General features: G+C 42.1%; 5 protein-coding genes and 1 long non-coding RNA gene across 12 annotated transcripts; 3 read left to right on the top strand and 3 right to left on the bottom strand.

Moving 5' to 3' along the window:
- The first annotated feature begins 62,140 nt into the window (after nt 1-62,140).
- Nucleotides 62,141-70,232, top strand: smu1a (SMU1 DNA replication regulator and spliceosomal factor a). Of its 2 annotated transcripts, XM_029662173.2 has the most exons (12): nt 62,143-62,277; nt 62,643-62,853; nt 62,968-63,120; nt 63,435-63,545; nt 63,672-63,800; nt 67,679-67,798; nt 67,946-68,062; nt 68,180-68,307; nt 68,417-68,543; nt 68,744-68,911; nt 69,031-69,183; nt 69,549-70,232. In XM_029662173.2, the coding sequence occupies exons 1-12, from the start codon at nt 62,252-62,254 to the stop codon at nt 69,645-69,647; spliced, it is 1,542 nt and encodes a 513-aa protein (XP_029518033.1). In that variant the 5' UTR covers nt 62,143-62,251; the 3' UTR covers nt 69,648-70,232. The 2 variants fall into 2 exon arrangements, with proteins under 2 accessions (XP_064875810.1, XP_029518033.1); XM_065019738.1 differs by having other exon boundaries at nt 62,141-62,277; nt 63,435-63,800.
- Nucleotides 70,233-72,850: 2,618 nt separating this feature from the next.
- On the top strand, nt 72,851-74,159 carry LOC115130053 (actin-3-like). Its single transcript, XM_029660831.1, has one exon. The coding sequence runs from the start codon at nt 72,851-72,853 to the stop codon at nt 74,156-74,158; it is 1,308 nt and encodes a 435-aa protein (XP_029516691.1). The 3' UTR covers nt 74,159.
- A 194-nt stretch (nt 74,160-74,353) lies between these two features.
- LOC115130748 (elongator complex protein 1-like) lies at nt 74,354-86,956 on the bottom strand. The gene is given in 35 exon segments (XM_029662172.2): nt 74,354-74,510; nt 74,654-74,726; nt 74,809-74,960; nt 75,045-75,172; nt 75,302-75,413; nt 75,558-75,671; nt 75,816-75,876; nt 75,961-76,085; nt 76,260-76,461; nt 76,564-76,661; nt 76,767-76,890; nt 77,064-77,212; nt 77,300-77,385; nt 77,565-77,702; nt 77,803-77,882; nt 78,294-78,446; nt 78,579-78,809; nt 79,007-79,060; nt 79,197-79,297; nt 79,421-79,527; nt 79,607-79,718; nt 79,721-79,770; nt 79,865-79,949; nt 80,636-80,806; nt 80,993-81,223; nt 82,429-82,522; nt 83,726-83,849; nt 83,981-84,071; nt 84,185-84,284; nt 84,371-84,456; nt 85,843-85,923; nt 86,040-86,121; nt 86,230-86,382; nt 86,504-86,673; nt 86,852-86,956. Coding segments are annotated over 34 exon segments (3,966 nt in total). The 5' UTR covers nt 86,654-86,673; nt 86,852-86,956; the 3' UTR covers nt 74,354-74,442.
- Nucleotides 86,957-88,603: 1,647 nt separating this feature from the next.
- On the top strand, nt 88,604-115,187 carry LOC115130747 (TBC1 domain family, member 2). 5 transcript variants are annotated; one of them, XM_029662169.2, is made up of 16 exons: nt 88,604-88,851; nt 100,034-100,547; nt 100,952-101,102; nt 106,174-106,300; nt 107,097-107,212; nt 107,468-107,706; nt 107,929-108,198; nt 108,458-108,598; nt 110,556-110,666; nt 110,825-110,997; nt 111,295-111,607; nt 111,736-111,923; nt 112,852-112,972; nt 113,267-113,452; nt 113,658-113,779; nt 114,496-115,187. In XM_029662169.2, exons 2-16 carry the CDS (start codon nt 100,038-100,040, stop codon nt 114,698-114,700), a joined length of 2,973 nt encoding a protein of 990 aa, XP_029518029.1. In that variant the 5' UTR covers nt 88,604-88,851; nt 100,034-100,037; the 3' UTR covers nt 114,701-115,187. The 5 variants fall into 5 exon arrangements, with proteins under 5 accessions (XP_029518029.1, XP_029518027.1, XP_029518030.1 ...); XM_029662167.2 differs by lacking the exon at nt 88,604-88,851 and adding an exon at nt 88,865-89,176; XM_029662170.2 differs by lacking the exon at nt 88,604-88,851 and adding an exon at nt 88,866-89,172.
- Nucleotides 101,816-102,533, bottom strand: LOC135572206 (uncharacterized). The gene is made up of 2 exons (XR_010464122.1): nt 102,428-102,533; nt 101,816-102,004 (listed from the first exon to the last, which is right to left on the bottom strand). It is a non-coding gene; the product is annotated as an uncharacterized LOC135572206 (long non-coding RNA).
- LOC115130746 (choline transporter-like protein 1) lies at nt 115,188-137,973 on the bottom strand. Of its 2 annotated transcripts, none has more exons than XM_029662165.2 (16): nt 137,782-137,973; nt 136,205-136,294; nt 135,331-135,473; nt 130,733-130,869; nt 127,216-127,309; nt 126,831-127,000; nt 125,957-126,046; nt 125,589-125,764; nt 124,967-125,153; nt 124,235-124,403; nt 123,556-123,712; nt 122,702-122,785; nt 122,430-122,567; nt 121,760-121,996; nt 120,777-120,878; nt 115,188-119,513 (listed from the first exon to the last, which is right to left on the bottom strand). In XM_029662165.2, the coding sequence occupies exons 1-16, from the start codon at nt 137,971-137,973 to the stop codon at nt 119,490-119,492; spliced, it is 2,190 nt and encodes a 729-aa protein (XP_029518025.2). In that variant the 3' UTR covers nt 115,188-119,489. The 2 variants fall into 2 exon arrangements, with proteins under 2 accessions (XP_029518025.2, XP_029518026.1); XM_029662166.2 differs by lacking the exon at nt 137,782-137,973 and adding an exon at nt 136,908-137,215.
- Nucleotides 137,974-144,179: the final 6,206 nt, after the last annotated feature.

The raw sequence follows: 144,179 nt of genomic DNA, 5'->3' as shown, positions 1-144,179 counted from the left end.
AATTTTCTGCACACAGAATGAGTCCAACCTTGCTTTAATTCATTGTTAAGGACGAAATAATACCACATTGTTGTCCTTACGCATGGTAAACACAAGGTAGTTAACTGGGTGTTAATTTAATGACATTGGGAGTTAATCATGCATTGTCTCTTGGAGCTGAGATTTTTCTACCCTAAAACAGTAGGATGTTTTTACAGCATGTGAACTGTTTACAGATGCAACTGTCTTTAAAAAATATATGTATATATATTTGACACCCCTTTTCTCCCCAATCTTGTGTCATTGCTGCAACTGCCCAACAGGCTCGGAAAAGGCAAAGGTGGAGTCATGCATCCTCCAAAACATGACCCACCAAAGTGTGCTCCTAACACCCACCCGGAAGACAGCTGCAACAATGTGTCAAGGAAACAACTTTCAACTGACAACCGAAGTCAGCCTGCAGGCGCCCGGCCCCCCACAAGGACTCGCTAGAGGGCTGATAAAGTCCCCCGCGGCAAAACCCTCCCCTAACCCAGACGACACTGGGACAATTGTGCGCCGCCCTATGGGACTCCCCTTCACGGCCACTTGTGACACAGCCTGGGATCAAACCCGGGTCTGCAGTGACGCCTCAAGCACTGTAGTGCAGTGCCTCAGATCACTGCGCCACTCGGGAGGCACCAACAGATGCAACTTTCAAGGAATTACAAGATGTTTTAGGCCTACATAGGAGGTTCATATTAATGGATGAGTAGTCACACCAGTTCCGGTAACCTTAATCAAATAACTTGCAAAGACTTACCCCCTACAAAATTCTAAGTACTAGTTGGGAATAATTCATTAATCTGAGCCATTGTGTTGGCAACAAAGCCATTTATACTTTGTCTCAGCTGTACATGGTGGCATAAAAGAGGGAAGCTGAATGGAAAATGTATCTCTCAAAAGCAAAAGATTCCCGTAAATGAAAACTGAGCAATTACGGAAATATTATTCTCAGAATGTATACTGTAGGTTTGAAACTGTGACACTTGGTACTGAACCAAACTCGGTCAGTGACAGGACAGAAGGGTATACTGATTTGCTTCAAATTCATTGATTTGAACAGTGTAATATTGAATATGATGTGGAAACACTACGGAGTGTTTACATCAACTGGTGTGTGACACAACGTCATCCGACATTAGCGCCAACCATTTGATGAACGGATGCACGGGTGGTCAATACATACCCATCCAGACAGTTGATTGCATCTTTCATAGTAGCCTAATTAAACTTGAAAGCCATGACAGTCTAATGAGATACATTTTGACAGCAACTAATAAAGAAAAAACCTTAACCACAAAAGCTATAAAATTATGAGAAAGTGAAAATACAAAAAGGTGAAAATATAAGGTCCTCTATGAAGACCAAGGTGAAATATATGACCTGGCAAGGTATTATGTTTATACTGTATAAAGACAGCAGTAAATTATTCAAGCCCTTACTTCAGTGTTGACATTTGTGCTAATGGCAGTGGAGACTGATCTGGCCTTGTTAAAGTACTCATGGCAGCTGGCAGGCTTCAGGACTGACGCTCATTAACCCCAGTAGCAGTCTGATGACTGGGACCAAGTGGAATCACCCACTATAGACTCAATACATAAAATGGCTCTATCAGAGGCCCTGATCTAAGGGCCCAAGAGCGCCAATCGAGGAGAAATTATGGGCCTCTGTGTGTCATCGCAAGAATGGGCATTTAAGGACACACTCCATTTGCTCATTGTTAGATCACCTCTTTATTTACATAATAAATGTTGAAGTGTTTTAAAAAGCATTATGTTCTCCCTGACTTTATTTACACAGTGTGTAGTAAAGCAATGTGTTCTCCCTGACTTTATTTACACAGTATGTAGTAAAGCATTATGTTCTCCCTGACTTTATTTACACAGTGTGTAGTAAAGCAATGTGTTCCCCCTGACTTTATTTACACAGTGTGTACTAAAGCATTATGTTCTCCCTGACTTTATTTACACAGTGTGTAGTAAAGCATTATGTTCTCCCTGACTTTATTTACACAGTGTGTAGTAAAGCATTATGTTCTCCCTGACTTTATTTACACAGTGTGTACTAAAGCATTATGTTCTCCCTGACTTTATTTACACAGTGTGTAGTAAAGCAATGTGTTCCCCCTGACTTTATTTACACAATGTGTAGTAAAGCATTATGTTCTCCCTGACTTTATTTACACAGTGTGTAGTAAAGCATTATGTTCTCCCTGACTTTCTTTACACAATGCGTAGTAAAGCATTATGTTCTCCCTGACTTTATTTACACAATGTGTAGTAAAGCAATGTGTTCTCCCTGACTTTATTTACACAGTGTGTACTAAAGCAATGTGTTCCCCCTGACTTTATTTACACAGTGTGTAGTAAAGCAATGTGTTCCCCCTGACTTTATTTACACAATGTGTAGTAAAGCATTATGTTCTCCCTGACTTTATTTACACAGTGTGTAGTAAAGCATTATGTTCTCCCTGACTTTATTTACACAATGCGTAGTAAAGCATTATGTTCTCCCTGACTTTATTTACACAATGTGTAGTAAAGCAATGTGTTCTCCCTGACTTTATTTACACAGTGTGTACTAAAGCAATGTGTTCCCCCTGACTTTATTTACACAGTGTGTAGTAAAGCATTATGTTCTCCCTGACTTTATTTACACAATGTGTAGTAAAGCATTATGTTATCCCTGACTTTATTTACACAGTGTGTAGTAAAGCAATGTGTTCTCCCTGACTTTATTTACACAGTGTGTAGTAAAGCAATGTGTTCTCCCTGACTTTATTTACACAGTGTGTAGTAAAGCATTATGTTCTCCCTGACTTTATTTACACAATGTGTAGTAAAGCATTATGTTATCCCTGACTTTATTTACACAGTGTGTAGTAAAGCAATGTGTTCTCCCTGACTTTATTTACAAAGTGTGTAGTAAAGCATTATGTTCTCTCTGACTTTATTTACACAGTGTGTAGTAAAGCAATGTGTTCCCCCTGACTTTATTTACACAATGTGTAGTAAAGCATTATGTTCTCCCTGACTTTATTTACACAGTGTGTAGTAAAGCATTATGTTCTCCCTGACTTTATTTACACAATGCGTAGTAAAGCATTATGTTCTCCCTGACTTTATTTACACAATGTGTAGTAAAGCAATGTGTTCTCCCTGACTTTATTTACACAGTGTGTACTAAAGCAATGTGTTCCCCCTGACTTTATTTACACAGTGTGTAGTAAAGCAATGTGTTCCCCCTGACTTTATTTACACAATGTGTAGTAAAGCATTATGTTCTCCTGACTTTATTTACACAGTGTGTAGTAAAGCAATGTGTTCTCCCTGACTTTATTTACACAATGCGTAGTAAAGCATTATGTTCTCCCTGACTTTATTTACACAATGTGTAGTAAAGCAATGTGTTCTCCCTGACTTTATTTACACAGTGTGTACTAAAGCAATGTGTTCCCCCTGACTTTATTTACACAGTGTGTAGTAAAGCATTATGTTCTCCCTGACTTTATTTACACAGTGTGTAGTAAAGCATGATGTTCTCCCTGACTTTATTTACACAGTGTGTAGTAAAGCATTATGTTCTCCCTGACTTTATTTACACAGTGTGTAGTAAAGCATTATGTTCTCCCTGACTTTATTTACACAATGTGTAGTAAAGCATTATGTTATCCCTGACTTTATTTACACAGTGTGTAGTAAAGCAATGTGTTCTCCCTGACGTTATTTACACAGTGTGTAGTAAAGCAATGTGTTCTCCCTGACTTTATTTACACAGTGTGTAGTAAAGCATTATGTTCTCCCTGACTTTATTTACACAATGTGTAGTAAAGCATTATGTTATCCCTGACTTTATTTACACAGTGTGTAGTAAAGCAATGTGTTCTCCCTGACTTTATTTACAAAGTGTGTAGTAAAGCATTATGTTCTCTCTGACTTTATTTACACAGTGTGTAGTAAAGCAATGTGTTCACCCTGACTTTATTTACACAGTATGTAGTAAAGCAATGTGTTCCCCCTGACTTTATTTACACAATGTGTAGTAAAGCAATGTGTTCTCCCTGACTTTATTTACACAGTGTGTACTAAAGCATGATGTTCCCCCTGACTTTATTTACACAGTGTGTAGTAAAGCAATGTGTTCCCCCTGACTTTATTTACACAGTGTGTAGTAAAGCAATGTGTTCCCCCTGAATTTATTTACACAGTGTGTAGTAAAGCATGATGTTCTCCCTGACTTTATTTACACAGTGTGTAGTAAAGCAATGTGTTCTCCCTGACTTTATTTACACAGTGTGTAGTAAAGCATTATGTTCTCCCTGACATTATTTACACAGTATGTAGTAAAGCAATGTGTTCCCCCTGACTTTATTTACACAGTGTGTAGTAAAGCATGATGTTCTCCCTGACTTTATTTACACAGTGTGTAGTAAAGCATGATGTTCTCCCTGACTTTATTTACACAGTGTGTAGTAAAGCAATGTGTTCTCCCTGACTTTATTTACACAGTGTGTAGTAAAGCAATGTGTTCTCCCTGACTTTATTTACACAGTGTGTAGTAAAGCATTATGTTCTCCCTGACTTTATTTACACAGTGTGTAGTAAAGCATTATGTTCTCCCTGACATTATTTACACAGCAGTGTGTAGTAAAGCAATGTGTTCTCCCTGACTTTATTTACAAAGTGTGTAGTAAAGCATTATGTTCTCCCTGACTTTATTTACACAGTGTGTAGTAAAGCAATGTGTTCTCCTGACTTTATTTACACAGTGTGTAGTAAAGCATTATGTTCTCCCTGACTTTATTTACAAAGTGTGTAGTAAAGCATTATGTTCTCCCTGACTTCATTTACACAGTGTGTAGTAAAGCAATGTGTTCTCCCTGACTTTATTTACACAGTGTGTAGTAAAGCAATGTGTTCCCCCTGACTTTATTTACACAGTGTGTAGTAAAGCAATGTGTTCCCCCTGACTTTATTTACACAGTGTGTAGTAAAGCATGATGTTCTCCCTGACTTTATTTACACAGTGTGTAGTAAAGCAATGTGTTCTCCCTGACTTTATTTACACAGTGTGTAGTAAAGCATTATGTTCTCCCTGACATTATTTACACAGTATGTAGTAAAGCAATGTGTTCCCCCTGACTTTATTTACACAGTGTGTAGTAAAGCATGATGTTCTCCCTGACTTTATTTACACAGTGTGTAGTAAAGCATGATCTTCTCCCTGACTTTATTTACACAGTGTGTAGTAAAGCAATGTGTTCTCCCTGACTTTATTTACACAGTGTGTAGTAAAGCAATGTGTTCTCCCTGACTTTATTTACACAGTGTGTAGTAAAGCAATGTGTTCTCCCTGACTTTATTTACACAGTGTGTAGTAAAGCAATGTGTTCTCCCTGACTTTATTTACACAATGTGTAGTAAAGCATTATGTTCTCCCTGACATTATTTACACAATGTGTAGTAAAGCAATGTGTTCTCCCTGACTTTATTTACACAGTGTGTAGTAAAGCAAAGTGTTCCCCTTGACTTTATTTACACAGTGTGTAGTAAAGCATGATGTTCTCCCTGACTTTATTTACACAGTGTGTAGTAAAGCAATGTGTTCTCCCTGACTTTATTTACACAGTGTCTAGTAAAGCATGATGTTCTCCCTGACTTTATTTACACAGTGTGTAGTAAAGCATTATGTTCTCCCTGACTTTATTTACACAGTGTGTAGTAAAGCAATCTGTTCTCCCTGACTTTATTTACAAAGTGTGTAGTAAAGCATTATGTTCTCCCTGACTTCATTTACACAGTGTGTAGTAAAGCAATGTGTTCTCCCTGACTTTATTTACACAGTGTGTAGTAAAGCAATGTGTTCTCCCTGACTTTATTTACACAGTGTGTAGTAAAGCATTATGTTCTCCCTGACATTATTTACACAGTATGTAGTAAAGCAATGTGTTCCCCCTGACTTTATTTACACAGTGTGTAGTAAAGCATGATGTTCTCCCTGACTTTATTTACACAGTGTGTAGTAAAGCATGATGTTCTCCCTGACTTTATTTACACAGTGTGTAGTAAAGCAATGTGTTCTCCCTGACTTTATTTACACAGTGTGTAGTAAAGCAATGTGTTCTCCCTGACTTTATTTACACAGTGTGTAGTAAAGCATTATGTTCTCCCTGACTTTATTTACACAGTGTGTAGTAAAGCATTATGTTCTCCCTGACTTTATTTACACAGCAGTGTGTAGTAAAGCAATGTGTTCTCCCTGACTTTATTTACAAAGTGTGTAGTAAAGCATTATGTTCTCCCTGACTTTATTTACACAGTGTGTAGTAAAGCAATGTGTTCTCCCTGACTTTATTTACACAGTGTGTAGTAAAGCATTATGTTCTCCCTGACTTTATTTACACAATGTGTAGTAAAGCATTATGTTATCCCTGACTTTATTTACACAGTGTGTAGTAAAGCAATGTGTTCTCCCTGACGTTATTTACACAGTGTGTAGTAAAGCAATGTGTTCTCCCTGACTTTATTTACACAGTGTGTAGTAAAGCATTATGTTCTCCCTGACTTTATTTACACAATGTGTAGTAAAGCATTATGTTATCCCTGACTTTATTTACACAGTGTGTAGTAAAGCAATGTGTTCTCCCTGACTTTATTTACAAAGTGTGTAGTAAAGCATTATGTTCTCTCTGACTTTATTTACACAGTGTGTAGTAAAGCAATGTGTTCACCCTGACTTTATTTACACAGTATGTAGTAAAGCAATGTGTTCCCCCTGACTTTATTTACACAATGTGTAGTAAAGCAATGTGTTCTCCCTGACTTTATTTACACAGTGTGTACTAAAGCATGATGTTCCCCCTGACTTTATTTACACAGTGTGTAGTAAAGCAATGTGTTCCCCCTGACTTTATTTACACAGTGTGTAGTAAAGCAATGTGTTCCCCCTGAATTTATTTACACAGTGTGTAGTAAAGCATGATGTTCTCCCTGACTTTATTTACACTCCTGAGTTTACACAGTGTGTAGTAAAGCAATGTGTTCTCCCTGACTTTATTTACACAGTGTGTAGTAAAGCAATGTGTTCTTTATTTACACAGTGTGACATTTATTTACATTTAATGTGTGTTCTCCCTGACTTTATTTACACAGTGTGTAGTAAAGCATTATGTTCTCCTGACATTTATTTACACAGTGTGTAGTAAAGCAATGTGTTCTCCCTGACTTTATTTACACAGTGTGTAGTAAAGCATTATGTTCTCCCTGACTTTATTTACACAGTGTGTAGTAAAGCAATGTGTTCTCCCTGACTTTATTTACACAGTGTGTAGTAAAGCATTATGTTCTCCTGACTTTATTTACACAGTGTGTAGTAAAGCAATGTGTTCTCCTGACTTTATTTACACAGTGTGTAGTAAAGCAATGTGTTCTCCTGACTTTATTTACACAGTGTGTAGTAAAGCAATGTGTTCTCCCTGACTTTATTTACACAGTGTGTAGTAAAGCATGATGTTCTCCTGACTTTATTTACACAGTGTGTAGTAAAGCAATGTGTTCTCCCTGACTTTATTTACACAGTGTGTAGTAAAGCATTATGTTCTCCCTGACTTTATTTACACAGTGTGTAGTAAAGCAATGTGTTCCCCTGACTTTATTTACACAGTGTGTAGTAAAGCATGATGTTCTCCCCTGACTTTATTTACACAGTGTGTAGTAAAGCCCCTCCACAGTGTGTAGTAAAGCAGTGACTTTATTTACACAGTGTGTAGTAAAGCATGATGTTCTCCCTGACTTTATTTACACAGTGTGTAGTAAAGCAATGTGTTCTCCTGACTTTATTTACACAGTGTGTAGTAAAGCAATGTGTTCTCCCTGACTTTATTTACACAGTGTGTAGTAAAGCAATGTGTTCTCCTGACTTTATTTACACAGTGTGTAGTAAAGCAATGTGTTCTCCCTGACTTTATTTAGTAAAGCAATGTGTTCTCCTGACTTTATTTACACAATAAAGCATTATGTTCTCCCTGACATTATTTACACAATGTGTAGTAAAGCAATGTGTTCTCCTGACTTTATTTACACAGTGTGTAGTAAAGCAAAGTGTTCCCCTTGACTTTATTTACACAGTGTGTAGTAAAGCATGATGTTCTCCCTGACTTTATTTACACAGTGTGTAGTAAAGCAATGTGTTCTCCCTGACTTTATTTACACAGTGTCTAGTAAAGCATGATGTTCTCCCTGACTTTATTTACACAGTGTGTAGTAAAGCATTATGTTCTCCCTGACTTTATTTACACAGTGTGTAGTAAAGCAATCTGTTCTCCCTGACTTTATTTACAAAGTGTGTAGTAAAGCATTATGTTCTCCCTGACTTCATTTACACAGTGTGTAGTAAAGCAATGTGTTCTCCCTGACTTTATTTACACAGTGTGTAGTAAAGCAATGTGTTCTCCCTGACTTTATTTACACAGTGTGTAGTAAAGCATTATGTTCTCCCTGACATTATTTACACAGTATGTAGTAAAGCAATGTGTTCCCCCTGACTTTATTTACACAGTGTGTAGTAAAGCATGATGTTCTCCCTGACTTTATTTACACAGTGTGTAGTAAAGCATGATGTTCTCCCTGACTTTATTTACACAGTGTGTAGTAAAGCAATGTTTCTCCTGACTTTATTTACACAGTGTGTAGTAAAGCAATGTGTTCTCCCTGACTTTATTTACACAGTGTGTAGTAAAGCATTATGTTCTCCCTGACTTTATTTACACAGTGTGTAGTAAAGCATTATGTTCTCCCTGACTTTATTTACACAGCAGTGTGTAGTAAAGCAATGTGTTCTCCCTGACTTTATTTACAAAGTGTGTAGTAAAGCATTATGTTCTCCCTGACTTTATTTACACAGTGTGTAGTAAAGCAATGTGTTCTCCCTGACTTTATTTACACAGTGTGTAGTAAAGCAATGTGTTCTCCTGACTTTATTTACACAGTGTGTAGTAAAGCATTATGTTCTCCTGACTTTATTTACACAGTGTGTAGTAAAGCATTATGTTCTCCCTGACTTTATTTACACAGCAGTGTGTAGTAAAGCAATGTGTTCTCCTGACTTTATTTACAAAGTGTGTAGTAAAGCATTATGTTCTCCCTGACTTTATTTACACAGTGTGTAGTAAAGCAATGTGTTCTCCCTGACTTTATTTACACAGTGTGTAGTAAAGCATTATGTTCCCCCTGACTTTATTTACAAAGTGTGTAGTAAAGCATTATGTTCTCCCTGACTTCATTTACACAGTATGTAGTAAAGCAATGTGTTCCCCCTGACTTTATTTACACAGTGTGTAGTAAAGCATGATGTTCTCCCTGACTTTATTTACACAGTGTGTAGTAAAGCATGATGTTCTCCCTGACTTTATTTACACAGTGTGTAGTAAAGCAATGTGTTCTCCCTGACTTTATTTACACAGTGTGTAGTAAAGCAATGTGTTCTCCCTGACTTTATTTACACAGTGTGTAGTAAAGCATTATGTTCTCCCTGACTTTATTTACACAGTGTGTAGTAAAGCATTATGTTCTCCCTGACTTTATTTACACAGCAGTGTGTAGTAAAGCAATGTGTTCTCCCTGACTTTATTTACAAAGTGTGTAGTAAAGCATTATGTTCTCCCTGACTTTATTTACACAGTGTGTAGTAAAGCAATGTGTTCTCCCTGACTTTATTTACACAGTGTGTAGTAAAGCAATGTGTTCTCCCTGACTTTATTTACACAGTGTGTAGTAAAGCATTATGTTCTCCCTGACTTTATTTACACAGTGTGTAGTAAAGCATTATGTTCTCCTGACTTTATTTACACAGCAGTGTGTAGTAAAGCAATGTGTTCTCCTGACTTTATTTACAAAGTGTGTAGTAAAGCATTATGTTCTCCCTGACTTTATTTACACAGTGTGTAGTAAAGCAATGTGTTCTCCCTGACTTTATTTACACAGTGTGTAGTAAAGCATTATGTTCCCCCTGACTTTATTTACAAAGTGTGTAGTAAAGCATTATGTTCTCCCTGACTTCATTTACACAGTGTGTAGTAAAGCATTATGTTCCCCCTGACTTTATTTACAAAGTGTGTAGTAAAGCATTATGTTCTCCCTGACTTCATTTACACAGTGTGTAGTAAAGCAATGTGTTCTCCCTGACTTTATTTACACAGTGTGTAGTAAAGCAATGTGTTCCCCCTGACTTTATTTACACAGTGTGTAGTAAAGCAATGTGTTCCCCCTGACTTTATTTACACAGTGTGTAGTAAAGCATGATGTTCTCCCTGACTTTATTTACACAGTGTGTAGTAAAGCAATGTGTTCTCCCTGACTTTATTTACACAGTGTGTAGTAAAGCATTATGTTCCCCCTGACTTTATTTACAAAGTGTGTAGTAAAGCATTATGTTCTCCCTGACTTCATTTACACAGTGTGTAGTAAAGCATTATGTTCCCACTGACTTTATTTACAAAGTTTACAAAGTGTAGTAAAGCATTATGTTCTCCTGACTTCATTTACACAGTGTGTAGTAAAGCAATGTGTTCTCCCTGACTTTATTTACACAGTGTGTAGTAAAGCAATGTGTTCCCCCTGACTTTATTTACACAGTGTGTAGTAAAGCAATGTGTTCCCCCTGACTTTATTTACACAGTGTGTAGTAAAGCATGATGTTCTCCCTGACTTTATTTACACAGTGTGTAGTAAAGCAATGTGTTCTCCCTGACTTTATTTACACAGTGTGTAGTAAAGCATTATGTTCTCCCTGACATTATTTACACAGTATGTAGTAAAGCAATGTGTTCCCCCTGACTTTATTTACACAGTGTGTAGTAAAGCATGATGTTCTCCCTGACTTTATTTACACAGTGTGTAGTAAAGCATGATGTTCTCCCTGACTTTATTTACACAGTGTGTAGTAAAGCAATGTGTTCTCCCTGACTTTATTTACACAGTGTGTAGTAAAGCATTATGTTCCCCCTGACTTTATTTACAAAGTGTGTAGTAAAGCATTATGTTCTCCCTGACTTCATTTACACAGTGTGTAGTAAAGCAATGTGTTCTCCCTGACTTTATTTACACAGTGTGTAGTAAAGCAATGTGTTCCCCCTGACTTTATTTACACAGTGTGTAGTAAAGCAATGTGTTCCCCCTGACTTTATTTACACAGTGTGTAGTAAAGCATGATGTTCTCCCTGACTTTATTTACACAGTGTGTAGTAAAGCAATGTGTTCTCCCTGACTTTATTTACACAGTGTGTAGTAAAGCATTATGTTCTCCCTGACATTATTTACACAGTATGTAGTAAAGCAATGTGTTCCCCTGACTTTATTTACACAGTGTGTAGTAAAGCATGATGTTCTCCCTGACTTTATTTACACAGTGTGTAGTAAAGCATGATGTTCTCCCTGACTTTATTTACACAGTGTGTAGTAAAGCAATGTGTTCTCCCTGACTTTATTTACACAGTGTGTAGTAAAGCAATGTGTTCTCCCTGACTTTATTTACACAGTGTGTAGTAAAGCATTATGTTCTCCCTGACTTTATTTACACAGTGTGTAGTAAAGCATTATGTTCTCCCTGACTTTATTTACACAGCAGTGTGTAGTAAAGCAATGTGTTCTCCCTGACTTTATTTACAAAGTGTGTAGTAAAGCATTATGTTCTCCCTGACTTTATTTACACAGTGTGTAGTAAAGCAATGTGTTCTCCCTGACTTTATTTACACAGTGTGTAGTAAAGCAATGTGTTCTCCCTGACTTTATTTACACAGTGTGTAGTAAAGCATTATGTTCTCCCTGACTTTATTTACACAGTGTGTAGTAAAGCATTATGTTCTCCCTGACTTTATTTACACAGCAGTGTGTAGTAAAGCAATGTGTTCTCCCTGACTTTATTTACAAAGTGTGTAGTAAAGCATTATGTTCTCCCTGACTTTATTTACACAGTGTGTAGTAAAGCAATGTGTTCTCCCTGACTTTATTTACACAGTGTGTAGTAAAGCATTATGTTCTCCCTGACTTTATTTACAAAGTGTGTAGTAAAGCATTATGTTCTCCCTGACTTCATTTACACAGTGTGTAGTAAAGCAATGTGTTCTCCCTGACTTTATTTACACAGTGTGTAGTAAAGCAATGTGTTCCCCCTGACTTTATTTACACAGTGTGTAGTAAAGCAATGTGTTCCCCCTGACTTTATTTACACAGTGTGTAGTAAAGCATGATGTTCTCCCTGACTTTATTTACACAGTGTGTAGTAAAGCAATGTGTTCTCCCTGACTTTATTTACACAGTGTGTAGTAAAGCATTATGTTCTCCCTGACATTATTTACACAGTATGTAATAAAGCAATGTGTTCCCCCTGACTTTATTTACACCGTGTGTAGTAAAGCATGATGTTCTATTTACACAGTGTGTAGTAAAGCATGATGTTCTCCCTGACTTGATTTACACAGTGTGTAGTAAAGCATGATCTTCTCCCTGACTTTATTTACACAGTGTGTAGTAAAGCAATGTGTTCTCCCTGACTTTATTTACACAGTGTGTAGTAAAGCAATGTGTTCTCCTGACTTTATTTACACAGTGTGTAGTAAAGCAATGTGTTCTCCCTGACTTTATTTACACAGTGTGTAGTAAAGCAATGTGTTCTCCCTGACTTTATTTACACAATGTGTAGTAAAGCATTATGTTCTCCCTGACATTATTTACACAATGTGTAGTAAAGCAATGTGTTCTCCCTGACTTTATTTACACAGTGTGTAGTAAAGCAAAGTGTTCCCCTTGACTTTATTTACACAGTGTGTAGTAAAGCATGATGTTCTCCTTGACTTTATTTACACAGTGTGTAGTAAAGCAATGTGTTCTCCCTGACTTTATTTACACAGTGTCTAGTAAAGCATGATGTTCTCCCTGACTTTATTTACACAGTGTGTAGTAAAGCATTATGTTCTCCCTGACTTTATTTACACAGTGTGTAGTAAAGCAATCTGTTCTCCCTGACTTTATTTACACAGTGTGTAGTAAAGCATTATGTTCTCCCTGACTTTATTTACACAGTGTGTACTAAAGCATTATGTTCTCCCTGACTTTATTTACACAGTGTGTAGTAAAGCATTATGTTCCCCCTGACTTTATTTACACAATGTGTAGTAAAGCATTATGTTCTCCCTGACTTTATTTACACAGTGTGTAGTAAAGCATGATGTTCTCCCTGACTTTATTTACACAGTGTGTAGTAAAGCATGATGTTCTCCCTGACTTTATTTACACAGTGTGTAGTAAAGCATTATGTTCTCCCTGACTTTATTTACACAGTGTGTAGTAAAGCATTATGTTCTCCCTGACTTTATTTACACAGTGTGTAGTAAAGCATTATGTTCTCCCTGACTTTATTTACACAGTGTGTAGTAAAGCATGATGTTCTCCCTGACTTTATTTACACAGTGTGTAGTAAAGCAATGTGTTCTCCCTGACTTTATTTACACAGTGTGTAGTAAAGCAATGTGTTCTCCCTGACTTTATTTACACAGTGTGTAGTAAAGCATTATGTTCTCCCTGACTTTATTTACACAATGTGTAGTAAAGCATTATGTTATCCCTGACTTTATTTACACAGTGTGTAGTAAAGCAATGTGTTCTCCCTGACTTTATTTACACAGTGTGTAGTAAAGCAATGTGTTCTCCCTGACTTTATTTACACAGTGTGTAGTAAAGCATTATGTTCTCCCTGACTTTATTTACACAATGTGTAGTAAAGCATTATGTTATCCCTGACTTTATTTACACAGTGTGTAGTAAAGCAATGTGTTCTCCCTGACTTTATTTACAAAGTGTGTAGTAAAGCATTATGTTCTCTCTGACTTTATTTACACAGTGTGTAGTAAAGCAATGTGTTCACCCTGACTTTATTTACACAGTGTGTAGTAAAGCAATGTGTTCCCCCTGACTTTATTTACACAGTGTGTAGTAAAGCAATGTGTTCTCCCTGACTTTATTTACACAGTGTGTAGTAAAGCATTATGTTCTCCCTGACATTATTTACACAGTATGTAGTAAAGCAATGTGTTCCCCCTGACTTTATTTACACAGTGTGTAGTAAAGCATGATGTTCTCCCTGACTTTATTTACACAGTGTGTAGTAAAGCATGATGTTCTCCCTGACTTTATTTACACAGTGTGTAGTAAAGCAATGTGTTCTCCCTGACTTTATTTACACAGTGTGTAGTAAAGCAATGTGTTCTCCCTGACTTTATTTACACAGTGTGTAGTAAAGCATTATGTTCTCCCTGACTTTATTTACACAGTGTGTAGTAAAGCATTATGTTCTCCCTGACTTTATTTACACAGCAGTGTGTAGTAAAGCAATGTGTTCTCCCTGACTTTATTTACAAAGTGTGTAGTAAAGCATTATGTTCTCCCTGACTTTATTTACACAGTGTGTAGTAAAGCAATGTGTTCTCCCTGACTTTATTTACACAGTGTGTAGTAAAGCATTATGTTCTCCCTGACTTTATTTACACAATGTGTAGTAAAGCATTATGTTCTCCCTGACTTTATTTACACAGTGTGTAGTAAAGCAATGTGTTCTCCCTGACTTTATTTACAAAGTGTGTAGTAAAGCATTATGTTCTCCCTGACTTCATTTACACAGTGTGTAGTAAAGCAATGTGTTCTCCCTGACTTTATTTACACAGTGTGTAGTAAAGCAATGTGTTCCCCCTGACTTTATTTACACAGTGTGTAGTAAAGCATTATGTTCTCCCTGACTTTATTTACACAGCAGTGTGTAGTAAAGCAATGTGTTCTCCCTGACTTTATTTACAAAGTGTGTAGTAAAGCATTATGTTCTCCCTGACTTTATTTACACAGTGTGTAGTAAAGCAATGTGTTCTCCTGACTTTATTTACACAGTGTGTAGTAAAGCATTATGTTCTCCCTGACTTTATTTACAAAGTGTGTAGTAAAGCATTATGTTCTCCCTGACTTCATTTACACAGTGTGTAGTAAAGCAATGTGTTCTCCCTGACTTTATTTACACAGTGTGTAGTAAAGCAATGTGTTCCCCCTGACTTTATTTACACAGTGTGTAGTAAAGCAATGTGTTCCCCCTGACTTTATTTACACAGTGTGTAGTAAAGCATGATGTTCTCCCTGACTTTATTTACACAGTGTGTAGTAAAGCAATGTGTTCTCCCTGACTTTATTTACACAGTGTGTAGTAAAGCATTATGTTCTCCCTGACATTATTTACACAGTATGTAGTAAAGCAATGTGTTCCCCCTGACTTTATTTACACCGTGTGTAGTAAAGCATGATGTTCTATTTACACAGTGTGTAGTAAAGCATGATGTTCTCCCTGACTTGATTTACACAGTGTGTAGTAAAGCATGATCTTCTCCCTGACTTTATTTACACAGTGTGTAGTAAAGCAATGTGTTCTCCCTGACTTTATTTACACAGTGTGTAGTAAAGCAATGTGTTCTCCCTGACTTTATTTACACAGTGTGTAGTAAAGCAATGTGTTCTCCCTGACTTTATTTACACAGTGTGTAGTAAAGCAATGTGTTCTCCCTGACTTTATTTACACAATGTGTAGTAAAGCATTATGTTCTCCTGACATTATTTACACAATGTGTAGTAAAGCAATGTGTTCTCCCTGACTTTATTTACACAGTGTGTAGTAAAGCAAAGTGTTCCCCTTGACTTTATTTACACAGTGTGTAGTAAAGCATGATGTTCTCCTTGACTTTATTTACACAGTGTGTAGTAAAGCAATGTGTTCTCCCTGACTTTATTTACACAGTGTCTAGTAAAGCATGATGTTCTCCCTGACTTTATTTACACAGTGTGTAGTAAAGCATTATGTTCTCCCTGACTTTATTTACACAGTGTGTAGTAAAGCAATCTGTTCTCCCTGACTTTATTTACACAGTGTGTAGTAAAGCATTATGTTCTCCCTGACTTTATTTACACAGTGTGTACTAAAGCATTATGTTCTCCCTGACTTTATTTACACAGTGTGTAGTAAAGCATTATGTTCCCCCTGACTTTATTTACACAATGTGTAGTAAAGCATTATGTTCTCCCTGACTTTATTTACACAGTGTGTAGTAAAGCATGATGTTCTCCCTGACTTTATTTACACAGTGTGTAGTAAAGCATGATGTTCTCCCTGACTTTATTTACACAGTGTGTAGTAAAGCATTATGTTCTCCCTGACTTTATTTACACAGTGTGTAGTAAAGCATTATGTTCTCCCTGACTTTATTTACACAGTGTGTAGTAAAGCATTATGTTCTCCCTGACTTTATTTACACAGTGTGTAGTAAAGCATGATGTTCTCCCTGACTTTATTTACACAGTGTGTAGTAAAGCAATGTGTTCTCCTGACTTTATTTACACAGTGTGTAGTAAAGCAATGTGTTCTCCTGACTTTATTTACACAGTGTGTAGTAAAGCATTATGTTCTCCCTGACTTTATTTACACAATGTGTAGTAAAGCATTATGTTATCCCTGACTTTATTTACACAGTGTGTAGTAAAGCAATGTGTTCTCCTGACTTTATTTACACAGTGTGTAGTAAAGCAATGTGTTCTCCTGACTTTATTTACACAGTGTGTAGTAAAGCATTATGTTCTCCCTGACTTTATTTACACAATGTGTAGTAAAGCATTATGTTATCCCTGACTTTATTTACACAGTGTGTAGTAAAGCAATGTGTTCTCCCTGACTTTATTTACAAAGTGTGTAGTAAAGCATTATGTTCTCTCTGACTTTATTTACACAGTGTGTAGTAAAGCAATGTGTTCACCCTTACTTTATTTACACAGTGTGTAGTAAAGCAATGTGTTCCCCCTGACTTTATTTACACAGTGTGTAGTAAAGCAATGTGTTCTCCTGACTTTATTTACACAGTGTGTAGTAAAGCATTATGTTCTCCTGACATTATTTACACAGTATGTAGTAAAGCAATGTGTTCCCCTGACTTTATTTACACAGTGTGTAGTAAAGCATGATGTTCTCCCTGACTTTATTTACACAGTGTGTAGTAAAGCATGATGTTCTCCCTGACTTTATTTACACAGTGTGTAGTAAAGCAATGTGTTCTCCCTGACTTTATTTACACAGTGTGTAGTAAAGCAATGTGTTCTCCCTGACTTTATTTACACAGTGTGTAGTAAAGCATTATGTTCTCCCTGACTTTATTTACACAGTGTGTAGTAAAGCATTATGTTCTCCCTGACTTTATTTACACAGCAGTGTGTAGTAAAGCAATGTGTTCTCCCTGACTTTATTTACAAAGTGTGTAGTAAAGCATTATGTTCTCCCTGACTTTATTTACACAGTGTGTAGTAAAGCAATGTGTTCTCCTGACTTTATTTACACAGTGTGTAGTAAAGCATTATGTTCTCCCTGACTTTATTTACACAATGTGTAGTAAAGCATTATGTTCTCCTGACTTTATTTACACAGTGTGTAGTAAAGCAATGTGTTCTCCCTGACTTTATTTACAAAGTGTGTAGTAAAGCATTATGTTCTCCCTGACTTCATTTACACAGTGTGTAGTAAAGCAATGTGTTCTCCCTGACTTTATTTACACAGTGTGTAGTAAAGCAATGTGTTCCCCCTGACTTTATTTACACAGTGTGTAGTAAAGCATGATCTTCTCCCTGACTTTATTTACACAGTGTGTAGTAAAGCAATGTGTTCTCCCTGACTTTATTTACACAGTGTGTAGTAAAGCAATGTGTTCTCCCTGACTTTATTTACACAGTGTGTAGTAAAGCAATGTGTTCTCCCTGACTTTATTTACACAGTGTGTAGTAAAGCAATGTGTTCTCCCTGACTTTATTTACACAATGTGTAGTAAAGCATTATGTTCTCCCTGACATTATTTACACAATGTGTAGTAAAGCAATGTGTTCTCCCTGACTTTATTTACACAGTGTGTAGTAAAGCAAAGTGTTCCCCTTGACTTTATTTACACAGTGTGTAGTAAAGCATGATGTTCTCCTTGACTTTATTTACACAGTGTGTAGTAAAGCAATGTGTTCTCCCTGACTTTATTTACACAGTGTGTAGTAAAGCATTATGTTCTCCCTGACTTTATTTACACAATGTGTAGTAAAGCATTATGTTCTCCCTGACTTTATTTACACAGTGTGTAGTAAAGCAATGTGTTCTCCCTGACTTTATTTACACAGTGTGTAGTAAAGCAAAGTGTTCCCCTTGACTTTATTTACACAGTGTGTAGTAAAGCAATGTGTTCTCCCTGACTTTATTTACACAGTGTGTAGTAAAGCAAAGTGTTCCCCTTGACTTTATTTACACAGTGTGTAGTAAAGCATGATGTTCTCCTTGACTTTATTTACACAGTGTGTAGTAAAGCAATGTGTTCTCCCTGACTTTATTTACACAGTGTCTAGTAAAGCATGATGTTCTCCCTGACTTCATTTACACAGTGTGTAGTAAAGCATTATGTTCTCCCTGACTTTATTTACACAGTGTGTAGTAAAGCAATCTGTTCTCCCTGACTTTATTTACACAGTGTGTAGTAAAGCATTATGCTCTCCCTGACTTTATTTACACAGTGTGTACTAAAGCATTATGTTCTCCCTGACTTTATTTACACAGTGTGTAGTAAAGCATTATGTTCTCCCTGACTTTATTTACACAGTGTGTAGTAAAGCATTATGTTCTCCCTGACTTTATTTACACAGTGTGTAGTAAAGCATTATGTTCTCCCTGACTTTATTTACACAGTGTGTAGTAAAGCAATGTGTTCTCCCTGACATTATTTACACAGTGTGTAGTAAAGCATTATGTTCTCCCTGACTTTATTTACACAGTGTGTAGTAAAGCATTATGTTCTCCCTGACTTTATTTACACAGTGTGTAGTAAAGCATTATGTTCTCCCTGACTTTATTTACACAGTGTGTAGTAAAGCAATCTGTTCTCCCTGACTTTATTTACACAGTGTGTAGTAAAGCATTATGCTCTCCCTGACTTTATTTACACAGTGTGTACTAAAGCATTATGTTCTCCCTGACTTTATTTACACAGTGTGTAGTAAAGCATTATGTTCTCCCTGACTTTATTTACACAGTGTGTAGTAAAGCATTATGTTCTCCCTGACTTTATTTACACAGTGTGTAGTAAAGCATTATGTTCTCCCTGACTTTATTTACACAGTGTGTAGTAAAGCAATGTGTTCTCCCTGACTTTATTTACACAGTGTGTAGTAAAGCATTATGTTCTCCCTGACTTTATTTACACAATGTGTAGTAAAGCATTATGTTCTCCCTGACTTTATTTACACAGTGTGTAGTAAAGCAATGTGTTCTCCCTGACTTTATTTACAAAGTGTGTAGTAAAGCATTATGTTCTCTCTGACTTTATTTACACAGTGTGTAGTAAAGCAATGTGTTCTCCCTGACTTTATTTACACAGTGTGTAGTAAAGCAATGTGTTCCCCCTGACTTTATTTACACAGTGTGTAGTAAAGCATTATGTTCTCCCTGACTTTATTTACACAATGTGTAGTAAAGCATTATGTTCTCCCTGACTTTATTTACACAGTGTGTAGTAAAGCAATGTGTTCTCCCTGACTTTATTCACACAGTGTGTAGTAAAGCAATGTGTTCTCCCTGACTTTATTTACACAGTGTGTAGTAAAGCATTATGTTCTCCCTGACTTTATTTACACAATGTGTAGTAAAGCATTATGTTATCCCTGACTTTATTTACACAGTGTGTAGTAAAGCAATGTGTTCTCCCTGACTTTATTTACAAAGTGTGTAGTAAAGCATTATGTTCTCTCTGACTTTATTTACACAGTGTGTAGTAAAGCAATGTGTTCACCCTGACTTTATTTACACAGTGTGTAGTAAAGCAATGTGTTCCCCCTGACTTTATTTACACAGTGTGTAGTAAAGCAATGTGTTCTCCCTGACTTTATTTACACAGTGTGTAGTAAAGCATTATGTTCTCCCTGACATTATTTACACAGTATGTAGTAAAGCAATGTGTTCCCCCTGACTTTATTTACACAGTGTGTAGTAAAGCATGATGTTCTCCCTGACTTTATTTACACAGTGTGTAGTAAAGCATGATGTTCTCCCTGACTTTATTTACACAGTGTGTAGTAAAGCAATGTGTTCTCCCTGACTTTATTTACACAGTGTGTAGTAAAGCAATGTGTTCTCCCTGACTTTATTTACACAGTGTGTAGTAAAGCATTATGTTCTCCCTGACATTATTTACACAGTATGTAGTAAAGCAATGTGTTCCCCCTGACTTTATTTACACAGTGTGTAGTAAAGCATGATGTTCTCCCTGACTTTATTTACACAGTGTGTAGTAAAGCATGATGTTCTCCTGACTTTATTTACACAGTGTGTAGTAAAGCAATGTGTTCTCCTGACTTTATTTACACAGTGTGTAGTAAAGCAATGTGTTCTCCCTGACTTTATTTACACAGTGTGTAGTAAAGCATTATGTTCTCCCTGACATTATTTACACAGTATGTAGTAAAGCAATGTGTTCCCCCTGACTTTATTTACACAGTGTGTAGTAAAGCATGATGTTCTCCCTGACTTTATTTACACAGTGTGTAGTAAAGCATGATGTTCTCCCTGACTTTATTTACACAGTGTGTAGTAAAGCAATGTGTTCTCCCTGACTTTATTTACACAGTGTGTAGTAAAGCAATGTGTTCTCCCTGACTTTATTTACACAGTGTGTAGTAAAGCATTATGTTCTCCCTGACTTTATTTACACAGCAGTGTGTAGTAAAGCAATGTGTTCTCCCTGACTTTATTTACAAAGTGTGTAGTAAAGCATTATGTTCTCCCTGACTTTATTTACACAGTGTGTAGTAAAGCAATGTGTTCTCCCTGACTTTATTTACACAGTGTGTAGTAAAGCATTATGTTCTCCCTGACTTTATTTACACAATGTGTAGTAAAGCATTATGTTCTCCCTGACTTTATTTACACAGTGTGTAGTAAAGCAATGTGTTCTCCCTGACTTTATTTACACAGTGTGTAGTAAAGCAATGTGTTCCCCCTGACTTTATTTACACAGTGTGTAGTAAAGCATGATGTTCTCCCTGACTTTATTTACACAGTGTGTAGTAAAGCAATGTGTTCTCCCTGACTTTATTTACACAGTGTGTAGTAAAGCAATGTGTTCTCCCTGACTTTATTTACACAGTGTGTAGTAAAGCATTATGTTCTCCCTGACATTATTTACACAATATGTAGTAAAGCAATGTGTTCCCCCTGACTTTATTTACACAGTGTGTAGTAAAGCATTATGTTCTCCCTGACATTATTTACACAGTGTGTACTAAAGCATTATGTTCTCCCTGACTTTATTTACACAGTGTGTAGTAAAGCATTATGTTCTCCCTGACTTTATTTACACAGTGTGTAGTAAAGCATTGTTCTCCCTGACTTTATTTACACAGTGTGTAGTAAAGCATTATGTTCTCCCTGACTTTATTTACACAGTGTGTAGTAAAGCAATGTGTTCTCCCTGACTTTATTTACACAGTGTGTAGTAAAGCATTATGTTCTCCCTGACTTTATTTACACAATGTGTAGTAAAGCATTATGTTCTCCCTGACTTTATTTACACAGTGTGTAGTAAAGCAATGTGTTCTCCCTGACTTTATTTACAAAGTGTGTAGTAAAGCATTATGTTCTCTCTGACTTTATTTACACAGTGTGTAGTAAAGCAATGTGTTCTCCCTGACTTTATTTACACAGTGTGTAGTAAAGCAATGTGTTCCCCCTGACTTTATTTACACAGTGTGTAGTAAAGCATTATGTTCTCCCTGACTTTATTTACACAATGTGTAGTAAAGCATTATGTTCTCCTGACTTTATTTACACAGTGTGTAGTAAAGCAATGTGTTCTCCCTGACTTTATTTACACAGTGTGTAGTAAAGCATTATGTTCTCCCTGACTTTATTTACACAATGTGTAGTAAAGCATTATGTTCTCCCTGACTTTATTTACACAGTGTGTAGTAAAGCAATGTGTTCTCCCTGACTTTATTTACAAAGTGTGTAGTAAAGCATTATGTTCTCCCTGACTTCATTTACACAGTGTGTAGTAAAGCAATGTGTTCTCCCTGACTTTATTTCCACAGTGTGTAGTAAATCAATGTGTTCCCCCTGACTTTATTTACACAGTGTGTAGTAAAGCAATGTGTTCCCCCTGACTTTATTTACACAGTGTGTAGTAAAGCATGATGTTCTCCCTGACATTATTTACACAGTGTGTAGTAAAGCATGATGTTCTCCCTGACTTTATTTACACAGTGTGTAGTAAAGCATGATGGTCTCCCTGACTTTATTTACACAGTGTGTAGTAAAGCATTATGTTCTCCCTGACTTTATTTACACAGTGTGTTGTAAAGCATTATGTTCTCCCTGACTTTATTTACACAGTGTGTAGTAAAGCATTATGTTCTCCCTGACTTTATTTACACAGTGTGTAGTAAAGCATGATGTTCTCCCTGACTTTATTTACACAGTGTGTAGTAAAGCAATGTGTTCTCCCTGACTTTATTTACACAGTGTGTAGTAAAGCAATGTGTTCTCCCTGACTTTATTTACACAGTGTGTAGTAAAGCAATGTGTTCTCCCTGACTTTATTTACACAGTGTGTAGTAAAGCAATGTGTTCTCCCTGACTTTATTTACACAATGTGTTTAGTGTGTAAAAGCAATGTGTTCTCCCTGACTTTATTTACACAGTGTGTAGTAAAGCATGATGTTCCCTGACTTTATTTACACAGTGTGTAGTAAAGCAATGTGTTCTCCCTGACTTTATTTACACAGTGTGTCTGTGTTCCCCTGACTTTATTTACACAGTGTGTAGTAAAGCAATGTGTTCTCCCTGACTTTATTTCCACAGTGTGTAGTAAATCAATGTGTTCCCCCTGACTTTATTTACACAGTGTGTAGTAAAGCAATGTGTTCCCCCTGACTTTATTTACACAGTGTGTAGTAAAGCATGATGTTCTCCCTGACATTATTTACACAGTGTGTAGTAAAGCATGATGTTCTCCCTGACTTTATTTACACAGTGTGTAGTAAAGCATGATGTTCTCCCTGACTTTATTTACACAGTGTGTAGTAAAGCATTATGTTCTCCCTGACTTTATTTACACAGTGTGTTGTAAAGAATTATGTTCTCCCTGACTTTATTTACACAGTGTGTAGTAAAGCATTATGTTCTCCCTGACTTTATTTACACAGTGTGTAGTAAAGCATGATGTTCTCCCTGACTTTATTTACACAGTGTGTAGTAAAGCAATGTGTTCTCCCTGACTTTATTTACACAGTGTGTAGTAAAGCAATGTGTTCTCCCTGACTTTATTTACACAGTGTGTAGTAAAGCAATGTGTTCTCCCTGACTTTATTTACACAGTGTGTAGTAAAGCAATGTGTTCTCCCTGACTTTATTTACACAATGTGTAGTAAAGCAATGTGTTCTCCCTGACTTTATTTACACAGTGTGTACTAAAGCATGATGTTCCCCCTGACTTTATTTACACAGTGTGTAGTAAAGCAATGTGTTCCCCCTGACTTTATTTACACAGTGTGTAGTAAAGCATGATGTTCTCCCTGACTTTATTTACACAATGTGTAGTAAAGCAATGTGTTCTCCCTGACTTTATTTACACAGTGTGTAGTAAACCATTATGTTCTCCCTGACATTATTTACACAGTATGTAGTAAAGCAATGTGTTCCCCCTGACTTTATTTACACAGTGTGTAGTAAAGCATGATGTTCTCCCTGACTTTATTTACACAGTGTGTAGTAAAGCATTATGTTCTCCCTGACTTTATTTACACAGTGTGTAGTAAAGCATGATGTTCTCCCTGACTTTATTTACACAGTGTGTAGTAAAGCAATGTGTTCTCCCTGACTTTATTTACACAGTGTGTAGTAAAGCATGATGTTCTCCCTGACTTTATTTACACAGTGTGTAGTAAAGCATGATCTTCTCCCTGACTTTATTTACACAGTGTGTAGTAAAGCAATGTGTTCTCCCTGACTTTATTTACACAGTGTGTAGTAAAGCAATGTGTTCTCCCTGACTTTATTTACACAGTGTGTAGTAAAGCAATGTGTTCTCCCTGACTTTATTTACACAGTGTGTAGTAAAGCAATGTGTTCTCCCTGACTTTATTTACACAATGTGTAGTAAAGCATTATGTTCTCCCTGACATTATTTACACAATGTGTAGTAAAGCAATGTGTTCTCCCTGACTTTATTTACACAGTGTGTAGTAAAGCAAAGTGTTCCCCTTGACTTTATTTACACAGTGTCTAGTAAAGCATGATGTACTCCTTGACTTTATTTACACAGTGTGTAGTAAAGCAATGTGTTCTCCCTGACTTTATTTACACAGTGTCTAGTAAAGCATGATGTTCTCCCTGACTTTATTTACACAGTGTGTAGTAAAGCATTATGTTCTCCCTGACTTTATTTACACAGTGTGTAGTAAAGCAATGTGTTCTCCCTGACTTTATTTACACAGTGTGTAGTAAAGCAATGTGTTCTCCCTGACTTTATTTACACAGTGTGTAGTAAAGCAATGTGTTCTCCCTGACTTTATTTACACAATGTGTAGTAAAGCATTATGTTCTCCCTGACATTATTTACACAATGTGTAGTAAAGCAATGTGTTCTCCCTGACTTTATTTACACAGTGTGTAGTAAAGCAAAGTGTTCCACTTGACTTTATTTACACAGTGTCTAGTAAAGCATGATGTACTCCTTGACTTTATTTACACAGTGTGTAGTAAAGCAATGTGTTCTCCCTGACTTTATTTACACAGTGTCTAGTAAAGCATGATGTTCTCCCTGACTTTATTTACACAGTGTGTAGTAAAGCATTATGTTCTCCCTGACTTTATTTACACAGTGTGTAGTAAAGCAATCTGTTCTCCCTGACTTTATTTACACAGTGTGTAGTAAAGCATTATGTTCTCCCTGACTTTATTTACACAGTGTGTACTAAAGCATTATGTTCTCCCTGACTTTATTTACACAGTGTGTAGTAAAGCATTATGTTCTCCCTGACTTTATTTACACAGTGTGTAGTAAAGCATTATGTTCTCCCTGACTTTATTTACACAGTGTGTAGTAAAGCAATGTGTTCTCCCTGACTTTATTTACACAGTGTGTAGTAAAGCATTATGTTCTCCCTGACTTTATTTACACAATGTGTAGTAAAGCATTATGTTCTCCCTGACTTTATTTACACAGTGTGTAGTAAAGCAATGTGTTCTCCCTGACTTTATTTACAAAGTGTGTAGTAAAGCATTATGTTCTCTCTGACTTTATTTACACAGTGTGTAGTAAAGCAATGTGTTCTCCCTGACTTTATTTACACAGTGTGTAGTAAAGCAATGTGTTCCCCCTGACTTTATTTACACAGTGTGTAGTAAAGCATTATGTTCTCCCTGACTTTATTTACACAATGTGTAGTAAAGCATTATGTTCTCCCTGACTTTATTTACACAGTGTGTAGTAAAGCAATGTGTTCTCCCTGACTTTATTTACACAGTGTGTAGTAAAGCATTATGTTCTCCCTGACTTTATTTACACAATGTGTAGTAAAGCATGATGTTCTCCCTGACTTTATTTACACAGTGTGTAGTAAAGCAATGTGTTCTCCCTGACTTTATTTACACAGTGTGTAGTAAAGCAATGTGTTCTCCCTGACTTTATTTACACAGTGTGTAGTAAAGCAATGTGTTCTCCCTGACTTTATTTACACAGTGTGTAGTAAAGCAATGTGTTCTCCCTGACTTTATTTACACAATGTGTAGTAAAGCATTATGTTCTCCCTGACATTATTTACACAATGTGTAGTAAAGCAATGTGTTCTCCCTGACTTTATTTACACAGTGTGTAGTAAAGCAATGTGTTCCCCTTGATTTTATTTACACAGTGTGTAGTAAAGCATGATGTTCTCCTTGACTTTATTTACACAGTGTGTAGTAAAGCATTATGTTCTCCCTGACTTTATTTACACAGTGTGTAGTAAAGCATTATGTTCTCCCTGACTTTATTTACACAGTGTGTAGTAAAGCAATGTGTTCTCCCTGACTTTATTTACACAGTGTGTAGTAAAGCATTATGTTCTCCCTGACTTTATTTACACAATGTGTAGTAAAGCATTATGTTCTCCCTGACTTTATTTACACAGTGTGTAGTAAAGCAATGTGTTCTCCCTGACTTTATTTACAAAGTGTGTAGTAAAGCATTATGTTCTCTCTGACTTTATTTACACAGTGTGTAGTAAAGCAATGTGTTCTCCCTGACTTTATTTACACAGTGTGTAGTAAAGCAATGTGTTCCCCTGACTTTATTTACACAGTGTGTAGTAAAGCATTATGTTCTCCTGACTTTATTTACACAGTGTGTAGTAAAGCAATGTGTTCTCCTGACTTTATTTACACAGTGTGTAGTAAAGCATTATGTTCTCCCTGACTTTATTTACACAATGTGTAGTAAAGCATGATGTTCTCCCTGACTTTATTTACACAGTGTGTAGTAAAGCAATGTGTTCTCCTGACTTTATTTACACAGTGTGTAGTAAAGCAATGTGTTCTCCTGACTTTATTTACACAGTGTGTAGTAAAGCAATGTGTTCTCCTGACTTTATTTACACAGTGTGTAGTAAAGCATTATGTTCTCCCTGACTTCATTTACACAGTGTGTAGTAAAGCAATGTGTTCTCCCTGACTTTATTTACACAGTGTGTAGTAAAGCAATGTGTTCCCCCTGACTTTATTTACACAGTGTGTAGTAAAGCATGATGTTCTCCCTGACTTTATTTACACAGTGTGTAGTAAAGCAATGTGTTCTCCCTGACTTTATTTACACAGTGTGTAGTAAAGCAATGTGTTCTCCCTGACTTTATTTACACAGTGTGTAGTAAAGCAATGTGTTCTCCCTGACTTTATTTACACAGTGTGTAGTAAAGCAATGTGTTCTCCTGACTTTATTTACACAATGTGTAGTAAAGCATTATGTTCTCCCTGACATTATTTACACAATGTGTAGTAAAGCAATGTGTTCTCCCTGACTTTATTTACACAGTGTGTAGTAAAGCAATGTGTTCCCCTTGACTTTATTTACACAGTGTGTAGTAAAGCATGATGTTCTCCTTGACTTTATTTACACAGTGTGTAGTAAAGCAATGTGTTCTCCCTGACTTTATTTACACAGTGTGTAGTAAAGCAATGTGTTCTCCCTGACTTTATTTACACAATGTGTAGTAAAGCATTATGTTCTCCCTGACATTATTTACACAGTGTGTAGTAAAGCATGATGTTCTCCCTGATTTATTTACACAGTGTGTAGTAAAGCATGATGTTCTCCCTGACTTTATTTACACAGTGTGTAGTAAAGCATTATGTTCTCCCTGACTTTATTTACACAGTGTGTAGTAAAGCATTATGTTCTCCCTGACTTTATTTACACAGTGTGTAGTAAAGCATTATGTTCTCCCTGACTTTATTTACACAGTGTGTTTTAAAGCATGATGTTCTCCCTGACTTTATTTACACAGTGTGTAGTAAAGCAATGTGTTCTCCCTGACTTTATTTACACAGTGTGTAGTAAAGCAATGTGTTCTCCCTGACTTTATTTACACAGTGTGTAGTAAAGCAATGTGTTCTCCCTGACTTTATTTACACCGTTTGTAGTAAAGCAATGTGTTCCCCCTGACTTTATTTACACAATGTGTAGTAAAGCAATGTGTTCCCCCTGACTTTATTTACACAGTGTGTAGTAAAGCATGATGTTCTCCCTGACTTTATTTACACAGTGTGTAGTAAAGCAATGTGTTCTCCCTGACTTTATTTACACAGTGTGTAGTAAAGCATTATGTTCTCCCTGACATTATTTACACAGTGTGTAGTAAAGCATGATGTTCTCCCTGACTTTATTTACACAGTGTGTAGTAAAGCAATGTGTTCTCCCTGACTTTATTTACACAGTGTGTAGTAAAGCAATGTGTTCTCCCTGACTTTATTTACACACAGTGTGTAGTAAAGCATGATGTTCTCCCTGACTTTATTTACACAGTGTGTAGTAAAGCATTATGTTCTCCCTGACTTTATTTACACAGCAGTGTGTAGTAAGTCGCTCTGGATAAGAGCGTCTGCTAAATGACTTAAATGTAAATGTAATGTAGTAAAGCAATGTGTTCTCCCTGACTTTATTTACAAAGTGTGTAGTAAAGCAATGTGTTCTCCCTGACTTTATTTACACAGTGTGTAGTAAAGCAATGTGTTCCCCCTGACTTTATTTACACAATGTGTAGTAAAGCAATGTGTTCTCCCTGACTTTATTTACACAGTGTGTAGTAAAGCATTATGTTCTCCCTGACATTATTTACACAGTATGTAGTAAAGCAATGTGTTCCCCCTGACTTTATTTACACAGTGTGTAGTAAAACATGATGTTCTCCCTGACTTTATTTACACAGTGTGTAGTAAAGCATGATGTTCTCCCTGACTTTATTTACACAGTGTGTAGTAAAGCAATGTGTTCTCCCTGACTTTATTTACACAGTGTGTAGTAAAGCAATGTGTTCCCCCTGACTTTATTTACACAGTGTGTAGTAAAACATGATGTTCTCCCTGACTTTATTTACACAGTGTGTCGTAAAGCAATGTGTTCTCCCTGACTTTATTTACACAATGTGTAGTAAAGCATTATGTTCTCCCTGACATTATTTACACAATGTGTAGTAAAGCAATGTGTTCTCCCTGACTTTATTTACACAGTGTGTAGTAAAGCAAAGTGTTCCCCTTGACTTTATTTACACAGTGTGTCGTAAAGCAATGTGTTCTCCCTGACTTTATTTACACAGTGTGTAGTAAAGCAAAGTGTTCCCCTTGACTTTATTTACACAGTGTGTAGTAAAGCATGATGTTCTCCTTGACTTTATTTACACAGTGTGTAGTAAAGCAATGTGTTCTCCCTGACTTTATTTACACAGTGTGTAGTAAAGCATGATGTTCTCCCTGACATTATTTACACAGTGTGTAGTAAAGCAATGTGTTCTCCCTGACTTTATTTACACAATGTGTAGTAAAGCATTATGTTCTCCCTGACATTATTTACACAGTGTGTAGTAAAGCATGATGTTCTCCCTGACTTTATTTACACAGTGTGTAGTAAAGCATTATGTTCTCCCTGACTTTATTTACACAGTGTGTAGTAAAGCAATGTGTTCCCCCTGACTTTATTTACACAGTGTGTAGTAAAGCAATGTGTTCCCCCTGACTCTATTTACACAGTGTGTAGTAAAGCATGATGTTCTCCCTGACTTTATTTACACAGTGTGTAGTAAAGCAATGTGTTCTCACTGACTTTATTTACACAGTGTGTAGTAAAGCAATGTGTTCTCCCTGACTTTATTTACACAGTGTGTAGTAAAGCAATGTGTTCTCCCTGACTTTATTTACACAGTGTGTAGTAAAGCAATGTGTTCTCCCTGACTTTATTTACACAGTGTGTAGTAAAGCAATGTGTTCTCCCTGACTTTATTTACACAATGTGTAGTAAAGCATTATGTTCTCCCTGACATTATTTACACAATGTGTAGTAAAGCAATGTGTTCTCCCTGACTTTATTTACACAGTGTGTAGTAAAGCAATGTGTTCCCCTTGATTTTATTTACACAGTGTGTAGTAAAGCATGATGTTCTCCTTGACTTTATTTACACAGTGTGTAGTAAAGCAATGTGTTCTCCCTGACTTTATTTACACAGTGTGTAGTAAAGCAATGTGTTCTCCCTGACTTTATTTACACAATGTGTAGTAAAGCATTATGTTCTCCCTGACATTATTTACACAGTGTGTAGTAAAGCATGATGTTCTCCCTGACTTTATTTACACAGTGTGTAGTAAAGCATGATGTTCTCCCTGACTTTATTTACACAGTGTGTAGTAAAGCATTATGTTCTCCCTGACTTTATTTACACAGTGTGTAGTAAAGCATTATGTTCTCCCTGACTTTATTTACACAGTGTGTAGTAAAGCATTATGTTCTCCCTGACTTTATTTACACAGTGTGTTTTAAAGCATGATGTTCTCCCTGACTTTATTTACACAGTGTGTAGTAAAGCAATGTGTTCTCCCTGACTTTATTTACACAGTGTGTAGTAAAGCAATGTGTTCTCCCTGACTTTATTTACACCGTTTGTAGTAAAGCAATGTGTTCCCCCTGACTTTATTTACACAATGTGTAGTAAAGCAATGTGTTCTCCCTGACTTTATTTACACAGTGTGTACTAAAGCATGATGTTCCCCCTGACTTTATTTACACAGTGTGTAGTAAAGCAATGTGTTCCCCCTGACTTTATTTACACAGTGTGTAGTAAATCATGATGTTCTCCCTGACTTTATTTACACAGTGTGTAGTAAAGCAATGTGTTCTCCCTGACTTTATTTACACAGTGTGTAGTAAAGCATTATGTTCTCCCTGACATTATTTACACAGTGTGTAGTAAAGCATGATGTTCTCCCTGACTTTATTTACACAGTGTGTAGTAAAGCAATGTGTTCTCCCTGACTTTATTTACACAGTGTGTAGTAAAGCAATGTGTTCTCCCTGACTTTATTTACACAGTGTGTAGTAAAGCATTATGTTCTCCCTGACTTTATTTACACAGCAGTGTGTAGTAAGTCGCTCTGGATAAGAGCGTCTGCTAAATGACTTAAATGTAAATGTAATGTAGTAAAGCAATGTGTTCTCCCTGACTTTATTTACAAAGTGTGTAGTAAAGCAATGTGTTCTCCCTGACTTTATTTACACAGTGTGTAGTAAAGCAATGTGTTCCCCCTGACTTTATTTACACAATGTGTAGTAAAGCAATGTGTTCTCCCTGACTTTATTTACACAGTGTGTAGTAAAGCATTATGTTCTCCCTGACATTATTTACACAGTATGTAGTAAAGCAATGTGTTCCCCCTGACTTTATTTACACAGTGTGTAGTAAAACATGATGTTCTCCCTGACTTTATTTACACAGTGTGTAGTAAAGCATGATGTTCTCCCTGACTTTATTTACACAGTGTGTAGTAAAGCAATGTGTTCTCCCTGACTTTATTTACACAGTGTGTAGTAAAGCAATGTGTTCTCCCTGACTTTATTTACACAGTGTGTAGTAAAGCAATGTGTTCTCCCTGACTTTATTTACACAGTGTGTCGTAAAGCAATGTGTTCTCCCTGACTTTATTTACACAATGTGTAGTAAAGCATTATGTTCTCCCTGACATTATTTACACAATGTGTAGTAAAGCAATGTGTTCTCCCTGACTTTATTTACACAGTGTGTAGTAAAGCAAAGTGTTCCCCTTGACTTTATTTACACAGTGTGTAGTAAAGCAATGTGTTCTCCCTGACTTTATTTACACAGTGTGTAGTAAAGCAATGTGTTCTTCCTGACTTTATTTACACAGTGTGTAGTAAAGCAATGTGTTCTCCCTGACTTTATTTACACAGTGTGTCGTAAAGCAATGTGTTCTCCCTGACTTTATTTACACAATGTGTAGTAAAGCATTATGTTCTCCCTGACTTTATTTACACAGTGTGTAGTAAAGCAAAGTTTTCCCCTTGACTTTATTTACACAGTGTGTAGTAAAGCATGATGTTCTCCTTGACTTTATTTACACAGTGTGTAGTAAAGCAATGTGTTCTCCCTGACTTTATTTACACAGTGTGTAGTAAAGCATGATTTTCTCCCTGACATTATTTACACAGTGTGTAGTAAAGCAATGTGTTCTCCCTGACTTTATTTACACAATGTGTAGTAAAGCATTATGTTCTCCCTGACATTATTTACACAGTGTGTAGTAAAGCATGATGTTCTCCCTGACTTTATTTACACAGTGTGTAGTAAAGCATGATGTTCTCCCTGACTTTATTTACACAGTGTGTAGTAAAGCATTATGTTCTCCCTGACTTTATTTACACAGTGTGTAGTAAAGCAATTTGTTCTCCCTGACTTTATTTACACAGTGTGTAGTAAAGCATTATGTTCTCCCTGACTTTATTTACACAGTGTGTAGTAAAGCATTATGTTCTCCCTGACTTTATTTACACAGTGTGTAGTAAAGCAAATTGGACTATGATCATCGAAGGGAAGCTAGGAGAATATTTTTGAACACAGGTGTACATGGAATCAAAACAATATGCTCTTTAGATAGAGAGACGTGTTATTTAACTGTACTGGAGGAGTTATCCTGGATGAGTATCTCATATGCATTACAATAGTTTGACATTTGTGACACTTGTACCCTCGTGACAGTTGATATCGGCTACAATACCACTCATGCCTCTTTACAATGTGGTGAAAGTGTGAGTATACTAGAACTTGACATGAGACATACTGAAAGCTTACACTAGCATTGGTGTCATTGTTCTCAGAGCCATCAAAATTGTGACTGTATGAAAGCTGACAACTTGATGAATGCTGTTAAACAAAGACTACACAAACCTATAATTACTGGGTCTCCCAAATATATATATTTTTTAAATGGAAACAGATTTGCAGATTTGAGTAGAAAACAAAGATGGAGAAGTCAGGATCCCGGCAAGGACATTTCAATGACAGACATGGTGTAGTAGTCCGTCTCCCTGCTTCGAGGATGCCAGGTCGTTGTCTGTTCCAGTATGTGCATGGAGCTGCTTGACATTGGGGAATGCGGATGGGATGGGAACCTTTGCCGTCGGATCTGTGTGTTTGAGGACTGGCAGGAGGGTCCAGATATACTCCCAGTCCCAACAACAACAACAGCCACAGTGACAGTCTGACGACAGGGACACTGCATTATCTGATCTGACTCAACTGCCCAGGCAGTAGAATAAATGATGCCGAACTACACTATATATACAAAATATGTTGATTCGGCTATTTAATCCAACCACGTTGCTAACAGGTGTATAAAATCAAGCACACCGACATGCAATCTTCATAGACAAATGTTGGTAGTAGAATTGCCTTACTGAAGAGCTCCGTGACTTTCAACGTGGTACCGTCATAGGATGCCACCTTTTCAACAAGTCAGTTTGTCAAATGTATGCCATGCTAGAGCTGCCCCGATCAACTGTAAGTGATGTTATTGTGAAGTGGAAATGTTTAGGAGCAACTACAGTTCAGCCGCTTAGTGGTATGCCACAAAACAATGAGACCGCCCTCGGTTGCAACACTCACTACCAACTTCCATACTGCCCCTGGAAGCAGCGTCAGCACAAGAACTGTTCGTCGGAAGCGTCATGAAATGAGTTTCCATAGCCGAGCTGCCACACACAAGTCTAAGATCACCATGCACAATGCCAAGCATCGGCTGGAGTGGTGTAAAGCTCACCGCAATTGGACTCTGGAGCAGTGGAAACGTGTTCTCTGGCATGATGAATCACGTTCACCATCTGGCCGTCCGACGGACGAATCTGGGTTTGGCGGATACCAGGAGAACGCTACCTGACCCAATGCATAACACCAACTGTAAAGTTTGGTGGGGGAGGAATAATAGTCTGGGGCTGTTTTTCATGATTCGGGCTAGGCCCCTTAGTTCCAGTGAAAGGAAATCTTAATGCTACAGCCCTTTCCTGTTTCAGCATGACAATGCCCCTGTGCACAAAGTGAGGTCCATGCAGAAATTGTTTGTCGAGATCAGTGTGGAAGAACTTGACTGGCCTGCACAGAGCCCTGACCTCAACCCCATCGAACACCTTTGGGATTAATTGGAACGCCGGCTGCGATCCAGGCCTAATCTCCGAACATCAGTGCCCAATATCACTAACGCTCTTGTGGCTGAATGGAAGCAAGTCCCCGCAGCAATGTTCCAACATCTAGTGGAAAGCCTTCTCAGAAGAGTGGAGGCTGTTATAGCAGCAAAAGGGAACCATACTTTATCTCAATGATCTAAGATATATAAAATACAGCTTCCCAATAATAGCATAACAGCAATGACTACAATACTGGAAATCTGACCATATCTAATTAATTTGGATACACTTTGAAATGCTCCCTCGTTCTATAAGCTTCTTTACTTACAGTTTTTCTCAGTCGCTTTGGTGCATTTCTTAGATCAAAAGTGCAATGCTTGATACTACTTGTACAAATTCCAAATAATCTAGTCACTTGTGCACATCATTAAAGCAATGTCTTATTCCTTTGAACAAATTGCAATTGATAATGTACAAGGGTCAGCTTTTTTCCACATTATCTATTGCTCATGTCATGTTGATCAAAATATAGTAGATGGTTCTCTGTTGAATAGTCTTACCCCTCAAAACATCTAGGCTTTAGTTCCTTGCATAAGCCATTACATGCAAAATTGTTGAACTATTTGTCATAAACTGTCAAGCAAACCTGACCAAATGCAGAAGGTGGGGTCGGAATATCATCGGTCACAGAGCTACTGTGGATTTGCCAGGCCAATGGGGAGGAAATATCACCATGTGTGCTTCTATTTCGGAGCATGGTGTCCTAACCCATATCCCCCTTATAGGGCCATACAACACCCAGCATCTACTCAACTTTTTAGAGACTCTCTACAGGGCTCTCATCCCTGATGATGAGAGGGGTGTGTTTAGAGAGGATTTCCCAAAGTATGTGGTCATTTGTGATAATGTGAGTTTCCATCGATCAAACATCATAAGGCAATGGTTTGTGACCCACCCGAGGATGCTCATAGAATTCCTGGATGGATGAGAATATGTGGGCCGACAGACAGGAATGTCTGGATGTGTAGAGACAGCACAACAGTGCTGCGGGCAAAGTTGTGCCTTAGGGGTGGTTTCCTGTTTCTTTCTTTTCCTTTGTGCCCCTTGGGTTGTCCAGTCTCTTTCAATCAATAATCCACATACAGTAATATGTAAATAGTACTGTTGAAATTGATATATGCCATAGAAGTGCAGCCTTGTGCATTTTCAATACAGTAACTGTCATCCAAACTGTAGCCTAAGTTTACATCAGGTAATACTGTCGAAGTACACAGTTACATTGACAACATGCCTAAACATTTTGACGACCTTGTTCGTGAACAAGGACTCAATGACTTATCATTCTGATGACACTGACATGATCATTGGCATGAATATTTACTTTTGAGAGATGTGACTGACTAGCTTTAGAAACATATCTATTGTATGTTGCAGTTTGTACAAATTGTTCTGAGAAATGCACTTATTATTTTGCACATGTTAGGGATAATGTGAAAAATGCACCAAAGCGACTGAGAAAAACTGTAATATGTGACTAATAATAAATGAATGTATATTCAATGGCATGCTTAACTAAGGAGATCTATGAAGTGCCATGGAAGCACAGAGGCCCCCAGTACAGAATCTAGATGTTATTTCAGCAGAGCTTGACAGTAGCTTAGTAGGGACACAAACCTTCCCACACCTCTCTGGCAGTGCAGACACAGTACATGTTATTAGTCTCTCTAGAGTCTAGAGTCTAGACAGACGGGTTGCCTCCCACAATGTATTAACGTTCGGCTTACAAGCCTCTATGGATACAACGTCAGTTTGGCATAGAGGAAAGGGCGGAGTTGGGACATCCAGCTTTAAGTCACTGCCTTATCTACTTCTTGCCCTAGTCTAAACATCCCCTAGGCACAAAATAGTAGCTAGCAAGATGGAGCAACTTCGAATCAAAGCAGTTACAGTGAGATTTCAATTTCAATTGATGTAGTTCTATTTTTAAAAGTCGAAACAGGGAAAGTCAAATATACTACTTGACTATAGTTGTATTAGGGAATAATTCCAGCACACAATGAAATCATGTTCTTTAATGACTGGTATTTAACATAAGGCTAATGACATAATATTTAAAGAAATTGAGTATTTTATTCAAATGAAATAATAAATATTGGAATGACTTGGATAACAGTGTGAGTTTAGTTTCTAAAAAGCCTTCAGAAAGGAGTATTGAAAAGACATGTTTTAACTGAGTTCCACATCCATGACCTTGTTAATATACAGTGGGGCAAAAAAGTATTTAGTCAGCCACCAATTGTGCAAGTTCTCCCACTTAAAAAGATGAGAGAGGCCTGTAATTTTCATCAAATGTACACTTCAACTAGACAAAATTAGAAAAGAAATCCAGAAAATCACATTGTATGATTTTTTATGAATTTAATTGCAAACTGTAGATGCCTTTAATGATACCGGTCACATCTTCAGCTACACAACTTGGCAGCCATGAACTAGTGGTACCTGTTTTATCAAATCAAAACAAAAGTTATTGGTCACATACACATGGGTAGCAGATGTTAATGCGAGTGTAGCGAAATGCTTCTGTTTCTAGTTCCGACAGAGCAGTGAAATCTAACAAGTAATCTCACAAATTCACAATGACTACCTCATACACACAAATGTAAAAGGGATGAATAAGAATATATGAGCGATGGCCGTACGGCATAGACAAAATGCAGTAGATGGTATAGATTATAGCATATACATATGAAATGAGTAATGTAGGATATGTTATTTAAAGTGGCTAGTTATACCTTTATCAGATCCATTTATTATTTAAAGTGGCTAGTTATACCTTTATCAGATCCATTTATTATTTAAAGTGGCTAGTTATACCTTTATCAGATCCATTTATTATTTAAAGTGGCTAGTTATACCTTTATCAGATCCATTTATTATTTAAAGTGGCTAGTTATACCTTTATCAGATCCATTTATTATTTAAAGTGGCTAGTTATACCTTTATCAGATCCATTTATTATTTAAAGTGGCTAGTTATACCTTTATCAGATCCATTTATTATTTAAAGTGACTAGTTATACCTTTATCAGATCCATTTATTATTTAAAGTGGCTAGTTATACCTTTATCAGATCCATTTATTATTTAAAGTGGCTAGTTATACCTTTATCAGATCCATTTATTATTTAAAGTGGCTAGTTATACCTTTATCAGATCCATTTATTATTTAAAGTGGCTAGTTATACCTTTATCAGATCCATTTATTATTTAAAGTGGCTAGTTATACCTTTATCAGATCCATTTATTATTTAAAGTGGCTAGTTATACCTTTATCAGATCCATTTATTATTTAAAGTGACTAGTTATACCTTTATCAGATCCATTTATTATTTAAAGTGGCTAGTTATACCTTTATCAGATCCATTTATTATTTAAAGTGGCTAGTTATACCTTTATCAGATCCATTTATTATTTAAAGTGGCTAGTTATACCTTTATCAGATCCATTTATTATTTAAAGTGGCTAGTTATACCTTTATCAGATCCATTTATTATTTAAAGTGGCTAGTTATACCTTTATCAGATCCATTTATTATTTAAAGTGGCTAGTTATACCTTTATCAGATCCATTTATTATTTAAAGTGGCTAGTTATACCTTTATCAGATCCATTTATTATTTAAAGTGGCTAGTTATACCTTTATCAGATCCATTTATTATTTAAAGTGGCTAGTTATACCTTTATCAGATCCATTTATTATTTAAAGTGACTAGTTATACCTTTATCAGATCCATTTATTATTTAAAGTGGCTAGTTATACCTTTATCAGATCCATTTATTATTTAAAGTGGCTAGTTATACCTTTATCAGATCCATTTATTATTTAAAGTGGCTAGTTATACCTTTATCAGATCCATTTATTATTTAAAGTGGCTAGTTATACCTTTATCAGATCCATTTATTATTTAAAGTGGCTAGTTATACCTTTATCAGATCCATTTATTATTTAAAGTGGCTAGTTATACCTTTATCAGATCCATTTATTATTTAAAGTGGCTAGTTATACCTTTATCAGATCCATTTATTATTTAAAGTGACTAGTTATACCTTTATCAGATCCATTTATTATTTAAAGTGGCTAGTTATACCTTTATCAGATCCATTTATTATTTAAAGTGACTAGTTATACCTTTATCAGATCCATTTATTATTTAAAGTGGCTAGTTATACCTTTATCAGATCCATTTATTATTTAAAGTGGCTAGTTATACCTTTATCAGATCCATTTATTATTTAAAGTGGCTAGTTATACCTTTATCAGATCCATTTATTAAATGTATTCAAGTGGCCAGAGATTTGAGTCTGTGTGTTGGCAGCAGCCACTCTATGTTAGTGGTGGCTGTTTAACAGTCTGATGGCCTTGAGATAGAAGCGGGTTTTCAGTCTCTCGGTCCCCGCTTTGATGCACCTGTACTGACCTCGCCTTCTGGATGATAGTGGGGTGAACAGGCAGTGGCTCGGGTGGTTGTTGTCCTTGATTATCTTTTTGGCCTTTCTGTGACATCGGGTGCTGTAGGTGTCCTGGATGGCAGGTAGTTTGCCGCCGGTGATGCGTTGTGCAGACCGCACTACCCTCTGGCGAGCCTTGCGGTTGTGGGCAGAGCAGCAGCCGTACCAGGTGGTGATACAGCCCTACAGGATGCTCTCGATTTTGCATCTGGTAAAGTTTGCATCTGGTAAAATTGCTTCAACCTCCTGAGGTTGAAGCAATTTGTCAGTTTGTCCGTGATGTGTACGCCGAGGAACTTGAAACTTTCCACCTTCTCCACTACTGTCCCTGTCGATGTGGATTGGGGGGTGCTCCCTCTGCTGTTTCCTGAAGTCCACGATCATCTCCTTTGTTTTGCTGATGTTGAGTGAGAGGTTATTTTCCTGACACCACACTCCAAGGGCCCTCACCTCCTCCCTGTAGGCCGTCTCGTCGTTGTTGGTAATCAAGCCTACCACTGTAGTGTCGTCTGCAAACTTGATGATTGAGTTGAAGGCGTGCATGGCCACGCAGTCAGGAGAGGGCTGAGAGGAGAGGGCTGTGGGGCTCCCGTGTTGAGGATCAGCGGGGTGGAGATGTTGTTTCCTACCCTCACCACCTGGGGGCGGCCCATCAGAAAGACCAGGACCAAGTTGCACAGGGTCTCGAGCTTAATGGTGAGTTTGGAGGGTACTATGGTGTTGAATGCTGAGCTGTAGTCAATTAACAGAATTCTAACATAGGTATTCCTTTGGTCCAGATGGGATAGGGCAGTGTGCAGTGGGATGGCGATAGCGTCGTCTGTGGACCTATTGGGGCGGTAAGCAAATTGGAATGGGTCAAGAGTATCAGATAGGGTGGAGATGATATGATCCTTGACTAGTCTCTCAAAGCACTTCATGATGACAGAAGTGAGTGCTATGGGGCAGAAGTAATTTAGTTCAGTTACCTTAGCTTTCTTGGGAACAGGAACAATGGTGTCCATCTTGAAGCATTGGGAACAGCAGACTGGGAAAGGGATTGATTGAATATGTCCGTAAACACACCAGCCGGCTGGTCTGCGCATGCTCTGAGGGCCGTCTGGGCCGGCAGCCTTGTGAGGGTTAACACGTGTAAATGTTTTACTCGTGTTGGCCACTGTGAAAGAGAGCCCACAGGCTTTGGTAGCGGGCCATGTCAATGGCACTGTATTGTCCTCAAAGTGAACAAATAAGTTGTTTAATTTGTCTGGGAGCAAGACGTCGATGTCCCCGATGGGGCTGGTTTTCTTTTTTTAATCCGTGATTGACTGTAGACCCTGCCACATACGACTCGTGTTTGAGCCGTTGAATTGCGACTCTACTTTGTCTCTATACTGACGCTTTGCTTGTTTGATTGCCTTGCGGAGGGAAAATCTACACTGTTTGCATTCGGTCTTGTTTAGTCGCCTTGCGACTGGACTAATATAGATGCCTTTAATGATGCCGGTTACATCTTCAGCTACTCAACTTGAACTGTTTTATGAAGGTATTCAAAGGATTATACCTGATAAGAAGTATTTCTCTCTTAGGAAACCACAAGACCACAATCCAAAATGACTTGCTTAAATCGCAAGCCAAATGGGTTGATCAAACGTGAATAAAAGATCACTGAATTGCAAGGCGGCCTTATCTTTTACAATTTTGAAATAAGATGCCAATTTACCAGCAAGCGAGATCTCCATTACCTTCTGAGAGGAACTTTATTTTCTGAATGAACCAGCAGAGAGCAGTCATCCATGGAGATTCCTGAGGCAACTTGTGATCATGATGTCAACATATATAGTCAACAGCCATTATTTTTTATTGCTATACGGTACGGAATTACAAAGAAAAAGAAACTAGAAGATGCTCTTGACTTGTTTTCCTCTGGGATGACTTTGCTTTGGGCAGATCAGATGCTCGAAAATACATCAAACTACTTTTGACACGAACAATGCAGACTTGTATACCTTCTATGTTCCTGAGCCAGCGAAAAGGAGATGGGTATTTTTATGCTCAGTCACACAAAGTAGCTAAGAGCCCTTTTATGTCAGGGTGTCTGTAATGATACTGAATGAATCTGCAGTGGGAGCTCAAAACATGTTGCCATCAAGAGGATCTGTGGGCTATACAGAAAGTATTCGTACCCCTTAACTTATTCCACATGTGCTGTGTTACAGACTGAGTTCAAAATGGATTAAATTAAATGTATTAAAAAAAACACCTATCTACACAAACTACCCCATAATGACAAAGTGAAAACATGTTTATAGACATGTTTGCAAATGTGTTGAAAATAAAATAAATAAATATCCCATTTACATTAGTATTCACACCCCTGAGTCAATACATTAGAATCACCTTTGGCAGTGATTACAGCTGTGAGTCTTTCTGGGTAAGTCTCTAAGAACTTTGCACACCTGGATTGTACAATATTTGCACATTATTATTTTTACAATTCTTCAAGCTCTGTCAAGTTGGTTGTTGATCATTGCTAGACAGTCATTTCCAAGTCTTGCCATAGTCTTGCCATATATTTTCAAGTAGCTAGCCACTCAGGAAAATTCAATGTCATCTTGGTAAGCAACTCCAATGTATATATATATGGCCTTGGGTTTAAGGTTATTGTCCTGCTGAAAGGTGAATTTGTCTCCCAGTGTCTGTTGGATAGCAGACTGAAACAGGTTTTCCTCTAGGATTTTCCCTGCGCTTAGCTCTATTCCAATTATTTTTATCCTTAAAAAAACTCCATAGTCCTTTCCAATGACAAGCATACCCATAACATGATGCAGCCACCACCATGCTTGAAAATATGAAGAGTGGTACTCAGTGATGTGTTGTGTTGGATTTTCCCCAAATATAATGCTTTGTATTCAGGACATAAAGTTAATTTCTTTGCCACATTTTGTTGCAGTTTTACTTTAGTTTATTGTTGCAAATGTTTTTGAATATTTTTTATTTTGTACAGGATGACTTCTTTTCACTCTGTAATTTAGGTTAGTATTGTGGAGTAACTTCAATGTTGTTGCTCCATCCTCAATTTTCTCCTATCACAGCCATTCAACTCTGTAACTGTTTAAAAGTCACGATTGGCCTTGTGGTGAAATCTCTGAGCGGTGTCATTCCTCCCCGTCCTTGGGTTAGGAAGGACACCTGTACCTTTGTAGTGATCGGGTGTATTGATACACCATCCAAAGTGTAATTGATAACTTCACTATGCTCAAAGGGATATTCAATGTCTGCTTTTTTATTTGTATCCATCTACCAATAGGTGCCCTTCTCTGTGAGGCATTGGAAAATCTCCCTGGTCTTTGTGGTTGAATCTGTGTTTGAAATTCACTGCTCGACTGGTAGCGTCTGTAGACAAGTCTGCATAGGAGTAGTTGAGTTGTGAATATACAGTATATTGAGTACAGAGATGAAGTAGTCATTCATGTTAAACACTATTATTGCACACAGAGTTAGTCCATGAAACTTCTTGTGAGACTTGTTAAGCAAATTTTTACTCCTGATTTTATTTAGGCTTGCCATAACAAAGGGGTTGAATACTTACTGACTCAAGACATTTCAGCTTTTCCTTTTTAATTAGTTTGTACAAATTTCTAAAAACATAATTCCACTTTGACATTATGCAGTATTGTGTGTAGGCCAGTGACACACAATTTTCATTTAATTCATTTAAAATGCAGGCTGAAACACAACAAAATGTGGAAAAAGTCAAGGGGTGTGAATACTTTCTGAAAGCACTGAATGACTGGTTCCTCCAGGGGCGGACTAACCATCTGGGATGGTCCATTTTTAGCCCAGTGGGCCGGTCGAACTAGTTTTTTTAATAATGTGGCTGTCACGCCCTGGTCTTAGTATTGTGTCTTTTCTTTATTATTTTGGTCAGGCCAGGGTGTGACATGGGTTATTTATGTGGTGTGTTTTGTCCAGGGTATTTTTGTAGGTTATGGGATTGTGGTGTAGTATAGTTGTCTAGAAAAGTCTATGGTTGCCTGGAGTGGTTCTCAATCAGAGGCAGGTGTTTATCGTTGTCTCTGATTGGGAACCATATTTAGGCAGCCATATTCTTCGAGTGTTTCGTGGGTGATTGTTCCTGTCTCTGTGTTTGTTGCACCAGATCGGCTCAGTCACTTTGTTTTTTCTTTTCAATTGTTTTGGAAGAGAAGAGAACGAGCGCCATTCTCCTTGCGGAGATGGTGCTAAATACATCAACACGGTCGGTCCCTGGGATTGGGCTGGCCAACACGATTCGGTTTGCTTGGAAGGAAAAGGAGTTTGAGCCTTTAGGACGGGAATCCTTTGGAAGGATAATATTGATGGGGATTCTAAAGCTGACGGTGAAGGACGTGTTTTGTTTCCAAGGCAACTCGTTGGAGGGAGCATACGACGTTGCACTATATACAGAGGAAAAACACGATGATATCCTGAGAAGGGCAAGAGCAGTGGGAGGTGAGAGGCCGATGTGCCACTACGAAATAACAAGCCTGGCGAAGAATAACTTTAGGGTTGTAACTGTAAACATTTACAACCCTTACGTTAAGGACGAAGAGGTGAGGGCTTTTCTGGGGAGATACATGGATAACGTCTCCTCAGCAAGGCACCTCAAAGACTCCCTTGGGTTTTGGAATGGGAGGAGAGGCTTCCAGGCCCTCCTCAGAGAGGACCCAAAGGGACATGGTGGCTACCTCCATCCTCCTGCTATGTTCTCCCTAGGGGCTGACAGGGGGACGTTGTATTATGCACGTCAGCCCCCATTTTGCAGACGCTGTATGGCCTATGGTCACATATTCGCCTCATGCAGTGCAAGAAAATGCAGATTTTGTGCATCTGAGGATCACGAGGCGAGGGTTGTGACAAGCCTAAGACGTGCCATGGGTGTGGCTCGTCAGCACACCTGTGGAGGGGGTGCCCGGCCCGTCAGAGGTCATATGCGTCTGCGGCTGGGGGGGGAGCAGGAGCGGGGGATGGGGGAAGAAGAGGGGAAGGAAGCACGCCTCATGACCAGAGTTCAGGTCCAGAGGGGAAGGCCACAAGGAAGGAGGAGGAGCCAGAAGCGGCGGATGGAAGAGAGAAGGAAACGGAAGGCACGGGAGTAGGAGAACCAGAAAAAGCGGCGGAAGAAGGCAACCGAGTGGAGGAGCATGAGAGAGAAGAAAGCGAGGGAGGAGTGGTGGAGAAGGAGACGGTGGAAGAGAAAGTGGACTGGGGGGAAAGTGCCATGGTGGAAGAGATGAGGGGTATGGTGGAGGAGCTGGCGGGGGGGGAGGGTGGTATCTCTTCACTGCCGCCATCACCAAAGAAGAGTATGAAGAGGAGGGGGCGATTGGCCGACAGTGAGGGGGAAGGGATGGCCAAGAGAGTGATGGGGGCGGGAGAAACCTCTGGGTTGCTGCTGGTTTCCCCAGGCCCTCAACTTCTGTTGGGTGGGGACACACATAACAAGACTCAGGACTGGGTACAAGAGGAGGTGGGGAGTTTTTTGTTTGGGGACTCAGCCTCCCCAATTTTTTTCCAAACCAGCTGCAACACTGGGGAGGGGGAGGATTGTGGAGGATTCTTTTGTGGTAATGCAGGGGAGGGTTATAGGGGTGGATGTCACGATAAGGGATTGTAAATTTAGATTAGTGGTGGTGTATGGGCCACAGGTGGTGGCAGACAGGAGGGAGATGGTGGACTGTCTGACGCCCCTGTGTGTCACAAATAGGAAATTAGTGATAGGGGGGATTTTAATACAGATTTAGGAAGAGGGGGGGATAGCAGTGCGGGCGCCATTGCCAGGCTAATGGCTTGCCATGGTCTGGTAGATGGTGGTCTGCACACTACTCCGAAAATGGATGGTCCTACATGGCGTAACTCCAGGGAGGTTGAGCGGAGGCTCGACTATATTTTTGTACCCAGGTCTTTGGGTAAGTTGTCTGGGCGGCTGTTGCCTGTTTTCTTTTCGGATCACGACGGGGTGCTCCTGCAGGTGGGGTCGCCAGTCTGCCTCTTTGGTAGAGGGTACTGGAAGCTAGATCGGGATGTGCTGGAGGAGCAGGCTTTTGTTGACTGGTTTTATGGTTTCTTTTGGAGGCTTGAGGGCCTCCGGTCCATGTGCGAGGGGTGTTAGAGTGGTGGGAATTAGTTAAGGTGAGGATTAGGGCTTTTATAATAGGGTATTGCAAGAGGAAAAAAGGGAGGAGAGGAGGGAGGTGGATCGTATCCAGAGGTTAATTGAACTCGAATACGAGGCAGGCAACCTCGGCGGGTCATTTGACTGGGAGAGATCCGCAACCCTAAAGGCGCAGCTCAGGGAGTTGCAGGAGCGGAAGGCTCGAGCTTTCCTTGAGCGAGCGCATAGTGGCTTTCTAGAACATAATGAGACTTGTTCTGCTATGTTCTTTAAGTTGGTTAGGGCAAGACAGAGTAGGAAGGTAATGCATGGTGTTAGGGAAGAAAATGGTAGTATAGTTAGAGAACCAGAGGATATGGTCAGGGTGACAACTGATCATTTCCAAGGTTTATTTAAGGAAAGGGAAATAGATGTAGAGCAGGGAAATGTGTTTTTAGAACACTTGTCCAGGCGGTTGCCGGAGGACATTAGAGAAGTGATGGAGGCCCAGATCTCACTAGAAGAGGTTGAGAGCGCTCTTAGGAGGATGGGAAAAGGGAAGGTGCCTGGGATAGATGGGCTGCCGACTGAGTTTTATCTCAAGTTTTGGGGTATACTTGGACCAGTGGTCCTCGAAGTCTTGAAGGCCATCCTTGAGACGGGGGTCCCGTGGGGATCAATGGCTGTTGGTGTGCTGTCACTTTTATATAAGAAGGGGGAAGTAACAGACCTTGGCAACTGGCGGCCGTTGACCATGCTGTGTGTAGATTACAAGCTACTTGCAAAGGTTTTAGCAGACCGGTTGCGCACAGCCCTTCCCTACGTCGTTCATGAGGATCAGACGTGCGGGGTAGAGGGCCGCTCTATTAGATGGAACCTACAGTTAATCAGGGACTCCATCGCTTGGGTTGAAGATAGAGGTCTGCCTTTAATGGTAGCAGCGCTAGATCAGGCGAAAGCCTTCGATCGCGTGAATAGATCCTTTTTATTCAGAGTGTTAGGTCGATTAGGATTTGGGGAGAAGTTTATAGGATGGATTCGTACATTATATGTCGGAGCGGGGTGCCGAGTTAGTGTAAATAGTCACTTGGGTGATGTTTTTGACCTCTCGTCTGGGGTCAGGCAGGGGTGCCCACTCTCGGCTCTCCTCTTCGTTCTGTACATGGAGCCTCTGGGGGCTGCCATTAGGGCAGACACAGGGGTGGAAGGTTTGCTGATCCCTGGAAGTGGTGGGCTGCGTGTTAAGATGACGCAGTACGCCGACGACACTTCCTTGCTGTTGTGCAAGGACTCGTGCCTGACAAGGTCCCTTGCCATCTTTGGGGATTTCACCCGAGCGTCGGGAGCAGTTCTGAACCATGCAAAGTCTTCAGTCAAGTTTTTCGGAAGATGGCGCGGTAGAACGGATGTGCCTGGGGGGTTATCTCTCTGTGAGGGGGCCCTGAGGATTCTCGGGGTCCATTTTGAGAACTCCGGCTCAGCGACGCTAAACTGGAACATGCGTATCTCAGTGGTACAGAGGAAGCTAGCAATGTGGAAAGCTAGGTATTTGTCTTTTATGGGCAAAGTCCTGGTCCTAAAGGTGGATGTGTTGCCGTCTCTTTTGTATTTGGCATACATCTACCCATTGCCGGCTTGTCTGAGGAGGCCTCTAGTGAGGCTTGTGTTTCAGTTTATGTGGAGTGGCAGGTGCGAGTGGGTCGCCAGGGCACGCATGATCTGTCCCATCGGGGGAGGGAGGTAGGGGGTACCACATTTCCCCCTCAAGCTGGACTCAATTTTTGTTTCCTTCTTGTTAACGGAGCTTGCTCAGCCAGTGATACACCCGTCCGGTTACCTCCTGCGGGTGTTTTCTCGTATCAGGCGAGAAGCATAATGGTGTGGTCTAACACGGGTCCTCGGGCGGAACAGCTGCCGTGGCACTTTGGTCATGCGGCCAAGTGGCTGCGTGCGCACCCTGAGGTTGAAGTTGCCCGAGTAGTTTTAGATCACAGGCACCTGTACGAGGAGGTCAGAAAGGCAGGGAGTCCGGCGCCTGTAGTGGGCATCTCGGAAGTGGTCTGGGAGGGAGTGCAGGCGCGGGGTCTGGATAACAGGCTCAAGGACCTGAATTGGTTGAGCCTTCATAAGTGTTTGCCAGTACGTTCCATCTTGTACCGGTATAATTTGGTGCAATCCCCACCTGTCTAAGATCCTCTTGTGGCAGGGAGGAGACTGTGCGCCATGTCTTTTGGGACTGTGCCTTTGCCGGAGTAGTATGGGCTAGGGCACGGGTGTTGTTAGGTTTGGTAAAGGGGATTTTGTATTGACGTGGGCCAGGTTAGAGAGGGGTGTAGGGAGAGCGAGAGGGACGGATAGGGACAGGTTTCTGCTCTGGCTTCTCATGAGTCTCTTTAAACGGGGGCTGTGGGAAGCAAGGCAGAACATGGTGAAGACAGGGAAAGATTGGGGGTGGAAGGGATAGTGAGGAGGGTGGAAGGAGATTTGAGGGGGAGGATGAAGAGGGAGGAGAGGAAGTGGGGGCAGCATGCTGCTCGGGAGAGGTGGAAGGGGGGTTTAGGGCTGGGTGTCATTTAGATTTGTAAGAGGATAGATTAGGGACGGGGAGATAGGGAGAGGTATTTTGTAGGGTAACGGGGAGGGAAGATGCTCCCCTGAGGTTTTGTTTGTGGTTTATGTTTTAGTTTAATTAGTTTATTTAAAATACCATTATTTGTGTATGTATGTAAATTATGAGTTGTAAAGAATGAATGGTATTGAAGATAATAAATTATTTTTATAAAAAAATATATTAAAAAAATAGGGCTGTTTTGGTTTTTCACGATTTGTTCGTTATTATCTTTAATAAAGATGTATCGAAATAACCATGCTGCAGTTTGGTCCTCCTCTCCTTCACTGGAAGAAAACCTTAACAGTGGCCTCAAGGGAAGAAATGTGCTGTTGTGTTAGAAATGCCAGGGCCAATTTCTTGTGTTGCTGGTCATCCACTTTTATTTAACTATAATATGAAAGGCAATACCTACATCACTGAAAATCTATATATTTTCTGATGTTTTGGATTGACAAACTGTTGATTTATTTATTTTGGGATCCCACTGCAGTGCAGTGCAGAACAAACCCTAACAGTTTAAGCGTTGGCAAATTCTGTCTCCCATTGAGGGGATTGAGTGGGATTCTATGCTAACACTGAATGCAATCATTAATCTGGGAATCCCCTCACAGCACTCTCAGGGATGAAGCAGCGAACTAACCCCATCAAAACACCATATTCATGAGGGTGGCTATTGATTCAAATGTTATGCGTTGCTCTCTCATAACCTGCCGTCTCAGGGGAGACAACTCCCAGTTCAGTAAGGCTATCTTCATTGCTTCGAGACTGAAAGAAAGACAAGAGGGGAGAGGGAATCGGTGCAAGATTGGATGGCCTTTAATATCCTAGGAACGTGTCCTGAAATTCCCCTTGTGTCACTTTAATTCTGTTTGTCATCTTCCTTCAGCCCTGTGGGACCCAGGCAGACTCCTTGAGACAGAGTAGAGAGTTTGATAGTCGATAAAAGAAGTGATTGGATAGTATCTCACCTGATGAAAACTAGAATGGGTCAGAATGTGGCATTATGGCTTTTTATTTGTTTTGGGTCAAAATATATAAGGTGCAGTCTATATCACAATCAGTTGTCTACACTTCAAGACTACAGCACAGGGCAGTTTCTAGGCATAAACGACTTAAGCTGCTGCTTAGAAAGTCAGACAGGCTTTTTTTCAGGAAGTCAGTGGTGGTCTCAACTTACTGCTAGCTAGGATAGTAGAATACACAACAGCAATTTCGAAATTTGGTTGTGCATCAGTAGTTTTCCTCTTGTTATGTCAGTCACTGACAGTCACTCAATTAGCCCACGTCAGTTAACATTTTATAGATAGCTGGCTAGAATCACTTATAGTACCCAGCAATCTAAACCTTGTAGTAATCATGGGCGAATTACTGAGCGGTCACACAAGGCATGTGCCCAGGGGCTCTGACCTGCAGGAAACCCCCCCCCCCCTCCACCGCCAAGAGGGGGGCCATTAAAATGTTTTGCACGTGAGGTGGGGGAGGAGGAACAAAATCTTCCTTAGGGACCCCAAACTGCCAGAAACTGCCCTGCTACAGTAGCTGGACTATCCACATTACAAAAAGGATCCATACGCTTCCTTGGCTAGTGATTCCCCATGTCATATAAATCCCTGGAAATACAACCTTAGTACACAGTGACGGGCTCAATGTGACATTAGCTTTTCAGCGTAAATGGATAAACCACTGTGGGAAAACATATGACATTGCTAAGGCAGCCTGTTAGCATTGCAACCACACTGTAAAGGAGCTTGGGCCAGATGTATGATCCAGACCGGCTCCCAGAAAGTGATTATCTCTTAACCTATTTCCTGTGTGATGTAGTAAGGTCAGAGAGGTGTGGAGCCTAAGACCTGTAGCTCATTGCCTCCATCCTCATCTGGCGCAAGCGCCAAATCTCATTTTAGCCAATTAATTATTGATAGTGCTTCATCCCTCAAACGCTAAAGAGCAACTGACCTGTAAGTCAAATGGGCGATTCCACCCCAGCATGGCTCAAAAATATTTTGGGTGTCTCAGATTGTTCTGGCAATTCTCACATACAAACTTAATTGGGAGGAATGATATTTGATATGCTTTATACATTTGTATCACAAACCATTTGAGAAAACCATGATGAAAGTGACCATTTTAAGCCGTTTTCGACCTACAGATGTAACATCCTAATTTGATCACTTTTGTTGCTGAGAATTTTCCTGCACAGCAGGAAATGCAGATGAGCTTCGTGATTTACATGAATTCACTGAAAGCCCACACTAACACACAGTTATAAAACACTATTGCACTTTTCATGTAGCCTACTGTTGAACAGCTAATAGCCTAACTACCGATCAAGCAACACTATGTACTAAACGTTCAAATCCTGTTGTAGGATTATTTTACTGTCACAATATAAGTCAAATTAAGATCCAATATCGGTATACTTGACTCCTGTCATGGGGCGGCAGGTAGCCTGGCAGGGAGGAACATTGGGTCAGTAACCGAAAGGTTGCTGGATCAAATCCTAGAGCTGAGGAGGTAAAAATCTGTCATTCTGCCCCTGAGCATGGCAGTTAACCCACACATTTCAGTTGAATGATTTCAGTTGTACAACTGACTAGGTATCCCCCCTTTATAAGACCCTATGATCTGTGAACCGTACATGGTACAGACAGCATCTTGGTGTGATTATACTGCTAACGGCGTGCTCGAAAATGTGAAGTATGTCGAGACTCTGAAATACTATTTTCCATATACATTTATTCAACAGAAAACATTATTTGCATAAAAGTACCCTTTTTGATTTTGCTTATTTTTTAGACATTGTTTGGAACAATATACAACACTCTTCAAACACATACAATTTGCAGAACGGACTCTGCTACTTTTGAAGTATTTATCCATTTTATACATATAAATAGGTTTTATAGGTTACTAACCAATCATAGCCCTCCTGTATGATGGCACATTCAGCAAATCACCAGCAGAGGGAGTTCCCTTTGAATCCATTTTCCCATTCACTGTGTTGGTGGCACTCACAAAATGTATCAGAACTTTAAAAGGAGCAAAGTGTACACTCTGGAAATGTGATGTTCTTGTAGAGTATATTATTTAAAACAATACCTCTCAAAATGAACAAAATCAAAAATGGTACTTTTGAGATATGAAATGTTTTAAGGTTGAATAAATACAATTGTTGTCACGGCCGTTGAAAGAACTGGACCAAGGTGCAGCGTGGTGAGCGTACATATTATTTTATTTAGAAAAGACGCCGAACAAAACAATAAACACTACAAACCAAACCGCGGCGCTAACGGCTATGTGCCATAAACAAAGTCAACTTCCCACAAAGATAGGTGGGAAAAGGGCTACCTAAGTATGGTTCTTAATCAGAGACAACGATAGACAGCTGTCCCTGATTGAGAACCCTACCCGGCCAAAACATAGAAATACAAATAATAGAACATAGAATACACACCCCAAATCACACACTGACCAAACCAAATAGAAACATAAAAAGGATCTCTAAGGTCAGGGCGTGACAATTGTATTTCAGAATATACAGTACCAGTCAACAGTTTGGACACACCTACTAAGACATCAAAACTATGAAATAACACATTTGGGAATCATGTAGTAAGCAAGAAAGTCTTAAACAAATCCAAATATATTTTATTTTCGAGATTCTTCAAAGTAGCCACCCTTTGCCTTGATGACAGCTTTACACACACTTGGCATTCTCTCAACCAGCTTCATGAGGTAGTCACCTGGAATGCATTTCAATTAACGGGTGTGCCTTCTTAAAAGTTCATTGTGGTATTTCTTTCCTTCTAAATGTGTTTGAGCCAATCAGTTGTGTTGTGTCAAGGTAGGGATGGTATACAGAAGATAGCCCTCTTTGGGTAAAAGACCAAGTCCATATTATGGCAAGAACAGCTCAAATAAGCAAAGAGAAACAACAGTCCAGCATTACTTTAAGACATGAAGGTCAGTCAATCCGGAATAATCTTAAAGTGCAGTCACAAAAAACATCAAGAGCTATACTGAAACTGGCTCTCATGAGGACGCCACAGGAAAGGAAGACCCAGAGTTACCTCTGCTGCAGAGGATAAGTTCATTAGAGTTACCAGCCTAAGAAATTAAAGCCCAAATAAACGCTTCACAAAGTTCATGTAACAGACACATCTCAACATCAACATCAACTGTTCAGAGGAGACTGTGTGAATCAGGCCTTCATGCTGAGAAGAACAGACTTGCTTGGGCTAAGAAATACGAACAATGGACATTAGACTGGTAGAAATGGGTCCTTTGGTCTGATGAGTCCAAATTTGAGATTTTTGGTTCCAACCGTCTTGTCTTTGTGAGACACCGAGTAGGTGAACGGATGATCTCTGCATGTGCAGTTCCCACCGTGAAGCATGGAGGAGCAGGTGTGATGGTGTGGGGGTGCTTTGTTGGTGACACTGTCTGTGATTTATTTAGAATTCAAGGCACACTTAACCAGCATGGCTACCACAGCATTCTGCAGCGATACGCCATCCAATTGGTTTTGCATTTAGAGGGACAATAATTTGTTATTCAATAGGACAATGACCCAACACACCTCCAGGCTGTGTAAGGGCTATTTGACCAAAACGGAGAGTGATGGAGGGCTGCATCAGAGGACCTGGCCTCTACAATCATCCGACCTCAACCCAATTGAGATGATTTGGGATGAGCTGGACCGCAGAGTGAAGGAAAAGCAGCCAACAGTTACTCAACATATGTGAGAACTCCTTTAAGACTGTTGGTAAAGCATTCCAGGTGAAGCTGGTTGAGAGAATGCCAAAAGTGTGCAAAGCTGTTATCAAGGCGAAGGGTGGCAACTTTGAAGAATCTCAAATATAAAATATATTTTGATTTATATATTTTGAACACTTTTTTGGTTACTACAAAATTCCATGTGTGTTATTTCATAGTTTAGATGTCTTAACTATTATTCTACAATTTAGAAAATAGTAAAAATAAAGAAAAACCCTTGAATGAGTAGGTGTGTCCAGACTTTTGACTGGTACTGTTGATATAATTCATTTTTTAGAGCATAATATTAGGAAGCATGTATAGGTTTAAAATGGCCACTTTCATGATTTTCCAAAAAATGGTGTGTGTTAAAGCACAAGTGTAAAAAGCATATCAAACATTATTCCTCACAATTAAGTTTCTATCTGAGATACCAAAGATATTTTTGGGCCATACTGGCATGAATGTCTTCCTAGCAAATGGGAAACGTTCCTCCATGAGCAATGTTGGAAGAATGCAGTGAAGCGATGATATTATTATATCGGTGTAAACAGAACATTTACCGGTATGTCATGTTGTACTTTGATAATTTAAAAAAAAGTTTGAAGACATTGTCTGTGTTCCACACACCACACTGTTTATCCTTGAGCAGCACGGCCTGTGCTATTTTCCAAGTCACGTGAAATCCGTTCTGAGGAATGGAGATAAATGTTTTTGGCGCTGTCAGGAAGAACACATGTTGCTGCCTTCCCAGGTCTACGACAGCATTTTTATAAGCAACCTAATTATCAACACTGTGATTTTCGGAACATACCAATTACAGTATCTCATGGTTTAGCTCAGTCAGTGTTTACCACAGCACGACCAAACTTGTGAAGAATAAACCACACATTGGCCTACTGTGGCTATAATGCACTTGGAGGACTAACATACGTCAGAGGGAAACAACAACAGCTACATAAACATAGAAAAATCTGAAAATCTGAAAAACATTTCCGTAAATGTATGTAATAAGGATTTCAAAAGATTTCCATGACACAACCTCAAGGTATGGTGTTATAATGGTAGTATTTTACATAATATCCAGAGCCATTTTCCCCTGAAAAAGTGTGTGAATAGACACATTAGCAGAGTGAACTGTGGAGCTCCATGCTTGTGGAAGTCGATGGCCACGGCTAAACGATGTGTCCCATTGATTAATATCAGGTTCCCGCAGGGGGAAGGAAATCACTGTGGCACGCTGGTAGAGCTGTAACAGTGCTGAGCTAGGACCAATTTACCCTTTCTTTCTGTCTCTCCCGCTCCGTCTCCTGCTACACACACACATACTCCCAGTGGTGTGAAGTACTTAAGTAAAAATACTTTAAAGTACTACTTAAGTCGTATTTTTTATTACATATATTTAAAACCAAATACTTTTAGACTTTTACTCAAGTAGTATTTTACTGGGTGACTTTCACTTTTACGTGAGTCATTTTCTATTAAGGTATCTTTACTTTTACTAAAGTATGACAATTTGGTACTTTTTCCACCACTGCTTGCTCCCTCTCTTCCTAATCAATCCATATTGTTTAGAATTATTTCTACCGCTTTTCTATCCTACCTCTTCTCTCATCTTGCTCTGTAATGCTTGTCACTGCATGGCCAAGTGGCAGCTTAGTTCTGTACTGAGGACTTTGTACCGATGAGAAGTCAAGAAGTCCCAGGTGATCTTATTGAACACGTGTTGTGCCCTGGGAGTGATCTCTTAAATTGCGTCTACATGCAATGTTCAAAGAACGTTTGGAGAGCGACCAAGCTGATTGCAGTTCAGCTGCACGTGTCATGATTAATGACCATAGTCATTATACACTGACATGCTCCTCTTGGATCATAGCTTAAGACTGGGGTGACACCAGAAACATTGGAGGGCGATATGAGATTACAGATTCATTTCAACCTTACTTGAGGAGAGACTGGAGATAATTCTAAGACTGTGTGTTGTCTATAGTGCACCCACTTGTCTTTTCCCTTTCGCCCTCACATTGTGCTGATCAAGCATGCACCAGACACACCGGAGGGGAAGGAATGACAGATGGACACACATCTTCCTCTTCACACTCCAGTCAACACGAGTGTGTGAGAGCAAAAGGAGCATTCAATCACTGAAAGGGTGGAAAGTTCATTCATCTTTTGAGTGTTGCTTTCTTCCTGCAAATGAAGACATAGTGTATACACTGTGTATGCCAAACACGAGGAACACCTTCCTAATATTGAGTTGCTGCACCCCCCCCCCCCCCCCCCCCCTCCCGCTTTTGCCCTCGGAACAGCCTCAATTCGTCAGGGCATGGACTCATCAAGTTGATGAAAGCATTCCACAGGGATGCTGGCCCACAGTTGTGTCAAGTTGGCTGGATGTCCTTTGGGTGATGGACCATTCTTGATACACACGGGAAACTGTTGTGTGAAAAACCCTGCAGCGTTGCAGTTATTGACACAAACCGGTGCACCTGCCACCTCCTACAATACCCCATTCAAAGGCACTTTTTTGCCTTGCCCATTCACCCTCTGCATGGCACAGATCTCAATTGTCTCAAGGCTTAAAAATCATTTTTTTAACCTGTCTCCTCCCCTTCATCTACACTGATTGAAGTGGATTTAACAATTGATTTCAATAAGGGATCATAGCTTTCACCTGGTCAGTCAATGTCATGGAAAGAGCAGGTGTTCATAATGTTTGTACACTCGGTGTAGAAACACAACATATGGCTGATTCAGATGGGAAAGGTGGCCTTCCTTGTAGCTGGAAGATGTGTAAACGTAGCTTTTCAACAGCTGCCTGGTAGGAAGTGAGAACTGTAGGTGGCATCTTTAAAGTATGTGTGACTGATAGGCTAATTGTTACTGTCAGCAATTGGAACAATCCCACTTGCTACTTTTGCAAGCCAGAGGGAGAATGACTTCTTCCTACATTTTAATAATTAATAATAACTAATTCTATATGCTAATGATAAATACTTCAAGGTAGTTGTGGCCATAATTAATGTGGAATCGTGGCCATAATTAATGTGGAATCTTGAAATGGAACTTCGATATCCTGAGAAAAATGGCATTTAATTCTCATTATACGGGTTTGACCTTTTCAAACTGGGTTTTGCTGTACTTTCAGTAATTTCCGACAGCCAGGCCTATTCCCATGGCGACAAATGCCACTCTCCTTTCAAAAAGTATTATTATACAGAGGAGCACAATGGGTAGGTACAAGGCAGTGACATTTCAGTTTGTTTCCCTCTCAGCAGTCGCCCGAGAGAACCCACGAGCACTGTTGGATCTGTTCTAATATTTTAAAATGACCCACACCAGTCCTACCTCTCTAGACCCCACTGCAAGGGCAAAGCTCTGTTTCACTTGAATGAAACATTAATTAAAGCACAGATGAATTTGTCCTGTTACAAAATGATCTCAGAATGCAAGTATCCCAAATGAGGTCAAGGCATTGCATAATTATTTCTCCACTGTTTACTTTAACATGTTTTGAATTTGAAACAGCTAAACAGTGCTCATGGTAAGAGAATACATTCTCCATGATGTAACCCTTCTAAAAAGTCTGGAAAATGGGTTCGCCTAAGGAGTATATATCATTTTCAGCAGTCCAACAGAAGATGGGTTTAGTTATTATCTTGAGTCTGCACTGCAACAAGTAGATGCAGGGAACCAATAACTCATGAAGTGTACGTGTATTGTCCAAAGCCGGGGAAAAAAAGGAAGAAAGGCAGTAGAGAGAGACATTCTACTTCCATCACTCTATCCTATCATTAAACAATTGCCTGGTAATAACAGTATTAATTAGGCTACCACAAATGATCTTTATTTTTCTTTTGTTTTATGCCTAATACCCTCATTCAAACTTGTTAAGCATATCTGTTGTTTCAGTACGAACTAAGTCTGCATGTGTGTATGTAAATACCTTAAGCACAGCAATTACTGACTGCGCAGTATGTTCTGAGCCGTACTGTATGGAGTGTCACTGATGGAAATAAGCAAGGATGGTTTAACAATTACAAAACACTTCAACTACAGCCTCGTCACTTCTTTGTGTTTCCAACGACAGATGACAAGCGCCCTGTCAGCAAGTCGACTGTCGTGTAGCGTAGACTGAATCTTTAACCTCCCGAGGGAGTTTCCGTCGTCCATTACATGATCTTATCAATTCATATGACTTAGTTTACTGTTACTTTTGTTATGACAAGGATTATGCAACATTTCTGGTCGCTTATTAAGTTCATTCAAATAAGCCTCGTGGTAAACTGTGATACATTACGTCATTCCCTTTTTCCAATAAAAGAACTCAAATCACTGCCAATGCATCCTAACCCACAAAAGCATCCCTTTGATCAGCAATTGAACTGACAAGATACTGTCACATCCTGTAAAGCTTATACAGACCTCTTGGGCATTCTCAACAACAAGGCCCCCCAAAAGCAGGACTTCCTCATCAAAAAAAATAACAAACCTTGTACATGTCACACATTTACTTAAATCCGGGCAGCGGCCTTAGCCAAGGAGTCAGCCCAGCGTCTGTAAAGACAGCGCTAACACCATTCAAAACATCTGCTTGTGTCAGCACTTTGCTAGGTTTTTCATGTCAATACAATGTGATACAGCCCAGTAGCTTTTCTACTGAAGAGCGGTTTCTCTGTGGTGAGCTTTATGATACTCCATTTATTGTGTTACAGGAAGAAGGATACCCCACTGCTGTGCATCTCTCCAAGCCAGGCTGTTCAGGGAGCTCCATGCATCTGTGCCTGTGTGTGCAGACACATTGCCTCGCAGGAACAGTCACATTTGTACTGTAGCTTTTCATCACCTTGATGTGCCATCATTAATTGTATTCTGATGCCAGCTGGTTTTGTTTGCACTGTAGACTATGTGAATGTTACAGCCGTTTGAATAGGCTAGACCTGTCTGGTTCACTATTCTCACTTATTTTCCTTTTCTCCTTCCTCAGCCTGGGAGACTCCAGGATCAATAACGGCTTATCAATGGAGAACTAGGACCCCAGGGAAAAGCTGCCTAGAAGGAAAATCGATTTAGCCCATTCCCACCCACCCCTGCTTCACACTCAAGAGCCGACTAATGCACACACTGTTAGTGCACAGAGGTGAATAGCTTCTTGGGACAAATTAATCAGACCCCTATCAAGAAGATAAAACAGGTGGTATTTTGTTTGTGTCTTACAAGGTCATGTATTTGATGTTATTAGAAGAACAGCTCATCATGTGTGGGGTCAAACAGCTCAGTGTTCCAATTGTATCATACACACTGACATTAGATTTATTTGCTGAACAATCATCCCAAATACTAACATTTAAGACCAAGTCTAATTAAAAATCAGGGAGGAAGCAATTACTCAGCTTTTACCAGAAGATGTTCACATGTGCAATGCAATACTGTTGCAAACAATGCAAATATATAGCGTTTTTTCTCGGACAAAAGTTATTTAATGCCAAGCCTAAGCAGGGTTGAGCCAATGTCCCCACAAACATACATGAAATGAACGACAAGCTGGACTGGTGCAGCACAGCACTGAACATCATAACCTTGAAAGACCTTCACTGGCAGAGAGTACTGATGAGACTGTCCTCTATAAATGTGGAGCTCCCCCTGTTGAACAAATTTGGGAAAAGCAGCAAATGGCATGAAAGTGCCATTGGCCATTCAAGGGATGTTGCCAGGGTGGTGTACAGGGGGGTCTATTGGGAAGTTTAGAACAAGGTTATTTATTTATTCAATGTTTACTTCACCAGGGAATTTGAAGTTATAGGGAAATAGGGAAATATGAAAATACTCTTTGGATAGGTGTCAAACTCATTCCAAGGAGGGCAGAGTGTCTGCAGGCCTTCGCTCCTCCCTTGTACTTGATTGATGAACTAAGGTCACTGATGAGGAAGTGAGGAACTCTTCACCTGGTTGTCTAGGTCTTAATTGAAAGGAAAAAACAAAAACCAGCAGACACTAGACTATCTACTAACCCTAACCTTTACCCCTAATCTAACCCTAACCTTAGCAAGCAGTTGCTTATGAACAGATGGTCAGACTATCAACAAACTATCTGTAGAGCACCTACAGATGGACTATCTGAACAATCCAAATAAAGTGTGACTGAAACTATTTTATGTACGAAACCTCGCAAGACATCAGCAACAAAAATGATTTTGTTTCCTTATTGACAGGGACACAAGTAGGCCTATGGTAAGCTTTGACACTGCATGAAGAAGCATTCAGAGACAAGACTGCAGAATAGGCCTACAGTGTATGTTGGTTTGATTCGAAGAGGAAGTGGGCTATGTTGATAAGACTGCTAGCCTACTCAAATGAAACAGGTCTTCTCAAATGAAACATGACTACCAATGGTGACGGGCCCTGGCGGAGTGGTGCCAGGAAAACAAAATGAAGGAGCTGATTGTGAACGTCAGGAGACAACAGAGAGAGTACGTCCCCATCAACAGAGCCGCAGTGGAAAAGGTGAAAAGCTTAAAGTTTGTCTGCACCACTGACAATCTGAAACAGTCCACCCACACAGACAGTGCGGTGAAATAGGTGTAACAGCGCCTCTTCAACATCAGGAGGCTGAAGAAATTTGGCTTGTCCCCTAAGACCCTCACAAACTTTTACAGATGTACTATTGAAAGCATCCTGTCTGGCTGTATCACCGCCTGGTACAGAAACTGCACCGTCTGCAACCGTGGACACACTGCCTGCCCTCCAGAAGGCGAGGTCAGTACAGGTGCATCAAAGTTGGGACAGAGAGAATTTAAAACAGCTTTTATCTCCAGGCCATCAGACTTAAATAGTCACCATTAGTCGGCCTCAGCCCAATACCCTGCCCTGAACTTTAGTCACTGTCACTAGCCGGCTACCACCCAGTTACTCTACCATGCACCTCAGAGGCTGCTGCCCTATGTGCATCATCAAGGAAAACTGGTCACTTTAATAATGTTTACATACTGTTTACCCAGGTATATACTGTATTCTAGTCAAGGCCTATCCTATTTAACTATTGCTGTACATATACTATTCCTCAGATAAATTACATATTCTATCCATATACTGTCCGTATTGTCTATACATCCCATAGCCACTATATTTATACACACAAAAGTATGTGGACACCCCTTCAAATGAGTGGATTTGGATATTTCAGACACACCCCTCCCTGACAGGTGTATAAAACCAAGCACACAGCCATGCATACTCCATAGACAAACATTAGCAGTAGAATGGTCTTACTTAAGAGCTCAGTGACTTTCAACGTGGCACCGTCACAGGATGCCACCTTCCCAACAAGTCAGTTTGTCAACTTTCTGCCCTGCTAGAGCACTCAACCGTAAGTGCTGTTATTTTGAAGTGAAAACATCTAGGAGCAACAACGACTCAGTCAAAAAGTGGTGGGCCATATAAGAACAGGACCGCCGAGTGCAGGCAGAAACCTCAGAGATCAATTGGTAAATTCTGATTTACCACCACCAAGATATCCCTGCACAACGTGTATTTGCGCCCCTACTGGATGGAAACTACAAGTGTAATGGCTGTGCTACATGCAATGGCACTTATAAATGTAGATCCTTCAAACACCCCCAAACAGGGAAACAGATCCCAATCAAAAGGTGTTATCATGTTCTCCACTAAGGCCGTTATTTATCTTATAACTTGTCCTTGTGGTAAAAACGATGTGGGTAAAACAAAGCACAAATTAAAGTATGTATCTCGGAGGATCCTAGCACCATTAGGTGCAAAAACTCGACTTTCCCAGTTGTGGCCCACTTTTTGGTGGAAAACCACTCGATTTCGTCTCTGCGTTATATTGGCATCGAACATGTCACCCTCCCTAGGAGAGGGGGTGACCTCGACAATTTATTGTTGAAACGAGAGGCCACCTGGATCTTTAATTTAAAGACCCTTGCTCCCTTCGGTCTCAACGTAGACTTTGATCTGAAGCCATTCTTGTGATGATTGTGATTTTGCTATTCATTGTAAATGTTTGTAGGCTTATGTATCCAAATTGTATCTATGATCGTACACTATCCATTTATGTTTTATGTATGCTATTTTAATATATGAGAATTAACCAATGATATCAGGCCACACCCGGCCATGATTACAGACACCTGTGTGTCTTTTGACACCATATAAATGAGTCATCCCGCAGTGTTTGTCATTATACCCTGAAGACAGCTTGTCTGTTGAAATGTTGGACATTAATATTTTTGCATCTGAGCTCCTAGAGTGTGCGGCTTTCTTTTATTTTTTAAAAGTGTTCCACTCCCCTAGCCAGCACCTCGCCTAAATAGGTGTGTGTTTCTTTCGCCTGTAGAGCTGCCCAAGTCAACAGTAAGTGTTGTTATTGTGAAGTAGAAACTTCGAGGAGCAACAACAGCTCAGCCACGAAGTGGTAGACATACAAGAACGGGACCGCAGAGCGCTGAAGCTCGTAAAAATAATAATAATAAATAAAAATATATATTTTTTAAGAATAATAAAAATCGCCTGGCCTCGGTTGCAACACTCACTACCGAGTTCCAAACTGCCTCTGGAAGCAACATCAGCACAATAAGTGTTTGTTTGGAGCTTCATGAAATGGGTTTCCATGGCAGAGCAGCCGCACACAAGCCTAAGATCAGCATGTGCAATGCCAAGCATCATCTGGAGTGGTGTAAAGCTCAACGCCATTGGACTCTGAAGCAGTGGAAATTCGTTCTCTGGAGTGATGAATCACACTTCAGTATCTGGCTGTCCGACGGACGATTCTGGGTTTGGCGGATGCCAGGAGAACACTACCTGACCCAATGCATAACGCCAACTGTAAAGTTTGGTGTGGGTGGAATAATAGTCTGGGGCCGTTTTTCATGGTTCGGGCTAGGCCCCTTAGTTCCAGTAAAGGGAAATCTTAATGCTACAGCATACAATGACATTCTAGACGATTCTGTGCTTCCAACTCTGTGGCAACAGTTTGGAGAAGGCCCTTTCCTGTTTCAGCATGACAATGCCCCCATGCACAAAGTGAGGTCCATACAGAAATGGTTTGTTGCGATCGGTGTGGAAGAACTTGACTGGCCTGCACAGAGCCCTGACCTCAACCCCATCGAACACCTTTGGGATGAATTGGAACGCCGATTGCGAGCCAGGCCTAATCACCCAACATCAGTGCCCAACCTCACTAATGCTTGTGGCTGAATGGAAGCAAGTCCCAGCAGCTACTTTCCAACATCTAGTGGAAAGCCTTCCCAGAAGAGTGTTATTGCAACAGAGGTGGGACCAACTCCATATCAATGCCAATGATGTTGGAATGAGATATCCGACAAGCAGGTGTCCAGATACGTTGTATTTCTCTATATATTTATACCCGACTGAGTATTGTTATGCCCGGGAGGCCGTCCATGTTACGATAAAAATGCAAGCACTGCTTCTTCTTTTTTGAGATTTGGTTGGCAGATCGCATCCAATTTAAGGTGCATGCATACACCACCCCATTACACTACCAATTAATGGGGGGGAAAAATAGAATTGGGCTGCCGGTGTAGATGCAGTAGCCTACCTGGGGTGCGTCCAATTTGATTGAACATTTGCTATGTTGCATAATGCTTTGTACTGAACGACATGTTTCCTCAAAGCATTCTTCAATGTTCTTGAACAGAGTTTGAGGTACATTTGACCCATTTGGTGGGTGTGGCAGGGTGATCTCTGATGTCACCTACTAAGGAAATTACCTCTATAACAGGATTTTTGGAAATTAAATGCAACTACAAAACAGTAATTACAAAAAGCAATCTATTCATGTTTTTTTGTTTACAAGCATGATAGCTGTACTTTTAGTTCATGGTTGACGCAGCTTGTTGGCCATTAGCCAATCGGCGTTTCTCAACGAGTTCAAAGCACTTGAATGCATCCAACTGGTATTTACGACTTCACAACTGGTAATTACCATCTTCCCACTTGTTTATGAATGCAGCATCAAAGGGCAGCATGCATTTTGAACCAACAACCCAAGCCCCCCTCCCGCATTTAATTGAAAGTTCTACTACGTTTTTTCGTACTGAACACAGCCCTGAATGAACCGCCATTAGGGCCCTGCCTGGGCCTACATACAGGTCATGTTCCCCTGCTGCCCAGGCGTTGCTGCCGCCCACCAGATCTTACAACAACTGGATAGGTATTTTACGTGTCAGCTAACTACATCATATGACATAGCAATCTATCAGTCGAAAGACGATGGCGTCACACACAAGCATTGGTTGATGCATGTAGTCGACTACAGACGTTATTACGTGAATCTACTTTTATTTTGAAAATATATTTCTAGTCTACTACTGCTGGAAACTCCGCCCACTTCAACGACTGTTCGTTCCTAGTTAGCCTTTGCGCTGATTTCTCTACTCACAGCGATCTACTTTTTGGTGATTTAGTCATGTCTTTGGAGGTGGAATCAGCCGAGTAAGTATTATAGCTATTCATATTTGCACAACTGTAAATGGCTGAATGTTTTGGTTATTTATTATGGTTCACGTGGCAGCTCTAAGCTCAGTTGAGGCCTACTTCAACCTGCAAGCAGCTTGTATCCAGTAAACGTTAGCTACCTAAGCTAACATAACTTGCCTGCTAGCTAGCTATGTTTCATTGTTTTTGTACCCACCAGTGATCTTTTTAATATAGCTATATAGTCTTAGCTAACTAATACTAACGTTAGCCTGTCAGAACGCCTAAATTAGCTAACTGGCTTGCAAGCGAACACGATTAGATATAACTTGTCTGGCGTCAAAATATGACATGCCTTGATGGAGTGTACCATGATTTTGCAGCGTGATTCGTCTGATAATGCAGTACCTGAAAGAGAACAATCTGCACCGGACATTGACCACCTTACAGGAAGAGACCACGGTGTCTTTGAACACTGTGGACAGTATCGAGAGTTTCGTGGCAGACATCAACAGTGGCCATTGGGATACTGTACTGCAAGCTATTCAGTCCCTCAAGCTCCCTGACAAGACTCTGATAGACTTGTATGAACAGGTAAAAAGTTGTCGTGTTGTATTTGGAATTCATATGCACCAGAACGTTATTTTCTAGCTAGCTCTTCTGCTATGTCATTGTTTTTTTGTAAAGTGCGTTTGTGTGCCCTCCTAGGTGGTGTTGGAGCTCATTGAGTTGAGAGAGTTGGGAGCAGCCAGGTCTTTGCTAAGGCAAACAGACCCCATGATCATGCTGAAGCAGACGCAACCAGAGAGGTACATTCACCTGGAGAACCTGCTGGCTCGCTCCTACTTTGACCCCAGAGAGGTGAGTTCACTCCTTGTATAGGGGAGATATAACTCAGTATGAATTATTTCCAGGTTGTCTGGTTATGTCTGTGCCTCTATTGTATGCCTGAACATCTTTAATTGTTGAACACCAAAAATAACCTTCACCTGTGTTCTCCTGAAAAATAGCATTAATAAATGTCCTATAGACAACTGACGAAGTCAAAACACTTTGTTCCGTTGCCACTCAGAAATGACTGGTTTGTTTTGTTATGGGTTCTTCAGAGTTCCTGCGGTCTTGTGTTTGTGTCATTGCTCAGTGTCTGTGTGCTCTCCTCCCTCTGTGTCCTCCAGGCCTACCCAGATGGCAGCAGTAAGGAGAAAAGACGGGTGGCCATCGCCCAGGCCCTGGCTGGGGAGGTCAGCGTGGTGCCCCCCTCCCGTCTCATGGCCTTGCTGGGACAGGTGGGTGACATGTTCCTATACACCTGGAATATATGGTCTTTTCATGTTAATTCAGCACATATTCTGATCTATGACCAGGATAATATTATGCAGATTAGTATTTTAACCACCATCTCTGTCTCTCAGTCCCTAAAATGGCAACAGCACCAGGGTCTCCTGCCCCCAGGTATGACCATTGACCTGTTCAGGGGCAAGGCAGCCGTGAAGGACGTGGAGGAGGAGCGCTTCCCCACACAGCTCACTAGACACATCAAGGTACTGTATGTCCAGCTATGGTATTGCCAGTGTTTATTAGTAAGGATGGTTTTGATGCTTGCCGTTGGCCTTGCCTTTTTTTCAACAGAGATTATTGGATCTCAATGGTACTGGCTTGGTTATACATTTACATTTAAGTCATTTAGCAGACGCTCTTATCCAGAGCGACTTACAAATTGGTGCGTTCACCTTAAGACATCCAGTGGAACAGCCACTTTACAATAGTGCATCTAAATATTTTAAGGGGGGGGGGTGAGAAGGATTACTTTATCCTATCCTAGGTATTCCTGAAAGAGGTGGGGTTTCAGGTGTCTCCGGAAGGTGGTGATTGACTCCGCTGTCCTGGCGTCGTGAGGGAGTTTGTTCCACCATTGGGGGCCAGAGCAGCGAACAGTTTTGACTGGGCTGCGCAGGAACTGTACTTCCTCAGTGGTAAGGAGGCGAGCAGGCCAGAGGTGGATGAACGCAGTGCCCTTGTTTGGGTGTAGGGCCTGATCAGAGCCTGGAGGTACTGAGGTGCCGTTCCCCTCACAGCTCCGTAGGCAAGCACCATGGTCTTGTAGCGGATGCGAGCTTCAACTGGAAGCCAGTGGAGAGAGCGGAGGAGCGGGGTGACGTGAGAGAACTTGGGAAGGTTGAACACCAGACGGGCTGCGGCGTTCTGGATGAGTTGTAGGGGTTTAATGGCACAGGCAGGGAGCCCAGCCAACAGCGAGTTGCAGTAATCCAGACGGGAGATGACAAGTGCCTGGATTAGGACCTGCGCTGCTTCCTGTGTGAGGCAGGGTCGTACTCTGCGGATGTTGTAGAGCATGAACCTACAAGAACGGGCCACCGCCTTGATGTTAGTTGAGAACGACAGGGTGTTGTCCAGGATCACGCCAAGGTTCTTAGCGCTCTGGGAGGAGGACACAATGGAGTTGTCAACCGTGATGGCGAGATCATGGAATGGGCAGTCCTTCCCCGGGAGGAAGAGCAGCTCCGTCTTGCCGAGGTTCAGCTTGAGGTGGTGATCCGTCATCCACACTGATATGTCTGCCAGACATGCAGAGATGCGATTCGCCACCTGGTCATCAGAAGGGGGAAAGGAGAAGATTAATTGTGTGTCGTCTGCATAGCAATGATAGGAGAGACCATGTGAGGTTATGACAGAGCCAAGTGACTTGGTGTATAGCGAGAATAGGAGAGGGCCTAGAACAGAGCCCTGGGGACGCCAGTGGTGAGAGCGCGTGGTGAGGAGACAGATTCTCGCCACGCCACCTGGTAGGAGCGACCTGTCAGGTAGGATGCAATCCAAGCGTGGGCCGCGCCGGAGATGCCCAATTCGGAGAGGGGTGGAGAGGAGGATCTGATGGTTCACAGTATCGAAGGCAGCCGATAGGTCTAGAAGGATGAGAGCAGAGGAGAGAGAGTTAGCTTTAGCAGTGCGGAGGGCCTCCGTGATACAGAGAAGAGCAGTCTCAGTTGAATGACTAGTCTTGAAACCTGACTGATTTGGATCAAGAAGGTCATTCTGAGAGAGATAGCGGGAGAGCTGGCCAAGGACGGCACGTTCAAGAGTTTTGGAGAGAAAAGAAAGAAGGGATACTGGTCTGTAGTTGTTGACATCGGAGGGATCGAGTGTAGGTTTTTTCAGAAGGGTGCAACTCTCGCTCTCTTGAAGACAGAAGGGACGTAGCCAGCGGTCAGGGATGAGTTGATGAGCGAGGTGAGGTAAGGGAGAAGGTCTCCGGAAATGGTCTGGAGAAGAGAGGAGGGAATAGGGTCAAGAGGGCAGGTTGTTGGGCGGCCGGCCGTCACAAGACGTGAGATTTCATCTGGAGAGAGGGGAGAAAGAGGTCAGAGCACAGGGTAGGGCAGTGTGAGCAGAACCAGCGGTGTCGTTTGACTTAGCAAACGAGGATCGGATGTCGTCGACCTTCTTTTCAAAATGGTTGACGAAGTCATCTGCAGAGAGGGAGGAGGGGGAGGGGGAGGAGGATTCAGGAGGGAGGAGAAGGTGGCAAAGAGCTTCCTAGGGTTAGAGGCAGATGCTTGGAATTTAGAGTGGTAGAAAGTGGCTTTAGCAGCAGAGACAGAAGAGGAAAATGTAGAGAGGAGGGAGTGAAAGGATGCCAGGTCCGCAGGGAGGCGAGTTTTCCTCCATTTCCGCCGGCTGCCCGGAGCCCTGTTCTGTGAGCTCGCAATGAGTCGTCGAGCCACGGAGCAGGAGGGGAGGACCGAGCCGGCCTGGAGGATAAGGGACATAGAGAATCAAGGGATGCAGAAAGGGAGGAGAGGAGGGTTGAGGAGGCAGAATCAGGAGATAGGTTGGAGAAGGTTTGAGCAGAGGGAAGAAATGATAGGATGGAAGAGGAGAGAGTAGCGGGGGAGAGAGAGCGAAGATTGGGACGGCGCGATACCATCCGAGTAGGGGCAGTGTGGGAAGTGTTGGATGAGAGCAAGAGGGAAAAGGATACAAGGTAGTGGTCGGAGACTTGGAGGGGAGTTGCAGTGAGGTTAGTGGAAGAACAGCATCTAGTAAAGATGAGGTCGAGCGTATTGCCTGCCTTGTGAGTAGAGGGGGAAGGTGAGAGGGTGAGGTCAAAAGAGGAGAGGAGTGGAAAGAAGGAGGCAGAGAGGAATGAGTCAAAGGTAGACGTGGGGAGGTTAAAGTCGCCCAGAACTGTGAGAGGTGAGCCGTCCTCAGGAAAGGAGCTTATCAAGGCATCAAGCTCATTGATGAACTCTCCGAGGGAACCTGGAGGGCGATAAATGATAAGGATGTTAAGCTTGAAAGGGCTGGTAACTGTGACAGCATGGAATTCAAAGGAGGCGATAGACAGATGGGTAAGGGGAGAAAGAGAGAATGACCACTTGGGAGAGATGAGGATCCCGGTGCCACCACCCCGCTGACCAGAAGCTCTCGGGGTGTGCGAGAACACGTGGGCGGACGAAGAGAGAGCAGTAGGAGTAGCAGTGTTATCTGTGGTGATCCATGTTTCCGTCAGTGCCAAGAAGTCGAGGGACTGGAGGGAGGCATAGGCTGAGATGAACTCTGCCTTGTTGGCCGCAGATCGGCAGTTCCAGAGGCTACCGGAGACCTGGAACTCCACGTGGGTCGTCGGCGCGCTGGGACCACCAGATTAGAGTGGCCGCGGCCACGCGGTGTGGAGCGTTTGTATGGTCTGTGCAGAGAGGAGAGAACAGGGATAGACAGACACATAGTTGACAGGCTACAGAAGAGGCTACGCTAATGCAAAGGAGATTGGAATGACAAGTGGACTACACGTCTCGAATGTTCAGAAAGTTAAGCTTACGTAGCAGGAATCTTATTGACTAAAATAATTCAAATGATACAGTACTGCTGAAGTAGGCTAGCTGGCAGTGGCTGCGTTGTTGTTGTTCTATCTCTCTATAGTGCTGTTTCTTGTATTATGGTCTCTTGTTTCTTTAGAGGTTTCACTTTGTTGTCCTTTTTCTTTTCCTTTTTCTTCTGTCCTTATTTTGTCTTCCTTTCTTCTGTTAACTAGATATTTTTTGTTGTTATTATTTGTAAGCTAGCTAGCTTCTTCCAGGAGAGTCCCTAGCAACTGCTTAGCAACTGCTTAGCAACAAGTAAACAATTCAGCTAGCAATTCAGCTAGCTAAGATAACTGTACAATTTTATGAAAAATAGTTACTTCTTCAAAAGCCTGTCTTTTTGGTTTGTTCCTTGTTTTGTCTTCTATTGAGTCTTGCAGTTTTCTCTTGATTTTTTCGATGTACTTCACTCTAAAAAAAAAAAAAAAAAAAATATGTAACATTTTAATAAAATTATGCATAAAAACACAATGCATGAAAACAAGAACAAGGAGTTCTGCTTGGGTGTCATCATAATGCAGTGTTATTCTTACTAGTTTGGGCAGAAGTCCCACGTGGAGTGTTCCCGCTTCTCCCCTGATGGTCAGTACTTAGTCACAGGATCAGTGGATGGTTTTATCGAGGTCTGGAACTTCACCACTGGCAAAATCAGAAAGGTGCGTGTGATCTAACACCAATTGATACTCTGATTTGGGAAATACACTTGATTTCAATTCATGAAGTTTTCAAAATACCCTTTTACTGCCTTGGTAGAGTTTTAATAAGATGACCTTATCAAATGTGTGTGTGTGTGTGTGTGATAGGATCTCAAGTACCAGGCGCAGGATAACTTCATGATGATGGACGATGCAGTGCTGTGTATGTGCTTCAGTAGGGACACAGAGATGCTGGCCACAGGGGCCCAGGACGGCAAAATAAAGGTCTCTACTGGCACTATAGGAATGTCACTTTCCCCTCAACTTTTTAATGTTCAAACTCTTGCTTTGGGTTGAGTAGATACTCACACTACCTTCGCTACCTCGTTTCTCCTCTGACAGGTGTGGAAGATCCAGAGTGGTCAGTGCTTGCGGCGCTTTGAGCGCGCCCACAGTAAAGGTGTCACGTGCCTCAGTTTCTGCAAGGACAGCAGCCAGCTGCTCAGTGCTTCCTTCGACCAGACCATCAGGTGACCTGCACACATAAAGCCCTCTTTCTCTCATGGTTTCTCTTTGTTTTTCCTGCCTATAGAACAGTGGTCACCAAGGAACCTTAACTTATGTTTATGCGTTCCACAGGGTTCACGGATTGAAGTCGGGCAAGTCGCTGAAAGAGTTCCGAGGACACTCCTCATTTGTTAATGAGGCAACATTCACACCTGACGGCCACCATATCATCAGCGCTTCCTCTGACGGCACTGTGAAGGTATGAACCCCCACTCTGCAAAAGGCTGCTAGAAGCCAACAGTCCCATAATAAGTAAAAAAAGGTATTTGCATCAGATACTGTGTTTTGACTCGTCTCCTTACCAGATTGTCCAATTCATGTTATGTCCTGTGTACCTGCATTTCCAGCAGAATATATGTTGATGGATTTTGATTAACACTTGTGTGAATCTCCTGTCAGGTGTGGAACATGAAGACCACAGAATGCACTAACACCTTCAAGTCCCTGGGCACCTCGGCCGGCACCGACATCACAGTCAACAACGTCATCCTTCTGCCCAAGAACCCAGAGCACTTTGTGGTGTGCAACCGCTCCAACACTGTTGTCATCATGAACATGCAGGGCCAGGTCAGGACTTAACTTGACCACTTACAGTCACTTTTTATTAAAAAAAATGAATATGAAGTATTAATTTTGAATATTAAAAAATGATATTGGTATGACCTTATTCCCCTTTTGTCCTCCAGATTGTGAGAAGTTTCAGCTCTGGTAAGAGGGAGGGAGGAGACTTTGTCTGCTGTACACTGTCTCCACGTGGCGAGTGGATATACTGTGTAGGAGAGGACTTTGTGCTCTACTGCTTCAGCACAGTCACCGGCAAGCTGGAGAGAACCCTAACAGTATGTTTATTCCAAATCATGTGAATTAAAAACAATCAACCCCAAGCCTGGTTAAAACTCATTTCTCAATGATAAAAATAGGAGTTGTCAATTTAGTCAGGATTATGCACGTAAATCAAAATTTCTGTTCGCCAATCCTGGCACAATTACATTGAACTATAGCCTAAAGCAGGAGTCGGCAACAGGCAGCCCAGAGAACTTGGGGGGGAGGGCACCCCCAAAGGCTTTTTGGAGGGACAGGGTCAATTTGCAGTGTACCAATTATATTTATGTTCCGGCCTCCGATCATCTAGTTGCCTACCCCCTGGCCTAAAGTTTGTATTAGACTTTTGTCTCATCATAAACTCTTGTCTCCCCCATCCCAGGTCCATGAGAAGGATGTGATTGGCATTGCCCACCACCCCCATCAGAACCTAATCTCCACGTACAGTGAGGACGGCCTACTCAAGCTCTGGAAACCCTGAGCGTATACCTTAACCCCACAAGCCCCCTTAATCAGCATGCCAGCTGCTTTTCCCATGGGATGCTGCAGTGTTTCCTCTACCATCACTTTAGGCGGGCCAGGTAGTGACTCCCATCTAGCTCTTTTTGTTCAGACTAAAATGTTTTGGGACCCAATTTATTCAAATTGGCAATATGTGTTGCTGTTTCAGGGCACCTGTGCCACGCCTCAGAGAAAGTGTAGCTAGGGGAAACACTGGGGTAATGGGAGAGCAGGCATGGGCTTTAGACAACATTTTTTAATACAAACTTTTCTTTATGTAAATATTTTTTTATAGGATTTTTTTCTTCCAATAACATCTGGTTGGGTATTTTGCCTCATTTGTCAGTCAGGTCAACAATTGCTTGTGTTACTGCACAGCAAGAAATGGAAAGGGCTTTCATTTGTCTCTGGTGAATGACTCATGTTGATTTTTGTATCCCCGATCTGATATACCTTTTCATGTGTTGCTGTGTGTTCCTAGATGTGAAATGCATGTGTTATTGCTATTACGTATGGATTGTCATGTACTATTTCTTGTCTGTCTCATTAAAGATATTTGATCAGGTATGTGGTTTCTTTGTTTCCTGACGAGCAGAGGCTGTGAACTTACTTTTGGTACTTGTTTTGAACAGTTGTTAAACCCAATACAAAATTACCAATACAACTTTTAATTTACATGCAATCAAACATTTTTAATGATTATCAATATAACTTCTAAACATAACAGGATTCATGTCCTCAGATGGAATGTTTACTGCATGATTGCAATCTGTGCAGGGCCGGTTCTAGATGTAAGCGGTCGCTTAAGGCCCGTGTTCGCTAGGGGGCCTCAGTCCGAGTCTCAACTTACTATTGAGAGTAAGAATAGAATTCGCCAGGTGAAATTTGGTTGTGCATCAGTAGTTATCTTATGTTAGTCACTCAATTAGCCATGTCTGCTAATGATGATTAGATTGGTAGTTAGTCTTAGTAATCATGGCCAAATACCAACAGGGTGCGTCTCCAGGGGCCCCATTGATTTTGTTATTCATTCTCACTCATATCAAGTCATTACAAAATTTGTATAAAACCGCAAAAGGCGCTCTCCACCACATGGCAAAATGGGTATATTTAGAAATTATTTTGTAAAACTGCATTTTTCTCTGCCCTATGGCAAAGGGAGTAGAATTGCATATGTGTTTAAAAGCATAGCATTGCTAGACACCGCCTGTTACTACAATCATCCTGGAAATTCTAAACTTTGCAAGGCATGTCACTACTCCCATATCTTCACACAGCCCACCACATGCACTGGAATAAAGTAGGCTTATGCAATTGAAGGAAAATGGTTGCTTACTGAAACTCCCAAAGGCATCCAGATGTTATATGATAGAAGCAATAGTTTACCCACGTGTGATCAACCGTTTCATGCTGCTTTGAGACAAGCGTGGGGTCTTGATAAATCAATGTCCGACTCTTTTCACTGAATCTCTGTTTGCTATTGGTTAGGCTACAATCAGGCTGTAGAAATGTAATCTTGTCTAGATGGCTCATTTATCAACACCGAACAGAACATTTTGCCAGTATGTTACGTAATTTAACAAGTGGGTTATTTTGCTCTTCACTTGCAGTCGTTTAGTAGCCTAGGCCCACTCCCACCCAAAAGCCTGTGACTAGTCTTGTCATATTGTTTGAATCTCCATCTGTATATTTGTTTAGATCTCTGGCTGGGTGTAACAGTAGAACTTTAAACCGTCCCCTCGCCCATACCCGGGCTCGTGGAGGTAGTATAGTTCATCTGTTACTGATCAGAAACATTTAGCATGCAATAATGTAGCCTAAATTAAGTGTAGGCCTATTATTTTTGCTCGATCGCCGGCAACTCCAAAATCCTGCGGAGTTTGTGAAGTATGAACACGAGACTTAATGCTGTTGCCAATTTGGATTGATATTCTTTTCTATGGGTATCATGACGAAGATACTCTCAATGTAAGACCCTATGCCAGCTCCCTAACAAGGCAAGAGGGTAGAAAATAGATCAAACGTGGATCAAAATAGCACGGGCTTGCCTTGGGTGGGCTCGGTTTCAAAATATCACGTTTTATATCTCGCATGTCGTGCTGGGAAAATATTTGTATTTTATATTTCATTATATTCTTAGCGCACTATAACATAGGGCAAAATGTGTGTTGACAGACCAGTAACAAACTCAAAATATGCCATTCTATTCGTTTGAAAATACATTTGACTAGTTTTATAGCCTAAATTGTTTCTTATGACCTGCCTAAAACAAATGTATAATAGATTTATTTGTGATGATGTATAGTCAATTGATTTATTAAAATAGACATCCACCCACATTGGCCCACTCCTACATTTGCCAGGAGACAGGAGATATAAAAGGCTCATCCTGGCAAGAACGTGGTTAAAATGGGATTGGGCTCTAAAAAATAACATTCTGGGCTCTACACACTGTAAAGTCAAAGGGTATTACTGTGATTATTTTCAATTAAAAAATGGTCAAAGAGAAACAAAAATAGATTCTTAGCAAAGAGCAATTTCTCAAGAAATAATTTTGCTAGGACTGTCTGGGAGTGAACTCGTTTGACTATTCACTAAAATCTGGGTTTATGATTGTAATTCAACTGCCATGGTTTGCTTAGCTAGATGCAGGTAGCCTATAGCACCAGCTAGACCTAGCCTACATCTAATTTCAGTAGCCAATGCAAAATGAAGGATTTAGCAGCTTGTTTAGTTCAAATTGACAGACTAATTTATTCAACATAAATGGTAAGTGCTTGTGTTACCCAAAAGCCTACTGGAATAGGCTACTGATGGGGTCGTCATTTCAATCACTGAATCACATAATATAGATATGAACTGAATATGCTGCGCCGTAAATCCGTTTGTATATTGAACGTTTAGATTGCCAAAAGGCCAGTCTCTGGCAAGGGGTGGAATATGAGCTAAAAAGACTGGTACCCAGACTAGCGATCTGCAGCTACTCTTCTCGTTTCTGACTGTTCCGTACATATGCATTCCAAATTACGTGTACTATTACTATGATCAATTACGTCACAAAGGTAACACAGTGATTGAATGCGCATCACCCTGGCGCTTCAAAACTGTCGGGACATAGTTCCGGACGTAGCGCTTTTGGTGTTTGCATGTTACAGTTATGGCCTACACCATGAAGTAAAAAATATGGATAACGACACTTTTGTGGATCCCATTCTTCCAAGTGAGGGTCCTGCAAAAGTCGCAAAGTTGATCAGAGTGAATGAAGGGAACAGTCAGGAAAAGAAAAAGTCTTCGAAGTCAAAAAACACCTCTCCGGATAACCCTAAACTGAAGAAGACATCCAAATCATCTAAACCGAAAACAGAGCTTGATGAAGAGGAGTCGAGTCCAAAGGCAAGGGGTATCGTGAAGTGCACCAAGGCGGTAGTCATCGATATCGGTACAGGATATCTGAAAACTGGGTTTGCTGGGGCAGATGCGCCCTCCTGCGTAATTCCCAGTGTTGTGGGTTTGGCGCGCAAAGGCCCCTTGGATTACAAGCACGGCTATGTGGGGAGTGAAATTCTAGAAACACTAGACATATCCCACGTCAGCCCGGTGCATAACGGCATAGTAACAGAATGGGATGCAATGGAGAGACTGTGGGAATACTCGTTCAAAACGCTGGGTATCCCAAGCGAGGAGCACGCCGTGCTTTTGTGTGACCCTCCTCTTAGTCCGACCACCAACAGAGAAAAACTTGCCGAAATCATGTTCGAGAGCTTCAGCACTCCAGCAGTGTTTATTGAAAACCAGTCCGTTTTATCCATGTATTCCTATGGCAGAACTAGCGGACTGGTTTTGGAATGCGGGCATGGATGCTCTTACGCAGTTCCCATTGATGACGGCCACTACATGCCAAGTTACACCTGTCGTGCAGAATATGCAGGACGAAGCCTTGACCTTTACTTGCAGAAGTTACTGCAGGAGTCTGGAAAAGGGTTCTCTTTTGACAAATTGGGCCTAATGGATGACATCAAGGCAAAATGTTGCTATGTAGCCCCTGATATAGACATTGAATTAAGAGTTTGTGACATGGTGCAATACAAGCTTCCAGATGGGAATTATATCTCATTGGGAAATGAGCGCTCTCTTTGTCCAGAGGTGCTATTCCAACCAAATCTGATTGGATCCCTTGAGCCAGGACTTCCTATTATGGTCATGAACTGTATCAATAAATGTGACATCAGATTGAAGAGTGACATGCTACAGAATATCCTAATATGTGGCGGCTCCACAATGTTCAGTGGTCTTCCTGAACGGCTGCAGAGCGAGCTCAACCAGATAGTCCCACCACATGGTGCTACCATTGTGGCATCCCAGGAGCGTCAAAACACTGTGTGGCTTGGAGGTTCAATTCTTGCCTCCCTGTCCTCTTTCCAGTCACTTTGGATTCGGAGGAAAGACTATGAGGAGAAAGGGCCCTTTGTCATTTATCGAAAATGTTTCTGAAAGCTACTTATCAATGTGCCTTTAAGGTTGGCAAATTAAACAGTAAATGAACTAAATTGAACTATGAACTGACTGCCTGCCGTTTCCATATCTCTGACAGTATTAATAATTCCATATCCATTACCGACATTATATTGTGAGAACATTTGACAGCTCTGTTGATCATGCTTTAGTCATACAAGAGTTACAAGAAAATCCAGTATATATCTTTATTAACAGGTTAGGTGATAAAATAGCTTTACAGTTAAAAGAAGAAACAAGAAGAAAACAGTGATGACAAAAAGCTACTTCAAAATACTCAGCTTCCACTTGACACCATTTCTCATCTTTGGGGGTGGGGGAGTCTCTGAATCTGCAAAGAGGAAACGTGTATACTATATTAATAAACTAAAAAGGGAATACGAACATTTGATTTTAGCACCTAATATTATTAAACAAATGAGTATATTGTGTATGTTCAATAGTAATAAATAAGATAATACTAGTAAAATGGACCTTGGGTTGATGAGGGTCTTGGCTGTTGAAATGAAGCCATGATGCTGTTGGCTGTGGAGTTAGGACCGGTAATCTGGAGAACAAAATTAAAACACAGGTTAAATGAACTCCTAAGAACAAGCCTGTGTGTGTGTGTGTGTGTGTGTGTCTCTCACCGGAGCCTGACTCTGCTGAAGACCCTCCTGCCACACCTCAGGAAGGGCCACCTCAATCATCTGGAGAGCCTCCCCATAGGCCTGTTGCAGCCTCCCCGCCTGTCCGTCAAACTGGAACAGCATTAGGCCCTTCAGCAGGCTGTGCACCTCCTCTGCAGGGGCAGAGCATAACACTGTCAATCACACAGGACCTGCACACATTACTCTGCCTATCAACAAGAACGTGCGTCTCCTACCTCTCATCTTGTCCACAGAGTGGATGATCTCTGCCAAGGCGTGCAGCAGAGCCATGTCCTCTAGGGGGGTCCCTTCCTTCAGACTCAGCTTCTTGCGCTCAGCCTTCCGGCGATTCTTAGACGACCTCCTAAGAGACAGAGGTTAGTTCCTATCTCATACTGAGACTACCGACATCTTACTATCAAGTCCCAACCCCACATCCACCCCCACTAGGTATTTCATGTAATTCATACAGATGTGTAAAGGGCTGACTCACGAGGAGATGCGGGAGTTACTATGCGAGTACTTGGAGCCGGCACGGCTGCCGGACATCACACTACTGGCCTCTGAGTAGAGCTCTGCCTCTGGACAGTCTGGGACATCCTCATCTTGAATGAGAGGGTGGAGACAGAACAAGGGAGAGAAAGGGAAACAAAGAGAGGGAGGCACGTCAGTATAACATGGACAAGCCCATTCTCAAAGCCCCTTAATCTATTACAAAAATGATATTTGTGTAAGTAATGCTGGTTTACCCAGTAACTCCAGCCTGGCCTTTTCCTTAAGCTCCCGTACCACGGCCAGACGGGTTTTGTGACGAATGAACATCGCCCTCTGAGCTTCCAGGTAGGAGGTCTGAGAACTACATGCTTAAGAAAACAGTGTTCATAAAACCAATGTATATACATTTGGTGCCATAAAGATCACAAATAACAAATATATTGCACACTGAAACATCATTAGCACTATCACGAAGAGCATTTAAATTCACCCATGAAAAATTGGGGTTTTACCTTCCAAGAGAGCTGGTTTGAGGTTTGTTTCAATGATGTCTTGTCTGTTGTACAAATACACCTAGAACAGACAAAAGACTGTCATTTTGTCTCGGGAGGAGTTTGTAGAGCATGTTGTACGATGGAGGCCATCTTGTTAACTCACCAGTCGAAGTGCTTCTTCCCAGACTGCACCTGTGATCAGAGCCGAGATGGCCTCCTCACAGTCCTTAGCATACTGCTCCAACAATATGGCTGCCTCCGTATATCTTCTGAGCTCTATCAGTTTCTCTGAAACAATAGGGGGAAATATGAAACCATAGGGGGAAATATGAAACCATAGGGGGAAATATGAAACCATAGGGGGAAATATGAAACCAAATGAGCAACACGTTTTGAATCGACAACACAACTTTAAGACTTCATGTGGTGGCGCTGAGTGCCAGGACATCGGTAGGACAGTACCTGCCAGGTCCCTAGCCAGCAGTGCCAGCTGGTCGGGTGGAAGGGGGATCTGCTCTGCCACACAGAGGGCGTTCCTCCAGCTGGCACTGCCCACAAAGGCCTGGAGGGCGCGGACCGCCTCGCCGCAGCGCCACAGCAACAACCCTGCCTGCTCCGCCTGCTGCTGCTCCACCAGGTACTCAGCGTAGGCACAGCTCAAGGCCTGGACAGAGGTCAGGGGTTAGAGGTCAGGGTTGAGAGGTCAGGGACATAACAGTAGCACACAGTGTGGCTACTTATTTAGTAATGTGTGAGAATGCATTACCTTGTACTGAGGGCTGTCTGTTGGATAGAGCCCCAGGGCTTCACTATACAGCCTCTGGTCCTTCACCAGATTTAGGGCCTCGGTGAAGTGCTCCTCACCTGGTACAAAAACAACAAAAAAACACACCCAGTCTAGGTCATTCATTTCAATTACATAATTGTCCCCTTAATGAAATGCTGAGGGCTATCGCATGACACACTCACCACACTTGCTGAGGTGGTGCAGGGCCTTCCTGTATCTCTTCAGGTGTTTGTCGATGGTGTAGCGCTGGTAGTTGGGCTCTAGAGTCTTCAGCATATTCAGGAAGGGAAGGTACTCTTTGGGGTCCTTGAATGTTTGGGAGGGCAAAAGATAATTCATCTTTAATACCCATGAAAATAAATTAAAGTAGCAGCCTTTTCTCCATTTGCAGTGATCGTCCCTCAAAGTTTCTGCAGCAAATGGCTTCATCAGGGTAACTATTAAGTACGGTTTACCTGCAGTACCATTCTGTCACTGACCTTTTGGGACTTCTCAGCTACCATGAGGACCAAGTCAAAGTCGTAGGTGCCCAGAGAGTGTTCATACAGCTCGTTGACATTGACTAGGAACAACAGGTACTTCAGAGCGTCCTCCGCACTCACCGCGTTGGCTGCACCGGGTGGGTTCACTACAAATACACACAAACACATGGATTTTCAGATATCTTGTTAACAATTTCGTATTGCTCTTGCTGATCTGCTTGTGACCGTTTTACCTCGAAGCTCGTGGACTTTCTGTAGGGCAACCTCCAGCTCAGGAACAGTCTTCTTCACGTGTGATGTCAAGATAGACAGGCAGTACCTGTGGGTGATAATTTTATTTACCTTTATAATGACAATATTACACTCAAAACGAAGCGTAAAGGAAACACGATTTGAGTACAATGCTAGTTAAAATGTTCTGTAAATAGAGACTATACAAATCAAATTGTATTGGTTTTCATTGACAAAAAGAATAACCTGTATCAAGAGCGCACTCACTTGTGCTGGTCCATAGATTCCATGGTGCAGCGTAGCGCATCACAAACAATGTCAACCTTTTTCCCACAAGCCCCAGGCGCTGACTGGCCTGTAGCGTTCGATGGGTATGGGTACATTGTTGTAGTGGTATCTTCCTCTCTGTAAAATCAAAAAAGAAAAAAACTTCCACATTAAAATGTCCTATACATTACAAGATGGCCGTTGTTTGTTATTGTTGTAAAATAAAAATGGTTATTACTTGAGCTCTGTGAGGAAAAGGTTGATGTGGTTGATAGAGTCTAGCTGTCTCAGGAAGGTCTCCACGCTCTCTAAAAACACCTGCCAGAGAAGAACATCATATAGAAGGAAACTTGCAGTCACGCGATGATACGGAAAGCATACAAGTTATTAGGCTACAGACTAAATAAATGATAATGAACTTCACAGGGTGGTGAAAGTGCAAGGCGATGAGCTTGATGCGCCTCTCCATTAAATACTGAGAGTCTTAATTTGGTGGCAGGATGATCGATGCTTGACTGCCATTTGACAAATAAAAATATTCTCTCTCTCATCAATAATAACCTCATGTAGACTAGCCTACCCGCACTGCATCTGCGAACTGTTGGCTAGAGTAGACACATTTGAGATTTAACACAACCGTTTTTGTGATATCTCATTTGTATGTGCCATTCCACACCAGAAGGTCAGACAGGTTAAGGTGAAGGAGAAGTGAATGGGTGGCTTACTAACCTTGGGGTTGTGGTCGTAAATCAGGTTGAGGTTGATCCGCAGCTTCCTCATGCACTCAAAGGCCTCTCGGAACTTCTGACTGTCCAGACACTTTCTGAGCTGAGCCAATACCAGCGCTCGATGGTGGATGGTCTCCAGGTTACCGCGAGGCATCTGCAGACACGCACGTGTCATACTCACCATCAACACGACCAGGGATGCAGCGCCAAACAATATGGGTAAATCGACAATGAAAAATAATCTGGGATTGCAATCTGTTCTTATGACAGACAGAACAGTTCAGACCTGCAGGATGAGCCTGGTGTCCTGGGGGACCACAGTGACGATTCTAGAGCCCCTTTCCACCCTGCGGAGAGTCTCGTCATTCTGGTCATTCTGACCTCCGTCTGCAGCCAAGGCCACCTGCAGCCCTTTGACAGTGAGTGTGCTGAGTCGGAGGCAGCGGCATGTGTGCGAGTGTGTGGTGAGTAGCAGGAAGTCATCGTAGACCACGAAGGAGGAGACGTTGGAGGCCACCTGTGGAAGAAGAACAGAGGGAGGCAGTGACACAACCAGATTGGTCAATAAAGCTGACGGTTTCTAATTAATATGACCTGGCTTTGCATTACATGCGGCTGCCAAGCAGCTACATTTAAGTAATAAGTGTGTTTACATCAATCATAATGGTAACTCTGCCTTTGTGCTGAATCACCGAGGTAAAACAACAGACATACCTCTGTGTCGTCAACAAACAGGTGAGATCGGTCTGTAAGCCCCAGCAGATGCTCCTGTTGACATTACAAGAAATCCCCTAGATTTCAGACCAGGAGGTAGGTACTTTTGGCACAATCAATATTATCAAATCAACAAATAATAGTAAGTGATTTTCGGCGACAGCAGTATTCAGTTGGACTATACCCTTACCTTTTCTATAGTACAGAGGGCCGTCTGCACACAGGGATCTGGGAAGTTGATGCTGTAGCCTGTCGTGTCCTGCCAGCCCACCACACTAGGATTCAGGGAATCTGGGGATATATACAAGGTTGCTCATGCTGGAGGCATAGAAGACATCTCATGATAGCTGGCTCAATTCCACAAGCAAGTCTACAAACAATATTCTCATAGCCCAGGAAGTAGTTGTCACTTACCCCAGAGGAACTTCCTGATCTGGCCGTCCTCCAGCTGCAGGGCCACTGTGCCCGTATTGGAGCTGTGACACATGCTGATAACGTGACCTTCAACCTCCACACGTGACCTGGGGATACAAACAGTTAGGGGAACCTTCTGACAGTATGTAAAAAGCAGCGTTGTCGTGATTTATTGTTCTTTCTTACTTGATCTCCAGGGTTGACTGGGGGCTCTGGGCCTCTGAGGGTCCCAGGATAAGCAGCGTGGACTGGGACGGCCCCTCTACACTGCCCCCCACCCCCAGGAACATATCCCCCTCACCCACAGCAGGAGACGCAGAGCCAGGGGCAGCTCCTGATCCAACAAAACCCTGCACACAATACAGCCACAATGTTAGGGCGCAATACAACTTTAGCGTGAGGGTCATAAATGAAAAAGTTTTGGAATGACTGTCCAGATTGTACCTGTAGGTAGTCTTTAACTGAGGAGCGTGTGTGATAGATCGGAATCCTCCCACTCTGGCAGTAGGGTCACTCTGGTACCCAGTACCTGAACAGACAACAGAATTAAACACAGTACCTGTATGTACCCAGTACCTGTCTTAACAATTAATTAACAGCACCGTGTGAGTGGGAAAAGAGATGAAAAGGAAGAGGAAAGAGGTCAGAGAGATATACACCGAGTGTACAAAACATTAAGAACACATGCTCTTTCCATGACAGACTGACCAGGTGAAAGCTATGATCCCTTATTGAGGTCACCTGTTAAATCCACTTCAAATCAGTGTAGATAAAGGGGAGGAGACAGGTTAAAGAACGATTTATCTGCCTTGAGACAAGAATTGTGTATGTGTGCCATTCAGAGGGTGAACCGCTTTGTGTCAAGAACTGTAATGCTGCTGGGTTTTTCATGCGCAACAGTTTCCCGTGTGTATCAAGAGCTGTCCACCACTCAAAGGACATCCAGCCAACTTGACACAACTGTGGGAAGAATTGGAGTCAACATTGGCCTGCATCCCTACGCTTTTGACACCTTGTAGAGTCCATGCCCCGGTGAACCGAGGCTGTTCTGAGGGAAAAGGTGTGGGGGGGTGGGCAACTCAATATTATGAAGGTGTTCCTAATGTTTGGTATACTCAGTGTATGCATCAAGAGAGTAGGGGTGAAGAGAGAGAAGAGTGATGGCTGATCAATTAGAAAGGAGAGGGCAGATGCTCAAAGCTTCTGGTGGCCCACCTTGACCATAGACTAGGATGTGTCCGTCGGCAGTGAGTGCTGCCAGCTCATTGGTTCTCTGGGGCTGGCGGTGGAAGGTCACCAGGTTGACAGGGGCAGGCAGCTGGAGCTCGTAGGCACACATGGGTGGGGGCACCACACACTGACGAAATGTCGACACTAGGACCTTGTCTACAAAGAGAAACAGTCACACAAACACTATACTTTGAAATACTTGATTAAGATTAGTGAAAGCAGTGGGAGGGGAAACCATATTTTAACCTATCCGCTCACTTATAAATTAGTGATCACCTCCATGAATGCAGACGGATAGGATGCATTTCAAAGATATTGGAAGAAGGTCCCTATCTGACTCACCTCCATCGATCACAGCCACGTTAGCGTTGTCCTGCCCGTCCTCCCCGTGGCTGCGGTCAGTGCTCCAGCCCCAGTCGTAGGTCAGGCTAGCCCAGCCTCGGGTCACCAGGTGCAGCCCCAGGGGCCTCTCAGGATCCCAGCTCACGTCGGCTGGCGCCCTCTGGGGGTCGCTGCCAAAGTATAGGCTCTGCTTCAGGTACCAGTGGTAGTTACCTACTGTCCACAGCTGAACTGGGGGAGGGAGAAGGATAGGGAGTGAGGCGGATAGGGAGTGAGGCAGGGGTAAAAAAAATAATATATATGCTGGATGTCACACCAGATCAGTTAAAGGGATACTTCAGGATTTTGGCAATGAGGCCCCTTATCTACTTCCCCAGAGTCAGATGAACTTGTGGATACTATTTGTATAGCTCTGTGTCCGGTATGAAGTAAGTTGCTAACTAGCGCAATCGTTAACTAGCATTAGCGCAATGACTGGAAGTCTATGGGTATGCTCCAGTTTCAACTGTTCTGCCTTACTATTATTCGACCATGTTGGTCATTTATGAACATTTGAACATCCTGACCATGTTCTGTTATAATCTCCACCCGGCACAGCCAGAAGAGGACTGGCCACCCCACATATGCTCTCTCTAATTCTCTCTTTCTTTCTCTCTCTCGGAGGACCTGAGCCCTAGGACCGTGCCCCAGGACTACCTGACATGATGACTCCTTGCTGTCCCCAGTCCACCTGACTGTGCTGCTGCTGCTCCAGTTTAAACTGTTCTGCCTTATTATTATTCGACCATGCTGGTCATTTATGAACATTTGAACATCTTGGCCATGTTCTGTTATAATCTCTACCCGGCACAGCCAGAAGAGGACTGGCCACCCCACATAGCCTTGTTCCTCTCTAGGTTTCTTCCTAGGTTTTGGCCTTTCTAGGGAGTTTTTCCTAGCCACCGTGCTTTTACACCTGCATTGCTTGCTGTTTGGGGTTTTAGGCTGGGTTTCTGTACAGCACTTTGAGATATCAGCTGATGTATGAAAGGCTATATAAATACATTTGATTTGATTTGATTTAGTATGCTAGTAGGTACCCGTAGACTTTCGGCCATTACGAGTTAGCATTGGATCTCAAAACTACCTCAAACTTCCTTCATACTGGACACAGAGACATTTGGTATTTAATTAGGATACCCATTAGCTATGTTGCAAAAGCAGCAGCTAATCTTCCTGGGGTCCACACAAAACATAATGACATGAAAATAGTATCTACGAGTTCACCTGACTCTGGGTAAGTAGATACATGGCCTCATCGCCAAAATCCCAAAGTATTCTTTTACATTTAAAAAAAATCTGCTTGATAAAAACGCAACACATTGACTGAAAGATACTGATTAACCCATATTATAAATGTATGAAATAATGCTGGGAGTAATGGGTAGAGATCTTACTGTACGTGTTGACTTGGCCCCCCTCTTCTCGTGTCATGTCCTCTAGCCACACAGCCAACACAGTAGAGTCGCTGTTCCACAGCAGTGCCTTCACCTGAAACAGTCACACAGATCTCGGATCAGCCTCCCTCCCCAGATCCTAACCTGAACCATTGGGAGAAAAATGCTAGACTGATCCTAGATCAGTGTGTTGAGTAGAGCTGCGACGATAAACCAAAATTCATCGACACCGACCACTTATTGCAGTCACTGCTGATATCGTTCATTACCACAGGTATCGAGTATCACAGTATGAGTAATAATACCCATAAAACCTAGTGGTCAAACAGGGAAATGGTTCCAATAATTTCCCCCCCAGAAATGTTTCCCCTTAGCCCTTATTTTGAGTGTTTCTAAAATCCCCTGTGTCCCGTGTAGGGTTTACCCTAGCGTGATGTTTTCATAACCACGTAAATCTCTCTCGGACAAGGTGACTTTAATCAATATATTTTGCCTGTATTTACCCCCCAAAAATGAAATGCTAATTAGCTGCTAATGTGACCATCAAAAAGAACTACAAATACCATGATCTGGACGAGGATGCCGAATCGAGGCAAAGGTAGGAATCTTTGGATTAACTATCTAACGTTAGCTACATATAGTAATGAATAAATTGGCTACATTTCTTAAAAATGGACAATTCTGTGAACTGTCTTCTGCAAGTTTTAAATTGACACTAGACCTGTTTGCAAAGGTCTCACATGGAGATGACCTGCAGGAGCTTACAGATTTTGTAGTTTTCCACGTTGTCTTACTTTGAGGCTAAACAGCATTTTCAAATCTGAGAGTAAATCGAGCCGAATATATTGAGAAAAGTCACCTTGTCCGAGAGAGATGTACATGGTTATCGAAACAGCACACCAGGGTCAGCCGAAACGAAACACAGACCTTACTTTAAGCGTTTCTAAAATCCCCTATGGGAAAAATGAATGGTGGAAAAACTATTTGACCACTAGGCTTTATGCGTATTATGACACCACCACTGTGGGGGTCTATACTAGCGAAATGTGAAGTTTGAAATGAAATAAGTTTGCTAATATGGTTAGTTCTTAAATGGGACAATTGAAAGCTACAACATTCAAAGCAGTAGCAGTAGTTTTAAGGGTAATATAAAAAATATTTTAAAAACTGTGGAGACCATTTATGTTATAAACCTATCGTTCTATTTATCATTATTGCATCAATTCAGGAAATGTATCGCAATATGGATTTTTGTCCTTATCGCCCAGTTTTCGTGTAGAGTATTTGAGTGACCGACCTTGACCTGTTCCTTTCCAAAGGGCAGGGTGAAGTCCCCGTGTAGGAGCCCATTCTTCTCCATAAACACCACACTGTGCTTGTTAGGATGACGCTGTGTGGCTGCTATCAAACTACCTGACGGTCTGAAACAAGGCAATGGTTCCATAAGGTTCACATGCAAACCATGTTGTGGAATGCATTGTATTTAAGTTCCCTAAACCATAATACAACAAGGTGGTCAAAGATGTTGAATGATTCTCCACAGAGATCTTACTTCCAACACAGTGACTGCTCCAGACCGTTGACGGTTTCACTTGTTGACTGCAAGACACACTCTCTGTTCCACACTCTGACCTTTCTGGCACCTGAAACACCACACATATGCAATGCATGTGAAACCAACACAATCTACAGTATTTATCTTTTTACAGTAATTGTTTCACTTCACACAGAGTTTGTGAAAAACACTGATTCACACCAGTCTGGGGGCAAACAGAGCTCACAGCGAAGAGCTGGCCATCTCCTCTCCACGTCACCCTCGGCCTGCGGTCGTCCCAGGACATGGCTGGCTGCACCTCCTGTCAGAGAGAGGGGCGAGACAGTGAGACCTTCATTAAATAGTGTTCAACTGCTCTTAGGATGAAAGGTGAATCATATTCCTTACTATGGTCTTCTTCTGGGCAGCGTGCTTGCCCTCTGAGCCATGGAACTGGGTCTCTTTCTTCCCCCAGCCCACTGTAATAAACTTCCCTAAAACACAGAAAAAAGTATGTCAGTCAACCAAAGGCATAGAGTACATACACAGGAATATTTACATTAGGATCCCCATCTTCCAATTTTAGCCAACTCTGGAACTCCCTCTCTCTCCATGTCAGAACCTCACAATCCATATGTAACCGATGTCAAATGGCTAGCTAGTTAGCGGGGTGTGCACTAATAGCGTTTCAAATCGGTGACGTCACTCGCTCTGAGACCTTGAAGTAGTTGTTCCCCTTGCTCTGCAGGGACCGCGGCTTTTGTGGAGCGATGGGTAACGATGCTTCGTGGGTGTCAGTTGTTGATGTGTGCAGAGGGTCCCTGGTTCGAGCCCAGGTAGGGGCGAGGAGAGGGACGGAAGCTATAGTGTTACACATATTCAAGTCCACACCAAAGACACACCTCTTCACACAGGCTTACCCTGCTTTTATCCTCCGTCTAGTTCACTTCCCTGTTTAGTCTGTCATCATCTCTAGTGCTCTCCCCTGGTTAGTCTGTCTTCATGTCTAGTGCTCTCCCCTGGTTAGTCTGTCTTCATGTCTAGTGCTCTCCCTGGTTAGTCTGTCATCATTCTCCATGGTTAGTCTGTCATCATGTTTGGTGTTCTCCATGGTTAGTCTGTCATCATGTTTGGTGTTCTCCATGGTTAGTCTGTCATCATGTTTGGTGTTCTCCATGGTTAGTCTGTCATCATGTTTGGTGCTCTCCCCTGGTTAGTCTGTCATCATGTCTGGTGCTCTCCCCTGGTTAGTCTGTCTTCATGTCTAGTGCTCTCCCCTGGTTAGTCTGTCTTCATGTCTAGTGCTCTCCCCTGATTAGTCTGTCTTCATGTCTAGTGCTCTCCCCTGGTTAGTCTGTCTTCATGTCTAGTGCTCTCCCTGGTTAGTCTGTCTTCATGTCTAGTGCTCTCCCCTGGTTAGTCTGTCATCATGTTTAGTGTTCTCCCTGGTTAGTCTGTCATCATTCTCCATGGTTAGTCTGTCATCATGTTTGGTGTTCTCCATGGTTAGTATGTCATCATGTTTGGTGTTCTCCATGGTTAGTCTGTCATCATGTTTGGTGTTCTCCATGGTTAGTCTGTCATCATGTTTGGTGTTCTCCATGGTTAGTCTGTCATCATGTTTGGTGTTCTCCATGGTTAGTCTGTCATCATGTTTGGTGTTCTCCATAGTTAGTCTGTCATCATGTTTGGTGTTCTCCATGGTTAGTCTGTCATCATGTTTGGTGTTCTCCATAGTTAGTCTGTCATCATGTTTGGTGTTCTCCATGGTTAGTCTGTCATCATGTTTGGTGTACTTTTATAGGTTTTTATCCTGCTGATTATCTTGTGTATGTAAAGAAACTTTGGGTCTCTTGAAAAATAAAAAAAATCTGTCCTACCCTCTCCAAAGTCATCCTGATGGATCCCAACCTCTATGATGGGTTCAAAGTTTTTGGTCATCATGATAATGGTGTCCTGACCTGAAAAGTATCAAGAAAAGGAAAGAAAAGGAAGGAAAGAAAGAACATTACTTCTGATGGCTCATGATAGACCCCATGAACAATAGACCATAAGTGAATGTGGTTGATATACTGACCAGTGGTGAGAGTGACCAGCTCCTGGTCCGGGCTCCAGCTCATGGCTGTTAGACCACTGTTCACACTGCCCACACACTCCAACTAAAATGGACACACACACGAAAACAAAGGCAGTACAAACCTGCTATGAGTAACAGTGTTCATCTTTTGTCATTTCAATAAAAAGGGTTATTTCTACGGTGTTTGTACCTGGTTAGTGCTGAGGTTGTAGAGGATGACATCACCAGTGGCTGTAGCAACACACACAGACTCCTGGTCTGGTAAGTCCTGGATACCAACAACTGTCCCACTGCCATCCTCTGGAAGGTAGCGCTCAGCTGTCAACGACACCTCATTCATCACCTGAACATGATGGGGAGATTAATAGTTGGAATACTGTGCGTTCGTGATGGGCTGGTACAAAAACATTTAACCGGTGGGACTCCAGGACCATGATTGAAGAACACTGCTATGTGTAAAGTACCTGGCCAGCTCGTGGGTCCAACTCGGTGACGGAGTATTCTGAAGCGATGAGCACCGTACGGGTGTCTGTCCGAACAGAGAAACATTGTGGCGTGCCCGGGCGCTGCAGCTCCGAGCAACGAAGGCTCTTCAGCAACCTCAAGTTCCGCATCACACCCTTTAGCTACCTACCTAACAGTAAGCAGATGCCGACAAGGCGTATTGGTTAGCATCTGTACTAGCAAGCTAGCCGATATGGTAAGGTAACGTTAACTAGCTGTGCGTGGAGACAAGTCATGTTATTCAATCGAATATTTCTAATTGTATCATCAATAAAAGCTGCATGATGTGACACACACAAGTAACCTACCTTTGCGTAGCTTCAATAATATTTACAAACGCTACTGCAGCTGCGATTTCAATTTGTTCACATTTCAACCCGTACAGGAAGAGGGAGACGTAAAATGCTGAAATGAGTAGACCCGTATTGCAACGTCTCCCTCTTCCTGTACGGGGGGAAATGGCATGACTTTGACGACGGACTCCGAAAATATGCTAAAGTGGTGCAGGCAGTGCAGTGTGAGAACAAAATATATATATTGTCACGACCCTGGGTTTATAAGTGCGGCTTTCGACTCTGCTGCTCGAGTATGCTTTTGCTGCAGTCGATAGCGCGCTGGATTTTGGACTAGAAGGTTGAGGGTTCGAGACCTGCTCCCTGCGGTTTCATTACAATATATACAGTGGCGATTTTAGCATGTAAATCTTGGTGGGAGGAAAAAAAGTGGGATGCATGCCAGCAAAGCCCCTACACAACACTAAACAATACATGAATTGCACTACAACGGTGGCAAACGATGCCCACAAACTGTTAGGGCCTACATAAAGCTGTCCCAACACCTTACCAATGCTACACCTGGCATTCAGCGGAGCCTTGTCTGGCAGCGAAACCGTTTTCAGCCTCATTTACTGCCTTTTAAAAAAACATCTGATATGACATACTTGCTTAAACATATTTGGTTTCTACTGAAAATTTTGATCTACAAATTATGACATAAGGGAACGACAAGCAGATAAAAGGCAATCCGTATTTTTGATTAAAACATTAATGAGTAAGCAACTACGGAATAGTCAATATAACTAGTTGTTCAGCACTTTGAAATGTACAGCGACAGAATTCAGAACATGGGCCGTTCTCGGTGAACTCCCTGTACCAGCCAGAACCATAGGATAAATAAATGGGGCATATAAACAGAAAATGAAACATCTTACAATATTCCGATGATTACTTTTCTCTGAAACAGGTTATATGCTATTTGTGCACCACCAAGTGAGAACAGTAGGTGAAATTAAGAGGTGAAAATAGACCAAATGATTAGTGTGAGGCACATTGAACGCCGTTTGGGTCTTTGCGTGTCAAAAAAGATACACGCCATAACACTATTTTATGCATTAAATAAGCTTTTAATTTGACACGTCAAATAACACATTTCTATTCTAGAATGTTGTGTGTGCAGAATTTGCATGTGCAAGACAAGCACCACAACTACTAACGTTATGTGTTTACAATACCGCTTTGTTGAAAATAGACCAAATGATTAGGGTGAGGCACATGGGCTACTAACAGCTTACTCCATCCACAACATACACTTAGCTACTGTATATATATATATATATTATTATTTATTTTTTTAAACTTTGCGAGAAGCAAATCATTTTGCATTCATTGCACTGACTCATCTGTGAAATGGATGAATATGTGTGTTCGATATGTTACATATGACTCTCCTACATGGGCGCAAATTGTATTGTTTTTCATGGCAGCAACCGATGTTTAGCTGTGAATGTTTTTACCCTGCATGGGAAAAGTGAACCACACTTGAAATTGAATGTACAACCACTATAGAGACACAAGTGCGTCGACGCGAATGCCTTCAGTATACTATGTTATTATCAAAAATCTCCGACCGTGTTCAAGACTGAGAACTCATGAGAAACGAGCTCCGACTGAGAAAAACTGTTTTGAACAGTCAACCTACTCCGAATTCCAAGTCCGAAACTCGTGCGGCGTTCCTGTAGAGTCGGAACTAAGAAACTCGGAAATGTCCGACATGCTAACTGGTTGTAGTTATAGGTCGCGTTCAGAAAGTGGGATTTCCTAGTTCCGACTATAATATGAACGCGGCATCGGGCAACTTTCCAGAGCTCCAACTTTTCGACCTGAAGATCACTGGTGTCATGATTTGACCTCGTTTTTTTTTCGAGTTCCCAGTTGTCTTCAAAGCACCAATATTTAGACAACTGGAGAGAGACGTTTTTTGCCAGTGAAATTTCCGCTGCCAGTAAACAGCGCCGACGTGCAAGCCTAAGGTATGTAAGCTAGTACACAACTCTGTTCCTATACTGTCAAAATGTTTCGGAAGGGAACGAACTTTACTAGCTTATGTTTTAAGTCTAAAATAAGCTAAGTCAAGCAAGCATCAACTGCAAGTAATACATTGTGTAATGTATTGAAAATAGCTTTGCGCGCGCCACCGCCCTATTCCAAGAAGCTCTAGATTGGCGTTGGTTTCTATCGCGCCTGGATCAACCTGTAGGTCCTTGGAACTAATTTTGTTGCTGACTTTCCTTTTTCGGGATCCAGTGAGCATTCCATGTCATGTTATTACTTGGAGAAGGAGTTTAAAACGAGTAGGTAAATATTTAATTTACTGTAGATTTTACATGTGACTGTGACATTATGGTATAAAGACGGACATATGTTCGAAATTTCAAGATGGTTTTCAAATGTGGTCATATTTCAAGTGTGTGTGTGTGTGTGTAAAGATTTTGAAGTGTCTATTTCTACAATTTATGACCTCAGTGCTTTCAAGACAACTGGGAACTCGGGGGGAAAAAACGAGGTAAAAGCATGATGTTACTTATCTTCAGGTCAGAGCTCTTGAAAGATGCCTGTGTTTCCAATTTGGATGACAGATTTTTCAGAATGAGCTCGTTTTTTTAAATTATTACCTAGTTCCCAGTTGTCTTGAACACAAGTGATGCTACATGTTGACCACACTGTTGCAAATTCAATGTACACATGCATGTTATTCAATCATTGCACCCACACTGCTCGTGAGCATCTGTGTGGCCAGGTGCTAAAATATAAATAGTTTTTTAGGAGGATATATCCACCTGCCATCTCCTCACAGGTTTTTAGAAGCATATGCCCAGGTGGGTGATTGAAAGATGAACGAAGGTCGACACTCCGGTGGGTTGTAGTAATGCTGTAATGTTGGTTGCCAAACGCTATATAATATTCTTCTTTAGACTTTAGTCAAAAGAAGAAAAAGAAGCTTGAAGGAAGGAGGAGAGAAAACGATAAACCGAGTGTTTCTCGGTATATCTGTGGATTTATTGTTGGAATAGAGGACCTTATGCATTTCAGGTAAAATAACAACCCAATGTTTATATACTAGGACAAATTAGCTAGCAATAGCAAGCTAGCTAGCTAAATTGGCATAAATGTTTAATGCTTTTTGACCTGTCCCCAAATTAATATAATTGTTTCAGAGTTTGTTTTGATATTTCAACCTGCGTGTCCTGATCACTTCCGGTGTGGGTGAACAAAAACAACTTGCCGTGATGGCACTCGCAGACGTGCGGTTTGGTCAGCATGTAAGGCACTACAGAGGCGTCACTACAGATCCTGGTTCGATTCCAGGCTGTATCACAACCGGCTGTGATTATGGTTTGGCCAGGGTAGGCCGTCATTGTAAATAAGATTTTTTTTCTTAACTGACTTGCCTAGTTAAATAAAAAAAAACAGTCGGAAGTCTGAGATTTAAAATCAGATCACATTTTAGTTATCACATGCTTCGTAAAGAACAGGTGTAGACTAACAGTGAAATGCTTACTTAGGGGCCCTTCCCAACAATGCAGACAGAAAGTAAATAGAGAAATAATAGAAAACTAAAAAGTTTAATACACAATGAGTAACGATAACTTACACACAAAGTGCCAGTACCGAGTCGATGTGCAGGGGTACGAGGTAATTGAGGTAGACATGTAACTAGGAATAAAGTGACAGATGATAAACAATACCAGCAGCTTATGCTATGAGTAAAAAAAGTTAGTCCGGGTAGCTATTTAACTATTTATCAGTCTTATGTCTAGGGGGTAGAAGCTGTTCGGGGTCCTGTTGGTTCCAGACTTGTTGCATCGGTACTGCTTGCTGTGCGGGAGCAGAGATAAGTCTATGACTTGGGTGGCTGGAGTCTTTGACCATTTTTAGGGCCTTCCTCTGACACCACCTTGTATAGAGATCCTGAATGTCAGGGATCTCGGCCCCAGTGACGTCCTGGGCCATGCGCACTACCCTCTGTAGCGTCTTGTGGTCGGATGCCAAGCAGTTGCCATACCAATTGGTGATGCATCCGGTCAATATGCTCTCAATGGTGCAGCTGTAGAACTTTTGAGGGCATTGCCGTGCCCTCTTCACGACTGTTGGCTTGTGTGGACCATGGTAGATCCTTAGTGATGTAGACAATGAGGAACTTGAAGATCTCGACCCGCTCCACTACAGCCCTGTCAATGTGAATTATTATTATTACACCTTTATTTCAACAAAGACCAGACTGAGACCAAGGTCTCTTTTACAGCTGGGCCCTGCATATACATGTTTACACATACCGTTTAGATACAATGATTAAGAAACTACACAAGACAAACAAACGATCACAGATAACACAAAAAATACAGCAGCAGATTGTTACATTTACACATTGAATGGAGCGTGCACAGCCCTCCATTTCCTGTTGTCTACGATCAGCTGCTTTGTTTTGCTGACGGTGAGGGAGATGATGTTAGCCTATAGGTTGGAGGGCAGAGACCAGGTCGTCTCATCATCGTCAGTGATCATCGCTAGCACTGTCGTGTCGTCTACAAACTTAGCAATGGTGTTGGAGTCGTGCGCGATCAGTCATGGGTGAACAGCGAGTACAGGAGGGGACTAAGCACACACCCCTGAGGGGCCCCTGTGTTGAGGGTCAATGTGGTGGATGTGTTGTTGCCTACCCTCACCACCTGGGGGCAGTCCATCAGGAAGTCCAAGATCCAGTTGCATTTTCCATTTGTTTTGTCTTTGTTTTCTATACACCTGGTTTTTATTCCCCAATTACATGTTCATTATTTAACCCTCTGTTTCCCACATGTTATTGTGTGTGTTTATTGATTGTTCATGGCGGTACTTGTCGGCTGGTTATATTTGCCGGGTTATGTATTTTACGCCCGTTATTTTTCTAGTGACCGGTAGTTCTCCGCACTTTGAGTATTGTCTGTATACTGGTGCTGTCGTGGAATTAAATACCTTGTACACTCATTTCTGCTCTCCTGCACCCGATTCACTGCACCAGTTAACCACTGCCTGACAAAGCCATTGTCAGACATCAGCGGAACAAGAGTAATACAGCATATGGCTGCTATTCAGCAGATTGTTGCTCTCCAACATAACCGGCAGCACAGTCGGTTGGTGTATATAGATGTGAACATTCTCAACAACCTGAGCCAGTTGCAGACTGAAAATAAGGGAGCAGAAATACAGCGTCCCTCGAGAGGAGATCCTCAGATGGCTGGACTTTGTCTCCCTCAATCAGCCGACCCAAGTTTTGCGCTGACTGCCGAGGTACAGCTTCTAACAGCATTGTGCTTTTATGCAGTGGGGAGTTTTCTTCATGTGGTTTGGGATGGACACATCCTAAAAACATAAAAAATAAGAATGAAAAGGCAAACTTCGGAACAATCTTTCTTTTGAAAGTTATTACAGCATTGCGTGATGGGCAATGGTGTTCTACACTGCCTTTTTGTGTACCACATTTATTTATATATCTTTTTTAAACGAACGTGTTAAGAACCCAACATTTTTTAAATCAACCAGGTTGTCACTGAAATAATTATAAATATAGTAACCTTGTGTTTTTTTATGCCAATACTGTTTTCTATGCTTGTTTTCACGTAATACTTTGGGATACAGGTGCACTTGTAGTCAGAAAGGCCTTTTTTCCCCATGTAGGCAACAGTAGGCCTACACAATTGTCTTCATAACCCATTTCATATTTTGCATATTCATATTTTTCATTAATGCATTTAATTAAAGTCTCTTTTTTGGTGTACATTACACCATTTCTTTCATAATGCATTTTATACAAGACTATGTTGAATTTTATTATGGTTGACAGATTGGAGACAAAATGCCCAACTTTATTTATTTTATTGTCTGGTATTGATGAATGTATTTGATTGGGGAATGTGGATACATTTTTATGATGGAAAATTATAATACACACCATAATACATGCACACACACACACTTACACACACTTCGTTTTTACTCATGTTATAGCCTACTCTTGACTTTTGTATGAATAATTTTTAAATAAAATATTTGTGTCTAGTTGTAGTTTACATGTTTCAGTAATGAATAACATGGTTAATGATCCTTAGCTTTGGTATATTTGGCATGTTTATACATATTCTGTATTTCCACCAAAGAAAGCTGTAATTAATCAACACAATACTGTAAATGGACAGTACCTATTATAAAACAGAAATTGGTCTCCGTAAATAAATGGTGAGAAATGCTCAGTCTGAAGCCATTCGGCTATGGGTTCCACAGTCCTATAATAATGATACAAGTTATATCACTTTAAAAAATAGTTTATTTACAACCTATGGTGTATAAGATGTTGGGAATAGTGGCATAGGACAGTCTGAAATTAAACGCCCTAACCCTAGGCTGTGTTCAATGTCGGCAGCATTTTCCAGTGAGAAATGCTCAGTCTGAAGCCATTTGGCTATTAGTTTCACAGCCTAATAATAATGATAATCCAAGTTAAATCACCTGAAACATGGTTTATTTACAACCTCTGGGGTATAACATGTTGAGCAAAGTGGTATAGGAGAGTTTGACATATAACCCCTAACTTGAGTTCAGTCTTCACCAATGAGAACCAAGAGGGGCTTAGCTTTGTCCTTCATGACAGGGAAAGGCCTTGATTCTAGGCCGTAGAAAATCCTCCATCCATCTCATTTGATCAGAACAGGATGGATCAACAGTGACTCATTTTACTGGTTTGCATACTTAAAAAAAGGATGGTTGTGTTTTGCTGCATAACACACTTACATTATTTGTCTACCCATATGATGTGGATCATTGTCAGGTTATTAGATGTATAAACTTTAACAAAATAACACCATGATTATAATAACACTTTAAACAGGTAGTTTTGTAAATGTATAGAATGTGTGTGTTTCAGGTACACACTGGTAAGTTAACTTATGTAAATTAGACAGTCACAGAGGATTTTCTTCTGAATAACTGATCGGGGCATTGCACATTTACATTACATTTACATTTAAGTCATTTAGCAGACGCTCTTATCCAGAGCGACTTACAAATTGGTGCTTTCACCTTATGACATCCAGTGGAACAGCCACTTTACAATAGTGCATCTAGGTCTTTTAAGGGGGGGAGGAGAAGGATTACTTTATCCTATCCTAGGTATTCCTTAAAGAGGTGGGGTTTCAGGTGTCTCCGGAAGGTGGTGATTGACTCCGCTGTCCTGGCGTCGTGAGGGAGTTTGTTCCACCATTGGGGGCCAGAGCAGCGAACAGTTTTGACTGGGCTGAGCGGGAACTGTACTTCCTCAGTGGTAGGGAGGCGAGCAGGCCAGAGGTGGATGAACGCAGTGCCCTTGTTTGGGTGTAGGGCCTGATCAGAGCCTGGAGGTAGTGAGGTGCCGTTCCCCTCACAGCTCCGTAGGCAAGCACCATGGTCTTGTAGCGGATGCGAGCTTCAACTGGAAGCCAGTGGAGAGAGCGGAGGAGCGGGGTGACGTGAGAGAACTTGGGAAGGTTGAACACCAGACGGGCTGCGGCGTTCTGGATGAGTTGTAGGGGTTTAATGGCACAGGCAGGGAGCCCAGCCAACAGCGAGTTGCAGTAATCCAGACGGGAGATGACAAGTGCCTGGATTAGGACCTGCGCCGCTTCCTGTGTGAGGCAGGGTCGTACTCTGCGGATGTTGTAGAGCATGAACCTACAGGAACGGGCCACCGCCTTGATGTTATTTGAGAACGACAGGGTGTTGTCCAGGATCACGCCAAGGTTCTTAGCGCTCTGGGACGAGGACACAATGGAGTTGTCAACCGTGATGGCGAGATCATGGAACGGGCAGTCCTTCCCGGGAGGAAGAGCAGCTCCGTCTTGCCGAGGTTCAGCTTGAGGTGATGATCCGTCATCCACACTGATATGTCTGCCAGACATGCAGAGATGCGATTCGCCACCTGGTCGTCAGAAGGGGGAAAGGAGAAGATTAATTGTGTGTCGTCTGCATAGCAATGATAGGAGAGACCATGTGAGGTTATGACAGAGCCAAGTGACTTGGTGTATAGCGAGAATAGGAGAGGGCCTAGAACAGAGCCCTGGGGACACCAGTGGTGAGAGCACGTGGTGAGGAGACGGATTCTCGCCACGCCACCTGGTAGGAGCGACCTGTCAGGTAGGACGCAATCCAAGCGTGGGCCGCGCCGGGAGATGCCCAACTCGGAGAGGGTGGAGAGGAGGATCTGATGGTTCACAGTATCGAAGGCAGCCGATAGGTCTAGAAGGATGAGAGCAGAGGAGAGAGAGTTAGCTTTAGCAGTGCGGAGCGCCTCCGTGATACAGAGAAGAGCAGTCTCAGTTGAATGACTAGTCTTGAAACCTGACTGATTTGGATCAAGAAGGTCATTCTGAGAGAGATAGCGGGAGAGCTGGCCAAGGACGGCACGTTCAAGAGTTTTGGAGAGAAAAGAAAGAAGGGATACTGGTCTGTAGTTGTTGACATCGGAGGGATCGAGTGTAGGTTTTTCAGAAGGGGTGCAACTCTCGCTCTCTTGAAGACGGGAGGGACGTAGCCAGCGGTCAGGGATGAGTTGATGAGCGAGGTGAGGTAAGGGAGAAGGTCACCGGAGATGGTCTGGAGAAGAGAGGAGGGGATAGGGTCAAGCGGGCAGGTTGTTGGGCGGCCGGCCGTCACAAGACGTGAGATGTCATCTGGAGAGAGAGGAGAAAGAGGTCAGAGCACAGGGTAGGGCAGTGTGAGCAGAACCAGCGGTGTCGTTTGACTTAGCAAACGAGGATCGGATGTCGTCGACCTTCTTTTCAAAATGGTTGACGAAGTCATCTGCAGAGAGGGAGGAGGGGGGAGGGGGAGGAGGATTCAAGAGGGAGGAGAAGGTGGCAAAGAGCTTCCTAGGGTTAGAGGCAGATGCTTGGAATTTAGAGTGGTAGAAAGTGGCTTTAGCAGCAGAGACAGAGGAGGAAAATGTAGAGAGGAGGGAGTGAAAGGATGCCAGGTCTGCAGGGAGGCGAGTTTTCCTCCATTTCCGCTCGGCTGCCCGGAGCCCTGTTCTGTGAGCTCGCAATGAGTCGTCGAGCCACGGAGCGGGAGGGGAGGACCGAGCCGGCCTGGAGGATAGGGGACATAGAGAGTCAAAGGATGCAGAAAGGGAGGAGAGGAGGGTTGAGGAGGCAGAATCAGGAGATAGGTTGGAGAAGGTTTGAGCAGAGGGAAGAGATGATAGGATGGAAGAGGAGAGAGTAGCGGGGAGAGAGAGCGAAGGTTGGGACGGCGCGATACCATCCGAGTAGGGGCAGTGTGGGAAGTGTTGGATGAGAGCGAGAGGGAAAAGGATACAAGGTAGTGGTCGGAGACTTGGAGGGGAGTTGCAATGAGGTTAGTGGAGGAACAGCATCTAGTAAAGATGAGGTCGAGCGTATTGCCTGCCTTGTGAGTAGGGGGAAGGTGAGAGGGTGAGGTCAAAAGAGGAGAGGAGTGGAAAGAAGGAGGCAGAGAGGAATGAGTCAAAGGTAGACGTGGGGAGGTTAAAGTCGCCCAGAACTGTGAGAGGTGAGCCGTCCTCAGGAAAGGAGCTTATCAAGGCATCAAGCTCATTGATGAACTCTCCGAGGAACCTGGAGGGCGATAAATGATAAGGATGTTAAGCTTGAAAGGGCTGGTAACTGTGACAGCATGGAATTCAAAGGAGGCGATAGACAGATGGGTAAGGGGAGAAAGAGAGAATGACCACTTGGGAGAGATGAGGATCCCGGTGCCACCACCCCGCTGACCAGAAGCTCTCGGGGTGTGCGAGCACGTGGGCGGACGAAGAGAGAGCAGTAGGAGTAGCGGTGTTGTCTGTGGTGATCCATGTTTCCGTCAGAGCCAAGAAGTCGAGGGACTGGAGGGAGACATAGGCTGAGATGAACTCTGCCTTGTTGGCCGCAGATCGGCAGTTCCAGAGGCTACCGGAGACCTGGAACTCCACGTGGGTCGTGCGCGCTGGGACCACCAGATTAGGGTGGCTGCGGCCATGCGGTGTGGAGCGTTTGTATGGTCTGTGCAGAGAGGAGAGAACAGGGATAGACAGACACATAGTTGACAGGCTAGAGAAGAGGCTACGCTAATGCAGAGGAGATTGGAATGACAAGTGGACTACACGTCTCGAATGTTCAGAAAGTTAAGCTTACGTAGCAAGAATCTAATTGACTAAAATGATTAAAATGATAGAGTACTGCTGGGGTAGGCTAGCTGCGTTGTTGACACTACCCTAATCAAGTCGTACCGTTGAGTGTGAAGTTTCTACAATGCTGCTTATCTGGAGCTAGCTGGCTAGCTAGCAGTGTTGGTTACGTTACGTTGCGTAGGAGAACGACAATAGCTGGCTAACTAACCTAGAAAATCGCTCTAGACTACACAATTATCTTTGAAACAAAGACGGCTATGTAGCTAGCTATGTAGCTAGCTACGATCAAACAAATCACACCGTTGGGACTGTAATGAAATGAAGTGAAAAAGTGATACTACCTGTGGAGCGACGCGGAATGCGACCGGGATGCACATTCCGGGATGCACATTCAGGCAACTTTGATGTAAGGCTTGATCACACCCTTAGTGACGACTTCTATCTGTCACGCCCATTGTTGCTTATCCATTGTTCACTAGATATATCAATGTAATTACAGAATGCTTCCCACTACTATATCACATAACTAGACGTGAGTTGGACTTGATCCCAACGCTGCCACCAGTGTAGCGAAAGAAAGTGAAAGCTGCGACAGGGACTCTGACCAGGGCTCATGCGTGGCAAAATGAGCTCTAATGGCTGTTGCCTTGAAAGTCGAGTAGGCCTCTGGGCAGAGGCAGTAGGCCTACAATGCTGGCAGTTGCCTTGTTACAGTAGCCTAAGTATAAACCTGATTGACACGACCGTAATAATCATCATGAAATGGCCTTGGAAGTCCCATAACTGTAAGCCAACATAATTCATTATTTTACATGAAGCTGTTTAACTGCATTGATATGGCTTACTTGATCATAGTCCAGACTTGTTATACAGTGCCTTGCGAAAGCATTCGGCCCTCTTGAACTTTGCGACCTTTTGCCACATTTCAGGCTTCAAACATAAAGATATAAAACTGTTTTTTTTGTGAAGAATCAACAACAAGTGGGACACAATCATGAAGTGGAACGACATTTATTGGATATGTCAAACTTTTTTAACAAATCAAAAACTGAAATCGGGCGTGCAAAATTATTCAGCCCCTTTACTTTCAGTGCAGCAAACTCTCTCCAGAAGTTCAGTGAGGATCTCTGAATGATCCAATGTTGACCTAAATGACTAATGATGATAAATACAATCCACCTGTGTGTAATCAAGTCTCCGTATAAATGCACCTGCACTGTGATAGTCTCAGAGGTCCGTTAAAAGCGCAGAGAGCATCATGAAGAACAAGGAACACACCAGGCAGGTCCGAGATACTGTTGTGAAGAAGTTTAAAGCCGGATTTGGATACAAAAAGATTTCCCAAGCTTTAAACATCCCAAGGAGCACTGTGCAAGCGATAATATTGAAATGGAAGGAGTATCAGACCACTACAAATCTACCAAGACCTGGCCGTCCCTCTAAACTTTCAGCTCATACAAGGAGAAGACTGATCAGAGATGCAGCCAAGAGGCCCATGATCACTCTGGATGAACTGCAGAGATCTACAGCTGAGGTGGGAGACTGTCCATAGGACAACAATCAGTCGTATATTGCACAAATCTGGCCTTTATGGAAGAGTGGCAAGAAGAAAGCCATTTCTTAAAGATATCCATAAAAAGTGTTGTTTAAAGTTTGCCACAAGCCACCTGGGAGACACACCAAACATGTGGAAGAAGGTGCTCTGGTCAGATGAAACCAAAATTGAACTTTTTGGCAACAATGCAAAACGTTATGTTTGGTGTAAAAGCAACACAGCTCATCACCCTGAACACACCATCCCCACTGTCAAACATGGTGGTGGCAGCATCATGGTTTGGGCCTGCTTTTCTTCAGCAGGGACAGGGAAGATGGTTAAAATTGATGGGAAGATGGATGGAGCCAAATACAGGACCATTCTGGAAGAAAACCTGATGGAGTCTGCAAAAGACCTGAGACTGGGACGGAGATTTGTCTTCCAACAAGACAATGATCCAAAACATAAAGCAAAATCTACAATGGAATGGTTAAAAAATAAACATATCCAGGTGTTAGACTGGCCAAGTCAAAGTCCAGACTTGAATCCAATCGAGAATCTGTGGAAAGAACTGAAAACTGCTGTTCACAAATGCTCTCCATCCAACCTCACTGAGCTCGAGCTGTTTTGCAAGGAGGAATGGAAAAAAATTCAGTCTCTCGATGTGCAAAACTGATAGACATACCTCAAGCGACTTACAGCTGTAATCGCAGCAAAAGGTGGCGCTACAAAGTATTAACTTAAGGGGGCTGAATAATTTTGCATGCCCCATTTTTTTTCAGTTTTTGATTTGTTAAAAGAGTTTGAAATATCCAATAAATGTCGTTCCACTTCATGATTGTGTCCCACTTGTTGTTGATTCTTCACAAAAAAATACAGTTTTATATCTTTGTTTGAAGCCTGAAATGTGGCAAAAGGTCGCAAAGTTCAAGGGGGCCGAATACTTTCGCAAGGCACTAGTTGCAAATACCATGCAGTTGCACCAGGGGAATTTAAACCACCGATATTTTTTTGCAGGTCTTCTGTTTCCCAACATTTATTGATGAATTGATTTCCCATCATGAAAATGGATCCCCATTCCCCAATCAAATACCTTTTTTTTATCAATGCCACAAAAATAAACAGACAAATCCAACTTTTTACACCATTGGCAACCCTCATGAAATCCGACATAGCACCAGTATGACCATTTCAAAAACGTTGTAGAGTGATGCAAGGAAAAACATGGCAAAAAGATTAGAGACACAAAGTGTAACACTTTTCTAAGCCAGTCATATTAGTTTACAAATGGAGATGAAAAATAAAATATTACACATTGAACAGCTTTAGATGTGTTCATGCTGATCCCATTGTCAAAGCCTCACTATCATGTCAAGTCTCCAAGTGGAGCAGAGTGACCTCTCCATTGTAGGCTACCATTGTATGCTTTGTTTTAGTTGAGCTTTTTTTCAACTCCCTCTTGGTCTCTCAGTGTGATGGAGGGAGAGGACCCAGAAGGAAATCCCAGCACTGCCTCGTCTCACTCACTTCCTCCCCAAGCAGAGGCGGTAAGCCCAGCGGATGAGGATGATTGTATCACAACAGGGAGGAACTTTGAAGAGACCGCTACACGCACAAACAGCATGGGCCAGCCGAGTCAGGACCACCAGAGTGAAGGGGTCCCAGCTAAGACTGCTGCCACAGACAACAACCAGAGTCAGTCTGCCACCACCATGGACAACCAAGCCCAGCAACAACTCACGGAAAGCCCGTCTATCACTAAACTATGTGGGTATCTCCTTAAACAAGGAGGTCCCCTGAAGTCGTGGAAGTGGCGCTGGTTCACGTACGAGGAGAAGAAGAGCCAGTTGTTTTACTACAGGACGGCGCAGGATGTGACCTCTTTGGGGAGGATTGAGCTGTGCAGAGCCACGTTCGGTTACCCCCTCCACGGAGAGCAGGGCACCTTTCACATCCAGACCCCTGAACGGACCTTCGTCCTCAAGGTAATGTTTATTTAATCTATACTATATCAGGGGTGGTCATCTGAATCTCGAGGTTGGCCGTTCTGCCTGTTTTCTTTTCATCCTGGTAGTTACTTGATTATTAATGTCAGTGGTTGGCCAAAGTCCCTAATTTAGAGGGTTCAACCGGTATCCCCAGGGTTTTCCCAAACGTCTGACTTTGCTCTGAATGTGAGTGTCATCAATATTTCTGAAATGTCATTGGTTTTTGTGGAGGGATGGGGAAGACCGCTAAAAGGATACACGAGGCAGCGAAACAGTGGTGCTCCTGTATCTGAATAACGTGATTAAAAATAACAAACATTTTTAGAAGTTATGCATTACAGATATTCCGACTTGGGCACACATGTACAGTAGGCTAACAATATATATTCTGTCTGTTTCAGGCAGATAACCAGGAGGCCATGATGTACTGGCTACAACAGCTGCAGCTGAAGAGATGGCAGCACCGTGACCAGCTGACAGGAGAATCCACACGTCACTGCACTGACCACCAGAGACCAGAGGGACAGGGGGAACTACCCACCAGCTGCCCAGGTACAGAAAGACTGGAGGTAGTAGAATGAAGTGGCCCCAGACACTGATCAAGATTATGTCTGGCATGACAATGATCGACAGAGAAGGTTGTTCATGTAGAAACAGATTTGGCAACCAGGCTAAGAATAACAGCTCAATACCATCAAATACCATGTGTGGTTTTATGCTTAGTGAAGCGTTAAAAGATGTGAGAGAAATGTAATACTTCACGTTAGTGTGAAAGTGGAACCATCGGACACATAGTCAAGTTAGCAGGGACTGGAATGTCAATGACCCAGGCTGTATCGTATCCGGCCGTGATTAGGAGTCCACTAGGGCGGCGCACAACTGACCTAACATCGTCCGGGTTTGGCCGTCATTGTAAATAAGAATTTGTTCTTGACTGACTTGCCTAGTTAAATAAAGGTTAACATTTTTTTTAAATTATGTAACCAGTTGGATCGTGTTATCTGAGGAAATGTTTTGTTTAAAGTTGATATCATACTAAATTGTACTATGAATAACTTAGGAGATGGGTGTCATATTCTATCAAAGGGGTTTGTCTCAAGTTATTCCACTCCCAATTGACACATGCTAGTTTAGAGGTCATTTCTAATATATACAAGATCCTACACACAGATACAGAACACCCTATGACACTGTTTGATTACAATTGTTAGACTAGAGGTGAAAAACAAAAAACTAGGTGTAATGAACACGATGGGAGACAGAGCTGGTTTCAAGTGCAGGGCGCAGCAGGTGTTTATTTGTTAAGGACCACAGGACGAGGCAGGTAGCTGGTCCAGGGACAGGCAGAAGGTCATACACAGGGGTTCCAAAAAGGCAACAGTACAGGCAGAGAAAAGGCTAGTAACGTCGTCCGGGAGATCAGGCAATGGGTTGATAACAGGAAATCCGAAAGCCTAAAGTACAGGCACGGAACAGGCACAAGGCGTCAGTTTTTGCCTTCCTCACTATCATACACTGGAGGATTATATATGGGAAAAACAGAGCTCCAACTAGAAGTGTGTCACAAAACAAACAATATCTCACAATGATGGGGTGCAAGGAACTGAACTAAATAGAGTGTGATAATGACATACAGGTGTCTAAACAGGTGATCAGAATTCAGCTGATTGGGATCTGAAGAGTGAGCTGCGTTCAGTGGATCTACGTGTTTGAGAATGAGTTGGAAGCAGACATATTACTAGGCAACAAATTAAGTTAGTTGAATTGAACGTTATTATTTAAACTAACCATTAGTAATAACTCACAATGTCCAAACAACACATTTATTTAGAGTGAAAACAGATGTCAATGCACTGGAGTGCGATGTCAATATTTACCACACTTGTCCCTTGGCTACATAGTCACTTCATGAGTCATCAGCAGTCGACTTTGTCAGCCTCTCCCTGGCTGGTAAGTGGCCTCACTAGGGATTTCCAAATTCTCCTTCTGAGACCTAGCTTCCTGAAAACCTTTTACTCTGGCAGCACACCCACTTCCTTTCAGTGATTCAGCAAATCTACTGTGGGCATCAAGTGTAGCCAGCCAATCAGAGACTTAAACAGAACTTTGGGTAAGTTATTCATCTTAAACTCTCAAATAGGCTTTAATACAAACATTCTAGTTTACATACAAAAATGTTAGTAACAATTGACGTGACTTTAATTTGATAGTATTCTTGTCAGAAAAGGACAAGAATTCTTGTAACTGATCATTTTTACACTCGAGGGTTACACTGAGGACACTGTATTCAGGTAATTGAAACACTCTGAACTTTCCCGATAGAAATACTATGAGTAGAGCTGACTCTGCTGATATGATTCCCTATTCTACATGACAGACGGTCATAACTGTTCCAAACGATACATTTCTATAGGACTGTTCTGTAATGTTGCAGCCTGCGGAACAGGCCCTAGTGTCGTTAAACAGAATGCATGATTAGAGCCATTCCAATGTTTTAAAATGCATGGAGGATTAACAGACTTCTTCCATGTTCCTCCAGCAGGCCAGTCAGCTGATGTCTGGGGAAACAACTGGCCTATTTGGTCTCTAGTGTTTTAGAACAGGGACCTATGTTTACAAATAATAAGGAAGCTGGATTTGCTGCTCATTTCCATCATGTAAAATACAGTATTTCCACGAGTTAAGTCAGGCATTTCTATATAAATATATATATTCAGTATGTGCACTACTTAGATACATTGGCAAATGACTGGCCCTGGCAGATAACTTTTTTCTGTTGCAATAGTTTCTAGAAGAAATGCCATTCTTTGCCAACATTCATGTCTCTACTCTGTGAACCTGTATTGCTGTCGTAAAGGTGCAGTATCTGACTAACAAATGGAGGGTTGACTTCCCTTTTGCAGGTAGCCTAGCAGTTAAGAGCGTTGGGCCAGTAACCAAAAGGTCGCTGGTTTGAATCTCTGAGCCGACCTAGGTGAAAAATCTGTCTGTGCCCTCGAGCAAGGCAATTATTGCTCATGTACGTCGTTCTGGATAAGGGCGTCTGCTAAATGACGTAAAATGTAGATAGACTGGGGAGGGGAACGCGAGAACAATCTAACTCCCTCTGGTAGCTATTCATGGACTTTTAGGGTCATGGCATTTTCATGAAACAGATGAAAGGTTATTTTCACTTACACAGGCCTTTATCATTGCAAATAACGAATGAATCCTTCCAGTATTGAATGATCTATTATTATATGCCCCATGGGGGGCGTGCCTGGCCAAGGTTGAGATTGGTAGGTGGGGTTCAGGACAGGAAACAACGTTGATCAGATGTGCTTAGATCTTTCTCTGCGCCGTCTGCAAATTGCAAACAAATGCTCGCTCTAGCTGCGTTGCTTGCTTTCATCTCTGAAGACTTGATACCCGTAAACCACTTATCTACTGTTCATATTGTAACTGATCATTTCTACACTCGGGGGATACACTGAGGACACTGTATTCGGGTAATTGAAATCAATCAAAACAACAACAATAAAACCCGGACAGGAAGATCATGTCAGTGACAGAGTCTGCGTCTCTCACATGAATAGGCAGACCATTCCATAAAAATGGAGCTCTATAGGAGAAAGCCCTGCCTCCAGCTGTTTGCTTAGAAATTCAAGGGACAGTAAGGAGGCCTGCGTCTTGTGACCATCGCGTACGTGTAGGTATGTACGGCAGGACCAAATCGGAAAGATGGGTAGGAGCAAGCCCATATAATACTTTGTAGGTTAGCAGTAATACCTCAAAATAAGCCCTTGCTTTAACAGGAAGCCAGTGTAGAGAGGCTAGCATTGGAGTAATATGATCTCATTTTTTGGTTCTAGTCAAGATTCTAGCAACCGTGTTTAGCACTAACTGAAGTTTATTTAGTGCTTTATCCGGGTAGCCGGAAAGTAGAGCATTGCAGTAGTCTAACATACAAGTGACAAAAGCATGGATTAATTTTTCTGCATCATTTTTGGACAGAAGGTTTCTGATTTTTGCAATGTTACATAGATGGAAAAAAGCTGTCCTTGAAACAGTCATATGTTCATCAAAAGAGAGATCAGGGTCCAGAGTAACGCTGAGGTCCTTCACAGTTTTATTTGAGACAACTGTACAACCAAGATTAATTGTCAGATTCAACAAAAGATCTCTTTGTTTCTTGGGACCTAGAACAAGCATCTCTGTTTTGTCTGAGTTTAAAAGTAGAACATTTGCCGCCATCCATGTCCTTATGTCTGAAACACAGGCTTACAGGGAGGGCAATTTTGGGGCTTCACTGTGTTTCATCGAAATGTACAGCTGTGTATCATCCGCATAGCAGTGAAAGTTAACATTATGTTTCCGAATGACATCACCAAGAGGTAAAATATATAGTGAAAACAGTAGTGGTCCTAAAATGGAGCCTTGAGGAACACCGAAATGTACAGTTGATGCTGTAACCAAGGCTCCTAGTTCAGCAGGGTGTCAGACAGGTACTTCCTCTCTCTCTCTCTCTGGGCCATGCAGAATCACTTCCTGCAGCTGTCAGTGGGGCTGTAGCTTAAACATTCAGTACACAGATTCCCCAGGGGTCAAAGAGCAGGGCACGCTGGAATCACCTGGGACACGTTCAGTAGGCAAACATTGTGGAACTCTAGGATATAAATATTTTACGTAGAACAAACATGTCTCTCAGCTCTATGTAAAATATTTCTATCTTAGAGTTCCACAATGTTTGCCTACTGAACTGTTTGCAGGTGATCCCAATGTGCCCTGCTCTTTGACCCCTGGGTAATCTATGTAATGAATTTTTAAGCTACAGCTCCACTGACAGCTGCAGGAGGTGATTCTGCATGGCCCAGACAGACGAGAGAGAGCGAGCGAGAGAGAGAGGGAGGAAGTGCCCGTCTGACACTGCTGAACTAGGAGCCTTGGTTACAGCACCGCATGGCTACACTACACATACTACAGGCTATTCTGGTCCAATAAATCAACACATCCGTATGATATTTTGAAGCTTAAACGGCTTGTTTAAGTGAAAAATCCAACTGTTCAAGTCGTAGCTGTCTTGAATATGCATCAATGAACAATGTAAAAGTGACGTTATTGCTAGTTCCCTGTTTTGACTTTGCCCAACGCCATTGAGTTTGCTCCTGTTGTAGACACAACCTTTCCTACCAACTGGTTTGTGAACTGTGAGGTATTTCATGCTTGTCCTGACATGCCCAGAACGTTTCACAACGGAACAGAACAGTATGCTTTGGTACTCCTTTGAATATTCCCACGGTCAGCATTGTAGTTGTATCTAGCGTGCACAACTTGGTTGCCCAAAAGATATCAGGACTTTTGTCAGTTAATAAAAATATATGAATCTTTTAGACTTTTCAATGGGTCTCACCCCATGGTGTCATAACTTTCAGTTCATAGCAGTACAGTAAGAGCAAACATCTCGAGACCAAGTGGCCGGATAGACATGGTCTTTATTCTCTGTATTACAGCCCATAATATCACTCATTGTCTTCAGCCAGAAGGTTCCTGCTTGTTACATGAGTAGCTGTGTCCTTTGTGTGCCCTGGCTCCAGAGGGCGTGATCCACTGACATTGTTCTTTCCTGTTACTTCCTGTAACGTAGATGACTTCCTGCCCACCATGAAGACCCCGCCAGGCCTCTTGGGTGAGGAGGCTGCCAATCTGCCCGCACCGCAACAACGGGCCCCCCTAAGCAACTTCTCCCTCAAACATCCTCTGATAGAGATTCAGTAGGTGAATTTAATTTATTTATAATTTTTTCCACCTATCTTTACCATTCATTTGGCATTGAGGCATATGACTGGACCTGTACAACAGATGGTATGGGATACTAGGGCTGGGAATTGCCAGGTACCTTCATGATACAATATTATCATGATACTTAGGTATTGCGATTCTCAAGATTCTATCTGTATTGCAATTCGATACTGTGATTTTATTACGATTCAATGTTCCAAACATATTGCTCACCATATGTCTGCTGCAGAGGGACGAGAGAGAGCCATGAGAAAACAATCAGTCATGCAAATAAAAGTGCTGAAAAAAACAAAAAAACAAAAAGAAAAACCTATGAAGGTTTTGATGCAGGTACAGCCAACTAGCGCAAAAGTAACATTGTGATATTGTCAAAACGATATGATGTTGTATCTTCAAAAATATTATCCCAATATGTAACTGTGTAGATTTTTTTTCTCCATCACTTTGGGATACGTTGTAGTAGTTGACGATTGACTTGATATTCATCAAAGTTATTGATCGTAGCCACAAACAGTTCTGTCTATGTGACTACAGGTGTTTGTCCTCTGCCAATTGAACATGTCAAGATTGACTTCATAGTGAAAGTGACTTTGAGATTAATGTTTTTTTGGAGGACTTGTACCTTAATCGCTTCATAATTAAGGGATTGTTCTAGTAGTAGGTTTACACTAAGGCTGACACTTGGGGGTGGAGATGTTGGCGTGCATGCTTGTGTGTGTGTGTGTGTGTGTGTGTGTGTGTTCTCACACATGCGTGCTGCTCCTACAGGAACTCGGTGCACAGTCTTTTTTACAAGCGGTCCTCCCAGGAACTGAGTCGGAGTGTGTTCCATTTGGAGGCGCCTCCTCCCTGGACCCCCTACCAGACAGCCCAGGACAGGCTTGGTATGTCCCACACACACCCTAGCCTCTGGAGATGTTCTCTAATTCACTGGCATCCTTCTGCCCTCTGTCGGCAGCTGATTGAAATCATACAGAAGGATCAGGTTTTCTCATTGTCTGATGGCATAATGTCATCATTGCTCAAGTAACATTGTCATTTTTTTTCTCGTCTAAACAAAGAAACATTTTATTTCACAAGTTGATCTCACAGTCCATAATAACCACAGAGCCATAGCTAACCTCCATGCCCTCCTACAGACCCTAGGACTCCCGTTGACCCCCCGACTCCTACCACCCCGCTGCTGTTGGCGGACCCTGCGGGTGAGCGCTCCCCAGGGGAGGGCAGGTCATTCACATGCCCGTCCCCGAGGATCAGGAGGAAGACGAGGGGCAGCTCTGCCACCATGCCCGCTGCGCTACGGGAAGCTGCTTCTGACAAGACTACCCGCCTTCAGCAGGAGAAACACATGCTGGCTGAGGAGGTCAAGGCCCAGAAGGTTAGAGCTAAGACCAAAGCTGTGCCAGATCTAATAAACCTCCAATATCTTACAAAGCAATGCTTGATTTCCAGCCTGCCCTTATCCACTCTCTGACGTCTAGAATATGGCATATTGATTGGTTTGATATGCCTACAAATATCTTGAAATTCAATGTATTCCTTCTCATTTGAATCTGTGCCAGACTAGATGGACTAACCTCACTATTCACCTCCCATCCAGGAGCTGGTGTGGCTTCTCCACAAGGCCCTTGAGGCAGCTCAGCTGGAGAAGCGGACCTGCACGGAGTTCCTGGCTGCCAAGTGTGAGCAGGAGCGTCTGGAGCTGTTGAGGCACCGCGAGCGCCAAGCCGCTGACCTGCAGGGTCGTCTGGAGGAACTGAAGGTCGAGGCGGAGGGTCTGAGGGCGAGCTTGGCCCAAAGGGACGCCCACGTGGCCGAGCTGAAGGAAAACGTCACCCTGATGATGGCGAAGAACAACTCCAAACAGGAGGTGAAACCCATTTTTGGTGTCTGGTCTCGTATTCACAAAGAGTCTCATAGAAGGAGTGCTGATACAGGATCAGTTTAGCCTTATCGAGCATAATGATTATGTGGACAGTGGGGACCTGATCCTGGATCAGCACTCCTACTCTGAGATGCCTTTTGAATATGGGCCCGAGTTGTATTTGGCTCCAAGTGTATACACTTCATGATATGATAATGTATGGCATCACTGCCTAATAATATCATATTTTCTGATGTTATCCCAGGTGATCCTGAAGTTGTCAGAGCAGGTGGCGGCCTGCATGACCGACCCAAGACGCACCATGTCCACCACTAATGGCCTGGAGGCCCTGACCTTCCACCAGCTGCAGGAGGACACTGAGAACCTCAAGGTTGGTTTGTGGTTGGTAGGTAGTAGGTCAGTCCAACACCAGAGATGGAATCAAGACTGAAGCCCAGCCTCGACACCAAGACCAGGAGCCTAATTTATAAATGTTGCATACTCATAAAATATGCCCCAAAACATGCGCGTGCCATTTTTTACGTAAAAGTTTGCATTTATAAAAACTGAACTTGATGTGAGAATGTGCTTCTCCACCCACAAACTTTAGACCATGTATACACACAGTTTCCAGTGGTTGAAGTATTGCATTGCAAGAAGGCAAAGTAGGCTATTAGCCTTGTGCAAATGGGGAATATATACTGAATGTACAAAACATGTCTTTCTGTGACATAGACTGACCAGGAGAATCCAGGTGACAGCTATGATCCCTTATTGATGTCACTTGTTAAATCCGCTTCAGTGTAGATGAAGGGGAGGAGACCGGTTAAAGAAGGATTTTTAAGCCTTGAGACAATTGAGGCCACATGGATTGTGTATATGTACCAATCCGAGGGTGAATGGGCAAGACAAAATATTTAAGGGCCTAACCGGGTATGGTGGTAGGTGTCTGGCCCACCAGTTTGTGTTAAGAACTGCAACGCTGCTGGGTTTTTCATGCGCAACAGTTTCCCGTGTGTATCAAGAATGGCCCACCACCCAAAGGACATCCAGCCAACTTGACACAACTGTGGGGAGTATTGGAGTCAACATGGTGACTTATTTATAACAACCAAAACAGGTAGCTAAATATAATAACTACATGCAATTATCTTTGCATTCTAAAATAATTAGAAAGCTATTTCTATGCATAATACATTCCTCTTTTCTGACTGATGGTTTCATACGCGCGAAATAGCCTATAGGCCTACAAGTTAGGATAGGCTACTGTTCGTTCCGTCTCTCATTTAATGGGATCCACTTCACAGTAGTAAATTGATCGGCTACTGGTATTTAAAGTATTTTGCTCTATGGGATCCGATCGAAGCGCAGTGTCACGGTAGAACTGTACGGTTCACTTTTTCCATTGACGTTTTGTAGGCTAGGTCTGACTACTGTAATATCAAATTTCTCGATTAGCCTAGACAGTATTTAATTTATAAACATAATATATATATCACAACCATTGCACCTTTTCTGGCCATGAGTTCATATTCCCAAAGTATCCATTTAACTAATTACCATGAACATCTCTCATTTAATTTGGCCTATTAGAAGAGGCTATTATAATTTCAAGTTGTTGCTCTATGCATCCAAAAGGGAGCGTGGTTTATAACATACAGGTGAACAGACAGTTGATATTTTGCATTGAAGTGTATTGACTACCACTGGTACAGCCTACTGTAGTTTAGATTTTTTTTTCAGAATGGACAATGTTTCAGTTTTTTTTTGCACATTTAGGTTCAGGACAAAGTAAATGCAAAACACTATGGAATTCAAACTATATGTTTACAGGTCCACAACAATTTGCAATTGTTTTTGTGTTTCAGAAACGGTCAAATGTCAACGCAAAAGAAAACGACATTCTGCCAACACCTCCAAAGACATTTGATATTTCCTTTAGATATAACGTGTTGGTCTAATTCCAATACTTCCAAAGTATACAGCAAATAAGGGTGTTATTGTCACTCTAAAAGGTGAATAACGGGCGCTATTCAGGTGGAGTTATAATGCGCGTTCATGTGCCAACAGGTTTACGACAGATCTGATTTATAACCAGAAACATGCGTATGCCGTGCTCCCACGTTTAGAAATCTCAATTTTCGTACGTGGCAGTCTTCAAAAAGATCACACGCAGATATTTAGTGTCAAATTTACGCAACAGTTATAAATGAGGTGCCAGAACATTTGAGTCTTTTGGAATATAATCTCTATTCTCTGGTCCAAAAAAACGTAGTTGTAGTACAAATATGAATCATATTTCTTTGCTTATTTAAATGGCCTTCACCCTGCCCTTCCTCTCACTATTAATAATTCTCACACAGGATGACATTGAGGCCTACAAGATCCAGAACAAGTTCCTGAACTCTGAGATCTACCAGCTGACCAAGCTATGGCGCAACAGTTCAGAGCAGGAGAAAAGCCTTATGGTAAAGGTGGGTCTGCCTTGTGAATATGGGCGCTACTCAGTGCCAAATACATCTGCATGTGCTGTTGAAGTGGGTTGTGCTTAAGTGAAACACTGAAGGCCACTACAGTTGATTGAATCGGGACCTCCGTCTTGGTCTTAGGGTGTGCTTATTTTGTGTTGCAGTGTGCCTACCTGGAGGCCCGTAACTGTCAGATAGAGAGTCGTTACCTGGGTGTACTGAGGAAGCTGCAGGAGAGCAAGGCTCTAGAACCGGGCCAGCGGGAGGCTGTGAGGAACCTCATAGAGGACGCACTGAAAGGAGACCTGAACGACGTCCTCAAACTCAACCCTGTCAGGTAACGGGCCCTGGCTCAATACTCTGAACTGGCTTCCTTTCCTTGTCTTTTTGTCTTCTCTGCTTCACTACACTGATAGATGACAGGACCAACCTCTTTTATTTATTTGTATTCTTTATTCATACAGGCGTTCCTTTAAAGATTTACAACAGTCTCTTAAGGGGGACACCTTGTTACAAGAACACATTAAATCACCAATGCAGTCCCACAATGAACAAAAATGAGATTACTATCAATAGTCAATGAAGGCTTAAATCATCTAAAAACAGTGAATGAACACTGATCTCCATTCCTCAGGGAGCACGACGAGTACGGCTTCAAGATCATCCCGGACTATGAGGTGGAGGACATGAAGCTGCTGGCCAAGATCCAGGCCCTGGAGATCCGCTCCCACAACCTGCTGAGGCAGGAGGCCGGGGTCAAACCCTTGTTGGACCGCTGGGCTCAGTACCTGGGCGGCCGCCCAGCCGATGACCTCTGCCCCTCCCCAGAGCTCAAATTCCTGCTGCGGTGTGGCGTGCCACGGGAGTACCGCCCACGGGTGTGGCGCTGGGTGGTAAGGGCACGCACACGCTCGCTGAGGGAGCGCCACCCGGATCGCTATGAGCAGGTGGGTGCTAGTGTATCAGGCTAGTTCACTTCCTTACAATGCATCTCTCAATTTCAGAATCTTTCTCCATCTGTCCGTCAGTCTTTCCATCCATCTATCTAGATTAAATCCATCCATTACTGTTTCAGCTGTGCCAGAAGAGCCTTACGTCACCCCACCAAGCCTCCAGACAGATCCAGTTGGACCTACACCGCACGCTCACCACCAATAAGCGCTTTTCCTCGCCCTCCAGCCCCACTCTGCAGCAGCTCCAACGAATTCTGCTAGCTTTCTCCTGGCAAAATCCCACCATTGGTTACTGCCAGGGCCTCAACAGGTACTTAAGACTCCCTATATCAGTCAGCAGTGTGCTCAATAAATATTAAATCTAGAGAAATACTGCCACCTAATGTACAAAGCTGTAAACTGATATAAAGTGCAGACTCCAAAACAATGTCAAATCAAATTTTATTTGTCACATGTGCCCGACTACAACAGGTGTAGACCTTACAGTGAAATGCTGACTTAAAAGTCCTTAACCAATAATGCTTTAAGAAGTTAAGTTTAAAAAAATAAATAAATAAAAGTAACATAATTAAACCGCAGCAGTAAAATAAGCAGCGAGGCTATATACAGGAGATACCGGTTAGTCAAGGTAATTGAGGTAATATGTACATGTAGGTTGAGTTAAAGTGACTATAGGTACATAATAAATGGAGAATAGTAGCAGCGTTAAGGGGGGGGGGGTGAAAACAGTCTGGGTAGCCCTTTAATTAGCTGTTCAGGAGTCTTATGGCTTGGGGGTAGAAGCTGCTAAGAAGCCTTTTGGACCCAGACTTGGCGCTCCGGTACTGCTTGCCGTGCGGTAGCAGAGAGAACAGTCTGACTAGGGTGGCTGGAGTCTTTGACAATTTTTAGGGCCTTCCTCTGACACCGCCTGGTATAGAGGTCCAGGAAGCTTGGCTCCAGTGATGTACTGGGCCGTTCGCACTACCCTCTGTAGTGCCTTGCGGTCGGAGGCCGAGCAGTTGCCATACCAGGCAGTGATGCAACCAACACAATCTTCTCAATTTAGGGAAGCCTGATTTATAACAATTTAGAGTTTTTTTTGTGAAAATCTATGATTAGTCTAAAAACGTGCATTTTCCTAGATCTGGCTACTCAGACTAGGCTGTAGATATACCATACAAGCTTTCAGACTTCAAAACAATCTTGACAGAATATCCGAGGGCAATTATGATATTGGCCTGTCCCTCCCCTTTCAGGCTGGCAGCCATAGCTCTCCTGGTGCTGGAGAGTGAGGAGGATGCCTTCTGGTGTCTAGTAGCTGTGGTGGAAACCATTATGCCTCAGGACTACTACACCAAAACACTCATAGCCTCGCAGGTAATGATCTGGCTCGAAGGAGCAAAATATGTGATTTTAAACAACTGTATAGATGTGTAAAATAATTTTGTCTATAGTTCTCTGTAATACAAATATGGGAAGTGGTGCTTTTAGTGGGATTTAATCAGTTTTAGTTCTGCATCTGTTCCAAAACATGGAACTGAAACTTTTAAATTGCGCATACATTTCATGAACAACGTAATGAATTCAACAACATTGCTCATGTCATGCCAATATCTGTTGTCATCTGCTGATGTGACTCAATATGACATGGTGGATGGGTGGATGCTGCAGGTGGACCAGCGTGTGCTGAAGGACTTCATGGCGGAGAAAATGCCCCGACTGACAGCCCACTTTGAGGAGCATAGTGTGGACGTGTCCCTCATCACCTTCAGCTGGTTCCTGGTGGTGTTCGTTGAGAGCCTGCCCAGTGACATCCTCCTGCGGGTGTGGGACGCCTTCCTCTACGAGGGGACCAAGGTACCGCGCTTAAGAGAGACTAGCACCTGGGCCGAAAGGAAATTCTAGCTCATGGTTATTTAAATGTGGGTCCTGTCTGCAGTATGACTGGCTGTTAACTGATTGACAAAATGATATTGATTGTCCAGAATCTACCCACCTGGTGTTACATTTGTTGTTGTTGCGGCAGTTCTAATGTAAACGTACATGCATGGTTTTGATCCAGGTGATATTTCGGTATGCCCTGGCTCTGTTCAAGTACAAAGAGGAGGACATCTTGAACATCCATGACAACGTGGAGATCTACCAATACCTGCGCTTCTTCACCAAGACCATCTCTGACGGCAGGTGAGAGGTCATTAAAGATCATCCAAGTTCAAACTATGGAGGCTGTGTTCTGAAAAAAAAGCCACTATATTAGATGTTTCTCTAGTGGGATAGGAACCACTATAGTAGAGGTCTTAAACTCCTGGAGGGCTGGCGTGTGTCTTTGTTACAGCCCAGTACACCTGATTCACCCCTAAGTGGTTTGTGAATGATTCCACTAAATCACATTTAGCTTGTCCTTTTGAATCCTGTTTAATTGTTGTATTATCTATATGGTTTGTGCTTTTTGCCCTGTACCTACTGAGCCCATTCTTTTTCTGCTGCTCTGTTTAGTCGGAGTGTTGCTGGCAGAGCAGATGGAATAGCTATTTGCTGTAGGCCGAGACAGATGCTCTCACCATATATGTCAGATAGCTCAGTTGTCTCAGCTATGGGCTCAACACATGGGAGAAAATGAGGCTATACAGCCAGAGGAGTGCATTGAGGGCAGCATTCACAGCAGTCTCATATCTCCAAACAAAGAGCAGATACGATTATCTCTGTCCAATGCATGCAAGTAAAACATGTGTGAGAGGGCTAAGTCTGGTGTTAGGGCCATTCAGCTTATGGAGTATTTTGTGTCTCTGCTGCTTACATAGAGTTCAATTCTGTGGTTTCTTTGTATGGAAATAAGCAGGCTGAGTAATCTTGGGCTTGTGTCTGTCTCCTGCCTCACTTTACTCTGTTCCCTCCAACAGGAAACTGACCAACATAGCCTTCAGCGACATGAACCCGTTCCCCATGAAGCTGTTGAAGAACCGGCGTGTGCTGCATCTGGAGCGCCTGCAGGGGGAGCTCAGAGAGCTGGAGGCCCAGCAGAGGGAGTTTGTCACAGAGAGCGCAGAGCGTAAGGATAAGGACCTGGACACTATACTTGTCAGCGAGGACGATGAGGACCTGTAGAGACTCTGGACAGAGGGACGGATCCTGTGGAACTAATGGCTCTAATGGTTTTGGAGTTCTAGACTATACAGCCATCTGATTAAGAATGGCCCTGCCGGTACAGATATGACCCACCCAAAGCTCTGGTCCAAGACCTATTTTTGACTGTATTTTATGGTCAAGAACACTACCTGACCAACCTCATTCTCTCGATCATATAATAGTGTACATGCACTGCCATAGGAATTCATGCAAAATACACAATGTACACATTTGCGCACTTAATTTAACTACAGTATGTATTTCAACGAGCATATGTCACAGATTTGTATTTGACATGTTTCACTCGTTTGCCAAAAGGCACACTCCAGATTTTGGGTTGCAGCATATTTTGTCCAAATGCAGGATACTTCTGTTTTACTGTTTTGCATTTAGTTTACTTTTCCTGTCATTTGTGTATCATAACAAGATGTCAACTTTATGTATAATGTACAACTACGACAGTCAATGACAAATGTACTTTCTCCAATTTATTACCTTGAAAAAAAAAGAAAATATATACATAAATATAAAAAACAAAACATTGCCCAATGTTAAACAACCTTACTGCAGACATTTCTAAAAGCTGTTACACCAGTTAAACTGATGTTGCCTATCCAGAACAGTATCTCTCATTCCTGTGTGACAAGAATAGATGTGCAGTTTGTTTCCAAGAACGAAGAAGAGGTCGACTAACATCTCGAAAAACAGTGGCTTTGTTGCTGAGTAAAGCTATTGTTCTATCTGTTAAGTCACGTGGAGCTAATGCCGTAATATTCACACCCTACAAAGATGGCTCGCCCTGAGGAGCGAGGGAAAAACAGACAGAAAACATGCAAGTCGTCTATGGTCCATCGTTTTGAGTATAGGTACTGGCTTTTACAATACTGGCTTTTACAATACTGGCTCTTACAATACTGGCTCTTCCTTCTCAGTAGTAGGGCATTCTGTCCGCTAATAGAAGCTGACAAATCAGGCCTTGCGTCTCAGCTATTCGCAGAGCAGTTTGCTTTACTGTCGCGTAAAGAAAAAGAAACCAGAACACCGTCTCTGTGTGGTTCAGTGTCTGATTTGTCCCGTTGTGTGCATCAACTGGTAACGTTAAGAGTTTGGCAAACAACGCTGTGGGTTATGACTGGGTGTGTTCAATGTACAAATCAGACAAGGCTAAGTGAAACAGTCCCTCGGTCAAAGTCTTGATCTTCTATGATGGACAAATAGTCGTATGAAAAAGTTTGGGCACCCCTCTGAGGCTGCATAATAATTTACTTTGTCATTGCAGAAAATGATCAGTGGCATGCCATTCATTTTCTAATAAAAGCTGAGTACTGGGGGTAATGTCCAGACAAAGATTTTTAGTGTAGCAATATTAAGTTATGAAATTAAATCAGATGTGAAAAATAGGCTATGCAAAAATGTGGGCACCCTTGTCATTCGGTTGATTTGAATACCTGTAACTACTTAGCACTGATTAATTGGAACACCCAATTGGTATGGTGAGCTCATTAAGCCTTGAACTTCATAGACAAGTGCATCCAATCATGAGAAAAGGTATTTAAGGCTAGTTGCAATTTGTTCTCTTTGACTCTCCTCTGAAGAGTGGCAACATGGGGGCCTCAAAACAACTCTCAAATGACCTGAAAACAAAGATTTTTCAACATTATGGTTTAGAGGAAGGCTACAAAAAAGCTATTGCAGAGATTTAGGCTGTCAGTATCCACTGTGAGGAACATGGTGAGGAAATGGAAGACCACAGGCACAGTTCTTGTTAAGGGCAGAAGTGGCTGGCCAAGTAAAATGTCGGAGAGGCGAAGGTTGGTGAGAACGGTCAAAAACAGCCCACAGACCTACAACATCATCTTGCTGCAGATGGTGTCACTGCATCGTTCAACAATTCAGCGCACTTTGCACAAGGAGAAGCTGTATGGAAGAGTGATGCGGAAGAAGCCTTTTCTACACACACGCCAAAAACAGTCGCTTGAGGTATGCAAATGCACATTTGGACAAGCCAGCTTCATTTTGGAATAAGTTGCTGTGGACTGATGAAACAAAGATTGAGTTATTTGGTCATAACAAGGGACTTTATGCATGGCGGCAAAAGAACACAGCGTTCCAAGAAAAACACTTGCTACCCACAGTAAAATATGGTGGGGGTTCCATCATGCTGTGGGGCTGTGTGGCCAGTGCCGTTACTGGAAATCTTGTTAAAGTTGAGGGTCGCATGGATTCCACTCAATATCAGCAGATTCTTGGGAATAATGTTGGAGAATCAGTTACGCTGGGGCTGGAAATTTCAACAAGACAACGACCCAAAACACTGCTCAAAATCTACATGGGCATTTATGCAGAGGAACAAGTACAATGTTCTGGAATGGCCATCCCAGTCCCCAGACCTGAATATCATTGAGAATCTGTGGGATGATTTGAAGTGGAGTGTCCTTGCTCGGCAACCATCAAACCTAACTGGAGATGTTTTGTAAGGAGGAATGGCCCAAAATACCTTCATCCAGACACTCATTAGAGGCTATGGGAAGCATCTAGAGGCTGTTATTTTAGCAAAAGGAGGCTCTATTAAATATTGATGTGATATGTCTATTGGGGTGCCCAAATTTATGCACCTGTCTAATTTTGTTTTGATGCATATTGCACATTTTCTGTTAATCCAATAAACCTAATTTCACTACTGAAATATTACTGTGTCCATCAGTTATTTGATCGATCAAAATGAAATTGCTGATCCAAACACCCAATTATTTATACATGGAAATTGTCAGGGGTGCCCAAACTCTTTCATACGACTGTACTCATGAATGACATGTCGTTTTCAGAGAAATGCTGTTTAGTTATCAGTAGTCTGTCCTGTGCCTTAAGTGGATTCCTTGATTGCACTGGGCAGGTTCTCTCACTTGGGGAAAGTTCCATCCTCTGAAACATTAAGAAACATCTCTACATTGTACTGACTGACAGAGCTAGTCATTCAACTATAAATATTTTACAGATACTTTAAATTGATCAGTGTTTAAATGAATACCATCTTAGTGCAATTCTTAACATGCTTTGCGCAATAGAGTTCTGCTGCAATGTTAATTCGGCTTGACCATTTTTTTTCTAAATACATGCTCTTTAATATTTCATCGGTACATCAGTGTACGGTCTAGTCGTGTATTCCCGGAGAAAAGCGCACCAACAGACTTGTTTTCCTGTTTTGAAACATTAACAGTTGGTGTTGTGAAGGATGGCTGGCGCTTGTCATTCTCTCACGCGAGAAGCTGAAGATGAAACAGGTTATCATGTGAACAGTCACAGCCATCTCTCCCTTCAACATATCCACCAGGATCACGGCACAATATCAGAATACTATTCAGTCTTATCAACACATTAAACTCTCGTTACAAAATAACTGCATAAATCATGTGCAATTCATACCCTTCTGAAACCCTTCACATAAACAAAAAGAGCATTTTTCTCACCTAGATCAATAAAAGCAACAGCAAAAAAAGGGGGGGGGGGTCAAAGTTGTTCTTCAGTCGCTCCAATGGATTCAGTACTCTGGGTATCAAATACAAATCTACTGCAAAGAGAAGAGGGGACTTAAGGCTTACAGCACTTCTACCAACCCACCCCCAAGTTAAACTGGGGAGTCCCGTCATTAACCAATAAGATGGGGGGCACAGCCTATGGAACCGGTTAAGGCAGAGTGAGTGTGTGTCCACCTCCACCCCCCCCCCCCCACCTAACATCAGATGATAGCTCTATGCCAGGAACTTTTGTCTTTAAAAGCTGTAGTGCAAGTAGGAAGACATTTTTATAGCGGTAAATACTACATGGTGTTGCGTTATTGCTCGAGGGCTGCAAAGTCTGAGTTCACTTCCTACTGAGACTTCAGTGGAAGAGGACTCGTTACACCTCACCTGATTAGGTCAAATGTACATTGTCCATCAATCCCAACAATGACTGACTGGTTTGATAGAGGAACCAAGTGAGTCAAACTAGGGGACAATTGGTTGAGTAAGAAAAGCAACAGCCTTTGCAGCCCTCTGGATATTTCTCTGTAAATGTCATGCCCAGTTCATAATGAACTCTTAGTCCCTACCCCTAAACTTCTCATGGTCCCTTGTAGATCTAAGTGCCTAGGTGTAGGGGGGGGTAGACTTCCAAATCGCAGTAACTTTGTCTCTGTGTCCCTCCAAACCATGGGAACTACAAGTTGTCTTCCTCCTGCTGTATGATCACATCCTCGGTTTCTGCACATCCCAAAAATTGCGCTGTAAAATGTAAAAAGAATCCCCTACACTCACTGGTAAAAAAATACATCTTTCAAAACAAAATGACACTCTTCCATGATGCAGATTGAATTCAAATGCAAACGTGAGTCTAACGTACTTAAGTTTCAGTGGTTGATTAAAAACACATCTAAGTGCTATCATTGCATGATGAATAAGTATCACGCTGATCGAGAAGTCCAACCAAAAGGCAAACTTGTTATGCAAAACATTGACAACCCAGTGATTCAATACGTTTTAGTACTGTGTTTGACTAGATGGCAATTCTTTGTCTTGTAAAAAAGGACATCACTACGAAAAATGCATCAGCCTTTTAAAATATGCAGCGCTTCAATATAAAGTGCTTCATTACATTGTTATATATTTTTTTACAGTTTCTTATTAAAATATTGTATCCCTGGAGTGAAACCATAGTAAACATGTTACACATTGGTAAAAATAAACATTTTGGAATGTCTTTAAAAAAAAGTCCCTTTAGGTGATTTTGGTCAAGCTGAACTTGTTCCCGGAGCCTGGAAAGCAAAGTTATTCAAGTCTTATTACTCCATTCACAGCATCACATGCAGTCATTGAAAAAAGTACTTGCATGGTAAAATAATGAATGGGTGGGAAAAGGGTTAGATTTTTTAAAAAGCTTGGAAATGTATGGATGAGAAAATGGAAGCCATACAGTGGAGTGGTGATGTTAAGATCCATCTTCTGACCTGAAAGCTGAGGGTCACTCAGAGGAGGGCTGAGGGATACGCCTGTATATCCTTGGGCCAAAGCTGACTTGCTTGCGGTTATCAACAATGATTGTACATTATGACTAATACACATAGCTTATTATTTTCAAACTACTGGGGGAGATACTTCTACCTCTTAACTACAAAATTACAAGAATAACTTTACCCATAATGCTCTGAGTATCTAGGAGATAAGAAAAGGCCAAATCTACAAGTAAACAGATAGTTGTCAACTTCAGTAGCGCCTAACAGTGCTTTAAATAATTCCAGCAGTAAATGGAAATCCAGCAGCACCGTACAATAGACGGGCAAAAAAAAAGTCCTATATCCATCTTCCCATTGGTCCCTTTTTAGCAATGCATCAGCAGTCTGGCGTTGTTGTTTCTCACTGCTGTTTACTTTAGGAGGAGGGGGGGGGGGGGGGGGGTGGACTGTTCATGGCATACTGTTTCTTTGTGTTCATCCCCCCCACCATCTTTCTAAGCTGACAGAAGAGCTACCAGACATGCCCCTGTTTACCAAAAAGCACCATGGTGATAAGGCACAAAAATAACTCCAACTAATTTACACTTCAGGTTAAATATGACAGGAGATGACAGGCAAGCAAAACAAAAAACAGTAAAAACAAATTTTAAAAAGAGGGATGGAATAGTTTGAGAAGAGTTTTTAGAGATGAGGGTGAGCAAGATGCTGTTGTGTTAAATTAGTTAGCATGCTTTAGATAGCATGCGAAGACAACGATCTAGATGGCGACGGCGTCTGTGCCTTTGGTTGTGGCTGAGGCACGACGACGGGGGAGGGTTTCTGGAGCAGCATGGCGAAGAGCACGAGTGTGGAGGTGGGCAGGTAGACGCAGAAGAAGAGGACCACGTCCTCGGTCAGGCAGAGGATCAAGGAGACCATGGTACACTGCTCCCCCAGGGCCCAGTCCACGAGCACCCCTACCAGGAGGTAGTACACATGGAACTCCTGCAGCTCCTCCCACTCTCCCCCGCCTCCGTCAAAGCCCCAGCCCACCACAGTGTCACCGCCCTCTCCACTGTCACTCACCATGGGCTTCATCTCCGGCCCCTCCACCGACACCGATTCAGTGGGGCGGCTCCGCCCTCGCTCCACCACCCGTTCCAACTTCCTGCTGTTTTCCACGAACTCCTGCAGGAAGAGATGGAAAGGAGTGTCATACCATGTGTTGAAACGCACCAGTGTCGGTTAATATACACTTAATATATCATGTGAATGGTCCCGTCTGGCTCAGTTGGTAGAGCATGGCACCTGCAACTCCAGGGTTGTGGGTTCGATTCTCATGGGGTACCAGTATGAAAGAAAAAATATAAAACTGTATGCACTCACTATTGTAAGTCTGCTAAAATGAAAACAATGTAAATGAATGCATTACCTTCGTCATTAAACCACAGAATCCTTAGCTTTAGTGTAGAAAAACAAAAACCTAGACTGAACAAAATTTAAACGGAACATGTAATGTTGGTCATATATTTCATGAGCTGAAATAAAAGATTCCAGAAATGTTCCATATGTACAAAAACGGTATTTCTCTTCAATTATGTGTACAAATGTGTTTACATCCCTGTTAGTGAGCATTTCTCCTTTGCCAAGATAATCCATCCACCTGATAGATGTGGCATATCAAGAAGCTGATTAAAGAGCATAATCATTACACAGTTGCACCTTGTGCTGGGGACTATAAAGGGCCACTAAAATGTGCAGCTTTGTCACAACACAATGACACAGATGTCTCAAGTTGAGGGAGCGTGATATGCCACACCTGTCAGGTGGATGGATTACCTTTGCAAAGGAGAAATGCTCACTAACAGGGATGTAAACAAATTAGTGCACAAACTTTGAGCTAAATAAGATTTTTGTGCATATTGAACATTTCATCTTTTATTTCAGCTCATGAAACATGGGACATACACTTTACATGTTGCGTTTATATTTTTGTCCAGTATAGATACACATATAATTTCCCATTTCAACAAAATCCCACCAGTATACCATATCTTCACGTAGATTACCATCAGGGCTTTGTCCATGTAGAACTCCTTGCCCGGTGTACCGTCGTTGTATTTGGTGTCAATGGCGAAGCAGAGGAAGAGCACGTCCACCACGATCTCGAAGATGGACAGGAAGCAGTGGGCCACCAGGAAGGCAAAGAGGCAGACAATGATGAGAGGGAGGACCCACTCTGCGTAGTCCCGCTGGTAGTTCAGCAGCAGTACGCCGGCGAACGCTGTGGAAGTCACGATCAGGATCTGACCACGCACACACACAAACACACACTCAGGGTCAAAGGGTCAAAGTTTTACTCCTCAAATTCAGGCAATTGAACAGTCAACGCCACAGGAGGTTGGTGTCTCCTTAATTGGGGAGGACGGGCCCGTGTTAATGGCAGGAATGGAATTAGTGTAATGGTATCAAATACATGGCTTCCAGGTGTTTGATACCATTCCATTTACTCTGTTCTGGCCATTATTATGAGCCGTTCTCCCCTCAGCAGCCTCCTGTGAGTCCACGCAATCAGGCCCACACTCAATGTAACGGCTGCCCTTAACCACAGATCTAGGAACAGATTACCCTAGCCCCATCCTAACCTTAATCATTAAGGGGTTGAAACGTAGATCTGATCCTGTAACAGTGAATAGGGACTACTCTGAAGCCCTCAAGTATCCCAGCTGCCCCCCTCACCTTGCCCAGGAAGAGGACAAAGTCTCCCACGGCGTTGATGGCGGCCACCCTCAGAGCGTTCTCTACCAGAATCACAAAGGCGTCGCGCGCCGACGTACAGAAACTGGTGCTGTTGATGGCTGTCGCCGCGTACGCATTCTAAAGACAGAGAGAGAGGAGAGACTGTAGTCACTAAAGCAGACCAGCAGGACACAAACCAACTTAACACCTGTTATCTATCCTTTATTTATATAAAACAAATATCCAATTAGGGGGAAGGAAAGCACTCCTACCTGATTCAAATAGTTGAGGCACTTCTCCAAACACCACAGGCAGCAGATACAGGTCTTCACCATGCAGCGAGCAAATGCATTTTCCTGTGTGAGAGAGAGATGGGGAAAGGTATCAGATGCACTATTCAAAAATAGATACAATAGTTTTCAAAACTGTTCCCTGCAGAGCTCCAGAACATAGTGTTCTCACATCTCCATGCTAAACCAAAAGATAGTGGAAACTGAAAGCAGCAGGCAGTCAGATTGCTGTAGGCCTACCCAACTGAACTGTAGGCCTACAGTTCAGGGCATTAGTCAGGTGAAGTTACCTCCACTCTCAGAACTCTGGAGAGCTAATGCCAATTTATCCCTTCAATTCATTATGCTGCAAGGTGTCTCTCCATAGATCAAGTCAAGCAGCAACACTTGGGACGTGACAACAAACAGTAGGTTAAGGAAAACAGACACTAACTCACATTACCCTCCAAGGAGAATAAAGAAAAATACCTGTAAAGAAAATTACATAATAATATAGTAACATGGTTTACCAGATGTTTATCCAAAATGAGTTAGTTCAAATATATAGTCATTATATGTCCCATTTATTAACCAAACCAACACCCCTAATGTTACCAGCACTGTGTCAAACTCAAACAGCCATCTGAACATACATCCTCTCTCATCTTAAAAATGTCCTAAACAGAGCAACAGAAGATGGCAGGTGTCATGTCACAACAATGTTGACATTGACAGCAATGTAAGATCTACTGGCGACAAGCGAACAAGCTAGCTGTATGTAACATGCAGTATTTTATTATTCTCCATACAATGAATATCAGAGAGAAAGAGAGAAGTTAGTCAACAGGGTGCTTTACCTTGCCCTTGAGCTGGTTGTGGACGTACATGAGCATTAGGCGTGGGATCTTGACCAGGGTGATAATGAAGGAACCCTTGGCCACCGTGCCCAGGTGGTACCTCATCAGTCTCAGCACTGACGACAGGATGGGGGTGACTGGCATCCTGGTCTTGTCCCTGAGACAGAGGAAAGGATAGAGGGAAATAGAATGGAGGCCAAATAAATGAAGAGACCGAGAAGTTTAAATTGACATTCTTGTTCTTCTCTCTGGAATTCCCATAAATTCCTTGACTTTTGTTTTAGCAGAACACACTTCTGTGACAGACAATAAAATCGTATGGTATTACTAATCTTATAGCCGATATCCTATAGAATAAACATTTAAAATCAAATTGTATTTGTCACATGCGCCGAATACAACAGGTGTAGAACTTAGTGAAATGCTTTACTTAAAAGCCCTTTACCAACAATGCTTTAAGAAATTAAGAAAAAATAAGTGTTAAGTAAAAAAAATAGAAAATAAAAGGTAACAAATAATGAAACAGCAGCAGTAAAATAACAATAGCGAGGCTACAGTATATACAGGGGATACCAGTACAGAGTCAATGTGGGGGGGAACCAGTTAGTTGAGGTAATATGTACATGTAGGTAGAGTTTGTACATAAACAAATCATGAAAATATAATTTCAGAGTCAGACCTTGTGTAGTAGTACGTTACCACAGCCCCAGCGACAGTCATCTGCTGGCAGGCCAGGATGAACTCACTGATCCAGATGAGGCCCACAGCGTGGTACCACGTCATGTACTGCAGAGGCCCAGTCAGACGGAACTCTGTCAGACCAGTCTCCTCGTTCTGGACCGGGTTCCCTGAGGTGGACATCTCAGTCTCAGTCTAGTGGTCGGAACTAGTTTGGACAAGTTCCTGAATAAGGCCAATACAGTAAACTGAACTAAACCGTACTAGTGCGGTGTCCTGTTGTGTTGGAATTAATCACTTACCATTTGTAAAGATTCTCTCTCTCTCACTCACTCACTTTTGCTTCCAGTGCCAGGCCCCAGTACATCCAGAAGAGGAGAACCATTGCCCCGCTCCCTCCTCCACCCTCCCTCCCTCTCTACCCCTCTCCCTCCCTCACCGGTGGTCCCGAGAAAGACCAACACCAGGCCCCAGTACATCCAGAAGAGGAGAACCCTTGCCCCGCTCCCTCCTCCACCCTCCCTCCCTCTCCCTCTCCCTCCCTCACCGGTGGTCCCGAGAAAGAGCAGCACCAGGCCCCAGTACATCCAGAAGAGAACCATTGCCCCGCTCCCTCCTCCCTCCCTCTCCCTCCCTCACCGGTGGTCCCGAGAAAGAGCAGCACCAGGCCCCAGTACATCAAGAAGAGGAGAACCATTGCCCCGCTCCCTCCCTCTCCCTCTCCCTCCCTCACCGGTGGTCCCGAGAAAGAGCAGCACCAGGCCCCAGTACATCCAGAAGAGGAGCAGGGCCAGGAAGGTGCAGAAGGGCTGCAGGGTGAGCAACGGCAGGTGGATGAACACCTTGCCGGCCACGTGGAACAGGGCGATCGTCAGGGCTACTCGTTTCCTCATGAACAGCATCAGCAGGAGAAGGATCACCTGGGAGGAAATCACACAGAAAGAGAGAGAAGGGTATAGGAAGAGAGGGATGAGAGAGAGCGAGAGAAATTGGGATCGATAAGGAGGGAGAGGGATATAAATGAGTGAAGAAGAGAACAACAGGTCAAGAGAAGGTGGAAGGGACATAGGAAGACAAAAACAGACAGGAAGACAGACAGGAAGACAAGGGATAATAGAGAATGATGAAACAAATGGAAGATGGCCAACAGGAGTGGGAGAGAGTGAGAGGAAGGTTAAAGAGAGAAAGGAGGGGGGAGTAAAAAAAGTAGGGAGGTGCCAGGAGTCAAGAGTTTGAGATTTCAAAGCAGCGCCAGGCATTCAATCTAAAATGTAACACACACTCCACCCACAATTTACAAGGCTTGGTTGCCCAGTCTCCCTTTCATTCCAAACACAAACACTAACTGTACTCACTGTGAATACGGTGGCAGCGATGGCATACACCAGAAACGCCTGGGCATTGTCCCTTGTCATCTCTGCTTCCTCCTTAGCATCTTTCGTCTCCGTAGTCTCTGCAGTCTCTTTAGATAAGGTCTTGTTGGCAGTTAACCGGTGGTCTATGTACAGCCACCACAGAATGCTTGTGCCCGCTACAGAAAAACGGAGACACTTTCTATGATAGATTGAACACCTGCACACTGCTAAATGCAAAGAGGACTGTCCCAAAAATGATCATTGAATGACTGTTAGGTGCAAAACTATGGCACGGTTTTCAGTTGTTATTTTGATTGATCAAAACACTGCACCGGAAGTAAGGCTAGGAGACAGGTAAATGAGCTCACCCAGGGAGCCCAGGACCACCATGGCAGTGAGGATCCAGACCAGCACAGCAGAGATGTAGCGGATGATCAGCATTAGGATCATGGAGAGCACTGTAGCACAACACAGATCTAGGATCAGCTAACCCTGCCCTCGGGCCTCAACCCTAACCTCAACCATTTGGAATCAAAAATCAAAACTGACCACGAATCAGAACTCAAGAGAACCAGTTCACCAAGTGAAGATCGAGGATCAGCTAACCATATTCAAACCCTTTCCTTCCCCACCTTGACACAGCAGAACCTTGTCTTACTCTAACCCACATGTACGCTGAGCATTAACTCCCAAATGTACAAGTTCATATGGCTCCCATGTCATGCCCTTTACCTGAGAGCTTCCTTCCTCTCATTCCAAAGAGTGCAGTCTCAGGGGGGACTCAAAGATGTGATGACTTTGCTGTATTTTCACCGAGCACTGTGTTTCTCCGCCGTTGATGTCTGACCTACAGTAACTGCCTATGTACTGACACTACATACTGATATGGAGAAATCAGCAGAATGCACTAGAGCAGGACAGATGTTCCCTATGCAGGTCTATTCTTTACTGGCTCACATTAGGGAAGGCTCAGAGACTAGTGGGCCCCAGAAATACAATAAAGATTTAGTCATTCACTCTCACAAGACCAATCCCTCCCACTGAGTTCAGAGACTAAGGCCCTGTCCAGAAACAACCCATTAGCCCCTTCCCCTGGCTCTTCATGTAGATCTGAAACAATTGGATAGGCATGGTAGTAGTTCCACCTTGTTCCCCAATGGGTGCAGATTTGGCCATATTGCTTATATCTATCCAGCATCCCCGAGATACTGCTGATAACAAACATGCTGATGAGGTCATCACCTAGCGCCAGCAGACAGAGGCCCACGATGATCTCCTTGCTGGCAATCACGCCACCGATCAGCCTGTGCAACACGCTGTTGTCGCTCACAAACGTCACCACAGCCTCTGCAAACTTGGCATAGCAGGAGATGTCCACCGGTGTGCAGCGGTTGAACACCGGGAGAGATTTGCTGTGGGATGGAACGAAGTAGAGGTCAAACGTCAGGGGTCACATGACCTGGGAGGTTCTCTAAAACATGACCGGTTTGAATACTTTAAAAAATATATATGTACCCCCCTTTCTTGAGGTAATATCTAATCTATATGACTGGTGAAGTGAAAGTCCTGAATGAAAATAAGCAATCTAAGCCTATTGAAATGCAGCCCTAATGTTAGGCCTTCCTACCTTGGTGGAACTGGAAGTTTGGGACATTTGTCAAACCTCTCTGGAAGGCTGGGGTATTTGTGACCGGCTAGTTCGTATGAACACAGCTCCGACCCTGAGTGAAATACAAAGACATTGAACACAGGAAAGTGAAACCATAAACATACCTAGGAACATAAGGACGATTGATTTCAATTCAGTCTCCCCAGAAGTGGTCAGTTAAAGCTCAATATGTTGTCTAAACCAACATACGCTGATCCATATTTCATCCTTTCCCCTTCATGCAACTGAGCACGTTACACCATCTTGTTCTTAACTGTGTTACGCTCACTGCCACAGGAATTCAGAATCAGAACACAAGACCTCTGGAGAAGGCAAAGTTACATAACCCCAGCCCAGTCTATCATGGGGCATACATGGAGTGCGTGTGTCACGATAAGTATATACAGTGCTGACGGGAGACACGCAAGCCTGGCTGAAGGACGGGCTAGGATAGCACAAACAACAGTACCCATACAGCAAGGGGTGGCATTGGCCTTAATGGTGCCTTTGTTCATCTAGTTCGCTCTCCACATGTGCCAAGGTGCCTGCTGTGCCAGAGTGTGTGTTGAATGAAAGGACAGTATTAAGGGAAGATGGCACGCGGGATCACGGTCATGTCAGTGTTTGTAGAAAGGGTTTGTCGTTCCAAAGGATGGCAGTGATTCACTGTCAATGACGTGATGGATGGCTGCTGGAACGATGACCTAGTAGCCTTCTGTTTATGGGGGTGGGGTGGGTGGGTGGGGGGGGGTGAGAAACAACTGCTCCTCATAGCACTCTTTTCTAACGGAACAATCTTCCAATTTATTTATTTTTAACGCCGCTCATCTAAATATTTGTGGTGATTAGTTGTTTTTTTTCCTTCATGGATATGATGTGAGATTGTGATGAATAAAATGCAAGCGCTTCCTTTCAAAACAATTCACGACATCACCACTATCGTCAAACAGATTTTCTAATCATTAACTTTGTATGTGCTGGGGTCCACAGCATTATCAGTAGAGTTACTGAGAGGAATAGAGAATCAGTCAATGATTCAATATGCTGTCAGTGTTATGCTTTTGTGTGCTTTGATGGCAGAAACGCATATAGCTGACAGCAGTGGTGACCTGTCATTCAGGGCAGGTGGGCCTGAGCCCCACATTTTTAGTAAAATTTTTTATATATATATACACACACACGTTCAAAAGTTTGGAGTCACTTAGAAATAACTTTGTTTTTGAAAGAAAAGCACATTGTCTGTCCATTAAAATATCAAATTCATCAGAAATACGGTGTAGACATGGTTAATGTTGTAAATGACTATTGTAGCTGGAAACGGCTGAATTTTTAAATGGAATATCAACATAGGCGTACAGAGGCCCATTATCAGCAACCATCACTCCTGCGTTCCAATGGCATGTTGTGTTAGCTAATCCAGGTTTATCATTTTAAAAGGCTAATTGATCATTAGAAAACCTGTTGGCAATTATGTTAGCACAGCTGAAAACTGTTGTCCTGATTAAATAAGCAATAAAACTGGTTTCTTTAGACTAGTTGAGTACCTGGAGCATCAGCATTTGTGGGTTCGATTACAGGCTCAAAATGGCCAGAAACAAAGACCATTCTTCTGAAATTCGTCAGTCTACTCTTGTTCTGAGAAATGAAGGCTATTCCATGCGAGAAATTGCCAAAGAAACTGAAGATCTCGTCCAACGCTGTGTACTACTCCCGTCACAGAACAGCGCAAACTGGCTCTAACCAGAATAGAAAGAGTGAGAGGCCCCGGTGCACAGCTGAGAAAGAAGACAAGTGCATTAGTGTGTCTAGTTTGATAAACAGATGCCTCACAAGTCCTCAAATGGCAGCTTCATTAAATAGTACCCACAAAACACCAGTCTCAACGTCTACAGTGAAGAGGTGACTCCGGGATGCTGGCCTTCTAGGCAGAGTTCCTCTGTCCAATGTCTGTTCTTTGCCCATCTTTAATGTCTTTTATTTTTATTGGCCAGTCAGATATGACCTTTCTTTGCAACTCTGCCTAGAAGGCAAGCATCCCGGCAAGCCTTTTTGTCCTAGACTTGGCACTCCGGTACCGCTTGCCATGCGGTAGTAGAGAAAACAGTCTGACAATTTTTAGGGACTTCCTCAGACACAGCCTGGTGTAGAGGTCCTGGATGGCAGGCAACGTAGCCCCAGTGATGTACTGGTGATGATGTACTACTACCCTCTGTAGTGCCTTGCGGTCGGAGGCCGAGCAATTGCTGTACCAGGCAGTAATGCAACCAGTCAGTATGCTCTCGATGTTGCAGCTGTAGAACCTTTTGAGGAGATTTGACCCATGCCAAATCTTTTTAGTTTCCCTCTTCCTGACAGTCTTGGTGTGTTTGGACCATTCTAGTTTGTTGGTGATGTGGACACCAAGGAATTTGAAGCTCTCAAACTGCTCCACTACAGCCCCGTCGATGAGAATGGGGGAGTGCTCGGTCCTCCTTTTCCTGTAGTCCACAATCATCTCCTTAGTCTTGGTTACGTTGAGGGATAGGTTGTTATTCTGGCACCACCTGGCCAGGTCTCTGACCTCCACCCTATAGGCTGTTTCGTCATTGTCGGTGATCAGGCCGACCACTGTTGTGTCGTCTGCAAACTTAATGATGGTCTTGGAGTTGTGCCTGGCCATGCAGTTGTGGGTGAACAGGGAGTACAGGAGGGGACTGAGCACGCACCCCTGGGGGGCTCCAGTGTTGAGGATCAGCGTGGTAGATGTGTTGCTTACCTACCCTCACCACCTGGGGCGGCCCATCAGGAAGTCCAGGATCCAGTTGCAGAGGGAGGTGTTTAGTCCCAGGATCCTTAGCTTAGTGATAAGCTTGGAGGGTACTATGGAGGGTACTATGGTGTTGAACGCTGAGCTGTAGTCAATGAATAGCATTCTCACATAGGTGTTCCTTTTGTCCAGGTGGGAAAGGGCAGTGTGGAGTGCAATAGAGATTGCATCATCTGCGGATTTGTTTGGGCGGTATGCAAATTGGAGTGGGTCTAGGGTTTCTGGGATAATGTTTATACTGATTAAGTCCGTCCTAGCTCGCTCATTAATGTCTTAATCAAAATTACAGATTGCCTCTTATACGCTTGTCATCCCCTTATGCCATAGTTTGTACATCTAAATTGTCAGTAGAAACCTCATTTGTTTAAGCAAGTCAGCCATATCAGCTATGTTTTTTTAAAAAGGCAGTAAATTAAGCTGAATGAACTGTTTCGCTACCAGACAAGGCTCCGCTGATAGCAGGTGTAGCATTGGTAAGGTGTTGGGACAGATTTATGTAGGCCCTAACAGTTTGTGGGCACCGTTTGTCACGGTTATAGTGCATTTAATGTATTGTTTAGTGTTGTGTAGTGGAGCTGCTGGTAGTGCATTTACACGTGATCATTTTTTTGCCCCACCAAGAATTACATGCTAAAATCACCACTGTCTGACAGTGTCCACTCTGTTTCACTAGGGGCCCTACTCACTCACCATTGTGCATGGCGAATCTCTTGAGGTCCTGGTACGTCTTCAGCTCTTCATCAGGACACATGGACACACACAGGGCCATGGACTTGATCTTCCTCTGCACTATGTCAATGTTACATGGGTCCAGGAAGAACACATACCTGCAGACAAATCAGACAACAAAATATCTGTTCTTTATCAATAACACCTACATAAGGGATGGGTAACAAGGAATGTGAGAATTTTCAGCAATTCGTTTTAACAGTTTATGAATAAAATCTGTTTCCCATCACAAATATGAGGAATGAGTCACGAGATGTGAAATTGTGGGAACATGTGATTCTGAGAGAGGAAAACAAAGTCACAAAATGACCGGGAAAACCCAGAAGCCTACACCTCCCCTCAATGTCCTGTTCATTTTGGGGACAAAGAAAACCCACTGCCTCAACAATACCTAATCCACTGAGATATGATAGAATGTCACGAGATAGAGAGCCTTTGGCTGCTGCTCCTGGAACTGGTCCATGGGACTTGGCAGTGGAACGGAGAGTGGAAGGAACAAGGACATGTCAATAAGAGAATCCTTCACTGTGGTCCATCTGCCTGGTGCTTTTATACACTAGGGGGTGCCTCGCCCACGCCCCCCCCCCCCCCTCTCTCTCTCACACACACACACACACACACACACAGGAGGGTCGTTTCATGTAATTTCAGCAAGTAATGACACCCACCATCTCAGATTGTTCTGAACTCGTTTCTGTAGTTAGAAACAGATCCAATTAGCATTCCTGCAACATTATTTTGTTGAAATATAATTTGACCTCAGAAATGGATTGCACCTAAATTAGACATTAATTTATAGGATTCATAGAACATTCAATAAATATAGTGCCTAACATCCAATTTGGACCAAAAGTGTTTTCTACTAACAATGATTAAGAATCCAAAGAAATTGTCAGAAGCCACCCACACACGCCTCACACCAATCCCTCCTAACAACCAGTATCAGTTCTCTATGTCTGACAATACAGGCGGTTGTGGCACCTTACTGGGGAGGACGGGCTCATAGTAATGGCTGGAATAGAATACATGGAACGGTATCCGACTCAAACACATGGTTTCCATGTGGTTGATACCATTCCATTCACTCCGTTCCAGACATTATTATGTGTCTGACAAGTAGTATGAAGCTGCAGCTCTGAGTACTGATTCTTCATACTATGTATTGTAATTCTCAGTGAATTTGGTGATGTTTTTTTCCTCCTGTTCAGAGAAATTAGTCACTTAAGTTGTTTGTTTTATGTCCCATCCGACATCCTGACATAACCAGGTTCTGACCACTAGATGGTGCCGTTCCTGCTATTAGGTCAACAAAGTTTGAAGTACCCCCACCTCTAAAATGTTAAAGAGATAGTTCACCCATTTTACAAAACAACATTGTTTCCTTACCCTGTAAGCAGTATATGGACAAGATTTGAATTTCTGGTGATTTATAAGCTGGCACAGTGGTTTGCACTGCACACATGCTTGTTGAAAGGAAGATAGATATGAAAATCAAGTCACACTGGATTTATCAGAATATTTGAGGGCAGTTTGACATTCTCTAAAGTCAGTTCTTCCTAACAGCTGAGGTTAGGATCAGACTTGGATAGACTGATCCTAGATCAACCAGCTGCCATGGCCAGAACAATACGTCTACTGCGCTGTACTGTTTACATTTGGCCCCTGCCTTGTGAATGAGGAGCTGCTTAACTGTACTAGCCAAATAAACCCTGCCCAGCTATCCCTTAAGCTCGGACTTTGTTGTCTCTGACTGTATTGTGTGACACCAGCCTATACCTTAAAAGGTTGCTGAGGGCAGGACTGAAAACAGCATTGAACATAACCTCAACTTGGCCTACATTGCTAGGATTACATTAGCCACCCCAGCAATGCTAGACTTTTTCGCACACAGAATTGCAAAAATAGACACTTTCGAACAAACAATGTCTGAGTACCACCAAGAAAGATCACAGCTGTGTTATTGTTATTTCCGCATTCAAAACAACTGGGAACTGGGCAATCTCCGACGTCCGACTTCAGTGCATTCAAGACAACTCAGAACTCGGAAAAAAACAAGTTCCAAAAGGGACAAATTCAATCTTGTAATTCCATTTTTCTAGAGCTCTGACTTTCTGACATTCCGGCCTGAAGGTCACACACGTCATGATTAGTCTTGAAAGCACCATAGGTCTAATGACATGAATAGAAGATATACCAAGAGAGAGAAGGAAGTGAGGTGAAAAATAAGAGAGAGAGTGAGAGAGAGAGAGAGAGAGAAAGACAGAAACAGGATTGACAGCTGTGTAGTCCTTAATTGAATCCCGTGACAGCTGCCTTCTCAATTGAGTTCAGCATCAGGTGGTTGCGTTCGCACCGAGGCCTGTCAGTCAAGCCTCACACCCTCTACACACTCACACACCCTGCCGCTGGGGCCAGCATTAATCCAGTGGTCTCAGTCTACAGCGCCAGTCTGTGTGTGTGTGTGTGTGTGTGTGTGTGTATCAGTCACATCAATAGCCCAATCCTGGGAGGGGCCGTCAAGGTGCATTAATGAAGCATATAATTGCTAGCTAATGTGATGATTATGGACCGGGGAAGCTAACCAGTGAGCCTGAAAAAGGTTCTCAAGGGCAGAAGCCATTTCATTTCAAAATAGTTCTGTCGATAAAACCTCCATCTATACATTTGCATGTGCCTGTCAATAAACATACAACCACACCTTTGACACCCATGTCAGACTATTACCCAGGACTAGAGGCTTGGGGATAATTTCAGACTGGGCAGGCTAGTCACTGTGGGATCAATCAACACAATAGCCATGTACAACCAAGGGTCCAATATCCCTATAGCTATTCATTTAAATAGCCTTACCTGCAGGTGTGTCTTTACACAACACAACCCTACCACAAGCATCAACAGCACACTATAAGTGAAATCAGTTTACTCATTGTTGGTATAACTCTCTCTAAAATGGGACTGAAGACACCATTCAGGAGACACATTAAAAGGGTGGGTGTTATGTGCAGCACAGCCAGTTTGTGGTTGTTCAAAGGAAGAGTGAGAGAGACAAGGCAGTGTCTGCACCACCCAACAGACAGAGAGACAAGGCAGTGTCTGCACCACCCAACAGACAGAGAGACAAGGCAGTGTCTGCACCACCCAACAGACAGAGAGACAAGGCAGTGTCTGCACCACCCAACAGACAGAGAGACAAGGCAGTGTCTGCACTCTGCACCACCCAACAGACAGAGAGACAAGGCAGTGTCTGCACCACCCAACAGACAGAGAGACAAGGCAGTGTCTGCACCACCCAACAGACAGAGAGACAAGGCAGTGTCTGCACCACCCAACAGACAGAGAGACAAGGCAGTGTCTGCACCACCCAACAGAGAGAGAGACAAGGCAGTGTCTGCACAACCCAACAGACAGAGAGACAAGGCAGTGTCTGCACCATCCAACAGAGAGAGAGACAAGGCAGTGTCTGCACCACCCAACAGACAGAGAGACAAGGCAGTGTCTGCACCACCCAACAGACAGAGAGACAAGGCAGTGTCTGCACTCTGCACCACCCAACAGTGCAGAAACAAAGTAAACAATGATGTATGGAAAGAAAGAGAAGGGAGAAACCTACAGAGACCTAGAAAGAAAAATAAAGAAACATAAATAGTGAGCGAGAGAGAAAGAGAAATACAAAGAGAGAAAAAGACTGCAAGCCAGGGACATCGGAGTCTTCTTCACAACAATTTGGGTGACAGGGTCCTCCTGGTGTGAGCCAGCATCCTCTCAAGAAACGTATACCTCCGTTCACTTACATAGTCACTGACTGATACCAAGCTACTTTCTCTCCCTCTCCCCATTCCCTATGACTAGCTATATCTTGTGTCTGTAAACATTGGCAGCAGGGCAATGCATACCATTTATACACACATTAACACAATGGACTAATTTTATGTTCAATAGGAAGAAACTAGCATCGTTATTTTAAACAATGAAAAATGACATGTTCCATTGTTTCATCAGCAGTCTGGCCAAACGGTAAGAGGAAAAACATCAAGCAGAGGGAATTCAAACCCATTAATATCTCTTGACTGACACTCCGGCAAAACCAAAAAGAAATGAATTACCCTGTGCTGATGACCCACAGGTCTGTACCACAGGAGGTATTCTAATTCCTAATTCCTAATAATGGTACCCCTAGCCAATCATTAAGCACACAGTCAATCCAAAGAGGGGAAAGTAATCAGTATGCAATGCAAATGAAGTGGCTGAAATACCAGTGTTCCCAGAGGGTGGTGCAAGCAGTAAGTACAGTTGACCGTGACAGAACGTCCTACTCCTGAGGCCTCTGCATATTTATTCAAGGTTCTATTTATGCCAGTAGCGTCCAGATCACGGTTAAAATGACTGCAATTTGACATTTCTATTGAACCAATGAGCAACGGGGCAAAGCTATTTCTTAATATTTCTCAATGAGGGATAATTCGCCCAACCATTTGTGTTTGTAAACATATGGTTGGGTTTTGGCAAATGTGACTGCCACTTCAAGATAGAAGTGTGTGAAGTGGGTGAGAAAGACTCACTTTTTGTCCGTCTGATCCAGTCCACTCAGCCGGACCCCTTCGATCTGCTCATTGCGTTGGCCGCAGGTGTTCCCGTAGCTGTCATACCCAAAGACCAGGCGGCCTGCACCCCCCGTGGCGATGGTGAACCCACAGATACTCCCCTGAGAGAAGCATTACCAAGCATTAGCATCCAATGCTACAAATGCAATACATGCCTGTGTGAAAGTGGGGTATGGATTTGTATCAATATATTGTTGACAGGTATAAAATGCAATGTACCATCCTTACTGTCTGACTGCAAAGTTTATAGAAAGTTTAATGACCAGTGGTTTTTAAGTATTCAGATTAAAATCCCAGAAATTGAATAGTACTTAATCTGTTACAACAGCTATTCTCTCTCGCTCTCACGGGGTCAGCTGCTGTGCAGTGCCAGTGTCCGTGGAGCTAGCTAGGGTTTAAGTTCCTTGCTCAACGGCCAAGTAGCCATCTACTAATTCTAGTTGCATGTTTGATTCTCACTTTTTCATTTCCTGGTCTGAGAGTTGAATATCTATTCAGATCAGTTTGTTAGTTTCATACATTTTAGCCACAATGTCAACCATTCTCAAAAGTCTGAGTCTTCAAGTTTAAACTTCAGGAGATGCTAATTGTCTGCATGCTTGGAGACAATTGGCTGAGCGAAGGTGGTAGGTGTGGTAACCTAACAGGTGCCACTAGTCAGGCAATCAATCAGCTGGGCATTTAAAAAAGTGTGTCATAGGAGGAGTTGAACGACTTTCATTGAGGTGAGCCTTGTATTTAGTTTTCAAATGTGGTTTAACATACATTTATGGTATTACATTGTACATCCTTTTCAATTGTAAAATGAATAGGCATATATATATATACTTACCATTCCAACACAGAATACAGTAAATAAAAGGAACCACGGCAAATCCGTGCAACTTCGATCCTCCAAGGGTTTCCATTCTCTCTTTGTCCTCTGGAAAACAACATACCAACACATCGTCGGTGCCACATTCGCAAATAGGATGCAGTCTATATGCGTCTGTCAATTCAAATGTGAAACTGTAGGCTACACATGTTATTTCACACAAATGTACAATGGCACGCAATTTCATTGACATCTTATTTTCGTAGATAGACTGTGGCCGAATGTAGTGAAACATTACTTTGCGTTAAACAATCACATTTAACGATATTCTACTATTCTTCATTGTCAAGGCGCTGTTCAATTGCGTCAAATTTCGCACGTTGCGAGAGGTTTGTTTACAAAGCTAAAGGTGCTCACGAGCTATTTATGGTATGCAAAGCTGCTTTCAAGCGGTAGCTTGATGTCGGTGGTAATGAACTAAACTATAAAACCATTGTCGCAAGTTATAGCTCGATATTTCTTCGGCTTCAATAATAGGATTACCACTACTCTTCCCGGATGAACATAGCCTAGGTTTATCTAATCTGACTACGGTGGTGAGAATTGTCATTGGATGCCAGCGGTCGCAACAATATAAGCAGTGCAATCGCCGTTGCATGCATGATGTTTAAGGTGCAATTAAATGGATGCAACATGGGGGTGGAGGAAACCGTTAGCTTACCTCTGTGCTACCGCAGCATCCCATTGCAGTCAAGGGTTAGATTTGAGAAGGACTAAATGCTACAGCACAAAAACCCAAACTTGCAGGGAGTTAAGTGTATTATGTTTACCCTGCATGAATTGCAAAACACCGATTGGAACGATTTGTAGATTAGAAAGGCGACACAAATGGTATATTCCATCCAAAATGCATAATAATATCTATCTCCTTCCTCCAGGTATAAGGGATTAATAGTTTAGGATTTATCGCACCACACTTCCTGGTGGATTGTGCAGATGCAGCCGGAAAAGGAACGTAGCGTCCATTCATGCGACTGCGCATTTGGTACCTGATTTACAACCGGAGGATGGCGGGACTTCTAAAAGCACGGCTTTCTCTTTGTATCCTAATGTCCATTTACTCTAACTACACAATATGACGCACACGCCCATGATAAACTATAAGACATTAAAAACTGGAGGAGTTGTGTGCCTAAGAAAACATAACCCTAATGCACATCAATTTAAAAATGAATAGGCCAGCTAAGGGGGCATGAAATGTTCCAATTAATTTGTATTGTCAGCGCTCCCATTATCAAATGAACATAATGGATTGACCATTTCCATTCATCTAAATCCAAATTGTTCATCACAGAGGTTAATGCGATTTTTATCAGCCAATAAATTTAGCTATATAGCCTAGGCTACTTGATCAATATTCTAGCAACTACCTATCATTTACTTGTTTTTGAAAGATTTGTTCGTAAACCAATAATCTTAATCAAATGTATACTGTATGATAATGTATGACTAGCATACACATCTTTTAAGCTGGTGGGGAAAGAAGCATAAATAACTTTTCACAATACCAAAATATATATTAACGCTTTTCTCACTCTCATACGGTATCCAGGATTTTTCTGCACGCTGTATTCTGTCCCCAAATAAGGGTTGTCCACTGTTTTCCTGGGCCTTCCTTGCTGGGTACCGCTTGTCGAACTTCTCTGTTCCATCTTCTTTGCTGTGTGGGGCACAGCACTGGCAGGGAGATGCCAGTCTGAAGGCAGAAAGAGGGGCCTTTGTTGCATTGTTTTCTGTTGTACCAGGGAGAGAGTGCGCTGTGTGTGTGTTTGTGCGCGTGAATGTGTGTGATGTTTATTTTTAAGGCTGTAATGGGTGAGTGCATTATCAACCTTTGGCATGCCTTTTTAAAATATAGGGATTGGAGCGATACAGTATGTGTCCAAAGTACTAAATTAGTAGTTTGTTTTTCTTGTCCTTTTCGATTATCAATCCCTGTTTTTACCATCAACTGTAGGGCTACAATTTAGACAAAACATTTCTAAACAAATTCAGTGTTCTCTGTATTTGTTTTGATGTAATTGTACATACCGACATGTACATGATTATAATGGATTAATGGGCAACATTTGATGAGATCATTCCGTATGTGATTTCTCTTTGTACAATACAAATGTCTTGCCATTTTGGTTTCAGCCACTAGGGGGAAGTCACACCTTGTGTAAAAGAAGTTGGAGAAGTCGGCAGTAAAGTGGACCCAACAGCAAAAGATGAAACGGATGGAGTTGTCAAAGATTTAGGGCGTCTCAATAGTCTGAACTGGCTACCTCTACTCGTCACCTTGACTACATTTGTTTGTACATTGATCTAAAAACCAATCTCACAGCTCACTTAGATCACTCCAGGTGAAGGAAAGGAAGTAAAGAAAGCGGACATCTTTGAACTATTTAGCTGCATTAGTGTCTCACTTTAGAGAAGATCTACATAGTACATGGTAGCAAAACTACAACAATTGTCCCCTTTTACACTCCTATCTGTGAGCTACTATGATATGTCTAGGCATTCCATTAAAACAGCAAATCGGAGGTTTTGAGGAAGGTCTATGTATAAACCAGACTAAATAACAGAGTTCATCTTGTTTTAGGGAGTGGATCTCATGACTATCTAGATGACTAAATGTGACGACACAGCATTTCAACTAAATGTGCCATCCTCACTTGTCATGCTTTTTTTGGACAATATCTCCTGAGTCGACCATTGCTTTTTGTTTGTCCCTATATGTGTGTGGTGGGCTCCAAATCTGTAGCTCGAACCTTTCACTTCCATTTGTTACCTAATATGTAGCATATTATTTAGCAGTCTTTTTGCAGTAGGGGGCAGTTTCTTGTTTTTGTTGGCCTAGTGTGTAATGAGGCAGTGTTTGGTGAGAGACTCCCATTTGGTGGGTCATTCAGACCCTGTGTAATGGGTCTGATTCGTTACGCTCTGGTAGTTTTTAATAGACTCCATTGTTACCAGGGTACCCTCAAAAACAAGATGAAATTCACAATTTTCATTCATCTGCTTGCTCTGCCCTCATAGCCTCAAATTGAAGTGTTTTACAATTTTCTTTGCAGGACCACCAGGACTACAAGTTAAACACAAAACAATTTGACATATACAGTTGCATTTATTAGTTTTATTGATGAATGTCAAAAAGAATGTCTGCCAAAGAAACAACCTGATAAAAAAAGACGAAGAATTCTGTAAGTACAGCTTGTTTGCTCAGTGGGAAATTAAAATCGAACTAGACAGTGACAACTGTGGCGTTTGTGACAGCAACTGTGACCTTATTACAGTATAGACACTGGGATTTCCTATGATCTATGTACGGTAGAAGAACCCGTTACCTTCTAACGACACTTGTGTGGCTTGTGAGCATCTTCGAGCAAACAAGTTATGTGTTCGTGAGAGTCTTTTGATATGTGATACTAGTTTGTAGCACAAAACGTTATGACTTTACATACGTTTTTGTAAGGAGAACCGTTTTTGGGATCAGCCCAGTCTCAAACACTGCTCTAGCTTAGCTTCCGTTAATCACACACTCATTTTTTATTTATTTAACCTTTATTTAAACTAGGCAAGTCAGTTGAGAACAAATTCTTATTTACAATGACGGCCTACCCCGGCCAAACCTGGACGATGCTGTGCCAATTGTGTGCCGCCCTATGGGACTTCCAATCACGGCCGGCTGTGATGCAGCCTGGATTCAAACCAGGTACTGTAGCGACGGCTCTTGCACTGAGATGCAGTTCCTTAGACTGCTGTGCCACTCGGGAGCCCCAAATGATTGGTACCAGTGGATGCAGAAGAAATGGACCAATCCAAAGGTACAACCCAGCAGTCTCAAACACACAATGTATTAAAGGGCTTAGAAGTCCAAAACATGCCGGTGTTACTGTGGGACTCAATATTTAATAGACCAGGGTATTTCATTAAAGCAAGACGGTTTATAGTGTTACTATATCAGCAATGTTTTAATGGCACCATGGGTTAAGAGAAAGTGTTAAATGTGCCTACAGTAGTAACCTAAGAGATGGTTGTATTAGATATCCAGATTACAGTCTCGCTTACAGTTTATGGTTTGATGTATGTCCCAGTAAAAACTCCTGGCTCTAATCAAAAACCTATTTGGAAGATTAAGTCAGTTCATTTTTTTTTATCACACAATATGAAACCTATTAATGTAGTGTAGCATTTGAGAAAAGTCAAGTTCTTAATTTGCGTTATTGTCCTGTTAACCCTGTACTCCTCCCGTTGTGGTGGTGGTCGACTCTTATTTCCTTTTCATCTGACGTCTCCATGTTGACGGCTCAGAATAAAACCTGGTGTTCCTCTGGGCTAGGGGGTATACTGTGGACACACTGCTGAGGTGTGCCACACTTCCTCAGGTTCCATAATACCTACTGTTAATTCCTCCTGGGGCCCGCACACTCAATGTGGAATGGGTCATGAGTCTGCATTGACAAGGGGGGCCTCTGTGTTTACAAGTTTCAGACAAAATGGCAACAGTTCTCTACAGAAAATGTTCTCTTGAATCACAATCTATGGTAATGTACACTCGAGAAGAATAAGGTTGAGTAATTTTGACTAAATCCACTGACTTGAATCTTACAATTTACATTCTTGATAGGAATTGCTCATATAGTACGAATCTTTTACTAGGAGCCTAAAACATATCCAAACTTAGATAAGGTCTATAAAGTTTCACGTTTCAGCTTTTAATGTCACATGCACAAGTACAGTGAAATGCCTTTTTTGCAAACTCAAATCCCAACAATGAAATAATAACAATGTAATACAAGAAAAAAAACACGAGCAATGAGAAGAAATATATGAAGAACACAATAAGTAAGCAAGCGTGCTATGTACAGGGTCAGTTCCAATACCATATTTACAATGTGCAGGGATACTGGAGCAATGGAGGTAGATATGTATAGGGGTAAGGTGACTAGGCATCAGGATACATTGTATGATAAACAGAGTAGCAGCAGCTTGCATGTGAGTGTAGTCAGTATAAATGTATGTGCATATTATGTGTGAGAGCAGTTGATAGAGTGAGTGTGTGTGTAAGGCCCTGTGAGTATGCAAAAATACAAATAAAAGGTCAATAAAGATACAAGGTTAACTCAGTCCGTGTATTTATTTTGTTAGATATGTATGTCTTATTGCTTCGGGATAGAAGCTGTTCAAGAGCCTAATGTATATATTTAAAGGCTTTTCTGATTAGATGTCTTTTCCATACTGTCTAAACTTTTTGCTGACTCATCACTTACTATTACATAAGTTTAGTCACTTTGAGCTGGAACATCTGGGTGGGGGCAAATGCAGCCAGGGTCTGATGACATCAGTTCACCTTTCACCTACTTTCACTGAGCAGGGGCCAAGTTACTATAGTATGTCTGAAACATCCTGTGAAAAAGGCCGAAATCGATAGCAGGTAGCCTACCCAATTAATACTTAACTCTTAAAACATAGTCGTTACGCTCCTCTAGTCTAAGGTGGAGCTTTTACACATCTATTATGTGATTCAGCAGACAATGCAACTATGTTATTACCTGTTTACATGCTCTACCTCATCTTGTCTTATAGCCTATGTGGTTTTGCAAAAGTTAGGAGAATTATTTAAATGTACCTCAACGTCACAAGCAATACTATATGTAAGCTGCTATAGTAAAACATTGCTTTTGTCATTTCTGATTTAGGGAGCTCCGTCCAGTATTTTTCTTTCACCATATCGCCTACGTGGTGTTGCAGAAGTCATGAGAATTGTTTAAATGTATCTCACAGGGCATACTATATTGACAGTAGTAGGCTATTGTTTTTCGTGCCTTTCTTACACAAGAAGCTATGTGTTTAATTTTTATTTTACCCTAAGTGATCATGAGAATTCTTTAACACAGACTAGTGCACTCCAAATGTTGTTTTTCTTCACCTTTATTTAGCCAGGTAGGCCAGTTGAAAACAAGTTGTCTTTTATAACTGTGACCTGGCCAAGATAAAGCAAAGCAGTGTGACAAAAACATCAGAGTTACACATGGGATAAACAAACGTACAGTCAATTACACAATAGAAAGATCTATGTACAGTGTGTGCAAATGTAGTAAGGTTAGGGAGGTAAAGGCAATAAATAGGCTATAGTGGTGAAATAATTACAATTTAGCATTAACATTGGAGTGATAGATGTGCAAGTAGAGATACTGGGGTGCAAAAGAGCAAATAAATAAATAACAGTATGGGGATGAGGTAGTTGGGTGTGCTATTTACAGATGGGCTGTGTACAGGTACAGTGATCGGTAAGCTGATCTGACAGCTGATGCTTAAAGTTAGTGAGGGAGATATGTCTCCAGCTTCAGTAATTTTGCAATTCGTTCCAGTCATCGGCAGCAGACAACTAGAAGTAAAGGCGGCCAAAGTAGGTGTTGGCTTTGGGGATGACCAGTGAAATATACCTGCTGGAGCGCGTGCTACAGGTGGGTGTTGCTATGGTGATCAGTAAGCTGAGATAAGGCGGGACTTTACCTACCAAAGACTTATAGATGACCTGGAGCCAGTGGGTTTGGCGACGAATATGTAGCGAGGGCCAGCCAACGAGAGCATACAGGTCGCAGTGTTGGGTAATATATGGGGCTTTGGTGACAAAACGGATGGCACTGTGATAGACTACATCCAATTTGCTGAGTAGAGTGTTGGAGGCTATGTTGTAAATGACATCGCCGAAGTCAAGGATTGGTAGGATAGTCAGTTTTACGAGGGTATGTTTGGCACCATGAGTGAAGGAGGCTTTGTTGCGAAATAGGAAGCCGATTCTAGATTTAATTTTGGATTGGAGATGCTTAATGTGAGTCTGGAAGGAGAGTTTACAGTCTAACCAGACACCTAGGTATTTGTAGTTGTCCACATATTCTAAGTCAGAACCATCCAGAGTAGTGATGCTAGGCGGGCGGGCAGGTGCGGGTAGCAATCGGTTGAAGAGCATGCATTTAGTTTTACTAGCATTTAAGAGCAGTTGGAGGCCACGGAAGGAGTGTTGTATGGCATTGAAGCTCGTTTGGAGGTTTATTAACACAGTGTCCAAGGAAGGGCCAGATGTACTGTATACAGAATGGTGTCGTCTGTGTAGAGGTGGATCAGAGAATCACCAGCAGCAAGAGCAACATCATTCATATATACAGAGAAATTAGTCGGCACGAGAATTGAACCCTGTGGCACCCCCATAGAAACTGCCAGATGTCCTGACAACAGGCCCTCCGATTTGACACACTGAACTCTATCTGAGAAGTAGTTGGTGAACCAAGCGAGGCAGTCATTTGAGAAACCAAAGCTATTGAGTCTGTTGATAAGAATGAAGTGATTGACAGAGTCGAAAGCCTTGGCCAGGTTGATGAAAACAGATTAATACCATAAAATGTTTTCTACTGTTATTTCCCAGTACTAGGCTTCCATTTTTCACATTAATTAGGGACTGAGGCCTGCACTGCAGAGTTCTCCTATTGACTAGAATGAGATGACATCAGCTTGACTTTAGACCACTTGAGGTATGAAAACGTCTGGCAAACTTTGAACTGTTCCTTTTCTGATTAGAGTGTTGGAGATGGTATTCTGAGGATATGCTCTGCCTACAGCTATAAATCCTACTGTGTTGATAAGTTATTGAGCTTTGAGTAGTTGAACTTTGAACCGGCTGAGTGTCCCATTCAGATTGGCAGAATGAAAAGGTCATAATTGATATAATTAAAAAGAGCTACAATGATTGGTTTCATGAATATGCATAACCTAATAGTGTAATTATTTAACTATTTCATGGGCTTTATAATTTCCATCTATAAACATATTTATTTGCACTAATCCAATTCATAGGTGAGAGGCTATGCCATTTCGGGGGAGCAAATTACTGTATTGTCATCAAGGGTAACTTGCTGACTGCAAATCTCTTCAAATCTTTCCTTTCAAT

Source organism: Oncorhynchus nerka, linkage group LG6, assembly GCF_034236695.1.
Source record: "Oncorhynchus nerka isolate Pitt River linkage group LG6, Oner_Uvic_2.0, whole genome shotgun sequence".
In the NCBI taxonomy this organism is placed as follows: domain Eukaryota; kingdom Metazoa; phylum Chordata; class Actinopteri; order Salmoniformes; family Salmonidae; genus Oncorhynchus; species Oncorhynchus nerka.
Note: the sequence above shows the minus strand (reverse complement) of the source record. Positions and strands in the feature narration are given on the sequence as shown.

Coding starts and splice junctions, on each gene's coding strand:
- smu1a (XM_065019738.1), top strand. CDS start 62,252: ATGTCTTTGGAGGTGGAATCAGCCGA. Junction 62,854..62,967: donor TGATAGACTTGTATGAACAG/GTAAAAAGTTGT, acceptor GTGCCCTCCTAG/GTGGTGTTGGAGCTCATTGA. Junction 68,912..69,030: donor TCATGAACATGCAGGGCCAG/GTCAGGACTTAA, acceptor TTTGTCCTCCAG/ATTGTGAGAAGTTTCAGCTC.
- LOC115130053 (XM_029660831.1), top strand. CDS start 72,851: ATGGATAACGACACTTTTGTGGATCCCATTCTTCCAAGTGAGGGTCCT.
- LOC115130747 (XM_029662167.2), top strand. CDS start 89,136: ATGTCATGTTATTACTTGGAGAAGGAGTTTAAAACGAGTAG. Junction 107,213..107,467: donor GACAGCCCAGGACAGGCTTG/GTATGTCCCACA, acceptor GCCCTCCTACAG/ACCCTAGGACTCCCGTTGAC. Junction 112,973..113,266: donor AAACACTCATAGCCTCGCAG/GTAATGATCTGG, acceptor TGGATGCTGCAG/GTGGACCAGCGTGTGCTGAA.
- LOC115130746 (XM_029662165.2), bottom strand. CDS start 137,973: ATGCAACAAAGGCCCCTCTTTCTGCCTTCAGACTGGCATCTCCCTGCC. Junction 127,310..130,732: donor GAGATTCGCCATGCACAATG/GTGAGTGAGTAG, acceptor TATTTCACTCAG/GGTCGGAGCTGTGTTCATAC. Junction 122,568..122,701: donor GCCTCAACTATTTGAATCAG/GTAGGAGTGCTT, acceptor CTCTGTCTTTAG/AATGCGTACGCGGCGACAGC.